This window comes from Manis javanica, chromosome 3, assembly GCF_040802235.1.
Source record: "Manis javanica isolate MJ-LG chromosome 3, MJ_LKY, whole genome shotgun sequence".
In the NCBI taxonomy this organism is placed as follows: domain Eukaryota; kingdom Metazoa; phylum Chordata; class Mammalia; order Pholidota; family Manidae; genus Manis; species Manis javanica.
Window position 1 is genome coordinate 166,855,963 of NC_133158.1, and position 144,179 is coordinate 167,000,141.

The 144,179-nt window shown below is 47.0% G+C and overlaps 1 protein-coding gene across 2 annotated transcripts; it reads right to left on the reverse strand.

Moving 5' to 3' along the window:
* Positions 1-1,585: 1,585 nt before the first annotated feature.
* KY (kyphoscoliosis peptidase) lies at positions 1,586-58,814 on the reverse strand. Of its 2 annotated transcripts, XM_037022978.2 has the most exons (11): positions 58,433-58,814; positions 55,271-55,333; positions 51,820-51,882; positions 40,893-40,967; positions 39,850-39,912; positions 36,969-37,051; positions 16,145-16,253; positions 15,164-15,281; positions 7,872-8,060; positions 7,381-7,571; positions 1,586-3,408 (listed from the first exon to the last, which is right to left on the reverse strand). In XM_037022978.2, exons 1-11 carry the CDS (start codon positions 58,566-58,568, stop codon positions 2,513-2,515), a joined length of 1,986 nt encoding a protein of 661 aa, XP_036878873.1. In that variant the 5' UTR covers positions 58,569-58,814; the 3' UTR covers positions 1,586-2,512. The 2 variants fall into 2 exon arrangements, with proteins under 2 accessions (XP_036878873.1, XP_036878874.1); XM_037022979.2 differs by lacking the exon at positions 51,820-51,882.
* Positions 58,815-144,179: the final 85,365 nt, after the last annotated feature.

Genomic DNA, 144,179 nt, shown 5'->3' on the forward strand with positions numbered 1-144,179 from the left:
AAAACTCTGATGATAAATGGTCTCTCGGAGGCTTGCAGCGCCGGTAGCTCCGCATATTGGGCACCAGGGGGCACCCGTGCCATTCCACCTGCCGCTGGGACCGTTCGACCAGGAAACAAAGATGAGGATTTGAATAAAAGATTTCAAAATGCAATCCCGAATTCTACTCTGAGCAGCATGCGTGTAAAATTCATGAAGATTGGATTTCATTTAATGTATTTTTACTTTAGTGGAAAGAAATTCAGGTGATTTCTGACTGTGCCTACAGCTGTTTTACAAAGAGGGTATCTGGTTTAAGGCCCCAGGAAGGACAGCTGATGCTCTACAGGCGCTTGGAGAGGCTGACCGCCTGTGGGTTCTCAGGACACTTCCTATTTTGTTGAGAGCATCCTCCGCACACTCCACGGTATATAGATTAGTTATATTGTTTTTAAAATGGTGTGCGTCATTCTCAGCAGAACTAGCTGTGGCGGCCCGCTCTGGGTCCAGTGAGTGACACGAGTCATAGAAAACACTTATTATTTTGATCAAACAGCACATTTCTTTCAGCCCACAAAATCAAAGGTGTGGGAAAAGGCTGTTTTCAGGATGTAAAAACTCCCCTTGTTCCCCTGCGCACCCTGTTGTGCACATGGCTCCACCTCTGGGGCCTTTGTGCATTTTCAGGCATTAACACGGTGCCCAATGCCTGGGAGGCAGAGCCTGCCAGAGGGCACTGGAAACAAGCCAGGGCAGCCCAGACCCCTATGGTGTACTCTACTCCTATTCCAGGGACCCCAGGCTGGTGGAAGATGGGCACCCCTGTAACATTCCTCTGGGCCAGGTCCAATCTGGGGGCCCCTTTGGGGAAAGAGCCCAGGGGGATGAAGGGCTCAGGGTCAGGAGCCTGGAATCATAGATAGGCCTGTACAGGGCAGGCTGCCACCACCCACCCTGAACTCTGGGATGGCAGGGGCAGGGTCCCCTGGGTTCCCTCTATAGCCCCAGCATCTAGCACTGGGCCTCATGCTTATTAAGTGCCCCATGGTTATTTGTTGACTATACAAATGTGAGGATGAAGGCAGAAGAGGCTGTGAGATTCCAGGCTGGCCCCGGCTGCAGCCCCACCTGGGGCATTGGGAGTGGAGAGTGAGGGGGCTGCTGGGCTGTGCCAGCTCTCAGGGCTGGGGCCAGGAAGCAGGGGGCCACAGAGCGGCAGACTCCAGGAGGTCAGCAGGGACCAGCTCCAGTGTCTCTGGGACCTGGGATGGTGGGGCAGCGGCTGCACAAGGCCCCGCATCCTTGCCTCTCCCCTGGCCTCGCTGGAGCCAGCCTCTCCACTGTTGCCATGGCAACACTCGCCTGAGGTGCTGCTCAGGGCCCGCTGGGTGGCAGAGGCTGCAGGCCCTGAACTGTCACCATGGAAAGCCCAAGGCCAGTCTCCAGGGGTCGCTCATGTCAGAGAAAGGGAGGAAGGGAGATGGGATAGGGACAAGCCCCAAAACAGCCCCCAGGGCAGGCTGAGGTCCCCCACCCTGGTTCTACCAGCAGGCGTCCTGGGGCAGGAGCCCTATTACTATGTGAGTCTGCTCCCACTGCGGCTTGCTCACTACACCCAGGTCTTTATTTAGTATTATCAGCAAGGTTCCCCAGGGACCGAGCAGCCTTTTGAGACTCCCTGGGAAGGGCACAGGCCAGACACTGAGGCCCTGGCTCTGAGAGGACCTGCAGGGAGGCTACTTAGCCAGACTAACTAGGACTAACTGCCCTGCAGGCTCCTCTGGGAGCGGTCAGAGGTCTTAGACCCCTAGATTCAGGCTGCAGAACTGCTCTGGGCCCCCAGGACACCCAGGGGAACACTGGCCGCTCTCTGCTTTGGAGTCTCCTCATAGCGTTTCTTTGCCACACTCCCAGGATACACACGGACTGTGGAGCCTGCAGCTGGGTGTGGGTGGGCTAGCTTCCTCTCCTTTTTCTAGGGCTCTTGAAGGCAAGAAGTGGCTAAAGCATCAGGGAATGCGGAAGATGGTCATGCCGGGAAAAGGTGGTGATTCCAGCTTCCGTGGAATCCGGGATCTGGTGAGACACTGTAACGCTACCTGAAAGGGTCTCTATGATTCCAGATGACTCAGCCTTGCAGATCTTGTCCCCTTGGCACCATCATGTGGAAAGCTCCTAGCCTGGGCAGCATTCCTGCCTCTCCACATCAACCCTAGAACAACAGTGCCACGAGGGCATTACTCTGAGAAGTGGGCATCTGGGCAGTGACGTACAGTTTACAAGTCCTTGGATTTACATAGCACCTTTTGCTTCTAAAGGGCCTTTGCCTCAGTCCCCTCGGCCAGAGAGACTGAGTGAAGCCATCAGAACCTGATGTCACAGGTCCCGCCGCAGAGCAGGGCAGCTGAGGCAGAGGCCCTGAAGTAGTTTCACGCAGACTTCGTGGTGTCCAGGGCTCTCTGCGCTCGCCCTGGGCCCTCCCTGGACAAGTCTGGCCTTGGGCCCCTGGGCGGGTGTGGCCAGAGAGTGGGCCTCATTGCGCATTCACTTTATACTTCAGGATGTAGGAGTAGAAGTTGTGGTTGGCATTCTCCAGCACCATGACATAGACTTCTTGGCAGCCGGCCGTGCTGCAGCTGCCCTCCCAGTAGCCCTCGCGACTCAGGGTCAGGGGCCACGTGTCCTGCCCCTTCACCAGGGCTTTGGCGATACCATGCAGCTTCAGTTTGAATGGGACATTCCGGTTGGCAGGAAGCACGCCCGACAGAGGCTCCAGCAGCTCATTGCCCTGCCCCCAGTTGCCAAAGCTCTCAGGGAACATGGGCCAGTTCACCTTGGTGTCAGTGCAGCTCAGCAGGTAATTGAAGACAAAGACGTAGTTGCCCAGTTCCTGCCTCTTCTTGACAAAGATCTTGAGGGCAAACTTGCCAGCATGGGGCAGCTGGACTTTGAGCTCTACCCGCTTCTCCCGGAGCAGCTGGAAGATGTGGCGCCGCTGCAGCTCCTCAGTGACGGGGCCCTCGTCCCCATGCAGGGATGCCAGGACGCTGATGCCCTCCTCCACACTGAAGCTGACGGAGCAGCGCCCATCGCTGGCATGGATGATGGGGTCAGGGTGGGAGGGCTTCATGATGCCCATCTGCTCTGAGAACCAGCTGGGGCCCACGGGCTGGTGCAGCTCGGCTGGCAGCTGGACACTGATGTCCACGTAGGTGCACTTGAGTGTGTACTCCAGCACAGAGCTGTAGATGTCAGAGTGGCCTTTGGCGAAGATCTGCAGCTTGTGGGTGCCCACGGTTGGAGGGTATACGTCCAGTTTCATCCCGGTCTCCCTGAGGTTCAGCAGCCCGTGCTCCTGTTTGCCATTGAGCATGAACATGAACAGCGTTGGGGTGCAGCTCTCAATGGAGATTGTGGCCTTCCCCTTCACTGTGGAGAGAAAGACAGGGTCAGGTTAGATGGGTCCAGTATGGGCTGAAATGCTGGTAAATGCCTAACAACTAGTTTTTCAGGGGGGAAGCCCTGACTTCCAGCATTGGACCATTTCTGTTCACCACAACTGATTTTAGGCTGCTAACGTGCAGTCACCGGGCATGGCGGAGGCTGGCTGCAGCACACCCCTAAGGGCCTTTCCTACCCCTTTTTGGTGGTTCTCTTCTAGTGAGCTGAAAGCTGGGGCTCTCGGAAACACCGGCCTCAACTGTAGTGCTGCCTCACCCATTGGATTCATGTTACATGAAGGTTGCATGAGGCTTAGCCTGCTTTCAGGGCAGGGGAGAGGGCCAAGGGACAAGGAGGACCACAACTGTAGCTGGAGGGCACTCTCTGACTGTGGCTCCCGAGTTGCAAGTCCTGCTTTCACGCTGCTCTTCCCGACGGTTTATCACAGTGGTCCACAGCCATCGTGGCAATGCATTACCTGGTTGGATTAGCGCTACTCCTGGGACTGTCGCTGTGTGGTGGGCAGCTCCCCTGCTCTTCCTCCCCACCCCCGCCCATGCTCCTTTCACGGGCATGTCTCAGCCACGTTTCCAGAATGGAGTCATGAGTGCATAGGAGGGCCTTTTGCACCCACCCAATCCCCTTGCCCTCTACATTTGTCTTCCTCTGTCCTGGTCATTGGTTTTCAGGAACAGGTGGTCCATTTTCTGGTCTTTGCCCAGTCCTCCCTTCCTCACAGGACCGCAGAGCAAGCAGTGGCCTTCTAGGAGCTCCACCTTGCCTTCTTCTCAGAAGCTGATCACCTGCTCCTCGTTTTCAGCAACTACCCCTGCCCAGCCCTGTTCATGGACAAGCACAGAGAAAGGCACCAGGCTGCTGTCTAATGTGTGCTGGCCAGTAACTCTTCCTCTGTCTGGGTTCAGTGCTCTTGCTGGGGAGGCAGAAAGCTGTGCCTGGGCTTGGACAAGTGCCCCTGAAATTTCCCACCTCCCCTGCCAGAACCCTGGCCCCAGGCTGCTCCACTGGTGCGTTCAGTGCTAGCTCCCAGCGCCAGAGTGAGAGTCCCCATGCAGGGTGGAGTGTGGCCAGTCCTCTCCCCTCTGCCTTCTCCATGGGCTTCTCCCTCTGGGAAACTTTCTCTGCCTTCTCGGGCACTGCCAGCTCCTCACCTCCCTAACACCCCCAAACCCCTCGCCACTGTAGTTTCCCTCCATGCAGTTAGTTCTCTGAAATCTGGCCTCTGTCCCTACCCCCAAAGTCTTCAGTGACTTCCTTGGAGAATCTAGGCTGCTGGCCACGCCCTCCTGGAAGTTCTCTTGTGCCCTTGCATCTATCACCCTCCTCGGCCTATCCTCTTCCCACCCCTGTGACCACCACCTGGGCTCTGCTGCCATTCCTTCCCTTACCATTCCATGAACTGTGGAGATGCTTGCGCTTCTGTGCTATTTTCTTTGTCTACACTCTTTCTCTATTGCCTTCAGTCAGCCCCATGGTAACCTCCAAAGGAAAGTGACCAAGGACTACTTAGCATCCTTTCTTGGTTGAATCCCTCCTGTCCCTTCACTTCCTCTTGCAAGCCAACTCAGTGGGCTGAAGCTGTCTTACCCCTCAAATGCTCATGGCCCCCTCCTGGGCTGTCGTGCACTTGAGTTGGTGTGAGGTCCCTGTGCAATGCACCTTTGATGCGTGGAGGGCTGCCAGCACATCCACATGGCAGTGCAAAACCTCCTGGGAAAACATCCACCCAGTCACTCCTGGGCTTACTTCTGTGGGTCACCGTTAAACTGGAGGCCAGTGGAGAGGCCTATCCCCTCCTGCCTCACCTGAGTCAGGATGCTTCCTCTCAGGACTGCAGGCAACCTCTCACATGCTCCGGGAGCACACCCTTCATGCCCCAGGGCCCTCACCCATGCCTTCCCCCAAATCTGGCTAAGACCTGCCCTGATGTCCCTATGTCCTCAGGAGAGGCTGAGTTCCCTGGAAGCCACTCTCCTGGCCCTGCATCTCCAGCAGCGAATTAGCACTGTTGTAATGAGTCAGTTTTGGGTAATGTCCTGTCCCTCCTCCTCCTGGGCGTGGGCACTGTGGGGGGCCCCACCTGCCTCCTTCCTGCCATGTGCCAGGCCTTCCCAAATGCCTGGCCCAGGCACTTCTCAGCAAAGGTGAGTTGAATGGCTGGAAAGAATTGAAATACAGGACTGGCAACCCTGGGGGCTCTGGAGGAGCCTGTGACCCCTCTGTATCCTCTCCCCCTCCTCTCCTCAACCCTCCCTAGCTCCCTCCCATTCTCAGGGGCTTTCTACCCCCAATCCTGAGTCTCATCCTCCCCTGGCTTTTGCCCACCTGCTTCCCTCTTCTGCTTTCTTCCCATCCTCACTCTTAGCAAAAGTAGCTCCAACAAAGAGTATTCTTTAAATATGCATTATGAATATGGGTAAAATTTCACATGAGTGTATATTAGGAAACCCAGTGTTTACATTTCTATTGCTCTTACAAAGGCAGTGGCATTACTTTGCTGTCGGTGGGGCCTCACCCACTCCTCCCTGTGGTCCTGTGGCCCGTAACAGAAAGAGTAGGTTCCTCATCTGATGCAAGCTCAGGAAACGCATCCTGAAAGACAGCAATCTGATGCCGTTATTTTAGCAGCAGGAGCCACTAGGTTTTTGCAGTTTCAGAAAGTGTCCAAGAGCTCAGTAATGTGGGGTAGGGAAACCTCTGTGAGGTGGAAGGGACAATCAGCAGGAAGGAGCACAGGGACACCTGTGCTTCCTGGTGCTGTCACCCCACAGTGCGTGGTGGGGCCCACTCACAAACCATCCTGTGCAAACAGCCCATGTGAGCCCAGGCCTTCCCTTCTGGGAGTGCAGAGCCCCCTGGTGGCAGATGTGGTACAGACAGGCAGTCCTTGTCTGAAGCACGGGGGTGCACTGACAGTCTGTGCTGAGCCCTGCGGTGGGTCCAGGCTATGTCCTGCGCGAGGCACCAGGACCTTGGAGATACAAAAGACACAGTCTTCTGGAGGCAGCCCTGTGAGGCCCATGATCACAGTTCTGGACCCCTGGAGTTGGCCCCATTAACCTCATAGTGTGCAAACCCATCCACTTAGCTGACCATGGCCTTTGTGGGGAGGGGACAAATGCCAGTCCAGGCAAGTCATGGGGACAGCGCAGCTCAGTGTCCTGTACTACCCAGCCTCAGGAAAGTTGGCTGAAAGAGGCTGGATCCTGCCTCCAAGAGGAAAAAGGGAGGAACTGACAGGCATCTGAGGGAATGGCTCTGAGGAGGCCAGGCTGCACCCCAGGGGTGTTTGAGCTCAGATCGGAGGGCTTGCCGTGTCCTTCCTGGAACATGTCCATCTCATCTGCATGTGTGATGCCTGCTCTCTTCTAGCCTCTGAACCCAGCTCAGGGGCTACCTCCCCAAACCCTCTGTCCCGGAAGACCCTGCTGCTAGCTGGTTGGACCCCTGACACACAGATCCCGGCTCAGCTGGGACAACACATACTCTGCCAGGAGTTTGGGGGAATACAACTGGCTAGTGAGCTTCTGCTGGGAATCTGAACTGTGAGGAGGGTGTAGCTGAGGCATCTTTTCTCTGCTGTGTGAACTGAGAGACTCACCCAGCTGGGGGCCCTTGAGCCCCAGCCCTCTGACAGGCTGGGATGTTAACGCGGCCGCCTTTGGGGGCTCGGGAGATGCAGAGACTTCTTTTGCACCTCCTTCTTGGTTTATGCTGGTGTGCAAGGGCTTCTGTCAGTAGAAATGTGGCGCACGGCCACATCCTGCCCTGATGGCTGTGTCAGTAGCCCCCACATATCCACATACACTCCCAGCTTACCCCGAAGCTACGGGCCCTGGCTGGGCCCAGTGAGGGCAGTCCATGGGGGCTTAGATGGCTAGAGGCATAGAATGGGATGCCCTGCCCTGCTGCTGGTGAGCTGGGTGCCAGCTTTGGGGTTACCTGTCTTGATGACAGATGTCTCTGGGTGGGCACTCAGCATCCCCTTGTTGTAGAATTCACTCTTGTGATACATGCTGTTCTCGAACTGCCTCAGCGATTGAGGAGGTTTCAGCAGTTGCCAGTTCTTGTTGTCTGGGAAATGGTCCTCGATGAACAGTGCGGGATGGGTGAGGAAGTAGAATTCATTGTAGCTAGAGTGGGGGGAAGCTGATCAACAACCATGTTGGTGAGCAGGTCCCAGCACTGCAGAAGGTCGGGCAGCAGGGCGGCGCTCAGGGGGATCAGATGGGGGGTCAGAGGAGGGGTTTGGTTAGTGGAGGGTTTGGGTTCTTGCAATTGGCTGGGAGCTGGCTTGCCTCAGAGAGCCAGGAAAGGCACCCTGGCTCTCCTTTCTCTTCCACTTGGTCTTTTCTACCTGCTGCCTCCTGCAACCTCATGCCTCCCACATTTCCACCAGCCAGCCCCCCAGCAGAACTGAGACTTGTACTTACAGGAAGGTGAACTTGGAGGTGGTGGGATCCACCAGGCCACTGCCCCAGGTGCTGTCCACCAGGTGCCATCTCCCCTCCAGGTACACGGCATTCCAGGCATGGTCAAACTCCCCGGAGAAGCTCTGTCCAGTCTGGTAGCCAAAGCCCTTAGAGTAGCCAGGCACGGTCACACACTGCACTCCAGCCATCCTGGGGGGAGACTGGGCTCTGAGAGGCAGCTCCCACCAGGGGTGGCAGCCCGAAGCCTGTCTGTGGCCCCAGGCCTCAGGGCATGTCTGCTGTCCATCAGTCCTCAGATGGGGCCCCTAGGAGAACCACGCATTGACTACACCCCTCTCAGACGAACCAATTCTGTACTCCGGGCACTGGCCAGGTCTGTGTAGGGGAGGTGGCCTGGTAGCTGGGGTCCTGCCGTGGACCAGGTCTGCAGTCTCAGTTGCTCTGAACAAGAGGGCCATGCAGCCTCTTAGGGTAATGGGGTGAAATGGCCATGGAAAGGGGACTTTTCCCCATAAAAACTAATGTTTAATTAACAATTAGACTGGTGGGTTAAAATTGCTTATCTATATCTAGATATCATCTGTTGAGAGAGGCAATAAAGATAAGTGTGGAACCTGTAGGCTACCCCGTTCCACCCTCCATGGGTGCTGCTTCACATGCATAGGACGATCCCCAGTTCCCACAGCTGCCTGAACTCCCCTCCCCTGCCTGGTTCCGGCCTCTCTGCTGAGGCTCCTTATGGGCTTGGAAGATTTGCAGTCCTGCCCTTCTGCCTGCAGCTTTACAGGAGAAGGTCCAGGCCTCCCAGGCTGTCTAATTTACTCCACAAGAACAGACCAGCTGGTCCTGGGGGAAGGATTTCGGGAGCACTTGGGAAGTGGGAACAGAGAGCAAAAGAAACCAGATCCCAAGGTCCAGAGTTTCTGCTGGTAAGGACCAAAACAGCCCCTGGAGAAGAAGGGTAGCACAGAGGCAGGAGGCCCAGGAGGCAGTGCGCCAAGGAGCCCACAAGAGAAGTGCGGCTCGCACACTTGCAGAGCTCCCGTCTCATTTGCACATAGTGTATACAGTCAGTGATCTTTTGATTACATGACATTGTCATGGATCATCCTAATTAGCAACCAGCTGCTGCAATTATTAGCTCCACAGGTTTGCATAAGAATTATAGATTATTAACAATAAGGCTTCACATTATGACTTCTTTGTCTAATTCATCTTGCACATAGCTGCCAGGTAATAAAATACCCTCATATCCTAATGAAGCATGGCATAATTTCCGTCTCCCATCTGCACCGCTGCGGGGGTAGGCATGGGGGGCTGTTCTCAGAATGGGGAAATCTGACCACGTTTAGAGATCTGGAGAAAACAGGCAGCAGAGAGGGTGTGTCAAAAGCAAGGCCGGAGGGGTGGGATGGAGGTATGGGGGTGGGGTTCAACAGAGGGTGGGGCTCGGAGAGTGGGTGAGGAAAAGAACTGTGAAAAATATTTAGAAAGGTAAGAATGCTCCTGACGCAATGTTAACTGACAAGAGCCTACACAACTACCATCAGCACAATGCCTTTGCGTGTGTGAGTGCGCAAAAGTCACCTGGCCTTTTAGTAATGTGATTATGGGTGGTTTTAATTTTCTTCTTTAAACTTCTCTGTATTTTCTAAATTTTTGTTAATGATTAGATTGGAAAAAAATCCATAAGTACTCTTTGAAATTACATTCTTCGGTGAGTTATTTTCCTTTGTTGTCTAGAACGTCTGCGCAGATCAGTTTCTAGGAAGGTGTGGAGGGCTCAGTGGAGCTCTGGGAATGATGGTGTTGGGAGAATAGCCTGTTTTGCAGGAAGGTGAGCTGACTGAGTGGAGCTGGGGCCTCTGGTCATTTCCCACCGATGCTCAGCCTCTGTCCAGAGTCACCTGAGTCACGGAAGGAGAAGCCCTGGACACCTGTGCGGCCCCCAGGTGTCATGGTAAATGGAGCAGGTGCATGGGGGCAGGATGGGGGCTCAGACTGCTGATTGTCCTCCTGGGAGAAGCCATGGCCCCAGGGAATGTGCAGGGGTATCCTCCCACCAACGGGGTGACGTGGGGGTAAGATTTGCGTGTCCAGTCGGGGAACCAGAGTGAGAGCCCTGCCCAAGCCTGGAAGGGGCCGAGGAGGCAGCGGGATGCCCATGTGCAGGCAATCAGGGCTCACTGCCCACTCTAAAGGCCACCTCCAGTGTGACCTTGCCAGGCTCATTATGGGCAAAAAGAAAGGTTAGCATTAAATGATCTCTAGGGGTTGATTCTCCTATGACAGGCTGAGGAAAAGCTGGGAGGGCTGTGGGGAATGCCTGGGGCAGAATAAAGATGAAAAAATAAACTCAGCCGTAAGTTTATGCCATGCTTCATTAGGATATGAGGGTATTTTATTACCTGGCAGCTATGTGCAAGATGAATTAGACAAAGAAGTCATAATGTGAAGCCTTATTGTTAATAATCTATAATTCTTATGCAAACCTGTGGAGCTAATAATTGCAGCAGCTGGTTGCTAATTAGGATGATCCATGACAATGTCATGTAATCAAAAGATCACTGACTGTATACACTATGTGCAAAGCACTGTACCAGGCACCAGGTGGAAATATCATATATCATATAATATAAAAAATAATCTAGCATAATAAAATGTAATATTTCAAAAATAAAGTTCACTGGTTGCTCTAGATGTGTTCATAGTTGGAAGTGGGGCAGATATCTGACCCGTCACTGAAATGCTAGTCATTCACAAGGCCTGTTTAGGGAACTCAAAGCGGGATTGTCCTACTGGGAGAAGCTGTGGCCGCAGGGAATGTACAGGGGTATCCTCCCACCAACGGGGAGAAATGATCTGGAAAGATCTGGGAGAGCACTGAAGAAGGGAAAGAGGACAAGAAATGTTTCCATTTCCTACTGAGCTCTGACCGACCACCCTACAGCCCACAATTTTACCGAGAGAGATCCATCTAAGTAGCCTTGGGCTGCAGAATCTTGGTTTTTACTTTTGACAGTTTTGAAAATCCTAGTGCCAGTGGTATTTATTGAGGAGGTGGTGGATCCAGAGTGTGACTGTCATTTTATATACTGGTGGCCCCGGCTCCGCTGTAGCAACTGTGTGACACTGCACAGTGTCGGGGTGGCTGAGCTGCCTGGCATGGGCAGTGTGCCCAGCAGGCATCAGGCTCGGACCACAGTGGACTCCCCAACTCTGACCACCCCTCCCAGCATGTCTGAGCCATGTGGCAAAAAAAGGCAAGAAGAAGGGATGGACCATAGACACGGGGGAGGCAAGGAAGCAGGCTCTTTTTTGGTATCTTGATGAAAATATTACGGTTTCTAATAATGAAATTAGGAAATATGGTCTTATTAATTTTAAGCCCAATGGTCACTTTAACCAGGCAAACATATGTGAATTAGAGTTTTATAGCCTTCTGTTCCTGAAATGTTGGTCCTTAATAAGGTTAATATTATTGCAAAAAAAGGTAACTTCCAAACTGGCAAAAACCAATTGTGATTTCTCTGCAGAGGACAAGTATAACAGTGGCTTATGTTTCATGATTTACATAGTTGATTTCTTGTAAATTTGACAGTGTCTTTATATTTATGCTATATGGTTCCCTTACCCTTTTCTTACACCACCCTTATGGCCATGTCGGTAACTGTAATTGTTAATAATTCTCACTTCAAGGCCCTGTTTAGAACCTTTCGAGTGTGACTCAGGGGCTTTCTCTTTGGTAAATGAGGAGTCAGCAGATCAGAGAGGGGGGCTGATTTGCCTGGGGACACGCAACCAGCCAGAGCCAAAGCAGCATCAGGACTCAGTTGGTCTGATGCACAGTTCAGGGACCTTTGTATTGCACCAAGATTTGGTTCGTCTGTCAACTTCTGGGTGGTATACAAGGAAGAGTATGGATGGTTTGCTATAGAGATGCAATTCGTCTTTGTGAGTACTGTCCTTTGGGATGGGGGTGTTTAGATGTCAGGTATGACAAAGTCAGGTTTGGGGATAATTTAAATTTCTCCAGTATTATCTGTCTCCCTCAGGAGGCTGAGACAGTCACTCCCCAGCCTTTGGGCTTGGGATTGTCTGAGACATCGTGTTGAGCAGAAACACCCCACTGCTCATGCTCACCCTGACAGCCGGAGGGTGGAAGGATCGCAGGCTGACATCTGATTGAAGACAACGAGTCTCCTCAGCAGCAAAGCCTCAACTGGTAAGAAGCTCCCAGCTTTATCAAAAGTCTCTGCAAAAGCTGCTAGCTGAAGCTGTGATAACAGGGGTGGGGATTGTGCAGGAGGCTGACTCAGGGGCAGGAATCTGGGGGATTAAGCTTGGCCCTGCCAAGGAAATTATGCAGAATTCGTTAAGGCTTGGGGAACTGAGGTGAAAGGAGAGACAATAATGCGGGACAGAAAGGCAGAAAGAATCTGTCACAAGCCACAGCACTAATGAAAACCTCACACGGGTTACTTGGGAAAGACGATGAGGAAATGGATGCTCTTGTGAAAATATCTGAATTCCCCACCAAATTCCTTTATTAAATCAGTCTTTAATGAGGCCACTGCAGGGAGGCAGAAGGGACTGGCAGAAGTAATGATGGCCGTGTGGGTACTATTCGTGCTAAGAGGCCACTCTGACAGCTAAGCAGGGATAAATCAGTGAGTGTGGATTACATGGCTTCAGTTACTAATGCATCAGCTAATGAATTTACCAAACCTTCTGCAGTTATTTTAAAGGTAAGGGGAATTAGGAAAGTGGTCCAGGGAGGAGGTTACTGATCTTTAAAGCAAGTTAAAAGAACTCTGGGAACTGTGAGCTATTGTTAAATGTCCAGGGCAACGTGGAGAGTCTTGACCTTGAAAACTCCCAGGTTGGAACCTACTTTAAAGGATGCAAAATGCTGGGATGTGTTTTAATGATCAGCTGCAGGCCAGGATACGGCCATTGTTAAGCATCTGCACCAGACCAAAAGCTGACAGTTTCACTCAAGGCAAGTGTCAATTTTCTGAGTCTAAGTAAGTCTGTGTGGGTCTGTAGGAAAGTTCCATGGAGCAAAAACACTCAGATCCTTAAGAAAGACAGGGAAGGTTAAAAACACAGCAACACCAAAGTCAGGTTAGCAAACTCCCAAGTGCATGTTCTCATTTAGCCCAACACTCCTACCGGCAGGCAATCGAGTCCCTGTGCACAGAGGAGAAATCGGTACTCTGACGGGTTCAGGCACATACAACAGGGACAAAACTAGTATATGGGGATTAAGGGCTGGTAAACTGAGGACTGGAGAAGCCTTTCTGGCTCTCCACCTGGCAGTCCTATACCAGGCTGGCAGGCCTACACTGGAGAAGGAAGCACATATGCTATGCTTAAAAACCCTAAATAGTGTCAAACTTGCAAATTAAGATGTAAATAATTATATTCTGAAAGATGCTAGGCACGAATAGAACTGATAACAGATTACTGAGGGTTGTTCCATTATTTAAAAAGAGAATAAGACCCATTTCATGCAAGTCCACTATGAATAGCCTGTCATTTCCCATCATTGAGGGCTTTCTGTGTGTAGGATTCTGAGATGGATGTTCACAGGGAAGGAAGATAGAGAGGCTAAAAAATGTATAACAACATATAAGACCTATAAAACATTTAAGAAGAAATGAGTCCAGGAAAGGCCGATGTGATAGAGCAAAGTCTGGAAAGGAATATGACAAGATGTCAGGTGTTACCTCTAAGTGGTAGGAGTCAGAATAACTTGCTTTTCTTCTTTTTGCTTCTGTGCACTCTATAAATCAGCTACAATTAACAGGCATTCTTCTTTTTTTAATTTAGAAAAATTATTAAGTAAAAGCCTAAGGTGAGCCTGGAGCTTGTGCATTAAGTGTGCTGATGACAGCAGGGGGAAAAGGCCTCTGTCTGGCCTGGAAGGAACAGCAGGGAGAGGGGTGGGGGCGGCCGGAAGGGTGCGTGGGGTCTTGGGCAGCAGGGCCGGAAGCGGGTGGAGGTGACATTCTGGATGGGAGGGTGTGAGGCTTTGGTCTGTTCAGGGAACCTAGGGCCTGGGAAGCCTGGCAGGGGGCCGGTGAGGATCCAGTTCCTGCAGAGACCCAAGGTGCCTGGGGGTGCTGGGGCCCGACTGGGGGTGGGCGTGAGGGGTAGAGATGGCTGCTCTGGTGGAGGGGTGGGTGGGCATCCTCACACCCCGACCTGTCTGGCTGCCTTGGGGGTTGTGGTCCCAGGAGGAGGGGGGCGGGGAGAGCAGGGAGTGAGCAGAAGGGCTGGGGCAACACGGAGGCAAGGCAGTTGTCCGTTCTTCCCAGGAGCGATGGAGCGTGGGAGGCCGGACCACTGGGGGTCAGGACATAGAGGAATAGACTGTGTGTCCCAGGAACAGGAGGTCTTTGGCTGCCTACACGACCCTGATGTTCACAACTGCCTCCTATGGCTCCGAAGCGTTTTTTGCTACACTTGGTTTGCTGAGCGCCACAGGCAGTCCTGGTGGGCTGGGCGGCATGCAGAGTCAGTAGGCAGTGGTCCCTGTGTTGCCTGCGGGGGGAGGCAGGCTTTCCAGTGGCCCCCCAGGGCTGGCTGATTGTTTCCTGGGGAACCCAGCAACCTGAGGGAATGGGCACAGGAAGTTGCATGGGCCCACAGGGCTCCCCCGGCCTTGAGTCTGACTCCAGCTCACCTGGAACCAGCAATGACACCTCCAAACACAGATGGTGTCCTTCCTAGCTACTCTCCTGCTGTCACCCACCTGGGCAGCCTGGCCAGGCGCTCACTCCCAAAGCAATGAAAATGGAACCCAAAGGATCCAAGAGAGGAGCCGCTTCCTAGTTATTCAGCTTTTCCAACTGACACATCTTTTGAGACAGGAGACCTTTTGTTTCCCCTAAGAGAGGGCCCCTGCACCAGTCCGAAGACAGCCTTTCACAGTTCCCTTGGCTCAGCAGCCAGTGTCCTCCTGTTCCCAGATCTGCCATTCTTCTAACCTTCAGCTGCACAGAAACAGGAGAAGGTGGAAAAAGGGCCTTTTATAACCAAATTATCTCTCTGCATTCATTTGCCATTATGTTAATGCATCAAGAAGCCCAGCAGATGGTACAAAGTCAATTATGCTGGTGTTAAAAAGGGAGAAATTGACCTTTTCAGGACTCACTTGGATTCCAGAGCAGAGTTTGCAAACTCAGATTTCAGGCCTGGCATGTGGCCGAAGGCACATGGTGCTCTGGAGAGAGGGAAGAGGGATGGATGAGGGTGCTCAGTCCCCGACGGCCTGCCTTTTGTACCTGCACATTTTCTCAAAGAGCCCAGCGTAGCCATCACAGTTGGTCTTCTGGGTCTGCAGGATTTCAGTGAGTTTGAGGGCCTGGCGGTCCTTCTCCTGGGCAGCCTCAATGTTGTACTCTGGAGGGCAGAGGAGGGGGCGGTGAGGAGAGAGGAGTCCACTGCCTGCAGCACTACCCGCGCCCTCCCTTGGCTGTGCTTTCCACTTCATTTGGGCTGGACTCCTTCAGCCTGGAGATGGTGCTGTGGCCTGCACGGAACTGGGCCCAGGCCCCGGCGAGATCAGGGAAATGGTACTTCTTTGTGCAGGTGGTGGGAGGAGGAGCCGGGCATGCCCTGAGAGGGCCACCTGGCCCCTTAGGCCTCTGAGGAGGGGGTGGGAAGGGGAAGGGGCCCAGACAGCTCTGGGGGTGGGGCCTCTGCCTGCTGGTCCTCCCAGCACATTGCTCTGCAGACAGTTGCAAGGAAGCCGCTCTCTGGTCCCTGCTGTGGCTGCAGTGGGGGGGTCAGACCTCCTATGGTCCGACCCCCCTACCTGTGTCAGGTGAGTTCAGCCTCTCGGCTGCATCCCTAACTGCTGCTCCAGTGGAAAAGCTCAGGACGTAAGGTCAGGAGAGCCCTGCTGGTCCTATGTCACAGGGAAAACACTAGAAGTTGACCCCACCACACTGTGGAGTGGGTTTGCCAGATGGAGGAAGGCTGCCTCTGGGTGAGGAGCTTCAGCTCTGGCCACTGGCTGTGGGCTGAGGGCCACATGGGACCCCCAGCCAAGGCCCTTCAAGGAGACCATTAGCATACGGTTTCACCCTCCTTGCCGAGCCTTAGGTTATTCAACCCCACACCTGGGAGCCCCTCTTCACCTTCTGCCTCACTCCAGATACACTGGTGACTGAGTGAATCCAAGAAATGCTACCCTGGGAGCAGGGCCCGCAGGCTGTGGCATCAAGGGGTCCTAGAGCCAGTGGCACCACAGGGGGGCCTACCTATGTGGTGGCAGATCCAGATCCAGATGGCACGAACCCGTTCCAGGTCGCTGTGGGCCTCTTGGAGCAGGTCGCTCACCAGCTCATCCAGGCCACTCTTGACCATCACCTGGGGAGTCGGCGGGGGCTGTGTTAGGGCCTAGCTGAGGGCTGTGGGGAGCCCGGCACCCTGCCACTTCCAGCCAGGGCTGCTTTTCCTCCAGGCAGAGCCTGATGGCAGCCCTTGGGAGGGGGCTGACCAGCTGAATCACTGGCCCTAGGGCCACCGTGTCTTTTCTCCATAGATCGCAGCGCTGGCCAGGTGAGCATCTGGGTGGCTATAGTAACCCCACGTCATGGTCAGTACTAACCACAGGAATCCCCATAAAACTCAAATGGCCTTTTGTGCAGAAATGCAAGTCAATGCTCAAACTAATATGGAATTACAAGGGACCTAGAAGAGCTATAACAATTTTGAGAAAAGAACAACAACATTGGAGGACTCAACATTGGAGGTTTCTGGATTTCAAAACTCCCTACAGAACTACAGTAATCAAAATAAGTGTGGTACTGACATAAGGATCACATAGACAAGTGGAATAGAATTAAGAGTCCAGAAAACCCATACATACATCTGTGGCTAACTGACTTTTGGCAAGGGTGCCAAGTTCATTCAATGGGGAAAGAATAGTCTCTTTTAACAAATGGTGTTGGCAACTGGGTATCCACATGCAAAAGAATGAAATTGGAGACCTACCTCACACCAGATACAAACATTAACTCAAAAAGGATCCATGACCAAAGTATAAGAACTTAAACTGTGAGACTCTTAGAAGAAAACATGGGGTGAGTCACCATAACTGTGGATCTGGCAGTGATGCTTAGACATGATACCAAAAGACATGTACAAAAGAAAGAACATGTGAATTAAGGTTCATAACAGTAAAAAGCTTTTGCACATCAAAGAACATTATTAAAAAGTGAAAGAACAACTTATAGAATGGGAGGAAATATATGCACATCAAGTATTTGGTAAGGTTTAATATCCAGACTATATAAACAACTCCTACAATGCAACAACAAGATGTAAACAATCCAATTTTTAAATGGGCACAGGGCTTGAGAAAAGAAGCACAACACTGAAGGACTCACATTTCTGGATTTCAAAGATCACTACAGAACTACAGTGATCAAAATAAGTGTGGTACTGATGTAAGTATCACATAGACAAGTGGAATAGAATTGTGAGAGAGAGAGAGATGGTGGAGGCAGTAAACAAAGTTGTACTTAATGTTCTGTTTCTGATCCTGCCCCCTTGAGGCCCAGGGTCTCAATATATATATAAATGGACAATAAGCACATGAAAAGATGGTCAACATCTTTAGTTAGGGAAATGCAAATCAAAACCAAAGATACCACGTCACATCCCCTAGGATGGCTAGAGTAAAAAGACAGATAATAATAAGTGTTGACAAGAAGTGAGAAATAAGAACCCTGATATGTTGCTGGTGGAAATATAAAATGGTGCAGTTGCTATGGATAACAGTTTGGTGGTTCCTCAAAAAGTTAAGCATAGAATTACCATAAGATCCAGTTATTCCACTCTTAGGTATACCCCAGAGAACTGAAGACAGGAACCCAAACAGGTACTTGCTCACCAATATTGACTGCAGCATTATTCACAGTAGCCACAAGGTAGAAATAACCCAAGTGTCTATCACAGATGAATGAATAGAGAAAAGGTGGTGAATCCACACAATGGAATATTATTCATCCATCAAAAAGAGTGAAGCTCTAATACATATTGCAGCAAGGAGGAACCTCGAGAACATGATGCTAAGGGAAAGAAGCCAGACACAAAAGGACACATTCTGCATGAGTCCACTTACAGGAAGTATCTAGCATGTGCAAATTCATAGAGCCTGAAAGCAGACTGGAGGTAACCAGGGGCTGCAGGGAGGGGGCATGGGGTGGTATCGCTGAGTGGACGCAGAGTTTCAGTTTGGGGTGATATGGGGAGTAGAGAGTGGTGATGGTTGTACAACACTGTGAATGTCATTAATGCCATTGAGTAAACACTTAAAAATGATTAAAATGGAGGGCGGAGCCAGGATGGCGGCGTGAGTAGAGCAGTGGAAATCTCCTCCCAAAAACACATAGAGCTATGAAAATATAACAAAGAAAAATCTTCCTAAAATAGAGACCACAGGACACAGGACAACATCCAGACCACATCCACACCTGCAAGGAACCAGCGCCTTGCGAAGGGGGTAAGATACAAGCCCCGGCCCGGTGGGACCCAAGCGCCCCTCCCCCCAGCTCCCGGCGGGTGGAGAGAAACCGGAGCGGTTTTTTTTTTTTTTTTTGGCGAGCGCTTTTTGGAAGCCTTAGAGGGACGGGCCCCCGTTGCTGGGGAGGCAGGGTGGCTGGACCGGTGAGCAGGTGCCTGGGAACGGCGCCGGAGGACAAAGAATATCCCGCGTTTCTCCCTGCGGGACCGGCGGACGGGTGCCTGAGACCGGTGCCTGAGGACGGAGGAGGTTGCGCGTTTTTCCTTTTTTTTTTTTTTTTTCTCTTTTTGGCGAGCGCTTTTTGGAAGCCTTGAAGGGACAAGGACCCCGGTGCTAGGGAGGCAGGGTGGCGGGACTGGTGAGCCTGGGACCGGCGCCTGAGGACAAAGAATATCCCACGTTTTTCCCTGCGGGACCGGTGGGCGGGTGCCTGAGACCGGCACTTGAGGACAGAGGAAATCGCGCGTTTTTCCCCTTTTTTTTTTCTCTTTTCTGCGAGTGCTTTTTGGAAGCCTAAAAGGGACAGGGACCCCGGTGCTAGGGAGGCAGGGCGGCAGGACTGGTGAGCGGGTGCCTGGGACCGGCACCTGAGGACAAAGAATATCCCACGTTTTTCCCTGTGGGACCGGTGGGTGGGTGCCTGAGACCGGCACCTGAGGACGGAAGAAATCGCGCGTTTTTCCCCTTTTTTTCTCTCTTTTTGGCGAGTGCTTTTTGGAAGCCTTGAAGGGACAAGGACCCCGGTGCTAGGGAGGCAGGGCGGCGGGACTGGTGAGGGGGTGCCTGGGACCAGTGCCTGAGGACAAAGAATATCGAGCGTTCCTTCCCTGCGGGACCGGTGGGTGGGTGCTTTTTGGAAACCTTGAAAGGACAGGGACCCTGGTGCTAGGGAGACAGGGCAGCAGGACCAGTGAGCGGGTGCCTGGGACCGGCACCTGAGGAAAAAAAAAAAAAAATCGCTTGTTTTTTCCTTTTTTTTTTTTCTTTCTTTCTGTTCCCTCTCTCATTGTTGCTGTTGTTGTTTTGGTTTGGAGAGTGCTTTTTGGAAGTCTTAAAGGGGCAGGACAGGTCACTTAGACCAGAGGCAGGGAATCTGGGGATCTCTGGGCACTCTAACCCCCTGGGCAGCAGGGAGCACAGAGGCCCCTTACGGAGATAAATAGCCTCCTGGCCGCTCCCCATCCAACGGGGCTCCACCATTTTGGAGGAACAGCCCCAGCCAGGCCAAGCCCACAGCAACAGCGGAGATAAACTCCAAAGCAACTGGGCGGGAAGCAGAAGCCCTGTCTGCGCACAGCTGCCCAGCACAAGCAACTAGAGGTCGCTATTCTCCCAGGAAAAGGCTACAAACCAACAAGAAGGGAAGCTCTTCCAGCGGTCACTTGTACCAGCTCTGCAAACTATCTCTATCACCATGAAAAGGCAAAACTACAGGCAGACAAAGATCACAGAGACAACACCTGAGAAGGAGACAGACCTAATCCAGGCACACTTGAAGAAGGAAGAACAATCCCAAATGAATAGTCTAACATCACAATTATTAAAACTGGAAAAAGAAGAACAAATGAGGCCTAAAGTCAGCAGAAGGAGGGACATAATAAAGATCAGAGAAGAAATAAACAAAATTGAGAAGAATAAAACAATAGCAAAAATCAATGAAACCAAGAGCTGGTTCTTTGAGAAAATAAACAAAATAGATAAGCCTCTAGCCCAACTTATTAAGAGAAAAAGAGAGTCAACACAAATCAACATAATCAGAAATGAGAATGGAAAAATCACGACAGACTCCACAGAAATACAAAGAATTATTAAAGACTACTATGAAAACCTATATGCCAACAAGCTGGAAAACCTAGAAGAAATGGACAACTTCCTAGAAAAATACAACCTCCCAAGACTGACCAAGGAAGAAACACAAAAGTTAAACAAACCAATTACAAGCAAAGAAATTGAAACAGTAATCAAAAAACTACCCAAGAACAAAACCCCGGGGCCGGACGGATTTACCTCGGAATTTTATCAGACACACAGAGAAGACATAATACCCATTCTCCTTAAAGTGTTCCACAAAATAGAAGAAGAGGGAATACTCCCAAACTCATTCTATGAAGCCAACATCACCCTAATACCAAAACCAGGAAAAGACCCCACCAAAAAAGAAAATTACAGACCAATATCCCTGATGAATGTAGATGCAAAAATACTCAATAAAATATTAGCAAACAGAATTCAACAGTGTATCAAAAGGATCATACACCATGACCAAGTGGGATTCATCCCAGGGATGCAAGGATGGTACAACATTCGAAAATCCATCAACATCATCCACCACATCAACAAAAAGAAAGACAAAAACCACATGATCATCTCCATAGATGCTGAAAAAGCATTTGACAAAATTCAACATCCATTCATGATAAAAACTCTCAGCAAAATGGGAATAGAGGGCAAGTACCTCAACATAACAAAGGCCATATATGATAAACCCACAGCCAGCATTATACTGAACAGCGAGAAGCTGAAAGCATTTCCTCTGAGATCGGGAACCAGACAGGGATGCCCACTCTCCCCACTGTTATTTAACATAGTACTGGAGGTCCTAGCCACGGCAATCAGACAAAACAAAGAAATACAAGGAATCCAGATTGGTAAAGAAGAAGTTAAACTCTCACTATTTGCAGATGATATGATACTGTACATAAAAAACTCTAAAGACTCCACTCCAAAACTACTAGAACTGATATCGGAATACAGCAAAGTTGCAGGATACAAAATTAACACACAGAAATCTGTAGCTTTCCTATACACTAACAACGAATCAATAGAAAGAGAAATCAGGAAAACAATTCCATTCACCATTGCATCAAAAAGAATAAAATACCTAGGAATAAACCTAACCAAAGAAGTGAAAGACTTATACTCAGAAAACTACAAGTCACTCTTAAGAGAAATTAAAGGGGACACTAATACATGGAAACTCATCCCATGCTCATGGCTAGGAAGAATTAATATCGTCAAAACGGCCATCCTGCCCAAAGCAATATACAGATTTGATGCAATCCCTCTCAAATTACCAGCAACATTCTTCAATGAATTGGAACAAATAATTCAAAAATTCATATGGAAACACCAAAGACCCCGAATAGCCAAAGCAATCCTGAAAAAGAAGAATAAAGTAGGGGGGATCTCACTCCCCAACTTCAAGCTCTACTACAAAGCCATAGTAATCAAGACAATTTGGTACTGGCACAAGAACAGAGCCACAGACCAGTGGAACAGATTAGAGACCCCAGAAATTAACCCAAACATATATGGTCAATTAATATTTGATAAAGGACCCATGGACATACAATGGCAAAATGACAGTCTCTTCAACAGATGGTGCTGGCAAAACTGGACAGCTACATGTAGGAGAATGAAACTGGACCATTGTCTAACCCCATATACAAAGGTAAACTCAAAATGGATCAAAGAGGGAGCCAAGATGGCGGCGTGAGTAGAGCAGTGGAAATCTCCTCCCAAAAACACATAGAGCTATGAAAATATAATAAAGAAAAATCTTCCTAAAATAGAGACCACAGGACACAGGACAACATCCAGACCACATCCACACCTGCAAGAACCCAGCGCCTTGTGAAGGGGGTAAGATACAAGCCCCAGCCCGGCGGGACCCGAGCGCCCCTCCCCCCGGCTCCCGGCGGGTGGAGAGAAACCGGAGCGGTTTTTTTTTTGGCGAGCGCTTTTTGGAAGCCTTAGAGGGACGGGCCCCCGTTGCTGGGGAGGCAGGGTGGCGGGACCGGTGAGGAGGTGCCTGGGAACGGCGCCGGAGGACAAAGAATATCCCGCGTTTCTCCCTGCGAGACCTGGGGGCGGGTGCCTGAGACCGGGGCCTGAGGACGGAGGAGGTCGCGCGTTTTTCCCCTTTTTTTTTTTTTTCTCTTTTGGGCGAGCGCTTTTTGGAAGCCTTGAAGGGATGGGGACCCCAGTGCTAGGGAGGCACGGTGGCGGGACTGGTGAGCGGGTGGCTGGGACCGGCGCCTGAGGACAAAGAATATCCCCCGTTTTTCCCTGCGGGACTGGTGGGCGGGTGCCTGAGACCGGCACTTGAGGACAGAGGAAATCGCGCGTTTTTCCCCTTTTTTTTTTCTCTTTTCTGCGAGTGCTTTTTGGAAGCCTAAAAGGGACAGGGACCCCGGTGCTAGGGAGGCAGGGCGGCGGGACTGGTGAGCGGGTGCCTGGGACCGGCACCTGAGGACAAAGAATATCCCGCATTTTTCCCTGTGGGACCGGTGGGTGGGTGCCTGAGACCAGCACCTGAGGACGGAAGAAATCGGGCGTTTTCCCCCTTTTTTTTTCTCTCTTTTTGCATAGTGCTTTTTGGAAGCCTTGAAGGGACAGGGACCCCGGTGCTAGGGAGGCAGGGTGGCGGGACTGGTGAGCGGGTGCGTGGGACCAGTGCCAGAGGACAAAGAATATTGAGCGTTCCTTCCCTGCGGGACCGGTGGGTGGGTGCTTTTTGGAAGCCTTGAAAGGACAGGGACCCTGGTGCTAGGGAGACAGGGCAGCAGGACCAGTGAGCGGGTGCCTGGGACCGGCACCTGAGGACAAAAAAAAAAAAAAAAAAAAAAAAAAATCGCTTGTTTTTTCCTTTTTTTTTCCTTTTTTTTTTTTCTCTTTCTTTCTGTTCCCTCTCTCATTGTTGCTGTTGTTGTTTTGGTTTGGAGAGTGCTTTTTGGAAATCTTAAAGGGGCAGGACAGGTCACTTAGACCAGAAGCAGGGAATCTGGGGATCTCTGGGCACTCTAACCCCCTGGGCAGCAGGGAGCACAGAGGCCCCTTACGGAGATAAATAGTCTCCTGGCTGCTCCCCCTCCAACGGGGCTCCACCATTTTGGAGGAACAGCCCCAGCCAGGCCAAGCCCACAGCAACAGCAGAGATAAACCCCAAAGCAACTGGGCAGGAAGCAGAAGCCCTGTCTGTGCACAGCTGCCCAGCACAAGCCACTAGAGGTCGCTATTCTCCCAGGAAAAGGCTACAAACCAACAAGAAGGGAAGCTCTTCCAGCGGTCACTTGTACCAGCTCTGCAAACTATCTCTATCACCATGAAAAGGCAAAACTACAGGCAGACAAAGATCACAGAGACAACACCTGAGAAGGAGACAGACCTAACTAGTCCTCCTGAAAAAGAATTCAAAATAAAAATCATGAACATGCTGACAGAGATGCAGAAAAAAATGCAAGAGCAATGGGATGAGATGCAGAGAAAAATGCAAGAGCAGTGGGATGAGATGCAGAGAAAAATGCAAGAGCAGTGGGATGAAGTCCGGAAGGAGATCACAGATGTCAGGAAAGAGATCACAGAAGTGAAACAATCCCTGGAAGGATTTATAAGCAGAATGGATAAGATGCAAGAGGCCATTGAAGGAATAGAAGCCAGAGAACAGGAACGTATAGAAGCTGACAGAGAGAGAGATAAAAGGATCTCCAGGAATGAAACAACACTAAGAGAAATATGTGACCAATACAAAAGGAAAAACATTCGTATTATAGGGATACCAGAAGAGGAAGAAAGAGGAAAAGGGATAGAAAGTGTCTTTGAAGAAATAATTGCTGAAAACTTCCCCAAACTGGGGGAGGAAATAATCGAACAGACCATGGAATTATACAGAACCCCCAACAGAAAGGATCCAAGGAGGACAACACCAAGACACATAATAATTAAAATGGCAAGGATCAAGGACAAGGAAAGAGTTTTAAAGGCAGCTAGAGAGAAAAAGGTCACCTATAAAGGAAAACCAATCAGGCTAACATCAGACTTCTCAACAGAAACCCTACAGGCCAGAAGAGAATGGCATGATATACTTAATGCAATGAAACAGAAGGGCCTTGAACCAAGGATACTGTATCCAGCACGACTATCATTTAAATATGATGGTGGGATCAAACAATTCCCAGACAAGCAAAAGCTGAGGGAATTTGCTTCCCACAAACCACCTCTACAGGGCATCCTACAGGGACTGCTCTAGATGGGAGCACCCCTAAAAAGAGCACAGAACAAAACACACAACATATGGAGAATGGAGGAGGAGGAATAAGAAGGGAGAGAAGAAAAGACTCTCCAGACAGTGTATATAACAGCTCAATAAGCGAGCTAAGTTAGGCAGTAAGATACTAAAGAAGCTAACCTTGAACCTTTGGTAACCACGAATCTAAAGCCTGCAATGGCAATAAGTACATATCTTTCAATAGTCACCCTAAATGTAAATGGACTTAATGCACCAATCAAAAGACATAGAGTAATAGAATGGATAAAAAAGCAAGACCCATCTATATGCTGCTTACAAGAAACTCACCTTAAACCCAAAGATAAGCATAGACTAAAAGTCAAGGGATGGAAAAACATATTTCAGGCAAACAACAGTGAGAAGAAAGCAGGGGTTGCAGTACTAATATCAGACAAAGTAGACTTCAAAACAAAGAAAGTAACAAGAGATAAAGAAGGCCACTACATAATGATAAAGGGCTTAGTCCAACAAGAGGATATAACCATTCTAAATATATATGCACCCAATACAGGAGCACCAGCATATGTGAAGCAAATACTAACAGAACTAAAGAGGGAAATAGACTGCAATGCATTCATTGTAGGAGACTTCAACACACCACTCACCCCAAAGGATAGATCCACCGGGCAGAAAATAAGTAAAGACACACAGGCAGTGAACAACACACTAGAACAGATGGACCTAATAGACATCTATAGAACTTTACATCCAAAAGCAACAGGATATACATTCTTCTCAAGTGCACATGGAACATTCTCCAGAATAGACCACATACTAGCTCACAAAAAGAGCCTCAGTAAATTCCACAATATTGAAATTCTACCAACCAATTTTTCAGACCACAAAGGTATGAAAGTAGAAATAAATTCTACAAAGAAAACAAAAAGGCTCACAAACACATGGAGGCTTAACAACATGCTACTAAATAATCAATGGATCAATGAACAAATCAAAATAGAGATCAAGGAATATATAGAAACAAATGACAACAACAACACTAAGCCCCAACTTCTGTGGGATGCAGCGAAAGCAGTCTTAAGAGGAAAGTATATAGCAATCCAGGCACACTTGAAGAAGGAAGAACAATCCCAAATGAATAGTCTAACATCACAATTATTAAAACTGGAAAAAGAAGAACAAAGGAGGCCTAAAGTCAGCAGAAGGAGGGACATAATAAAGATCAGAGAAGAAATAAACAAAATTGAGAAGAATAAAACAATAGCAAAAATCAACGAAACCAAGAGCTGGTTCTTTGAGAAAATAAACAAAATAGATAAGCCTCTAGCCCAACTTATTAAGAGAAAAAGAGAGTCAACACAAATCAACATAATCAGAAATGAGAATGGAAAAATCACGACAGACTCCACAGAAATACAAAGAATTATTAAAGACTACTATGAAAACCTATATGCCAACAAGCTGGAAAACCTAGAAGAAATGGACAACTTCCTAGAAAAATACAACCTCCCAAGACTGACCAAGGAAGAAACACAAAAGTTCAACAAACCAATTACGAGCAAAGAAATTGAAACAGTAATCAAAAAACTACCCAAGAACAAAACCCCGGGGCCGGACGGATTTACCTCGGAATTTTATCAGACACACAGAGAAGACATAATACCCATTCTCCTTAAAGTGTTCCACAAAATAGAAGAAGAGGGAATACTCCCAAACTCATTCTATGAAGCCAACATCACCCTAATACCAAAACCAGGAAAAGACCCCACCAAAAAAGAAAATTACAGACCAATATCCCTGATGAATGTAGATGCAAAAATACTCAATAAAATATTAGCAAACAGAATTCAACAGTATATCAAAAGGATCATACACCATGACCAAGTGGGGTTCATCCCAGGGATGCAAGGATGGTACAACATTCGAAAATCCATCAACATCATCCACCACATCAACAAAAAGAAAGACAAAAACCACATGATCATCTCCATAGATGCTGAAAAAGCATTTGACAAAATTCAACATCCATTCATGATAAAAACTCTCCGCAAAATGGGAATAGAGGGCAAGTACCTCAACATAATAAAGGCCATATATGATAAACCCACAGCCAGCATTATACTGAACAGCGAGAAGCTGAAAGCATTTCCACTGAGATCGGGAACCAGACAGGGATGCCCACTCTCCCCACTGTTATTCAACATAGTACTGGAGGTCCTAGCCACGGCAATCAGACAAAACAAAGAAATACAAGGAATCCAGATTGGTAAAGAAGAAGTTAAACTGTCACTATTTGCAGATGATATGATACTGTACATAAAAAACCCTAAAGACTCCACTCCAAAACTACTAGAACTGATATCGGAATACAGCAAAGTTGCAGGATACAAAATCAACACACAGAAATCTGTAGCTTTCCTATACACTAACAACAAATCAATAGAAAGAGAAATCAGGAAAACAATTCCATTCACCATTGCATCAAAAAGAATAAAATACCTAGGAATAAACCTAACCAAGGAAGTGAAAGACTTATACTCTGAAAACTACAAGTCACTCTTAAGAGAAATTAAAGGGGACACTAATAAATGGAAACTCATCCCATGCTCATGGCTAGGAAGAATTAATATCGTCAAAATGGCCATCCTGCCGAAAGCAATATACAAATTTGATGCAATCCCTCTCAAATTACCAGCAACATTCTTCAATGAATTGGAACAAATAATTCAAAAATTCATATGGAAACACCAAAGACCCCGAATAGCCAAAGCAATCCTGAAAAAGAAGAATAAAGTAGGGGGGATCTCACTCCCCAACTTCAAGCTCTACTACAAAGCCATAGTAATCAAGACAATTTGGTACTGGCACAAGAACAGAGCCACAGACCAGTGGAACAGATTAGAGACCCCAGAAATTAACCCAAACATATATGGTCAATTAATAGTTGATAAAGGAGCCATGGACATACAATGGCAAAATGACAGTCTCTTCAACAGATGGTGCTGGCAAAACTGGACAGCTACATGTAGGAGAATGAAACTGGACCATTGTCTAACCCCATATACAAAGGTAAACTCAAAATGGATCAAAGACCTGAATGTAAGTCACGAAACCATTAAACTCTTGGAAAAAAACATAGGCAAAAACCTCTTAGACATAAACATGAGTGATCTCTTCTTGAACATATCTCCCCGGGCAAGGAAAACAACAGCAAAAATGAGCAAGTGGGACTACATTAAGCTGAAAAGCTTCTGTACAGCGAAAGACACCATCAATAGAACAAAAAGGAACCCTACAGTATGGGAGAATATATTTGAAAATGAGAGATCTGATAAAGGCTTGACGTCCAGAATATATAAAGAGCTCACACGCCTCAACAAACAAAAAACAAATAACCCAATTAAAAAATGGGCAGAGGAACTGAACAGACAGTTCTCCAAAAAAGAAATACAGATGGCCAAGAGACACATGAAAAGATGCTCCACATCGCTAATTATCAGAGAAATGCAAATTAAAACTACAATGAGGTATCACCTCACACCAGTAAGGATAGCTGCCATCCAAAAGACAAACAACAACAAATGTTGGCGAGGCTGTGGAGAAAGGGGAACCCTCCTACACTGCTGGTGGGAATGTAAATTAGTTCAACCATTGTGGAAAGCAGTATGGAGGTGCATCAAAATGCTCAAAACAGACCTACCATTTGACCCAGGAATTCCACTCCTAGGAATTTACCCTAAGAACGCAGCAATCAAGTTTGAGAAAGACAGATGCACTCCTATGTTTATTGCAGCACTATTTACAATAGCCAAGAATTGGAAGCAACCTAAATGTCCATCTGTAGATGAATGGATAAAGAAGATGTGGTGCATATACACAATGGAATACTACTCAGCCATAAGAAGTGGAAAAATCCAACCATTTGCAGCAACATGGATGGAGCTGGAGAGTATTATGCTCAGTGAAATAAGCCAAGCGGAGAAAGAGAAATACCAAATGATTTCACTCATCTGAGGAGTATAGGAACAAAGGAAAAACTGAAGGAACAAAACAGCAGCAGAATTACAGAACCCAAAAATGGACTAACAGGTACCAAAGGGAAAGGAACTGGGGAGGATGGGTGGGCAGGGAGGGATAAGGGGGGGGAAGAAGAAGGGGGGTATTAAGATTAGCATGCATGGGGGGGAGGGAGAAAGGGGAGGGTGGGCTGCACAACACAGAGAGGACAAGTAGTGACTCTACCACATTTTGCTAAGCTGATGGACAGTAACCGTAATGGGGTTGTTAGGGGGGACCTGATATAGGGGAGAGCATAGTAAACATAGTATTCTTCATGTAAGGGTAGATTAAAAATTAAAAAAAAAAAAAAGAAAGAAAGAAAGAAAGAAAAGGGGATTACTCGTTAACAGGATAAAACTATTGGTAAATCAAAGATCAACGCATGCTTTAAATATCCTTAATGTTGATCACTTAAAGGGTGTCAGATGATCAGCTATGGAGGTACTCTTTTCTGATAATATTCCTTTCTCTTAATTGAAAAAAAAAAAAAAAAAAAAGCAGTTACTGTGTGCTGACCTCCAATGAGTTCTGCACAGTGGTATAGAGGGCATGTCAAAGTGTGGGCAAAGGGTCTGTTTGTTTCTACGCAGAAGATCAAGGCCTAGCTTGGATACCCAGAAAATGAAATAAGATACGATATGAGGAGGAGCTTCCGGCATCAGCACTCTCTGGAGGACTCGTGCCGGGGGATGATCATCAAAAAGCCTCCCCAGGGATCCGGACGATGCTGCGGTTGAGGCTGCATCCAGCCCACCGTCTCCTGGACTTGCCATAAGAAGGAGGAGGGAGATGTCTAGGCTGGCATGTGCATACAGTGAGACAACGAATTTGACTGGATCTGTACTGTTGGAACTCAACCAGGAGTTGGGAGGGGTGCAAGTTGTAGCACCCCAAAATCTCATGACTATAGACTATCTATGGTTAAAAGAACATATGGGATGTGAACAGATCCCAGAAATGGGCTGCTTTAATTTGTCTGATGGTTCAAGTACAGTTGGAAAATATCCATCATATTATAGATAAATTTTCACAAATGCCTAGGGTGCCTAAATGGTTTTCTTGGCTTCACTGGAGATGGCTGGTAATTATAGATTTGCTTTGTTTATGTCGCCGTATTCCTATTATGTTAATATGTGTGTGCAAATTAGTTAGTAGTTTAAAACCTATACATACTTAAGGTACTATACAAGAAGATATGTCAAAGAAATAATCAATCCTCCCAAGTTTCCTTCATATGCTACATCTATAGCTTTTCTTCTTCCTTCCTAATTACAAACCTTAAATAGAATTCGTGCCTCATATCGAATTTACCGAGTATCATAATTCCTCCAGGTGGTAAAGATACCTCGAGACAAATGCTGGGCATAGAAGCCACAGGGCATAAATCTGCAAAGAAGTAAAAAGCTAACCTTTGCAAACAATATGGCTTCTCTCTCACTTACCAACTTTACATTTCCCTGTATGGCCCCGGAAGATGACTGGTTAGCCAGAGACGGGTAAGATTCCTCAAGGGAGGAACAACCTAAGACAGGCACAGTCGCAGGGGGGCCATCAGGTGAGAATTTGGGGATCAACAGAGGTGAGGCTCAGAACCTCACCCCCCCTGCTTTGAGAGAAATCTTCTGCATCCGTGGATGTCTTGCTGCCCTTGTCTAGCCTGGATTAATACTTAGTCCATAGGCACACACCTGATCATCTGATCATCTACATTTGCCTTCTTACAGCACTAAACTATGTTTTCTACCTTTATCTTGCATCTACCTACCACTTCAGCATTTTATTAAAAATAAAAATAATAATAATAATAGGAGAAATGTGGGATCAACATATAAATCAAGTACAAAGATCAAATGAATATTCATATTTGACCTGATGGTTTATAGGTCATATTACATGATCAAAACCGAAAGTTTCTGTGATGAATGCCCTTGTACTGTTCACCATGTAAGAATTTATTCACTCTGTAAGAATTCGTTCACCATGTAAGAACTTGTTCGTTATGCTTCAGAAGATTGGAGACTGACGAGAATTAGGCTTGAGATGGATTAATGATTGTACATTGAGCATTGACCCCCCTATACTGAATTTTATTGTTGTTAACAACCATTTGATCAATAAATATGAGAGATGCCCTCTCAAAAAAAAAAAAAAAAAAATCAAATGAATATTCATATTTGAACTGACTGTTTATAGTTCATAATGCATGAGCAAAACCGAAAGCTTCTGTGATGACTGCCCTTGTACTGTTCACCATGTAACTTATTCACTATGTAAGAATTTGTACTCCATGTAAGAACTTGTTCGTTATGCTTCAGAAGATTGGAGACTGATGAAAATTAGGCCTGGGGTGGATTAAGAATTGTGCATTGAACATTGACTCCCCTATACAGAATTTTATTGTTGTTAACAACCATTTGATCAATAAATATGAGAGATGCCCTCACAAAAAAAAAAAAAAAAAAAAAAAAATGGATCAAAGACCTGAATGTAAGGCATGAAACCATTAAACTCTTGGAAAAAAACATAGGCAAAAACCTCTTAGACATAAACATGAGTGATCTCTTCTTGAACATATCTCCCCGGGCAAGGAAAACAACAGCAAAAATGAGCAAGTGGGACTACATTAAGCTGAAAAGCTTCTGTACAGCGAAAGACACCATCAATAGAACAAAAAGGAACCCTACAGTATGGGAGAATATATTTGAAAATGACAGATCCGATAAAGGCTTGACGTCCAGAATATATAAAGAGCTCACACGCCTCAACAACCAAAAAACAAATAACCCAATTAAAAAATGGGCAGAGGAACTGAACAGACAGTTCTTTAAAAAAGAAATACAGATGGCCAAGAGACACATGAAAAGATGCTCCACATCGCTAATTATCAGAGAAATGCAAATTAAAACTACAATGAGGTATCACCTCACACCAGTAAGGATAGCTGCCATCCAAAAGACAAACAACAACAAATGTTGGCGAGGCTGTGGAGAAAGGGGAACCCTCCTACACTGCTGGTGGGAATGTAAATTAGTTCAACCTTTGTGGAAAGCAGTATGGAGGTGCATCAAAATGCTCAAAACAGACCTACCATTTGACCCAGGAATTCCACTCCTAGGAATTTACCCTAAGAACGCAGCAATCAAGTTTGAGAAAGACAGATGCACTCCTATGTTTATCGCAGCACTATTTACAATAGCCAAGAATTGGAAGCAACCTAAATGTCCATCTGTAGATGAATGGATAAAGAAGATGTGGTGCATATACACAATGGAATACTACTCAGCCATAAGAAGTGGAAAAATCCAACCATTTGCAGCAACATGGATGGAGCTGGAGAGTATTATGCTCAGTGAAATAAGCCAAGCGGAGAAAGAGAAATACCAAATGATTTCACTCATCTGAGGAGTATAGGAACAAAGGAAAAACTGAAGGAACAAAACAGCAGCAGAATTACAGAACCCAAAAATGGACTAACAGGTACCAAAGGGAAAGGAACTGGGGAGGATGGGTGGGCAGGGAGGGATAAGGGGGAGGAAGAAGAAGGGGGGTATTAAGATTAGCATACATGGGGGGGAGGGAGCAAGGGGAGGGTGGGCTGCACAACACAGAGAGGACAAGTAGTGACTCTACAACATTTTGCTAAGCTGATGGACAGTAACCGTAATGTGGTTGTTAGGGGGGACCTGATATAGGGGAGAGCATAGTAAACATAGTATTCTTCATGTAAGTGTAGATTAAAAATTAAAAAAAAAAAAAAAGAAAGAAAGAAAAGGGGGATTACTCCTTAACGTAAATCAAAGATCAACGCATGCTTTAAATATCCTTAATGTTGATCACTTAAAGGGTGTCAGATGATCAGCTATGGAGGTACTCTTTTCTGATAATATTCCTTTCTCTTAATTAAAAAAAAAAAAAAAAAAGCAGTTACTGTGTGCTGACCTCCAATGAGTTCTGCACAGTGGTATAGAGGGCATGTCAAAGTGTGGGCAAAGGGTCTGTTTGTTTCTATGCAGAAGATCAAGGCCTAGCTTGGATACCCAGAAAATGAACTAAGATACGATATGAGGAGGAGCTTCCGGCATCAGCACTCTCTGGAGGACTTGTGCCGGGGGATGATCATCAAAAAGCCTCCACAGGGATCCGGACGATGCTGCGGTTGTGGCTGCATCCAGCCCACCGTCTCCTGGACTTGCCATAAGAATGAGGAGGGAGATGTCTAGGCTGGCATGTGCATACAGTGAGACAACGAATTTGACCGGATCTGTACTGTTGGAACTCAACCAGGAGTTGGGAGGGGTGCAAGTTGTAGCACTCCAAAATCTCATGACTATAGACTATCTATGGTTAAAAGAACATATGGGATGTGAACAGATCCCAGAAATGGGCTGCTTTAATTTGTCTGATGGTTCAAGTACAGTTGGACAATATCCATCATATCATAGATAAATTTTCACAAATGCCTAGGGTGCCTAAATGGTTTTCTTGGCTTCACTGGAGATGGATGGTAATTATAGATTTGCTTTGTTTATGTCACCGTATTCCTATTATGTTAATATGTGTGTGCAAATTAGTTAGTAGTTTAAAACCTATACATACTTAAGGTACTATACAAGAAGATATGTCAAAGAAATAATCAATCCTCCCAAGTTTCCTTCATATGCTACATCTATAGCTTTTCTTCTTCCTTCCTAATTACAACCCTTAAATAGAATTCGTGCCTCAGATCGAATTTACCGAGTATCATAATTCCTCCAGGTGGCAAAGATACCTCGAGACAAGTGCTGGGCATAGAAGCCACAGGGCATAAATCTGCAAAGAAGTAAAAAGCTAACCTTTGCAAACAATATGGCTTCTCTCTCACTTACCAACTTTACATTTCCCTGTATGGCCCCGGAAGATGACTGGTTAGCCAGAGACGGGTAAGATTCCTCAAGGGAGGAACAACCTAAGACAGGCACAGTCGCAGGGGGGCCATCAGGTGAGAATTTGGGGATCAACAGAGGTGAGGCTCAGAACCTCACCCCCCCTGCTTTGAGAGAAATCTTCTGCATCCGTGGATGTCTTGCTGCCCTTGTCTAGCCTGGATTAATACTTAGTCCATAGGCACACACCTGATCATCTGATCATCTACATTTGCCTTCTTACAGCACTAAACTATGTTTTCTACCTTTATCTTGCATCTACCTACCACTTCAGCATTTTATTAAAAATAAAAATAATAATAATAATAGGAGAAATGTGGGATCAACATATAAATCAAGTACAAAAATCAAACGAATATTCATATTTGACCTGATTGTTTATAGGTCATATTGCATGATCAAAACCGAAAGTTTCTGTGATGACTGCCCTTGTACTGTTCACCATGTAAGAATTTATTCACTATGTAAGAATTCGTTCACCATGTAAGAACTTGTTCGTTATGCTTCAGAAGATTGGAGACTGACGCGAATTAGGCTTGAGATGGATTAATGATTGTACATTGAGCGTTGACCCCCCTATACTGAATTTTATTGTTGTTAACAACCATTTGATCAATAAATATGAGAGATGCCCTCTCAAAAAAAAAAAAAAAAAAAAAAAAACATATCTTGTCCTTGAAGATGAGCCAAGACTCCTCACTCTGAAAATAGGGAGACCTTGAGGATGTGTGAAAACACCTCCCCGCCAGCGCCACCTAAGGTCCAATTAACTCCTGACCCACCCCTTACTTGCTACTTGTATAAATTGAGCCTGTAAACAATAAACTTCGCCAGCTTGATCAGAAAAAAAAAAAAAAAACAAACAAACGAATATTCATATTTGACCTGATTGTTTATAGTTCATAATGTGTGATCAAAACCAAAAGTTTCTGTGATGACTGCTCTTGTACTGTTCACCATGTAAGAACTTATTCACTATGTAAGAATTTGTTCACCATGTAAGAACTTGTTCGTTATGCTTCAGAAGATTGGAGACTAATGAAAATTAGGCTTGGGGTGGATTAATGATTGTGCATTGAGCATTGACTCCCCTATACAGAATTTTATTGTTGTTAACAACCATTTGATCAATAAATATGAGAGATGCCCTCTCAAAAAAAAAAATGATTAAAATGGCACATTTTATGTTATATTTTACCACACACACTTACACACACACACACACACACACACACACACACACACACACACACACACAGAACAAGTAAGGTTTGGTCCTTGGTTGTAGGGGCCCTTAGGAGGGAACAGTTGGAGTTGCTGGAAAGGCAGCCCTGACCCCGTTCAGTCTTTCTGGAGGAGCTGGGCACGGGGGCACTTGGTTCTGAACAGCTGCTCACACCTCCTGCAGTCCCACCTGGGGTGCTCCCTGGCCCACACTTTCCGGCAGCAACTCCACCGCTCGTTCGGAACCCAGGGCCCACTTTCTGACCACAAGCAGATCCCTGGCTCGCCTTCTGTCTCCCACTCACCCACACGCTGTCTGCCTCTGTTTCTTCCATGCCCAGCTCCCCACTCCACAGCCCTTACCTTTGGGAGACTCCAGGGCCCAGAGCAGCCTCCCACGTACTGCGGGCCTGGTTGACCCCCAACTTGCTGGGGCTTCCGGTCCCTTTGGTTCCTACCTCCTGCCCCCCCACCCACTGCTGGGCCTGGCTTGCCGGGGTGCCCACTGTGCTGTGGCTGGTCTCTGGCCTCAGCTGGGCTCCTGGTGCTGCTCTCTGAACCAGCAACCTATGTCATCCCCGCTGGCAGCCATACAACACCCTCCATCCTCCGCAGACTCTGGACATCGCTTCCTGCCCTTCCCTCTCGCAGACCAGTGGCATCGGGCTTAAGGAGGCCCAGGCAGGCCTGCCCGCCTCCTGCTCCCAGTGCCCCCTCTCCCTGCTGCTCAGCCAGCCCACGCCTCTGCCTCCCGAGGCAGTGCCCTGTTCACCTGCATCCTCCCCTCCTGCCTTCCTGTCCAGGCTGCCCCATCCCCTCATCCAGCCTCCCTGTCTTCCCCAGGCTCAGGGGGGCCCTCTCTCCACTCCCTCCCCACCACTCCTAGTTTGCTCCTTAGTCTGCTGGAGCCTGGCTGAGGCCTCCCACCCTCCTCTGAGCTGCTGCATTGAGGGAGGAGGTGCTCCAGGGCTGGAGGGGTGGAAATGGGCCTGTGCTATGGCCTGACCTCACATGACCAGTGTAAGCGGCTCAGGCTGCTGTCCACACCTGCCCCTGGGGAGCGCTCTCTCACCTCCTAGAACACCGATCCTTTTCGGTCTTGCCCAACCCCAGGTGGCTCCAGGCCCTGCGGACCCCCTGTTCTATGGCTTCAGCTCGTAGCTGCACCTGATGGCTCCCGGTCAGCGTTTCCAGCCCGGACCCCTCCAGGTTGGATCTGGCTCTGGGTGCGACGTCCAGCTGCCCAGTGGCCATTTCCACTGGATCTTCTACAGGACTGGAACCCATCAGCCCCCAAACAAACTCATCACCCCTTGAGACCTGCTCCCTCTCCCTCGCTGCTGTGCTGAGGAACTGCTGCCCTCCCTCAGATAACTCACTCCAGCACCCCACCCCGCAAGCCCCCCACCCCACCCTTCACCTCCCTCCGCATACACTGGGGGATGAGTCCACCCCCTCTGCCTCCAGCTCAGTGTTGACCTTTCTGGTCCTCCCTGTTCTGAATGTCCCACTCAATGCAGGTCATGCCTCTTCTTGCCGGGACAACTGGATGTCCCCCTACTGATGTCCCTCCTGCTAATCTGCCTCGATCCATGCTCCTGTTCATTGGCTCATCAGTTCAGCAAACAAGGCTCCTGAGGACCTACCATGTGCCAACCACAGGGCAGTCCTTCTAAGACTGTAGCTGCCCTCCCTGCTGCCCAGCCCGAGATGGCTTACTCTGACCCCAGGAGAGGGTCTGGATCCTTGGCCCTCCCAGCCAGACTTTCTGTGGCAAAGCTTCTGCCCAGCTCCTCTGGTTCCAGTGGGTCCCTGCTGTTTCAGCTCTTACAGCTGCCCCTCCAACTCTGCCTGAGATGTGCTCAGGCCCAGAGGCTGTGAGAGCTTCGCAGCCCTGTGCTCCTGGGGAGAGCATGGCTGTGGCTGGGGGCACTGGGTCTTCCCCTGTCTGCTCGCTGTCTCCCTTCATGGGCTGAGGCCGGCATGGCTCAGCAGCAGCAGCGCCCAAGTGGACAGAGGGAGGGCAGGCTAGCGCTGGCCAGAGGGGCCTGCCTGCCAGTCAGGTGAGAGCTTCAGGACTGTGAGTGGGGTGGGAAATGCAATGGCTTCTGTCCTGGACCAGGGCCTGCTGCCTTGGGCTTTCTGCCCACCTCCCGTCCCCCCCCCCCCCACTCCAAACGCTGTGGAAAGGCACTCTGGCTCATCCATCCAAAGGACCTAGAATATGTTCAGGAGGGGCATGGGGAGAGGCTTTGCTACCCTGACTCAGAGAATTCCAGGTTATCTTGAGGGGCATGTAGGCAGAGGTGGGCTGGCTCTCCTACCTGTGATGCACAGGTGTCCAGTTTCTCAAACTGCTGCAAGTCCAGGAGCATGGATTTTAGGCTGGACCGATCCCAGGGGTAGGCTGGAAACACAGGGAGCCTTGGTCAGCTTCTGAGACCTGCTGATGAGGGTGGCCTAGCCCAGGCCTCCCTGCCTTTCTGAGGAACTATGACTGCCTAACCTCTAACATAATTCTCAGAGCCCCAACAGCTATATTCCCCTAGAAGGGTTTGGGACCTATGGCAGCTCTTCCAGTCTTCTTGGAGACCCAAGGAGACCATAAACCTATATGCAGACCCTGGAAAATCAGAAGTAAAGAAACTGGTTTCATCCCAGTGAACTCAGCAGTGCCCAGATAGATTGAAGATGGAATTTCCTTCTCCCCAACATCGGTGTTCTGCAGACTTCTGGCTAACTTTTCCAGAAATGAGTGCTCTGTGGGAAGCATCCAAGTGGTGCAGTTAGCCCCTGATGGGCTGATAATAGGGAGAAAGATGCAGGGCAGAGCCAGGCCACCTAGGTCTCTGTAGGGTGAGGTGGGTTGGCAGCCAGACAGGCTTCCTCCCTTGCCCATGGGCAGCTGGAGAGTGGAGCACCCCAAGAAGGCCAAGGTGTGAGGGAGGCTGGGCCTCAGAGTCACTCGTCTATGTCCAGCCTTTCCTGTAGGAATCCTGGACACAGGACAGCCCCTGTCAGCCACTGCAAGGCTGAATGACCCATGGTGGGTGGGCAGCAACCCCCCATCTCAGCCCAAGAGAGCCTGGGCTCTGGCAAGCTCCTCCTTATTCAAGGCCCCCTGATCCGGGGTGACCCAAATCAGGCAAGCTGGGGGGAGCCCAGGGATGGGGCTGAAGGGCTCTTGTACCCTGACTCAGGAGAATCTGCCTCAGCCCACCATCTCAGGAGCTTTCACCTCTTGCGTGAGTGACGGGTGCTGATGGGGTGCCAGGGTGAGGCAGCGTGCGTGGGAAGAACAGAGTGAGTGGTGGGTCTACATGAGGCCTGGGTTCTGGACAGGCCCGATCTCCATGACCTCCACCTCACTGCGGGGCAAAGGACCCAGCTGCTCAGCCTCAGGTGAACACCTGGGGCACCTGGGAGAGTGAATGAGATGGCAGATCATGTAGTAAGGTCAATGTCACTCTGCTCCCTGGGAGGGAGTGCAGGAACAGGGAAGGGGGCTGCGGCTGCACCCACACATTCCCCAAGGGCCTTGACAGTCCTCTACCTTGGTGCTGTAGACCCAAGAGATGTGGTGAGAGGCAGGGGGTCAGGGGCTCACCACCGGCTCTGGCCCGAGCTGCTCCCTGACCCTCTCTGGGCAGGCACTGGATGAGAGGCAGTGCTGGTTAGGGAGGGAGCGGATGGCTGTCACAGAGGAGCTCCCTGCCTCTGCTCAAGTCTGGCTGTCAGGAGCAGGCCTCCTGGGTCCTACTGCCTTTCCCCACTGCTCCAAATCCCTTCCTCCTTGGACCCAGGCCTTCCTCCTTCTCAACCCCAGACTGGATTTGGCCCCTTCCTCAAGGCCATCCCTGAGTGCTCCCTCTCTCCCTGCCGACACACTGTGCAGCCCCTGGGGGGTTTGGTCCCTCTGACCTGAGGCCTCTGCCTGGGTCCTTGCCATGTCACATGCTCTGACACATCCAGGGTCTGAGGGCTGTTCCTCTCCCACAAAGGGGGCAGGGTGTGTGGTGGGCAGGCAGGTTGTGCGAACCCTGCTGGGAGCTGCGGTTTCACCCAGCAACCTAGCATTTTCTTCCTCCACTTCTAGGCTCCTTCTGTAAGGACCAAGGCATTTCCTGGTCCCTGTAAATCCTTCTGTCCTCATGCGGTGCAGCACTGGAGCTGCGCCGAAGCCCAGCACCATCAGACTCGGCCCTCTTGGGCTGGAGCTGGGACTTCCTGTCTTCCACTGCCTCGGCCACCATCAGCTCCTATCCTGTGCATCCCCAGCACAGCTGGTGTCCAGCCAGCCCTGCAGAAGAGAGCAGGGACATGGAAGCAGGCCGAGCTGAGCCTCCCCACTCTCAAAGTCCTTTTCCTCCAAGGAATCTGGCTCCTGCCAGTTTGTGACGAAGGCCATTGGGGTGACCTAGGTGGATCTGAAGTGGCCTTACACAGTTCTGTAAATGAGGTGTCCCTGCTGCCATTTAGAAGAAAGATGGCATTTCTAAAATGGACCAAAAACCTTATTACTGGTTTTACCCTTTTTTGGTTCCATTTTACAAAATGCGAACATTAAAAATACTCATAATGGTTTATGCTTCATTAAATTTATCTTTTGAGCAGATTATGTAAGATCCAAATACAATTTTGCACAGACAAATTTAAAACACCAGTGGCATTAACTAAACTATTCTAATATTACAGCAAAACAATGGGAAAAAGGGCCAAGCTGTACCAAACCTTAGATGCCATCTGCTTTACTGAGGGAGAGACTAAGGCAGGGGAACTGAGTCAGGGACAAAAGCAGCATTTGAACTCAGGCCATCTATCACCCAATTCAGGGTTTCTTCCTCTGCCCCATTCTGCTTATTCACATGCCTCCTGCTTTATAGATGCTTGGCATTTCATTTAAAGTTAACACAGTTCTCAATTCTGTTTTAATATGTTTCCCGTAGTGGGCTGCCTTGTTATTGGTGGGGTTATACTTTAGCTTTTGGATCACATATAGTGTGAAGGCTCTTCATTTCTCCACCTGTGTCCATGGAAGACATTGCTAATCAATCATGAGACTCCTCCCCTGAGTCCAGAGTTGGCCCCAGACAGATTCTCAGCACAGTGCCGCAGAGATGCATTTCCAATCGAATGGATTGGCCCAAGAAGCTAGACCAATTTGCTGTGTCCAAGAATGGCCCTGGAGAAGGCTCTGCAACTTACCATGGGCATCTTTTGCTCCAGGCTGCCGGGCTCTTGTGTTTCCATTTTTATCACCTTGTAAACCTGTAATATCCCAAAGGTTAGAAATGGAGACACTTAGAACAAATAGAAATGAAAGCACAAAATGTTTCTTGTACCAACACTTTGTTTCCATCTATATTCCTTGGTAGAGTAATGAGGATTCAAAACAGCAGCTAGCATTTATTGTGTACTTACTGGCTTGTGCTTTATGCTTTATACTGACTATCTCATTTAACTTCACAACAATCCTACAAGGGATGTTGAATTATTTTCCACCTTGTATAGATGAGGACATTGAGTTCAAAAGAGAGGTTAGGCTATTTGCCTAAGGTCCCAGAGCTGAACTCTGAACTCAGCCAGTCAACTCCCAGAGCCTGTCCTCTCCATACCCGGCCACCTTCCTGAGCCCCTGACTGTTGAAGGCTGCAGGATCAGGCAGCCTAGCAGGGCCCATCCTGGCCCAGTGAGTGCCCATGGAGACCCAGGCTTTAATTTAGCTACAAGAGGGACAGATGTAAGGAGAGGATGAGAAGAGAGTGAAGGAGACACCGTGGGCCTGGGCCTGGACCTATGCACACTGCATCAAAAGCAGCCAAGTGAGGTGGCTAAAAGCACAGGTTCACGTAGGTGGTTATTTCACCTTCATGAGTCTCATTTGCTGATCTAAAAAGTGGGAATAATACTGGTATATGTGAAAGGGTTAAAAAATTAATGAATGTAAAATTCATGCATAGACTTAGCTGTGCATGCCACTTTTTGAACAGTCCATAAATGGTATCTAAAAACAGCAATACTCTTGTGATGAAATTCATTTTCACTTAAAAACCTTGTTACCCACACCTAATTGCAGAGACTCAAGGGCAGTGATTGTTGGGGATGCAGGAGAGTGTCCCTCAGGAAGATGCTGTCATGCTCTGCCTTCTTCCAGTGTGTAGGCCCAGGTCACTGGGCTCTGGCCCATTATGTTGCCCTCAATCCTTCCTGCCAGCCCTGAGCACATGAACAGCCCTATATGTACGTACACTTAGCCAAGGAGAACTTCTTGAGCAGCTGCGGCATGGCATCTCGTGGGTGGACCTCCACAGTCAGCTGTGTCCCTGCAGAAGAATAGGAGGCGACATTCTCAGACAGATGCTGCTAGGAAAGGGTACAATGCCCCATGTCAGATGTTTGAACAAAACAATTGGTTTTGGGACTTTGGAGGAATATCTGAGTAATTCTGGTTTAAAAAAACACAAACAAAAAACAAGCAGACTATTTCCAAATCCAGGCAAGATGGAGTAAGCACATTCTACCTCATCTATCCTACTGAATGCAACTATAAACTTGGGAAAGCCTGGGGCAAGTATTTGAGGATTATGTAAAGTAAGTGACAGAAGGGAAATTGGGGAAGATTAAAATTTACAGCATTAGCAAATTAGCAGCGAGTTCACCATTTCTCTCCTGCTATGGTTACCTAGACTGGACTCAAAGATAGCCCTGAACCCAGAAAAACACAATGGGTGCAAATAAAAAGTGCTGCAAGAGAAGCTCTTTCTTCTGGGTTTTGGGCTGAGAAAGGGAATCTCTGAGTCAGAGAGGGTGGATGAAATCCCCTGATGTGTATGTCCCCTTTTCTGTTATCTCCTCACTCAGCACCCAGAAAATTCTGTTGATAGTAGTGCAGCAGTGACATTGGTGGCCAGGCAGGCTAAGACTTTGAGGGAGGGCACCATAAAAGCTTTGATTCCCAGAAGGGTGGGGGCAAATATTGTATTTTCTCTCTGTTCTCCATTGATCACCTCCAGATGCAGACATAACTGGGAGAAGTTCCTTACAGAGTGGGGAAACTAAAGTCCCAGGTTTTGGGCTGGAGGACTGGGAAGTGGGCTGTGAAGAGGATGGAGCTGAAGAAAGCAAATCCATAAAGTTACAGATGAACTCTTGTGGTCATCTTTGAGTTGTGCATTCATAGATCTCATTCTAAACATCAAACCAGTCTTTGAGACCTGACCTATAGGATAGACCAATGCCCAGAGTGGCCACTGGGTAGTGCATTGTACTGGGAAGATCTGCATAGCATTGCAAAGGATACAATCCAAAATTACTCAGCATAGTAAAACCCAGGAAAATCTCAACTTAAAAAAGAAAAGATAATCAACAGATGCTAACCCCAGGATGACATAGAGTTTAGAATTATTAGACAAAGCCTTTAAAACAACCATGAAAACCAGGCTCTAAAAAGTGAGGGCAAACAGTCTTGAAATCAATAGAAAGATATACAGTATCAGCAAAAAATTAGAAGCTAAAAAGAAGAAACAAATGGAAAGTTTAGAATTAGAAAATAGAGTAGTTTTAAAAATTCTTTGGCTATGCTCAATAGCAAAATGGAAATGACAGATAAGAGTCAGTGAACTGGAAGATAATCAATAGAAATGATCCAATATGACTAACAGAGTGATAGAAACCTGTGGGACAATATCTAAAGGTCTAAAACTCATAGCATTGAAGTCCCAGAAGGAGAGGAGAAATAGTGTGATGCAGAAAAAAATATTTCAAGAAATAATTAAGGAAATCAAAATCTGGTTCTTTGAAAAGATCAGTAAAATTGGTAAACCTGTAGCCAGACTGACCAAGAAAAAAGAAGAAAGACACAAATCCAGAACCAAGATACCAATATCAGGAATGAAATGGTTGAAATTACTACAGACCCCATATATATTACAAGAATAATAAGGGAATACTATAAATAACTCTATGCAACTTAATTCTGCACCTTAGATGAAATAGACCAATTCCTTGAAAGCTACAAACTACCAAAATTCACCCAACCCATAGATAACCTTACTTCTACATATATTTTAAAAAACAAATTGGCAGTTTAAAACCTTCTAAAAACAAAGAAACAAACAAATGCCAGGCTCAGAAGACTTCGCTGGAAAATTCAAATAAATACTTAAAAAGAAATAACACCAATTTTTCACAAGATCCTTCAGAAAACAGAAGTGTAATGGATGCTTCATAACTCATTTTATGTGATGCTAAAACCAAAGACAGCATAAGAAAGAACACTACAGACCAATATCCCTATGATCACAAAAATCCTCAACAAAATGTTAGAAAATTAAAATCAGCAATATAGTAAAAGGGTAATACACCACAGTTAAGTGTGGTTTGTTTTGGAATACAAGGCTGCTTCAATATTTGAAAACCAATGAATATAATTCACCATATTAGCTGGCCAAAGAAGAAAAACTACATGATCATATCAATTGATGCAGAAAAATAATTTGACAAAATTTAACAACTATTTGTGACAAAAACCTTTCAATAAAGTAGGAATAGAAGGGGACTTCCTTAATCTGAAGAAAGGTATCTACCAAAAATCCACAGCTGAAAGCATATTAAATGATTAAAAATGGAATACTTTCTCCCTAAGATTGGGAACAAAGCATGTATATCCACTCTCACTGTTCCTAGTAAACATTGTACTGAAGTCCTATCCAGAGCAACAGAACAAGAAAAGTGATATATGTTGGAAAGGAGGAAATAAAACTCCCCTTACTCATAGATATGTCTACATAGAAAATTCCAAGTAATCTACAAAAAAAGTTCTTGAACAAATAAGTAAGGTTAGCATGGTCATAGGATACAAGGTCAGAACCCCCAAATCAATTTTATTTATACTGGCAATAAATGATTCAAAATTGAATTTAAAAGGTACTATTTTCCATAGCTCCTAAAACTGAAATACTTAAATATAAATATTTAAAAAATTGCAGGAACTGTATGATGAAAACTACAGAATATGATCAAACAAATTAAAGAAGACCTAAACAATGTGGAGACATACCATGTTCATGAATTGGAAGACTCCATATTGTCAAGTTGGTAATGCTCCCTAAACTAATCTATAGATTTAATGTAACTTCAATCAAACTCCTTGGAGGAATTTTATAAATTGTAGATACAGGCAAGATGATTCTAAAATTTAGGTACAAAGATACAGGAACTAGAGAAAACAAACCAATTTAAAAAAAAGGTGAAGAAGTCCAAATATCTGTTTTAAGATACACTATAAGGCTACAGTAATCGTAACAGTGTGATGTTGGCAAAGAGACAGACACCTAGATCAGTGGATTATAAAAAAGAGTTAAGAAATAGGCCCACAGAAATATGGCAAATTGATTTTTTTGTAAAAGTGTAAGCCAATCCAATTATAAAATAGGCAAAAGAACAGATATTTCATCAAAGAAGAGATTACAGATAGCAAATAAGCATGTGAAACTGATGTTTAACATGATTAGGTATTGGGAAATGCAAATTAAAACCACAATGAGATATCACATCTATTACAAGAGCAATAATAATAATAATAATAATAAAACAGTGATAATACTATATGCTAACAAAGTTGTGGAGATGCTGGATCTCTCATACACTGCTGGTTGGATTGTAAAATGGTATAGTAACTCTGCAAAAACAGTTTGGCAGCTTCTTATAAAACAAAACATACACGTAACATATAACTCAGTTGCACTCTTGGACTTTTATCACAGAAATGAAAACTTAAGTTCACACAAAACTTATACACAAATGTTTACAAAAGCTCTATTCAAAATCACTCCAAACTGGAAACAACCTAAATGTCCTTCAGTGGGTGAATGGATGAATACTCTGTAGTACATCCATATCAAGGAATACTTCTCACCAATGCAAAGAAACTCTTAGCAGTGATGAGGGGATGTGACTGCAGAGTCCATACAAGAGAATTTTTGGAGTGACAGAACTGCTCTGTATTCTGATTGTAGTGATGGTTATGTGAATCTTATGTCTGTGTTAAAACTCATAGAACTATATACCAGAAAATTAATTTTACTGTATGTAAATTATAAGTAAATTAAAAATAAAAACCAACCAAACCAAAAAGCCCAAACAGAATTAAAATAAAACAAAAGCTTGGATGCTACAAAAAGGTGTAAAATAGAAAGTGAAAATCCAAAAGAGGATTATGGTAAACATGCTTTTTGTGACCTGCTTCCTTCATTTACATTTTTACAGATCAATGAGTGTAGTCATACATTATCATTTTAAGTGGCTGTACTTAAAATTAAACTATTCTATAGTTCATATAATCCATCCCTTTTTGTTGGGTAGTTAACTTTTTCCAAATGTTTTGCTGTTATAAACAATGACATACTGAACATTCTGATACCTACCTCTTGGCACACTTCAAAGCAGTTCCTTTAAAGAAATTCTTAAGTATGGATTAAAGGGTATGGAGAATTTTAAGGCTTTTGTTAGATATTGGTCAACTTTCTTATGATTGATTTTATTATAATAAATGAATGATTTATCAGTTTGTGATCCCATTAAAGTACAAGAGACTGCCCATTTTGCTCATTCTTGCTGTGTTTGATTGCAAAATTGGCCACAATGCTTTGTACTTTATCCCAATAAGAGGTTTTTTTTGTCCATCCCTTGAATCTGGGCTGGCCTTATGACTTGGTTTAGCTGATCAGCATGAGGCAGGTGATTTTGTGCAAGCTCTGAGCCTAGGCCTCAAGAAGCTTTGCAGTTTCCATTCTCATTCTTGGGATTCCAGCCACAACTGCCATGGGAATGAGCCTAGGCTCACCTGCCAGAGGTTGGGAAACCACATGGAATGGAGTACAGGCATCTCAGGTGAGTCCACCCTAGCCAGCTGGTCTCTAGCCAACTCACCAGCTGATCACAAATGCATGAGCAAGCCCAGCCACAAACTGTGATCAACTGGGTGCATTTCAGACAAGAATGTCTAGCCAACTTAATTGTTTTAAGCCACTGAGTTTTGGGGTGGTTTGTAATGTAAAAATAGAGCACTGATATACTCACTAACATTTGATTTTTATCAATCCTTGAAATTTTTATCAATGAATAATGTATTCTTTAATTTTTTAGTGAAGTTTTTCACATATTTAGTTGCCATTTAAAATTCTTATTTTGTGAAATGCCTATTTCCCTATTGTTGCATTATTTTTTTCCTTACTGGTTTTCTAAGAGCTCTTTTTACTAATCCTTTCCTGCTAAATGTATTGCAAATTTTTCATGGAATAACAATACTGACTTTATTATGTAGCTCATAAACTTGCTTTGCATGCAAAAGAGGGTAATTCTCAAACAATTTTATATGATACAATGTGGCCTCCTGAGGCATTGCTTTGAAGGGGTTAACATTCATTTTGAGTTAGTTTCTAGCACATTCATTATCAAAGAAAATAAGCCTGTGACTTTATAATTAAGACATTAAGCATTTCAGAGTTCAAAGCATAATTCAGTTCTGGTCATAGGATCTTGCCATTGCCATCGGCAGCGAGTACTTCCTGTGTGTCTCCCCCGTGAGCAGGAGGCAATGGGCCTCTTTCTTTGCCTTTTCACTTTCTCCACCTGAAACATTTTGAGGTGTTTTTCATAGTGGGTGCCAAGCTACACTTGGCTGCAAGATGCCTTTCGAAAAAAGAATGTGAGAAGCATGCACACTCTCTCCCCCTTTTTTTTAATTTTTGAGAGGGCATCTCTCATATTTATTGATCAAATGGTTGTTAAAAACAATAAAATTCTGTATAGGGGACTCAATGCACAATCATTAATCAACCCCAAGCCTAATTCTCAACAGTCTCCAATCTTCTGAAGCATAACAAACAAGTTCTTACATGGTGAACAAGTTCTTACATAGTGATCAAGTTCTTACATGGTGAAGAGTACAAGGGCAGTCATCACAGAAACTTTCGGTTTTGATCACGCATCATGAACTATAAACAATCAAGTCAGATATGATTATTTGTTTGATTTTTATACTTGATTTATATGTGAATCCCACATTTCTCCATTATTATTTTTTTAAATAAAATGCTGAAGTGGTAGGTAGATGCAAGATAAAGGTAGAAAACATAGTTTAGTGCTGTAAGAGGGCAAATGTAGATGATCAGGTCTGTGCCTATAGACCAAGTATTAATCCAAGCTAGACAAGGGCAACAAAACATCCACGGATGCAGAAGATTTCTCTCAAAACGGGGGGGGGGGGGGTGAGGTTCTAAGCCTCACTTCTGTTGATCCCCAATTTCTCACCTGATGGCCCCCCTGCGACTGTACCTGTCTTAGGTTGTTCCTCCCTTGAGGAATCTTACCCGTCTCTGGCTAACCAGCCGTCTACCTGTCTCTGGCTAACCAGCCGTCTTCCGGGGCCATACACTCTCTCCCCTTTTGTAAGCTGTAATACACAATGCTCTGAAGAAGTCCTGTAGTAATGAGGTCTATTCACCTAGTCTGTTCTGTTCAGCACAGTTTGGAAAACGCTAGACTGGAAACATATCCAGAAGCGTAAAGAAGCTACAAAACTGAGCGACTTGTTGATTGAGGCCTGAACAACAAACCTCTTCGCCGAACTTCTCTTTTGTCTTGGTACTCCCAGTTCAGCCATGTCTCCTGCCAGACAGTGGGCAAATGGAAAAGCAAAGTACTGTCACCGCCCTTCCAAGGGCTCAGAGCTTGGCTGGCTGGAAGCTCCGCCCATCACCATTTCCAATCCTGCCTTTTCTTCAGGCGCTTCCTCTTCTCTCTCCCCTCTTGGACAGGGGCTGATGGCCCACATTCTCCTGAGTCCCATTTCCTGACTCCCCCAAAGTGGTGCTGCTGACCAGCATTCCCTCAAGGGGAGCAGCAAAGTGCCCCAGCCTCCCCAATCTGTGGGCATGTGATTCCCACTCCACTTAGAGGTGTGCAAGAGCACTTCTGGGTGCTTCTCTGCTTCAGGAACTGGGCCTGGGCACGCTGTCTCCAGGTGAGTAGCATTCACCAGAAAGGCCCTTGCTTCCTAAAGGCACAAAGTGGTAAGAGTTTGCCAACTAAGGCATTCCTGTATCAAATACAACTCTTAATTTAAGGAACAAAATTAATTTTACCCATCTCCAATGATAAAAAGTGAAATATAATTTGGAGCAAAATTTAAAGTAAGAGAAACACTAACTACAATCAGATACCATTACAGTAATCTCGGCAGTCAAGACCAAACCCGGAGGAGACCCTTCCTGTGACTTTAGGTCTCTGGTGGCTCTCTCGGGGCACCCTTCCCCAGTTCTACCCATTGTCCCCCAAATGCCATTTCCAAAATACCATTTAACAGCTTAATAAAAGTATATGAGCAGTTGTTTTTGCTAACACTGAGACTTGGTTCCCAGGCTCTTTTTAGATGCCGTCAGCTCTGTTCCTTTTCTCTACCCTCTCAGGTATGGAGATGCAGCAGGCAAGCCCTAGCATGTTCGTGGCCAGCTGCCTTGGGCTGCCTCTTACCCCATCAGGAGAGTTCTCCCACCCGACAGCTTCTCTCCAGCTCTCTGCAGGTTTGAATCAGGATTTGTCTAAAGGCCTAATTTTCTCAGAATACCTAATACAGGGATGGCAAACAGATTTTGTGTTGTTCATTAACTCTGACTGACTGGAAGTGGCTGCCTGGAGTGTTGATCAATTAGCAAAGACTGTCAGGCATCTGAATGTGTACGAATGTGAGTATGTGTGTGAGTGAACACACACATGTGGGTGTATATGTGTGCACAGAGGCTGTAGGATTCATGTCAGATATTAGCCATCACTGACTTAAGGTTTTTGTTAACTTTGTGTAACTGGCTGCCACATTTACCACCTGGATTCTTTGTCTTGGATTTTTGTCCTGTAGTAGCTGAGAGTCAGGAAACCTCAGCGGCAGTATTTTTAATTTAAAAAGCCCCTTTAAACAGCCCCTGGCTAGGTGGTCAACAGAGGTGTGCTGTGTGTCTGCTCAGGGTGCAGACATCGGCTTGGTGTAGAAACTCTAAGTTCTGATATCCCATGGAAAACATGCCGGATGCTGACGGGGGCAGTCCAGCACTGCAGAACTCTCCCCGGGTACTACTGGACTCAGCATAAAAGCCCCACTTAGCAATCTAGTTATGAAGTGACAGCTGAGTGTGCTGGTGCTCAAGGGCAAGGGCTGGGGTGTATGATGAAGGGTGTCTTTTGCAGGGCGGACGGGCCTCAGCTTCTACTGTGCTTCTAAAAACACAGAGTCATTCGTGATTCCTTCTGCAGAATGGAATGGGACATACACAGATGTCCCAGGTCTGGAAACATGGCAGACTGACCCAGTGCATGTGTAATCAAAGAAGGTACAGAGTGTCTGCATGCGGGTAAGGGTGGATGACCAGGAAGGATGGAAGCCTTAACAGAAAGTTCACTCCTCAAGGAGAACTTTGGGGTGTGAAGTCACAGGGCACCAGAGCTCTCATTCAGCTCACACACCTAATACAGAGTCAGCTTCTGAAGCCTCCTTCCACACGAAGATCTAAGATTCCAATGTTTTTGTCATTTTGCATAAAGTGGACCATACCTGGTGCCCCCTCTGCTGGACGCTCTTCCCCAGATGCCCACATGGTTTCCTTCCCTACCTCCTACCCTTACTCAGATGTCACCTTCTCAGAGAGACCTTTCTCAACTACTCTATCTTAAATTGTCCCTATGGTAGGCTGTGGATGGCCCTTAAACATACCTGTGTCCTAATTCCAGAAACCTGTGAATGTTACCTTATATAGCAAAGGGGACTTTACAGATGTGATTAAGGATCTTGAGATAGTAAGATTATCCTGGACTATCTGGGTGGACCCAGTAAATCACAAGAATTCTTATAAAACAGAAGCAGAGGGAGATCTAACTACTTCTATGGAGAGATGGCAGTGTGACAACAGACCCAGAGACTGGACTGATGTGGTTACAGGTCAAGAAGTGCCAGCAGCCTCTAGAAGCTGGAAGGGTGAGGGAACAGATTCTCTCAGACAGCCTACAAAAGGAGCCAGCCCTGGCGACACTGACTTTAGCCCAGTGAGACTGCTTTGGAACTCGTGGTCTCCAGAGCTGTTTAAGAGAATAAATTTGGGTTAAAGCACCAAGTCTGTGATAATTTGTTGCAGCAGCCATACAAAACGAATACACATGCACCCCCATCCTCCTCCCTGCTGCATTTTCACCTCCAGCTTTATCTAACACCCTGCATTTTACCTGTGAGGGTTGCCTGTCTTCCTTATTAGGGTGTCAGATCCATGGAGACAGGAGACTGTCGGATTTGTTCTCTGATGAACCCCAGCGCCTGCCTCAGGAGCTGCCCTTTGTGGAATGAATGGATCGGTATCTGTGGGGACTCCAGCTCAGCCCTGGAGAGGGGCAGCCTTGTCTCCTCTGTGGACTGGCTCCCATAGGACCCTGCCAGGTCTTCCCATCCCAACCTACAAAAGGTTCTGTCCTGCCTGTGGGACACCAAAGCCACCCTCCTTCCTGCCTCCTGGATGCCTCGAATGCTGGGAGGTGGCATGTGTGTGACCCATGAGAGCCGAGGTGTGGTGGGCCAGGTGCAAGTCTGGTGACTGGCCAGCCCCGTCCCACTCCCACTCACCTGGGACACAGGGGGGCAGTGCAGTATGGACGCCTGGCAGGAGCACCCTGCTCAGGGACAGCAGCCTCCCTAACCTCAGCTTTCTGGTGCAAACAGGGATAACACCATGACCCTATCAGGGGTCCAGATCTAAGCAAAATTAGTGGTCACTAGTGTAGTCTCATTTTTGTGAGGTATCACTTTATCATGTTTTGTGGTGACAGTGGGGTGCTTTCAGCCCATTTCAGAGAAGCAGTGGGGCCTGGGTTTGTCCTGGTGGTGCTCCGAGAAGGTGACAGGTTACAGTGCGCCCACTGAATAAGCTCTGGGGCCATATTCCCAGGAACTCTGGCATAAAGGGATGCTGACCCAGACTGCACAGAAGGGCAGCAGCGTTGTGCTAGTAACCCATGGTAACAGGCCTTGGCCCACTGCCTGCAGTGCCTCTCTGTGTGGCTGCCGGACTAGCTGGTGTTTCAGAGAGCAAGTCCCCAAGAGGTTCTGAATCCTTCAGGGGCTCCTACTTCACCACTGCTCCCTGGACCCAATCAGACGACCTCCTTACAGGTTAGGACATAAGTACTGAGACCACCAGTGGGGAAATCTTAGGGCCAAGTCTCTGAAAGCTCAGAGACACCAGGCCCTGAGTCTCAGAGCAGAAAAACCAAGAGGGGCAGTTAGTGTAAGGGCATGGGCAGTGGGGAGTGGGGTCCCTAACCTACCCTAGGCATTGCTTCCAGCTGTAGCTATGGGGCCCTCCTCTGTCTATCACATTGTGTTCTTAGATCTGGACTACAGCATAGCCAGCCTGGTGATGCCCTTGCCTGCCCTCTTGGAGCCCCCAGAAACCCCAGGAAGGGCCCTCTCCCTCCGCCTTGCTGAGCTGGACTTGTCCCTGGGTGGCAGGCCCTGGGAGGCTCGGTCTTGGAGAGGCCAGAGAAGAGCTGTGACTCAGGAGGAGCAAAGGCTTGGACTTGGAGAGCTGGCAGGGTGAGCACGGTTTCCAGGGGTGCTGTGGAAGCAGAGCTGTGTGAAGGCTAATAGCTGAGGTCCTGGGGGTGGGTTGGGGGGGGGTCAGATGGCCCCAGCTCTGACTCTTGCTGGCCATATGGTCTGGGGGCACATGACAACCTTTCCAAGCCTCAGTTTATTTATCTGTGAAACGAGGATAGTAAGGGTACCAAACAGGATTGTTGTGAAGATTAGTTTACAGGCTTAATTTACATGAGAATAATCATGGACCTGGCTTAGCAGGGTGCCTAACACATGCTTAGCACTCAAGAAATACTAGCTTAGTGATGACAATGAGGATGATGATGACAGCAGTGCGTGCTGTGGCCCAAGGACTTCATTTCTCTATGCCCTGGCGCCAGGCCGCCTCCCACTGTTTCCCACGGGATGTGGGCAGAGGGAAAGGACAGAGAGGACCTGGCCGCCCACAGTCAGTGCTCAGCACCTGCTGTCTCTGGCAGGGGCAGCAGATCCCAGCACACAGGAGCTGGTGGAGAGGTCCCAGGTGGGGGTGAGTCCCTTACCTTGGTTATCATAGGAAGTGATGACCTGGGTCTGCTGCGGGAGCTGCTTCACCACCAGGTTTCCTGTTTAAGGAAGACAAAGGGATCTGCAGTGCTCACTGGGACCCTGGTGAAATTTTCCCTGGTCAGAGTGGGAAGCTGTGCATGTCTGCAGAGATGCAGGCTGGCAGAAGTCAGGCTCATCCAGGACCTGCTAGACACATGCCCACCTGTGTGCATAGCCCCAGGGCCTGCCACACATGACTGAGCACAGCTACGCACCTGAGCACAGAGGCAGGTGGCTGTGACCTGTGTGCACACACCCACATGCGTCTAAGCAGGTGCCAGCAGAGGCTGGGTTCCTTCCCAAGAAGCTGGGGATACCTCCCATGGGCTAAGTAACCACAACTCCTGACTTGGATATTGCCAGGCAATTCCCAAAGCACAGAGGGATGCCTCATTGATCTCCACACCTTTTTGTGGCCTGAGCTGGGAGGTTCCCATCCTGATTACATAGCTGGTGGACTTGCAGCTTGGACTGGTTAATTTTTTTCCAAAGACCCCTCAGCCAGGGTGGGTTTGACTATGACTTGAACCCCAAGTCTCCTGACTCCTAGCTCAGCCTTCTACCTCCCTCTGAGAAGAATAGGGGGCAGTCTGCCTACTACTACAGCTTGGGAGTTGGGGTGACTTTGAAATTTGGTTCAGTTTCATGAACGTTTGCAGGGCACCCACTACATGAAGGCTCTCTCCACACACTGGAGATATTTATGTTCCCAGACACAGAGCTGTCCTCAGAGCCTAGTGGGGCCAGGCTGCTGTGAAGAGATGCCCATTCCTGCCCTAGGCCATGAAAGCAGAACCCACAGGCTTACCTGTCTCTCCTCTGGGAAGTACCACCTTTTCTGCATCCCTCTGTTTATAGCTGCTATGGTGGCCTGATCTTGCTGAGGCTGGCCTTGAACCTCTACTCTGGAGGGGTGAGGGGAGGGGCTAGGGAAGGGCCAGGGTTGTGGCAGCAGGAGGCTCCTCTACCCATCCCACCCTGGCCTGCCAGCTTCTCCCTTGGCCTCCCACTGGTCTGCAGAAAGACTGCTGGGCCTGACAACAGAAGTGACCACTGGGGCCAATGTCTGGGTCTGAAAACAAGCATGCTTCCCCAAGGCAACCTGGCCCCACCAGGTTCCATTCAGGGGATACCCCTAATGTGCCAGATCAGATCTGCCACTCAGTGCTTCCCATGCCTGGGCCCCAGCACAGACCAGTCAAGGTAGGTGGGCGGGTCACTGAGCTGGGCTGGACTTGATTCACCTGGCAGGGGCTTGCCCTGGAGAAGTCTGCCTGTTCTAGCCTTTTCCTATGAGCATGCTCAGCCAGCACCCTTAGACGCAGGCCGAGGTCAGTAGGTTGGCCACAGGCTAGGACACTGTGTGTGCCAATCCCGGGTGATGCGCTGTGCTGGGCTGGAGCTCCAGGCCTGACTCAGGCAAGGACAGGGAGGCCACCGCCTGTGGGCACAGCTGGTTGTACCTCTCCTTGGCCAGCCAGTGGAGGAAATAGGATCTGGGAAGGGAATCCTCAAGAAGGGTGATTGGCTGGCATAGCAGTCAGGGGTTATTTATAGTCAGGCCTACACACTGGTTTTCTTGTAGCTGTGGGGCATAAGTCCCCATGCTGCTAGGCAGACTTCGGCCAGGACCAAGGAAAGCAGCCAATCACAGCCAGAGAAGCCCGTTGCTGGGCAAGCTAGTGGGGGTGGCTGGGCCCAAACACCTGCTGCTCAGAAAAGTCTGGAGCACTCCAGGCTCCCCCCACCCTGCCAACGCCCAAGCCCAAGGAGTGCACAGGGCAGCAGGAGCGAGGACATGTGCCCCTTTGGATCAACCCCACGTTCAGTCACACTTGTGTACACGCCACCAGCATAAGCCATCAGCTGCTTCCCTTTCAGATGAAAGCCATCCAGTTTCCAGGGCTGGGTGCCCTGGGCACCAGCAAGGCAAGTATGCACCCGGAATCTTGCCATCAGAAAACACAAAAAGGAGGTGTAATTTAAATTTTGCATGCATGCAAGTGTGCCATTTGAAAAATAAATAAAATTTTACTTTGAATTACATATGTTGGTGGAGTGGCGGAACCATCATCTTTTCTGGACTCAAGGCCGGTGCAGAGCCTCTCTCCAGCCCTGCATAACTCAGTTGGTTTTGCAAGAACTCCTTTATTCATTCTCTTTATTGGCTGACATATTGTGCTAAGACCCACTTTGTGTCTTTTAGAAGAGTCTTGTAAAAGTTACTATGTCCCTCTGTGCTTTGCTACATTTTTCCACCAACCTTCCCGCAAGCCAGGACCCCTAAAGACGTTAAAACTTGGATGAATTCAGCATATTTCAATCCTCTCCTAATGTAATAACATGACTGACAAATTCTATGATGAGTTTTAGACAACTCAAGCAAGGTAACAGAGCTCAACAAAGGTGTGGTGTCTTGTTCCACCCACTGTGGCCCTCCTGCCCACTCACCCACTTGCACCTTGGCAGAGCATGCCAGCTTGCATGGGTTATTGTGCATTTCTGTGGCTGACAGATTACTTCTCTTTGATTACTGTCAGCATGGCAGGATGGCAGGGCATAGCTGTTTGGTCTGGTTCAATTGGGGTCCTATTTCCCCAGTTGAGGAGGGTCATGGAGGGTGGTTTCTTCATACTGGCTTTTGATGAGTTCGTTATCTGATCCCATGGCTCCCACAGCCAGGGTCAAACTGAGCTCCTGGTAGGGCTCTGAAAGTGGAGGACTGATTCTTATCAGAGTTCTCACAGGCCTGCAAGTGCAGTTTCACTCATGTTTATTCCTGGAGGCTGCTAATGAATATCTGAAGGGCACAGTATAAGGCCAGTGGCATTAGTCCATGCATGGCATTCCCAGAGGGACCCTGGGCCTGCAAGGCAACAGACACCGGGCACCAGAGAGTGGAGGCTTTAGAAGCTGATTTCTTTAAGATCTTACTTTGTATTCTGGGTCTCAGGTCAGCAGGGAACCATAGAACCCTTGACTGGCATCTCCCCAGGCCTTGAGTGATCATGTCCCAAGGCAGGCCACTGCCCTTCCTGTTTGGAAAACATTTTCAAAAGATGGATGCCCCGTATGACATGAGGAGCCTTGCATCCCATGGGAACACTGTCAAACCTCACTGTCCCAAATGATGTCACGTCCTTTCCTGTAGCTCAGCTGGTGAGCAGGGGGTCACCCAGGCTCATGGCATTGCTGTCCTCCCTCACACCCTCCAGGACTTCAGGCGACCTGCTGCCAGGGAAAACTCCTAGGGTCGCAGTAGCCCCAGAGGCCTCGCTGAGTCATAGCACAGCCACTTTCTGAGGGGTTAAATGGCCAGTGCCAGTCTTCAAATGAGTGAAATAGAATGCCCCCAAGTCATTTTTTTTAATGTATTGAATTTCAGAGATTGAAAAAAGAATTTACCATGCAAGTTGTTGCCTTCGAATTGCTGCCATCTCCGGATTCCATTTCCAGCGTCTTGGAGCCCTGTGAAATAACAAGGACTGGTGTGAGGCCCTCTGTGTGACAGAGACCCAGGCCAGTGAATGGTGGCTGCAACATATCCAGGTTAAAGTGGGGCTGGTGGAACTTGGCTCTCGGGATTGAGGAAGGGAGCCTGTGAAAGACATGCACTTCAGGGAATGAATGCAACCCTCAACATTTAAGACATTAAGAAAAACATTAAAATCATAGTTTTCAAGGGTGGTAGGGTTGGTTAGCAGGATCATCCAGGGAGAATTTTTGCAATGTAGGCACTCATTTTTCACTCCCACATCTCTACCATATGAATACAGAAACATTATCATAGAGGACACTTGCCATTCATTTTGCCTGCCTATTTCTGCACATGGCCAGTCCCCCACTTTGGGAATATTGGTGTGGGGTGTGGAGTGGGCAAAGATTGCCTATCCCTTTGGTAACTGAAAGTGATAGTCACCTATTCTCCCAGCCTCCGTTGCACCTGAGCATGGCCATCTGTGGCCTAGGCATAACCAGTTAGATGCACCTGTGTCCAATTGCGCCTTGGGACCTGGTGATGCAACATGGAGGGGAATGGAGGCTCTCTCTCTTTTTCTCTTTCTCTCTCTCCGGTGGCAGCTGGAAGTAATGGCTACAAGGTTGAGTACTTGGCACAGAACTGGCATACATTCTGGCAGTGGGAGCAGCTGCAGTAAAAGAGTTCCTGGCACAAAATTGAGTTCCTGGCAAAGAAGGCACATCTAGTGCTCCTTGGTGGTAGCAGTGTCCTCAGCAGACCAGCTCTGCTGTGCAGCTTTTGGTGCTGTTCCTGGAAGCTCAGCCTCGAGCCTGCTTCGTTAGCCCTCTCAACCACTCTGAGGCCTCCAGGCCCTTCTTTTCCGCATAGTCAGTGTCTGGGGCTTACCATTCAGAACCCTCACTGACACACTTGTGCAGTGGAACGGGCAGGTCACATCAGCTTTGGTATAAAGCCTAGGACTTGGAAGCATTCAGAGTTGGTGTAGGCAGCTGTAGGCTACCTCCTCCATGGCCAGAGGAATACATGATAGGACTTCTGGGCACATTTTTGAGAAACACTGAGCCAAGGAAAATGGCTGGAAAAATGCTAGGGTCCTGGAGGAAAAGGGAGAGAGCATCTGTTGGCCTTGCAGCTCAAAGCCCTGGTGCACATGATCCTTGCCTTAGCAGAAAGCCATCTGGTCACATCTCTACTCAGTCCTCTGTATTGTGACAGTAACTGAGCTCAGGCAGTCCCTTGCATAGCCAAGGACCCCGGGGGTGGGGAGGAAATAGGAGGAGATGCCTGTAAGTGGGCACAGGTATGTTTTGGATGTTATGCACCAATGGGAGGCCTTGGAACAAGCTGGTCTTGGTCAGCACCTCCCTCTTCAGGCTATGTGGGCCTGCAGGTTTAGCCAGGGGTCTCCTGCACATCATTGCCCAGCACACCTGGATGCTGTGTATGTACCTTCCTTCTTCCTGCTCTGGTACAGAACTGTCTGTAGTGAATGAATGACAGAAGGCTCTCCCCTGCTATAGCATCTGAGACAAACCTCCATAGGAAACTATCTGGAGAAAAACATCATGAGAAAGAGTTGAGCAAGCAGGGTCTTCTTTCCCTGAATCACAGTCACGAGTGTGAAGTGTGTTGGTCTAGAGTCATGTCAGGTTTGTGCTCGGTGTTGGACATCTCTCGGAGTAGTCCTAATCCCTGGCATTTCTGGGGCTTCTCATGTTCCTCACCCTCTCTTTCTAGTGTCAGAGCCTTTAGGAGAGATGTGGTCAGAGGAGAGAGGGAGGTAGGGCCTCATGAGCTGATCCAGAGCTGGGCCTCAGGGGGACCCTCTGGCCTTGCCTTATGCCTTGGGGGAGATGCAGTGTCTGTAGTAGGAGCAGCCATATTTGCTCTACCAGTGTCCTCCTTACAAATAGTCCAGGTGGGCCATTTCTCCTTGTGCTGGGTATAGTTCAGAGAACCAAAGAACCGGCTAACCCAGCAACTCTGGGCCCCAAATCCCGCTAGAGCTGAAGGCCTATTAACATTCTTGGTTCTCCAAAATCTATTTCTTTCTCCTGCCTGCCTTCCCAGAGGTCACCAGGAGGTATGGGGCGGCTCCAGCCTGTGTGGCTGATGGATGCAAAGCCATTCAAGGCACCACTGTTTCCAGGGGAAGGTGGGTGTTCAATGCACACCACGGCTCTGGGGACAGAAGAGCCACAGGCAGGCTCCAAGGAGCTCTGGAGGTGGAGGGTAGGCAGGAGGCATGAGTCTGGATGGGCTGCCAAACATCACTCCCAGAGTGCAGTCATCCCGGTGCCTCCAAGAAGGCTCACGGGGGCTTCCTCAGAGACCTAGGACCTGAAGGTTCCAGACTTCCAAGGGGCCTATTTAATCTCCATTGTTATCCATCTATACTCTCTTCATATTGTGCCCTGTCTTCTGGAGAAAACGGAGGCCTGGCTTCTGCTTTACACAGTCACTCTATAAACAGTGGCTCCATTTACTAGTTTACCCTTCCCCAGAAGTCATTAGGACAAATAAAAGTAATAGATAATAAGTGAAGGTGAGGAGAGCAGATTCCAAATGTAATCAAACCAGTCTGTGTGCCTTTTATACCTTTTATGGCTCCTACTGTAGGAGGCTGGGAGAGGGCTCACAAAAGGGGAAACTGAGTCGTTCAAGAACACCAAGAGGGCTCCCCATCTCAAAGTCTCATTCAGCACACAGATTCCCCAGGGTCCCCCGTGCCCTGCAATGTGCTGCGTAGGGCACAGGCCCCAGCTACCCAGAAATCAGGCCTGAGGCTCCAGCCCCCTTTCTCAGGGCATCTTCCAACCCTGATGCGCACCCTTCAGAGAGTGACTGCTGGAAAACTGGGTGGAAGCACACACAGGCTCGCCTGGGGAGTCAACCCGGGACAAGCACGGGGCTGCGCGTTGCCATGGGACGCCAGGGCCACCGGGCTGAGGAGCAGGCGGCAGCGGGGAGAGAGTCGGTCTCCCGGACCTCGTTCCAGGGCGCGTGGGGCGCCCCCGGGCGGGCGGGCTCTGGGGCAAGGAGGCTGAGGTGCCGGGGCCCCGGAGGGCCGGGCCGGGGCTCATTACCTCCTCTGCGCTGCGGCAGCGCGCCTGGGTCCGTCTGCCGCTCCGGGTGTGCGCCCTGCGCGGCGCGCAGCTTCTCCGAGTGCACGATCAGCAGCATGTCGATGGACACGGCGTTGCTGTCCTTCTTCAGTTCCATGGTGCCGCCTCGCTCCCCGCAGGCGCGCCGCGGCCGCTCGCGAGGCTGCCTGCGCTGCAAATGGCCCCGTGCGTGCAGCAAGCCGGCGCGGGAGCCGGCGAGGGCGCAGGAGAGGGCGCTCCCCCGCCGCCCAGCGCCCGGCGCCGCGTTTCGCTAACTCTGCCAAACATGCCATTAGGGCCCGCCCGGGAGGGCGCTACCTAATGCAGCAGCTCTAAGTCACCTTTGAAAGGAAATCCCCAGCCGGGACCTGACCAGCTCTGGGGCCGCAGGTCCAGAGCCTCCCGCGCCTTGGGGCCGAAGCGCCCGGCCGGGGCTGCAGAACTGTGTTCAGGCTGGCCGGGCGCGGCCTCACCCCTGCAGCTCCAGGGGGCGGGGAGGGGGCTCCGGAGGGGGCTCCAAGCAGACCTCCTCCGGAGGCCACGGCACAGAAATTGCATATACTGTCAGCAGAGAGAGTCAGTTTCCGAGGGGAAACAGCAAGGGGGCTTCCAGACTGAATTGCAAGGTGTAGCGAAATTGGCCGAGGTTTGACTTTGGCCCCCACTCCCTCCCTGACTGGGTTTTGGAGGTTCGCAGCTTCCTCTCTAAGAGGCAGATGGGTCGGTATTGTGGTCAGGCTCTCCCCTCAGTTATGGCACCACCAGATCATAGAACATGCCCACTGGGCATCAACTGAATGGTTTTCTCTCTGGCCTGAAGCTAACATCTTACCATCTCTGTTCCTTCTAGAAGTGTGGCTCCTGCCGGGTGGGTTGGGGGCAGGGGGAGAGGAGGAGGCTGGGGCTGGGAGCAGCCTGCCTGCTGCAGTCAGAGAGCTGGACCTGAGAGTACGACTATTTTTAGCGGGCCTGGTCTGCCCAGTGGGCAGAAGCAGTGTCTTTGGCTCCAGGTCTCAGGAGTGTTTACAGCAGCATCTGCTTGGTAGCTCTGGGCATGGTGGGCCCACTGGGTCTGGGCCAGTCCCCTGACTGCAGTTTCCACCATTAACACCGTGCACACGGTAGTTTTTGCTTTGGGATGCTCACCACACTGAAGTGTCATGACCCCGCCTTGCAGCATGGTCCCTGAGAGCCCCCACATCCCCCTTGAAGGCAGACAGTATTGCACAGGCCTGGGTTCCAGTCCTACTCCACAGCTCACTGCCCGTGTGACCTTGGACAAGCCACTTCTCCCCCATTTTCTCTCCTGCATCCTGGGCATACTACAAATTCTAACTGGGCTATTGTAAGAATGACACACCTGTGTGATGCCTGGCACGTAGTAAGGGGTCTCTACACGGTAGCTGTCATTCCTACCTCATGTGAAGGGTGAGTAAAGGGACAGGTTAAGTGACAGCTCATTATGGAGCTGTACCCTCAGACTCCGAAGACCTTTCCCTGCTGTCTGTGGCTCCCTTCCACCTCCTGGTCCAGTGGACATCTGATGAAAGGGGAGGTCACTGCTTCTGAGAGTGTCGCAATAAAGTCTCTAGAGAATTGAGCCCTGAGACCTATGGAGGTGGGTGACTCCCAAGGCAGGTTTCCCCAGGCAGTGAGTCCTGTCTTTTCCTGTCTGTCTGCATGTGTATGTGTGTGGCTGGAAGGCTGGGAGGCTGGTTAAGCCTTGCTTCTCTGTAGCTGGCTGGGGAAGTCATAACTATGGATTCACATTTCCAAAGCTCCCGGTCATGGAGATTGTGCAGGAGGCTCTCTGGTCCCAGTGTGCCCTCATCTGACCCGGCATAAGGGATCCTGACCTCTTCGAGGGTACTATCCCAATAGAGGCTTGTGTCCTGACTTACATTATTGCTTTATGTCAGACATAGTTCCTTGAGGACCACCAGTCAGAACTCTTGTACCTCTCTAGCAATCCCAAAGGCAAGTTCTTTTCTCTATGGATACATAATAGGCAAGCCAATATGAGAAGCTTTGAGCAGGCAGTTTGTAGACATGACATGTTTCCCTCCATCTGTGTAGTGGGGAAGGGGCACTTGGAGAGCAGGGCAACTTGGTGAAGAGCAGGCTGAATCCCAGTGTCTAAACAGCCTCACCTCCCCTGAGATGGTGAACCACTTCTTGGGGGACCAGACATGCCCAGAAAACTGTTTGACAGCTGGCACATGTTTCTCTTGGTGTCTCGATCAGCCTGGCCTGACTGGCATCCACTTCTGAGTTTTTTATTGCTGTCACTTCTTCCTGGACTTCCTTGGCAAGTACAGTCTAGCCATCCTTTAAAGACGGACACTCACCTTTCCTCTGAAGGCTTCCTGGTCACCTAGTTCTTGAAGCTCCTAGACAATGCCAGCTCTCTGTGGCATCTCCCTTTTTAGCCATCTCAGTAGTTAACAGGACTTGGATGACTATCCCAGCTCTGGTCCCATAGTCATCAACTTTAGAAAACCTATCACTTCCCAATGGGGCAGCTAAACCAGGCAAAACTATGTTTCTAGACTCCATCTCCTAGCAGGGTGACCTTGAGCCGTGAACTTAGCCTCTCTGAGCTTGTTTTCCTCATCTGTGAAATGGGCTGACATGAAATGACGTACTTAGCAATGGCTGGGTTAAAGCTATATCAGCTTCCTGTATTCTGGGCAACCCCTGTCTGGGTCATACTCTCAGGAGGGGCTCATGGGTGTGGGAGGGGAGACAAAAAACCAGAGGCATCCCTGACCCATTCATGGGGCAGTAAGTTGTCTTCCCTCCTGTGTCACTGTTCTGTGACACTGATCTGCTATCACAGGGAAACTCAGTGAGCTACAGAATCCAGTCCTTGTGGAACTGACATCAGATCTGTGCAGCAGGAGTCCTGTGTGGACTGGCACAGCTCTCCTTCCTTCTCACCTATTCTGCACTCTGTGAACACTGTGTACACCCAGCGGGATGTGCCTCTGAATTATCTCTATTTTGTAGATGAGAAAACTGAAGCTTAGAGAACTAAGGTGACCTATCCAAGGTCCCACAGGTGTCTCATAGGTAGCAAGTGACACCCTACCCTGTGTGACCCCAAAGCTCATGTACTGAACCCCCCTTCTCCCAACTCCACTGCCCCATATGACCATCACGTGCCTGTGAGCTGAGGCCGCTTTCTTGGAGCCCTGGCCCAGGGAAGAGCAGCCATCAGTCAGCAGGGTAGATGCTCTCGGTAGTCATCATGAACACACCTTGAGCCAGGGGCCCAAGACCTCTGTTGAGGCAAATTCTTTGAACTGAAGCCCTGAGCCTCTGTGGATGGATTTCCCAGGTTCCGTGGCATCAGTGGTGGCAGTGGCAATAGACATAAGCTGGTGGTCAGGAGCATTCTGCTGCAGTCAGGAGCAGTGAGATAGTCCTGCCAGGAGTGGAGAGGGAGGCATACGCCTGTCATTTCCAGCACCTTTAAAAAGATTTTGGTGCTACAGCAAGTACAGCAGATTTCTGCAGTGATGGTGGTCAGCTGTACAGAGGGTTTTCCAGTTCTGCTTGGTTTGCCGTGAAGATGCTGCCCAGCACCGGCAGCAGCTTGTTCTTAAGCCCTACTATGTGCAATACCATTATGATGAAATGGCAGAGCAGCCGAAGGAAGGGCACTGCCCTCCTAGACAAGAGGGTCCTGGAAGGCCAACAGGTGGACCTGACATCTAAGCAGTGTCCTTGGGGATAAATGAGTAGGAGAGGGCCCTGGATGAAGGATGAGGACTTTTCAGGCAGAGGAGCGGCCTGGGGTTGGGGTGGGAAGGAGGGTGCTGGGGGTGGGTGCTGGAGGTGAGAGAGAAGAGGACATGGTTCAAGAGGGGAAAGCAAGGCGGTTTGGCTGAGGCTGCAGCACAGGAAGAAGGGGTCAGAGGGGAGCCAGAGACCAGGCAGGGCAGGGCTGGAGAAGAGCTGTGGGTTCCTGCTCCCAACCTGAGCAGCCCTGGGATGGGGTGTCAGCAGGTGTGGGAGAGCAGGGGGTGTTCCTGACAGGACGGAGGGGGCAAGTCTGATGGTTATCACGGGCATGATCAAAACGTTGCCACCAGAGGCTGGCCTTCTGGAGAGGGTGCTGGGCAGGGGGGGCAGTGGTATGAAAAGATAGCCAAACAGTGGTCATATGCCATGTGAAAAAAGGGCATGAGGAGTGTGGGGAGGAGTGCCTGGATGCCGGGAGCTGGCCCAGAGTGAGGGCACAGGCGATGCTGATGGGAGCAGGCGGGGGAGACAGCGGCCTCCACCCAGCTCAGCCCTCGCCCTGGCTACCACACTGGCTGAGCAGGGCCACGGGCTCCGGGGGCATCAGTGAAACCAGCCACTCTGCCCAACTCATGTTCATTATTGAAAATTTAGAAGGTGCAAAAGCTATGTGAAGAAGAAAATGAAACCAACCAAATCCCATCACCTAAAGATAAGTCACTTTTAAACATTCTGTCACTTAGTGTTTCCTTCTATGACAAAATATGTAATTACAACACATATAAGAAATATGAGTGCATATAAATAAATATATGTGTGTATATATATTTACTTAAAAACTATAATCGGGATCACACCATATACAGTTTGGTATCATGACATTTTTCCCACTTGACACATGTCATGAATAGTGCACTGAAAAATCTTGAAAACCCAATTTAAAAGGCTGCCTCATCACCCATTATACCGACGTGCCACAATCCATTCTTCTATTTTCTTGATGGATTTTTAGTTTGTTTTGCATTTTCCACTTTCATAAATAATGTGATGATAAATATTTGTGCTTATACCTTTGAAAACATATCTTGTTGTTTCCTTAGAGAAGATTTTGGGAAATACAATTACTGAGTCAAGGTTATGGCTGTTTTAAGGTTTGAGATATATATAATGTCAAATTACTTTCCAGAATGAGTGTGCCTACTTACTTTCACTAGCCATGTATGCTAAACTCCCTGTATTCCATCATAAGCATTGAATACTATTATTATGTAAAGTTTTGCCACAATGTAATTGAATCACGGCAACTTCAATTTTAATTGTTTATTTCCACTGAGACCAAACAATATTTTTACATAAATGTACATGTGTGTGATTTTTTGGTTTCGTATCCTTAATTCCTTTTTCCTACTGGAATGGCACAAACATTTAAATGTTAGTTTGAGAAAAGAACACTCTTCCAAACTACCAGGTCTTTGCTATGTCACAGGAAAGTCTACGGTGAAGTCATCGCCATACATCAGACCACATTAAGCTCTCTGGGGGCCAGGCCATGGTCTCCCTCACTCCTGAGTCTCCTTTCTCTGCACACACTGTGCCTCCTTTGTGTGTTGCAGAGGTGCTCAATAATGTTGAATCAAGTTGGATGGAATGAACACTCACAGCTAGCCAAGACTTCTCTCTTTAGCCTGCAGGTATAACAGACTTCCAGAGATTTGTAGTGTGTGCTCTTCTGTGCCTCTCAGGCCTTCAGGGAATGGAGGAGTAGGAGGTCAAATGAGATCAAGCAGCTCTAAGGCGCCTAACCTGCTGCTCACAGAACCATCTACAGCACGATTTGGGGAGGGGTGGTCCGACAGCCCTGCTTGTCCCATGGAGCCACCCTGCCCCTGCCCCAATCAGGAGCCATAAGCTGTGACTTTTCTGTTAAGCACGATTTCCACTCTCGGCATTTCTGGCATGTATCTCCCTAGTCAGCCTGTCAGCCATGTGCTGTTTCAGTATCTCAGTCTATGACACTGATGTTCCCTATTTTTCTGTCCATAGCTTATTACAACCCTGTTTTCTTGTGTATAATGATGTGCAAACGTGAGAAGCACTACATCCGAAATTTCAGGTAGTTTGAATTTTGGAGTCTTTATTCTCTATGGTATTCTTGGCCTATTCCTGTGGATGCAGATGAAAATCAATTTGTCTCTCACCACCACTTCTAAAATATCACTGGCTATGCCAAGAGAGGTATCCAGTGGCACATGAAAGCCCACAGAGAGATTACCTCTTTAGCTTCGCCAAGTGTTTATTGCCGAGCTATTGAAAGGCCCCTGCGAATTCCTCAACCCACCTCTCTCTCTGATGGAACCAAGTCGTCACACCTACTTCATGCTGCCGAGTTTGTTCCCTGGCAGTCACTTCTGTAAGAATTCTGCATTTTACCTCCATGAACTCATGGGGCCTCACAAGAGTCCAAGGTTGGACTCATGCCTTTATGCCCATTTCACTGACAAAGAAACAGAAGATCAAGAAACCAATTCAGACAGTTTTCCCTGTGAGTGGATACAAGCTTCTAGATGGGCTCAGTGCTCACAGCAAGCCAAGCCCGTTGCCTTTCTGCATGTTTTAGCACAAATGGGCACAGATGCCTTTCTGTCAAGCAAACTGAGATTTGGACTCGCTACTTGTAGGGCCAGGGTCCTGCTCCGGGTGCACGGGTCCCCTAGGAGGGGACCCTCTGCTGGGTGTAGAAGGCAGCGTAATGAAGTGGTGAGGAGGGCCATGGAAAACAGCTCTGGGGTGTCTGAAAAACCACGAATGACCCCAGAAGAGCCTTTGGATCATTCCTGTAGCCCCCTGGTGATTGTTGGCAGGAGGTTGGTGCCCACCTACCTCAAGCAAGACAGGTCTAGTGGTCTGGGTGCTAGGGGCACAGGGAGCCAGTGTCAGTGTGAGAGCCGACTCCAGCCCAGCCTGTTCCTGGGGCAGAGCCCCTATGAGGAACCACGGGTATTTTTAGTCTCACGTGTGCAGGCACAAGACAAGGCGAGCCAGCGGGAACAGCTAATAAGCCATGGTCCTTATTAAGTTGGGAAGGATGGAGTGAGGGGGAAGGCAGGGTGCCTGCAGAACTTCTGCACATGCCTCATTTTCAGATAACTCTTTACATAATTCACCAAGAAAGATTGAGGTCAGGGTGATTATGCACCTTCCCAGGTAGAGAAACCCAAAAGTGGAGCATGTTCCTGTCCTGTGGCCTTCTGGCCTCCTCCTCACAGGTCCCACTCTGCCCTCTGGGTGAGGAGGTCGGCAGGAAGGATGTTCAGCTTTGGGGCTTGACTATCAAGGCTCCTGGTGTGGAGAGGGCACGTCCTCAGAAAGACCAAATTAGAAGCCAGTTTCCAGTGTGAGCCTTGCAGCCTCAGGAGCTAGTTGAGCAGTAGCAACTGTTACCCAGATTACACAGATGAGGCAATAGAGGTTCAGAGAGGTGCAGGCACTTGTGCAAGGCCACACAGCTGAGAAGTAGTAGAGCTGTGATTCAAGCTCAGGGTCCTAGATCAAGGACTACCATTGTTTTCCAATATATTCCACTTTTCCCCAAATGACAGTTAGTCATGTGTAAGACTCATTATCCATTTTATTGAACTACAAACACTTTTTTTCAATGCCAGCTGTGTGTCAGGAAGTCTATCATGGAAGGAGACAGTGAGGTCCCTGCAGGTGCTGCTCCCAAGAGCTTGGACCTGGTGAGGGGAGCACAGATGCAATTCCAGCAAGACCTTGCTGCAATCAGTGGGCAAGCTTGTCCTTGGGGGGAGGCAGACTGAGAAGTAAAGTGGGCAGATTTCCAGCCTTTGGCACTGAGTGTCGGGGCAGGCGAAGCTCTGCTAGGAGAGTCAGTCCCCTTTGTGTGGTATCCTCCGAGGGTGATACTGGGGGGCACAGCCAGTGAGAGGCAAATGTGCCTCATCCCTTTCTCCAATCCTGTGGCTCTGAGTGTAGTGGTGTCTGGAGCCCTGGGCACCACTCACCAAGCGAGGGCTTGGTAAAGCCTGGAATGACGGTAGTACTGGGTACCTGCTGCTGTCAGCCACTCCTTCCTCCCCTGCCACACGAGCAGAGGAGACAGAGTGGAGACACTGATTCAGGATGAAAGCACTGAAGGAGTTCCTTATACCTCCCTGCCTCGGTCCAAAGCCAATCACGGTAGGTGCCTCTGCCCACCAGTTTATTCATCTACCAACCCATCCTCTCACATGCTCTCATACCAGCCGTTCACACTCCCACCCATCCCAGACACCGCCCCTCAATGCACCTGCCAGCCCCACCCACTGCCCTGCATCTAACTGCTGCATCCAGCTCCTTGTTCTCTATTCATTGAGGGTGTCCCCTCCTCCACCCAGTGACTGGTTCCTTCATTACATGGGGAACCAGGCACTGAGCTGCAGGCCTTGTATTCAGGGTTGTGGGGCCACAGAAGTGAACAAGTTTCTGTCTTGTAGCCAGCCTAGAAAACAGTGTGCAGACTCACATATGAAGGAAACAGAAAGGAAGATGGTCTGAGAGAGCAGCAGAAAGAACATGGCTGAAGAAGAGAGGGGCTGACATAGACAGGATCAACTAAGATACTTTGACTCTGCTGTTTGGGAAGATACAAAAAAAAAAAGAGGGAAAGAAAAGAGGAAAGAAGGAAGGAAGGAAGGAAGGAAGAGGTCCAGGACAATTCCAAAGCATGCATTTGACAGTTAACTTCTGGACTTTGTTGCATGGAGGTGTGTGTGGACGGGAACCACAAATTCAATCAGCCCCTCCTGGCCCAGTGCGAGGAGTTTGTAGGGGCACACACAGCTGTTGGAGTTGGAGGCCAGGTCATATCTGTTTGACATGCAGCACCCCTTGGTCGCTGCACCAGGTCCAGGGTCCTCGTGGAAGATTCTAGCCCTGGAGTCTCTGCCAGCATGCACCAAGCACCCTCCCGCAGACCTGCAGGCATTCATGCGGCCAGTTCAATGTTCAGCTCTGCTTTGCTTTCCTGGTCCCAGATTTCCTGTGGGGGTGGGAAGCTTGTGGAGACCCAGGAGAGCCCCCAAGAGGAGAGTGCAGCTTCACCCCCATCTGTGAGGGTTTCAGCCGGGCCTCCAGGAGCCCCAGCCCCAGGCCCTTCTAGCACTCGGGATGTACAGTTTTCTGCTGATGCATCATTCCTGGCACCTTCTGGATTCATACCCAGTTCTAACTGTTTGATGCCACCAAATTGTTCTCTGACTCTGATGAATCCTGAAGGACCACTGATTGACAGCCTCCATCCCAAAGCTGGAGTACTCCCAGATGGATAGGCAGGTGGCCCAAGAAACCAAGGGCTCTAGTGACAGCTCAGGGTGTGGGGCTTGGCTGGGTGAAGCCTCCCCAGAGGGATGTCTGCATACAGCGGTGGGCCCACGATGGACATCGGAGAGAGGGGCACTGCTTATTAGAGAGCCCAGAATGACACAGGTCCCATTGGCGGGAGCCCTGGTGCTTCCTACAAGCTTGCGGGTCTTCTGTGCTCTGCAGTCAGTCTGTCTGCTGAGAACTGGCTTTGCCTTTGCCTACCCTGGAAAGCAGGGTTTGGGATAACATGAACACAGGCGCTCAGGGATCGGTGCCGGTCCCCTGGCCCTGAGTGCTGGGAGGACGGTGTGTGAGGAGGGCAGCTGCTCTGGGCGGAGTCACCCAGCCCTCCTTCCTCCCCAGCCTGCCCCTCGCGGGGCCTGGCCACCCACCTGCCAGCTCAGCTGTCCTCCTTGCTCACAATGTAATCCCTGCCAGGAAGAGAGGGAGAAACATGAGCCAGGCCTTCTCCTCCTGCGTGCTGCCATCCTGTCCTTCTCCAGCCAGGAGGGCAGCAGGGAGGGGGCTGGGGACAGGAAAGGGCAGGTCCCATGGACTGCTTCCAGCCCAGCTGCCTCTGGGCTGCTGCAGCAGCACGGCCTTCTAGATGCCTGAAAACCACACAACTCAGGCCTTCCTTTGAAGTCTGCATGCCCGCAGGGATGGCGCTGGTCTCCTCTGGCGTCTGTACTCCCTTTAGGCCCATTCTGTTCAGCAAAGCCTGTCCTGCCTCCTCCGGGCTTTGCCTTCCTCAGGGTGGGGGGCCTGCCTGGTGTTTTCATTTTTATCCTAAGCAGGCTGCCTAGGAATTAGGGAGCTCAAGGCCCAGTGTTGCCAAGCAAGTCAGAGCCTCAGCCTCCTCCTCTGTATCCCAGCAGCAGTCGTGCCTGGTCAGGGTAGAAGACAAAATGAAGTTGCACAGGGTGTGGCCCAGTTCTTGGCTGGAATGCGGTAGTGACCGTTCACCACAGCACTGGGCCAGTCCCTGGACTTGGGATGCAACCACAGCCAGCCACGGCTACTTACCTCATTGCCAGGGGCATCTCTGGTCCACTGGGTGGGAGGATCAAGGACAGAAACAACCCCCATGCATGGTCCTCAGTGCGGGGTCTCAGGAACCTCAGGGTGGTGGCCCAGGTGTAGGTGTGTTGCAGTGTGTGCTGCGGGGGCTCTGGTACCAGGACCGCGCCATTCATCTTTTTCCCTGCATGTGATAGGTGTTCCTGCGGGCAATTCCATTTGTGTGTGCACATGTGTGGAGAGGCCACTTTGGATCCCCCACTGGTGGTATGGGACCTTGGGGGGCCATGTCACTGCTCTGGGCTTTGGTTTTCTCATCTGAACAGTGGGTGTGTTGATTCCTGCCTGATGTGGCTGTCTGCATTCAGCAGCTGGCCCCCGGGGGGTGCACACCATCCCCTCCCCTGACAATCTGGTATAAAGGTTTTCTTAAGTTGCCAGGAGGTGTACTCAGGGAAGAAAGGACAGGCGTGGCAGAAGCAGGATGAGCTGCAGGGGCGTGGGGAGCCCTGGCTTCTCACCAGACATGGACTCGCTGCAAACAGGTGGGGCAGGGCTGGCCACAGGTGAAGGTCACTGCATTTCTGCCCTACCCTGCAGGTCTGAGAGAAATCAGGCAGGGGGCTTTAGGGCACTGTAAGCAGCCTGGCTTCTCTCCCCGTATGGTGGGGGGCTGGGGTGGGGGCCCTGACCATGCCTCTCAGTGAGAGAGGTCGGGGCTGGCTGTGTCCAGGGAGGGTGCCTACCTGGCAGTGCTGCTCCTGGGAAAAGCCTAGTGGGTTCAGCCCTTCCCCCACTGTCCCCGCCCCGTTCCCCTGAGGCTGGCCTCTGGCCCTTGGAGTGGCGATTGCGCAAGCAAAGCAGGGAGCTTGGCCTCTAGCAGGGTTACCCGGGGCAGGCCAGGCCCAGGGCTAGGCAGGCCCTGAATCACAGTGGTGACAGCGACCTGTTTGTGACAGGACAGTTTGCACTCCCCAGGTGGTCCCTGAAAAGCTGCCACTGAGGAAGGAGCCTCTGTGATGACATGGGCCTCTGGCCAAGGTCTGATGGCCATCTGCTCTGGGATGCTGGCCTGGAGCCGCAGAGAGGGAGCGGGAGGGAACGAAACAGGCAGAGAGACAGGGGACAGACTGAGACAGAGACTGAGAGACTGAGAGAGACACGGAAAGATACACTGCCCAAGAGGCAAAGAGACACTCAGAGAGATACAGAGACAGAGGGACATAGAGGACGAAAGAGCCACAGAATGGCAGAGAGATGAGAGAGACAGCAGCACAAGAGGGGTGGGAGGGAGAGAGACAGACAGAGAGACACTGGAGATAAATAGAGTTGAGGGAAAATGGAGGTGGAGAGAGACAGAGGCGGTCAGGGAGGGAGAGACATGGAGAGAGGCAAATAAACTCCTGGGACACATCAAGGGGTGTGTGTGCTGGGGTAGCTGGGCTTGGAAGGGGTAGGAAAGAATCTTCTGGTTGGGCTCCTGGGAGAAGGACAAGCCTCATGCACCAAGGTCCTCTCAGCCTCAGCACATTCAGAAAGAAGTCACACTTGACCCTGGGGCCCTGGATCCAGGGTCCTAGCAGTGGCTGTCAGATGTCAGTGGGCAGCAGGATCACTAGGGTGCACATTCAAGGTCAGGTGCCACGCCCACTTCCAGAGTCTGACTCCCTGGTCAAGGGGAGGCCAGGAATCTGCATTGCCAACAGGCTCCCCAGGAGATCTATTGTGGGCTCACATTAATCGCAGTCAGAGACGTACCAGGTGAAGCCAGGAACCTCTCCCCTTTCCTCCTTTCCCCACACTGGGGGCCCTGGGTGGGTAGGGACCAGGGCCGGGAGGGCTCTGAGGGATGTTTCATCTTTCATTTCATCAGCCCCTAATCCCCAGGCAGGGTTGGGGGCCCTCTGTCTCCCTGTTTCCCCTGGAAGTGCAGACTGGGAGGTACCTTAGAGGTCATGATTTAGTCCCAGCCACTCTGTGCAGTTGAGGAAACTCAGTGGCTGGGGCACAGCAATAAAGATAACAGGACATGGTAATTTATCAAGGTCCTGCTATGGCCTGGACTCTGGCTGAATATTATTACATTTCATCCTTTTAAATAGGGTAGGAATCATCACTGACTCCACTTGAGAGGTGAAGAAATGAAGCCCAGAGATGACAAATAATATTTACAAGGTCACACAGCCAGAAAAGCAGAGCCCAGACCAGAATCCATGTCTGGCTTACCCCAAAGCCCATGCTCAACCCAACTTCTCCCTTATTTCCATTAATGGCTCTACTACCTCTCGGGCGGCCATCCCAAACTCAGCTACTTGGTCCTTCCCTCGTTTGCCTCATCCCGTGCCGAGGCCCTGCAGTACAGCTCTGCCATAGTCCTCTGCCCAGACCCTCCAGATGGAAGGGCCAGGAGCTGTGAGTGTACAGTTCCCAAGGGCCCCGAGGCTGCTCTGTGTAAATCTGAGTCTGTACTTTGCCAACAGTTGAGGTGCTCCGACTTCTCATGTGACCCTGGCCATGTCATGGGAGAGAGGACCACAACTGTGGGTCTCTCTGTGTGCCCGGCTGTCCATCTTGGCATGAGGAGGAAGTCAAGGATTGGAAAAGGCTGTCCGGGTGTGAGCCTGCCTGGAGGGGAGGTGCCAGGTGGCCCTTGGCCCCCAGGAGCTGGGCCCACCCAGAGTGTGGAGCATAACTTGGAGGTGCGCAGCCAGCCTTGAGTTGACTGTCTCCTGATTTTCAAGACAAGCGAAGAACACATCGCAGAGCTGCTTTTATCTCATTTTCTGAATGGCTTTCTTTCTGAGCGGTGTCCAGTAAACTCTCATGATTAAATCATTTCTAGTTATTCTTTTAACTGAACTCAACAGCTCCTCAGGTAGATTTCCAAGTACTCACATCTTGTAGATTTCCACCCGGATGAACGCATTCTCTATTTTTTCCTTGGGCTAGTTCCTTTTAAATAAAGCACATCTTATTGCCACATTCCTATCAAGAGGCCACCACGCCCAACTGCCGTTTTTACTTCCACCTCCCTCACCTCCACCACCTTCATTCTCACCCTTGCCACTAAAAGAATTTGTCCAGCATCTCAGACACCCTCGATCTTCATACTGGCAGGTAAATGAATTGGAGGCAACCTGCAGTCAGAGGAGCGCAGACCATTGAATCAAAGCCACGGCCTTTCCCTCCTCTCTGTGAGCCTGTGCTTAGGGTCTGGTGAGACACTGTGCTGGGGGGATGTCCTGGCCTCCCCTCCACCCACTCCTCCAGCCCTGATGCTTGTGACCCACGTGATGCTAGGCTCTGGCCATGCAGTAATGGCTGGGGTTCGCCAGTGCCAGCTTGCTCTTCAGCTGGTTGGCAGGGTATGGCTGCGCCCTGCTGTTGACAGCTGCTACCTGATCTGATTGATCCATCAGCTTCTGTTCTGTGTGGATCATTAAGTATTTTGCATAACACCAATGCTGCCCCAAGCTGTACCTCAGTTTCTGTTACTTATTGATGAGGCTGATGGTGATTTCAGGCATGATAAAGCTCTTTAGTCATTGTTGCATGGTTACTGGAGGACTAAAAATACCTGGGTAATTGCATCAAAGATCTTAAGTAAAAGAGCCAGTGTGTATTAAAAAGATGGAATCTGGGGACTGGCAAATAATTTCGGAGCACCAGAAAAGGTTTTCAATTAATACCAACTAGATAACCCAAATCAAATATGGATTTTGAGGCCCCGTGAGCATTTCCACAGGCTGTTTTGCAAATGGTTTGCCTACAATGTGAACATACTCCTCCTGAGACGAAACACAATCCCTCTGAATATAAAATTTAAACTTGGGTGAAAAATCAGTTGCTAACTAAGGGTTATCTGTTTTGGTGCGAGTACTTGGAGAGTGTTCTAGAGGAGCTTAAATGGCCACAATCTGAACCTGAGGTGTGCAGAGAACACAGTGAGTATAACGGGGAAAGTGAGGTAGTGCTTTGTCAGCGTAAGTTCCTTAAAGAGGCAGTGTAGAAAGGAGGTGGTGCTGCTGACAGTACCAGTGAATTCCCCCCTTTCCCATTAGAGCCGAGTGCAGTCTGCAACACCACGCTGTGCTGGGGTAAATGCATGGCTCACAGCTGACTGGGGGTGGGAGGTGCGGATATAAACTGTTGTAATAGATTTAGAGAGCAATTTGCCAACATCTAATAAAGCTGAAATGTGTATGCCCCATGACCTAACTCAGATCATGTACAAGGTTGTTTATTACATTAGTCTGTGAAACTTACAAACTGGAAACTGTCTGTGGTGGGGATGGTTGTACAAATCTTTGTATCCTCCCACACTGGAATTCTGTATGTAACCATGGATGAACTAAATTTTCATGGAACTGTATGGATAAACATTCACAGCACAAAACTGAATGGGTAAGCCAGGGTTTGAGGAATATTATCATATGATATCACTTAGAATTTTAAAGCATCCAAAACAATATTATGAATTGTATACAGATACACACATTTGTGACCAACATTTAAAAAATAAGTAGAATGTGCCACTACTTGAGGATAATGATTCCTCTGCGGGGAAGATTCACAGTGATCATTTGAGGAGGGATTCATGTAGATCATTACTACATCACAGTTTACTTTCTTTAAAAAGAGATCTGAAGCAAACAGAAAAATGTTAACCTTTGTTCATTTCCAATGGTGGCCACATGGGTATTTGTTATATTACCAACTGTACTTCTTCATGTGTTTGAAATATTTCATGATGAAAATAATAGATCTGGGAAGGAAAAGGAAAACCTGGACTCCTTCATTCATGTTCACATACAGACTGTGCAAGTGTCTGCCTGTACCATGAACAAAAGCTTTCTGTATAGGGAATGTCAGGGGGTGCACCAGTGCCCTAGAAATAGGGTAAAAAGGCTTGAGCCCTTGCCCCAGCTCTCAATACTTGGGAGATGTCACAAGAGGTGGAGTTGTCCCCTTTCTCTGAGCCATTGTCTCTTCCTCTGTGAAATGGGGCACTGTGAGCTGAGGGAGGCTTTGTGCATGGACACAGGTGGGGACATGAAGGCATACACAGGGAGCTTTATGGTCTGGCCAGAGGTGTCCCTTGGGAACCTCCAGCAACACACAGGCTGTCAGGTTGAGTAATACTTAAACAAGTGTGTAGGGTGGAGTGTTTAAATAGCTTTTGAAAATGTTCTCATCTCTTCCAGGACCACAAACCCCCATATAAAAAAAGGGTACACTAACTACATCACTGAGAGTCCAGAAATAAATCCATATATCATACATCTGTGGTCAATTAGTCTTCAACAAGGGTGTCAGCACAATTAAAAGGGGAAAAATTGCTTTTTCAACAAATGGTGCTGAGAAAATTAGATATCTGCATGCAAAAGAATGAAGTTGGATACCTGCCTCATACCATAAATGAAAATTAACTCAAAATAAGCCTAAATGTAAGAGATAAAATTATAAAACTCCTAGAAGAAAACATAGGTATAAATCTTTATAACTTTGGGTTCAATTTCTTAGACTGATGTCTGAAGCAGAGCAACCAAAGAAAAAAATAGATAAATTGGACTTCCTCAAAACTAAAAATGTTTGTGCTGCCAAGACACTGTCATGAAAGTGAAAAGACAACTCACAGAATGGGTGACAATATTTTCAGATCATATGTCTCATAAGGGACTAGTATGTAGAATACATAAAGAATTCTTTCATTTCAATAATAAAAAGACAATCCAATTAAATAATGGGCAAAGGATTTGAATATACATTTCTCCAAAGAAGATAAACAATGATCAATAAACATATGAAAAGATGCTCAGCATCATTTGTCATTAGGGAAGTACAAATTTAAAGTAAAATGAGATACCACTTTATATTCACCAGGAGGGCTATTATCAAACAGATAAGCAATATTAAGTGTGGGAGAGAATGTGGAGAAATTGGAACCCTTCTACGTGGCTAGTGAAAATTTTAAATGGTGCAACCACTTTGGAAAACACTTTGGCAGTTCCTCAAGAAGTTCAACATAGTTACCACTGTGACATCTCCACTCCTAGATATACAGCCAAGAAAAATGAAAACATCCATCCACACAAAGACTTATACAAAAATGTTCATGGGCCCAGTCACCCTCTCCTCTTCTTCACGCAGCCACCTCGGCATGTCATGCCATGTCCCCTCTGAAGTGTTTCTGCTGTGCTGGCTCTCTCTGGATCCCTGTCACCAGCACCCCCTGGGTCAGCCGCTCGCGGCCACTTTGTCTCTATTGTTCTCCAGTCCAGCTTCGCTTCTTGCTGGGCTCAGATTTACAGCACACATCTGGGTATGCCATTCCCTGGTTAAACCCACATGGGCTCACGCCCAGGCCCTGGGCGGGGCACCTGGGCCACCAGGCTCTTGCTCCCACCAGCTTCTCAGATGTGTTTCTTGTCGTCTCTGCTTATGTTTAAGCTCCTCCATCCCAGAACTGCAGATTGGTTGCAGTGAGGACCATGCTGCCCGGTGTCTCTCTTCTCATGGTGCCCTCTACCCCCTGCCACCTTCCCAACACATTCCTGCTTTTTAAGATTGGACCAGGTGACACCTTCTTGGGGATGCCTTTCTGGATACCACATCCCATGTCTGCCTTCCCTCCTGCCCCACGTGGGCCAGGTCAGCGCTCTTCCTGGTTTCCACAATGCACAGGGCTTATCTCTGAGAGCCCATATGGAACACTGTTTAAATGGTTTTTCACATCTATGCATGCTGTGTGCTTCTGGAGGGCAAAGCGGTGTGTGCCCAGTGCCTAGCATAGTGCTAGGCACATAGCAGCTACTCAACCAGTGTTCAATGAAAGAACAGGGAGAACCATAATGGCTAATGCTCCCTGGCCTCTCACTGTGTGTGAGGCACCATTCTAAGACTCTTCATATATGAACTTGTTTAAGCCCCACAATAGCCTCAGGTGTGGGTACCATGCTTGTCTCTGTGTCGCAGGTGAAGATACTGAGGCAGAAGGAAGCTGAGTAACTTGCCTGAAGTGGTGCAGCTGGATCCCAGGGCAGCTCTAGGGCCTGGCGTGGACCCCCTACTGTGCTGGTACAGCTCTGCCCACACCTGTCCCGGACTTTGGCCCTGCGCCCCACCCACTAGGACCACCAGCGCCCAGTCACCTCCTCTGTGCTGCTCAGACCCAGCTCAGGCCTCACCTCTGCCTCTGCAGGAGCCAGGCTCAACCCACCTGGGCTCCCCCAAGGCTGAGAATGGTCCCTTTCCACACACCATTTATTGGAAGGAAGCACAGCGGCCCCAGGGCTCGCTCAGGTCTCAGGCCAAGGTGCCTTGTCGCCTCTCAAGGAGAGCTGGGGACATAAAGGCCCATGGAACACAGGCTGTTAAGAAACACCACCATTGGTAGCCATGCCTTTGGAGATGTCATCTTTTTCCAGGTGGGGAGTTACAGCTTACTCAAAAGGAGAAAGAAGCGTAAGTTTCAATGACTTTTACTTAATTGGTGTAACTACAGCTCATGGTGTGCCGTCACTTATCCGCTTTACCTTATCGGATCTGCTCTCCCTCCATGTGGAGTGTTGGGGACAGGCCAGCTCTGTCTTACTGAAGAGACAACTACATGTCAGCCATGCCAGGTCACCTGCCAAGCTCCCACAACTCACTGAGGAGCTTGCTGGCTGTGGGCTCACACTCGTTCACTGCTTGATATAAACATCTAGACGCTCTGCGGCCGCAAGCCGACCCACAGCAGAATGTCACTCAGCTGGTGGGTGGCAGAGGAAGCCCTGTGCTTAATGTCTCAGCACAGTCCAGGGTCCCGGCCCTGAGGGTTAGGACTTTCATAGGTGAATTTGGGACAGGGGACACAATTCAGCCTATAACAATATGTGTGTTTTTAGAAGAGAAAAATGTAACTACCTTGGTAAAATAAGAGCATAGTGGGAAACTTTCATGGGAGGTCAGTGCTGCTTAGCATATGCTGAAGTCCTAACCCCTAATGCCTCAGAATGTGACTATATTTGGAGACAGGGACTTTAAAGAGGCAGTTAAGGTAAAATGAGGTTATTGTGGTGGGCCCTAAGCCAATACGACTAACTCCTAACGCCTTGATCTCAGACTTTCAGCCTCCCGAACAGTGAGAAAATCTGTGGTTTAAGGCACCCAGTATGTGTGCCTAGCAAACTAATAGATACGTACATTTTAAAACTCTCAAATATGTCTGACCTGCGACAATTTATTTATATCCAGTATTTCCATAGTTCTATTCTCGTCAACTGTTAAGTTTTCCAAAACACTGGCTGTGAGGAAAGGGCTCCATAATTCTTGGTAAGTCATGCTTCGAGGAGGCTGTACCCTGAACAGCACAGGGACTGGGCTTCTGGACCACTGTGAGCACATCCAGCCTGGCCACTCCCTCCCCAAGGGGTCTGGGAAAACAAGTAGATGCTACCAAGCCTCAGTTTCCTCATCAGCAAGATGAGCTTGTCGAGAGATATGACTAAATTCCCCTCCAACTCAAGGTTGCTCCCATTCCTTGACGGGAGAGGGTGGAAAATTTCTGCCTTAGCGATGCTATGAGATATTCATTTTTCAGGTCGAGAGGTTCCAAAGCCCCCATGAGTCTCTTTCTACTGCTGGGCTTCAATACAGAAGTCCCTTCAGCTCCTTAGCAGGGTTGGTGCTGGTGGCTTGAGAGGAGATGGCTCAAAGAGATCTAAAAGAACCTGGAACTGCCAGCTCACAGAGCAGGTGGCAGGAGTTTTATGAGGATTTCAACGAGTGCCTTTGAAACTTTTTGCTATTTAAGCCCGTTTAGTGTTCACTTGTGAAACCTGATATGTTTTAACTCTGGTATCTTAATTCTTCCCTCCTGCCTTGGTGACTGAGCCCAGAGGAGCTTTGCAGGACAGAGGCACTTGTTAGTGAAGCCCCAGGACAGGTGGCACCTGGGACAGGAGCCTGGGAACATGCAGGGGCGGGCCTCAGATTGGGTGGAGGATCAAGGATGGGGAGAGCGGAGGGGAGGGCTGGGGAAGGACCCTCTGCCAGCCCAGCTCCATACAGGGGCCTCTGATTTCAAGGAGAAGCCAGCAAAGCACCATCTTTTGAGGAAGACACTGCCAAAAGGTGGCCGAGGAAGGCTGGAATTAGCCTTCTGGGGCTGCTCAAGTGAGGACATGTCACTCTGCTCTCTGTGGCACTTGGTGAACTGTGAAGTGAGGGACAGTTACACTACACCTTTGGGGATAACCCACAAACATGTGGCCAGCAGGAGCCCTGGTCACGCACAGACAGGAGGGCCAGAGCTGCTGAAGTTCAGTTAAGGCAGGGGATCGTAACGCATGTGTCCCTACAAGGCCCATAGAGAAGCTTCATGGAGTTTATGAGCCTGTGGAAGTCGCATGCAAATGTGTGGTCATGTTTACAGGGATCAAAGCCAAAGCTTTCATTAGATTCTCAAATATGTCTGACCTTAAGAATATTAAGAAGCCCTAATTTGGGTGGAAGTATGGTAAATATTTAACTAGAATCTGCTTGAGTGTTTTTCAGTGGGAGGACTGGCATGAAATTATGGCAGGAGGTGATGAAATCTGGGAAAAAGGGTCAGCATGGAAACTGTTTTGGGTTATCCATCACTGTGGAGAGAGAAGTGACTGCATCCAGGGACTGATGCTGGCTGCTGGCACAGAAATACTTCTCAAGAGGAGAAAAGATTCAAAGCAATGGGGTTGTACCAATCTGCCAATGTGGTAGCATTTTACATGATGATCTTACTTGGCTCTCATAGCCACCCCATGGGTGAGTGTCTTGGTCCCAATTTTATATTTGGAGAAACTCAGAGAAGTTAGAAATTTGCTCAGTCACACAGCTAACAAATAAACCCTTCTAGAGTAACAACCCAATTCTGCGGACCCCTTGGCCCATTCTCATTTCACTCTGCAAGCTGTAGGGCTTATGCCTCTTGATCAGAGGGTCACTTTGTTCTGCCAGCGAGCAGCCTTTTGGGAGGGTTTCTTCCAGGATTGGATTCTCACAGTGAAGCCAGGGACTGGGGCTTGGGTCTACTCTCTACTCTGTCTTCTATTATACTGAATAAATGGTCTTTCTGAGTCATCAATTGTTTTCATTTAAGAACAGGTTAGGAGAATTGGTTCCCAAAATCCTGTTTCATCTGAATGCCCCAGGGAATTGAGTTCTGGGGTCAGCTGGTCACTCTGGGTATCTTTTAGCTAAAACAGACATAATTGAGAAATAAGCCTACAATTGCTTTGGGAGAAGTTCACATTAGATTCCAACAAGAGCAGATTTAAACTAAGAGTTGTAAATCCTCACTAACTAGGTCCTGTAGGCCAATGGCCAAAGCTCCAAGAAGAAGGGATTTTGGGGGGATCAGGTGTGAGCAGAAATGGCAGGAAAGGGAGTGGGTTGTACGATTGGTCCCTTCTGACTTGCTACTTTTATATCTCTACAACATGTCATTAATGAGTATTTACTGGTAACCTATAGGATAGGAAATACTTTTGAATACTTTGTGCTTTAACCTGTTGTTCAGCCACCCATCCAAGCAACCATCCATTAGCACTGAGGGGCCCATCTGGACTCATGACGATGAAGGTGAGACCCAGGGCCTACACTGTGTTCACTGCGTGTTGGGCACGGTTATGGGGACTGGTCTCAGCCAGTACTCACAGTGATGCTTGCAGGAAGGTACTGTTAGTACTCCCATCTTACAGATGAGGAAACTGAGGCACACAGAGATTAAGAGATGCACCTAGGATGCTTAAGTAGATGGGAATGGAGGGGGGCTTGTGGGCAGGTGTCCAACTTGGCATCTGGGTGACAGAGAGTTACTAAAGGGCTTTGAGTAGGGACCCTAGTTTCTGTGGACAAAGGAACTAGTTTTGTTTTTAAACCTTTCTGATGATTATCAAACTGTTATGCTTCCCCTACCTCTGAAGAAGTTTGTGGACTGAAAGACTGACTGAGATGGACAAGCTACAGCTGTCCCGTGGCAGGACACACTGAAAGGTGAGGGGGGAGAGGGAGTTTTCAGGCACCCAAACCAGCAGGTGCCATGTCTGCAGCATGAACACAGTTCTATGCTTTGTGAAAGCAGAGAGGCCTCGTGTTTTCATCATCTGACAATTGATTAAACATTTTTTTAGTCTTATTTTAATGTTTTAAATCCACTCTCTTGAAGAAAATAGTTTCATGACCAGTTCTGACCATGAAGTTTGCTAAAATACTATTCGTAGAAGAACAGGAAGGGACCTGGAAGATTGGGTCCAATGCCCTCATTTTACCATTGAGGACACTTGGATGTGACTTGTTCAAAGTCAGAAAGCAAGAAGTTGATGTCCATTAGAAATGACCTAAAGGCTTTTATATGGGACTAAGAACAAAGCAATAGCAAAGAAGAAAAATCATTCTCTTCTAAAGTTGACATTTTTCCACTCAAACTCCACCAGTTACAAGTGATAGAAAAACCAACTTCAGTGACTGAGCAAAAATAAAGGACATGCCATTTGCCTGTGCAAGTGAGAAGCCCAGCACACAGGCACTGGGCATGACTGTCAAGTGATACCATCTCTCTGCTTCCTGCGGTCTGCATTTGTTTCAATTTCAGGCAGGTTTTTCTCACAAGCCACCAAAATGGCCCCAGCAGCTCTGAGATGTCCACTTCTCTTTAGGCTTAGCAGACCAAGAGCCCTGTTGCCCCCTTCCTCCAGCAGCAACCCAGCTCACTAGCTTGGATTGGCAGGGTTGGGCCACCGGTGCGCACCTGCCACAGTCACTCTCAGTGGGAGGCGCAGTGACTGGACCTGAGCCACAAGCTCAGCCCTGGCACTGGGGTGGGGCCAGATCTTCTGCAAACCGTGTTGCCTCAGTGTCAAATGGGTGCTGTTAATGGACCCCGGAGAAATGAAGGTAAGGCAGGCAAAACAACAGATGGGCACTCTAGGGTGTCATGAGAGCACATCACTGTAAGACAGTTACCATTCGCACATGGCCTTGGCCATGGAAGGCAGTGCAGTGCAGACTGAAACCTGGAGAGGAGTTGAGAACACCTTTTGGACTAAGAGCAAAGTAAAAATGATCTCTATGATGTTACATTTCAGGGGCTGGCAGGAAGCCCCTGGCAGATGAGACAAGCTGCCTTTTACGGTCTTTAGATCCAACGTTGCTCAGAGACACTAGCAGTGTGCCTACATTGTGGGGACACGAACAGCTGATTACACATCCTCTCAGGGCACTCTCCCATGTGGGCTCACCATCTCGCCTTCACCCCCACTCTTCTTCTTTCCTGAAAAACTTGGGGGCGAGCCGTTCGGTGCTCATTGTAGATGTCCACTGCAGAGGGACCTTCTCCTCTCTAACCTTCCTTCTCCCTCAGGGTCTGCTCCTCCTTTGCAAGCCCAGTCCTCCTTTTCATCTTTCCTGTGATTCTCTGGTCACATAATTCCTTGTGAGGAAACGTCTTTATTGCTCAAACACAGGCTCCTTCATCATGCCTCAGCTTCTTCCACCGTCTTTTTCAGCTTTGCTTCACTGTCTCAAGCCAGCCCCTCCTTTCTATTCACCTCTAGACCTACCTCCTCCAGCACAAGAAAGAGAAAACTCCCTCTAACTCAACAAAAGGAGTTTGCCCCCCTGCAGGACAGGGAGTCCAGAGATAGCACCACTGTGGCGCAGCCCATGGACGCCGAGGCTTGGTTTCCTTAGGGCCCCTGGCTCCGCGCTGCTCTGCTGCAGCTCTGCCCTCAGCAGCCTCGCTGGGCTGTCATGAAGGCTGCTGGCAGTGCTGGGACAATGTGCTCTGAGCTCATGTTTGGCAAGAGAGTGTGGACATCTCTCTTCCACCCACAGGATGAAAGATTGTTCTTCCAGACCAACTAGACCACTTTAGATTTCACATCCTTCCTTGGACCAGTGACAGTTTAGAAGGATGCCAGGTGCTGACTGGATTCCTCAGTGTAACACTGGCAAGGGATGTGCTTAGCAGGCTGGCCCCCCAAGTGAGGACCCTCGCTGGAGCTGGGGTTCATCGAGGGGCCTTGGGGCCATGCGGCTTGAGTGAAGCAGAGAAGAAGGACTGGATGCTGGGTGTCTAACTGTATGGTGTTTAACTGGGCTGTACATATTTAATGTGCTCTAATGTAAATGTTTTTCATGAAAAGACATAGTATTGTTGGTATATTATGGTTTAAACGGACCTTTCTGGACTCAAACTTGTAACCTAAACATATATATAAAATTGTTCGCTTGGAGAAAATGCATAACCTCACACCAACCATCTTATTTATAAGGGCATTTATACTAGTTTAAACTATTTTGGGATGAAGCAATGATCAGAATAATTAAGACTTTGGAAACTGTTGGTCACTTGGCTCCCTTACAGAGCTTTGGGTGCCAGGCACCCTGTTGGTCCCGTAGCATCCAAGCCAACATGCAGACCCGCAGGCACGCTGAGGGCTTCTCCCTGGGGATGTTCACCACACCCCTTGTAAGAGGGTGCTCTTCTGCTTACCCTTTGCCCTTTGGCTCAGAGTCTGGGCATGGACATGTGGTCAGCTGTTCTCTGTGTATTGATTAGAATCTGTTTGGAACAAGATAATGGGATTTCAACTCTGGGTACTCATCTTCAGCCCTTTCTGAAGTGTGTTGTGGTCTTGGGGGCAGAAGAGGTAGGCCACTAAGGAACCATAGAGGCCACCCCCATCTTAGCTAGTGCTTTCTATCTCCTTCTGGCTGGAAACCTGAACCCAGAGCTTTACTTCTCCCTAGCCTATCTACCAGCAAGGTTCCCAGGGCTTGGGGGACAGCCAGCAGGTGCTATAGTGTACATGGTGGATAGGGTTCGGCCAAATGGGCTTCAATGTCCTTATACTTAAAGTGGGGACACTTGGCCAGTAATATATCTGGCTGCTGCATGTTGCGGCTTACTCTGTGCCAGGCTCTGGGCTACCAGGATTCTCTACATTACCACATCTAATTCTCAAAAACCATGTCAAGTAGGTGTTATCATCTGTATTTTACAGGCAATGAAACTGAGGCTCCAAGAGGTACACTGACCTTCTGAAGGTCAAACAGTCAGCCTGTGGCAGAGCTAGGGTTTTCAAGCCCTGCTCTGTCTGACTCCAGCGTCTCTGTTCCTCTCACTTACCCCCTTCACAGGGCTTTAGAGAGGAAGAAATGGGGGCAAACTCGGCAAGGACCTGGGGCAGTGCTTGGCACCCGCTGGGCGTTCAGTGACCTGTGCTGTTGCTGTGCTCCACTGCTGTTGTTATGAAGAGCAAAGGTCCTGGACAGTCCCTAGCCTGACAGCCCTACAGAATCTCAAGCTGGCCATGGTTGTGCTGAAAACTTGTTTATTGGCCTTGTGGTTATCTGGAGAAAGAGTTGTCTGTCCTCTCTCAATTTCTCAGGCCCTCAGAAGATAGGCTTGAATTACTGAGCACACACACCTGTTGTCCTGGTCTGGGCGGGGCCGGGAGCTCAGGCAATCAAGCACACGTCTGACCTGGGGCAGGGTCAGCAGCGACCTTGGAGGTCTGCGGTGCCCGCTGACCAGAAGCCTCTCTGCCAGGGGTAGCCGCAGGCTCCCACAGCCCGAGGCTAACAAGGACAGTGGGGTCTGCGCTGGGCAGCCTCCTGTCAGCCCGGCCCCCTACCGTCCAGCCCAGACATAGCACGGGCTCTTCCCTGAGGCAGTTCCCAGCCCAGGGAGATGTTGCAAAAACACAAGTAACTGCTGCTACAAAACCAGCCGTACTAATGAGTGCTGCTCGGTACCAGAAACCCGGCTAAGGCCTCTCTGTTCAGTCTCATGTGAGCCTCAAAACACGCTGAGTGAGTGAAGCGCTATCATAGATGTCATCTTGGGGATGGACAAAGTAAGGCTAATGAGATGGGTAACTTGCCTGATGTGCGCAGCAGGCACAGTATGACAAGCACTAGATACACCTAGTATGGAAGTTCATTTTCTTAACCACGATGCTGAAGCACCTCCTTCAAAGCAGAAGATTGGGGCAGAGTCATTTTATTTCATGTCCCTTAGTAAACTTTGGCACAATGACAAAGTTGGGAAAAGTGTCAACCATGTGCCAGACACCCTGCTGGTGCTCTCTTCTCTGCCAAATCTGGCAACAGTCCTGCAAACCATAGCTCAGAGAGGTCAGGTGACTCACCCCAGATCATACAGCCCTCTATGCTTTCATGGAACCAACTTCTCAGGTTCTCAGATGGTAGGCTTGAGTTTTTGGTTATCCAGTAAAATGGAGAAATTCTGAGTGCTCCAGGACACACATTTTCTGATACCCACCAAGTATGCCTTCATTTTCATCAAATTGCTCAAAGGCTACTGATCCTTCTCACTGCTTTATGTGATTCTCTAGAGAGACTCTTACTTCCCTCAGGTGCACCTGCAGCAGGTCCAGAGAGGTGAGCTGCAGCCTGGATGAATGTGTTGTTTCACCCCAGGTGCCCAGAAAGCTGGGAGACTGCATCATCCTCCTTATTGCAGAAGGGATTTCTCCCAGCATTTGTCTCCATTGAGAACAAACTGTGACCCCACAATGCCTGCCAGGCCTCATCCCAACAGGCAAACCTTGGACATGTTGGCTGCAACTGGGCTCAGGAATGGGGGGCTGTGGGAATGGGGGCTGTTGCAAGTGACAGAAACCCACTCAGCCCACTTACATTGTAAAATACCATTTTACTGGGAGAAGATGGGGGTAATATATAGATCCCCAAAGAGTAGATTAGTCAGGCTTTCAGAAAGACAGGCATCTGAGCTGCCCAGGATCCGTGACAGGGTGAGGAGCACCTTCCAGGGAGCACCGTCTTCAGGATCTGCCAGCCACAGCTGTGGCTGCCCACACTTTACTTGGTTCAAGATTCAGATTCCCAGTCCACAAGTAGCTATAATTAAAAAAGCAGACAATAACAAGTGTTGGTGAGGATCTGGGACTACTGGAACCCTCCTATACTGCTGATAGGAATAGAAAATGGTACAGCTACTTTGAAAACGATTTGTCACTTTCTCAAAAAGTTAAACATAACTTTACTATATGACCCAGAAATTTCACTTCTATGTATTTACTCAAGAGAAATGAAAATACAAGTTCACACAAAGACTTGTACACCAATGTTCAAAGCAACATTGATAGTGAAAAAGTGGAAACGATGTAAAGGTCCATCAACTGGTGAATGAATAGACAAAATGTGCTATGTCCATACAAGGGAATACAAGTTGGCTATGGAAAGAAATCAGGTATTGCTACATGCTATAATGGATTAAACTCAAAAACATTATGTATATTATATTATTCCATTTATAGGAAATATCCAGAAAAGGCAAATGTGTAGAGACAGAATGGAAATGAGTGGTTGCCTTGAGCATAGGGAGTGACTGCAAATGGGCACAAAGTTACTCTTCGGGGTATGGGAATGTTCTAAAATTAGTGATGATGGTTGCACAACCCCACATATTTTCTGAAAGTTAATGAATAATATATTTGAAACAAGTGAATTTTTTGATATGTAAACTATACTTCAACGGAAGTAGTTAAAAAAAAGATTCAGATTTCCATTAGAGAGTCTGTGTGAACTTGTGTGATAGAAGTTCACACTGGTGGGCACCTTACTCAACAGGCCCACCAAGGTCAACAGGAACTGGGGATAGCAGGGATGCTCCTGTATCAGCAGCCGAAGAGGAAAGAAGTGTTGCTGGGCAGACAGGAACCTCAGACATCCTCTCTTCAGCACCCCGGGAGGGCAGGGAAATGGGACCATCATTTTGGCTTCCTCAAATGTCAGAGTCCCTGGTCACTGAACTGCCCTCCTCTGTAGCTGAGGTCAGGCTTCCGTGGCAACCTCCCTCATCATCTGGATCTTCTTGGCAAAGGCCTTCTTCTGCCAGGGCCTTAGCAACTGGGGTTAGGACTTCGTTCTGGCATGAGGAAGCCAGTTATAATCTTGGGGATAGCTTCCAAAAATAAGCATTAATCCAGCACCTCACAGAAGTGTGCTTTTGCTCACAAAAACAAAAAAAGGTGTTTAGTGATGGTTGGGCATTATGGTTACCTTCAGTATATACAAAGGTGCATACAGAATGGCGACTCTGCCCCTACCTATTCAGTGCCCTGGTGGTCTCTCTCTCTCTCTTTCATTCTCAGAGTATCTAACATAGAGCTTTCCCTATGGTGCATTATGACTTCCTGTGGCCTCTTTTCTACTCTACCAACAAGAGAGTGAGGAAGCGTAAAGTAGGAAGAAAGAAGAGCTTTAAGGTAGAAAAAAGTACAGAGAGGAGCAGGTACAGGCATCACAGGTAGCAGGAAGATTCAAATGGAAGTAACTTTCAGAGGGCATTTGAGTCACATTAATGTTGGGGGGTAGTACCCAGAGCAGAGCTTTGCAAATTCTGTGGTTTGTGAATAATGAGAAGGACCATATTACTCTTTAATGAACACAGAGTAATGATTTTATTTAACTCATTAATGAGGTATACAGTTACAACTAATGCCAAGGAGAGTCCAAAGAACAGACATCTTTGTAGATCAGGAATATTGAAATGAATGAGCAAATGGAGGCAAAAGGAAGCCAGTTATAATCTTGGTGATGGCTTCCAAAAATAAGCATTAATCCAGCAGCTCACAGAACTGAGAGAGGAAAGCCAGTTACATGACAGAAGTTTTGCCTGTTTAGGCAGAAATTATTTGGCATTGCTGTTAGTTATCTGCAATTTATAAAATGTTTGATATCTTGATCTGGGTGATGATCACATGAGTGCATATACATGTCAAAATTTATCAAGTTGTGCATGAAGATTTGTGCATTTTATTATATGTACCTCAATATAAAAAATTATAAAATTGTAAAATAGCTCAATGAAAGGCTAGAATCAAGTAAGCAAGAGAGTGTCTCTTAACACTGCATAGTGTTCCCTTGAAACATAAACTTTTCTATGTACTACTTTGTCTCTATATTTGCAGTATTTATCCTTTAAGATTTATCTCAGGCGTAAAAGGACCATGTTTTAAAAACTTCCAATGCCTCATGAAACATTTTGTAAAGTACAGCAAAATTAAGTTGCTAGAAAAATAAAATCAAAGAGAGAAAACATACAAAACACAAGCCCAACTTTTCATATTATTAGTTTCAATGGAGTATCAAGTTGCTATGGAATTTTCTAAAAGCTTTCCTCAATTTTTGAATTTGTCTCAACAGTGACTAGTGGTGAGTACTTTGCAGGCCAGCTCCTCTCTATGGAGCACATTTTTAAAAATGTAGGTTATAGCTATCAGTATTTATCATATTAGAAATTAAGACCAAGAAATTAAAAAAATTATCAGTTCATTTAAAAATAGTCATAATAAATGATTGCATGTTAACACAATATGTTTTTAATGAAATGACTCTATTTTTTGAAACAAGATTAAATAGTGAGAAAAGTGGCATTCTTTTATAGGTTTTGAAAATCTCTTTGGTATCTAGTATCTCCAATTCCTTTCTCTAACAGAATAAAAGGCAGCTGAACTCTCCTATCTGTTTTTGCACCCACTCTTTTGCAATACCATACATCATATAACCTTTGGAAAACTCCTTTGCATACCTGAGAGAAAAAAGAGAGTGAAATAGGCAAATAATACCCTTCATTTATTAGAAAAATTGACCTCCCAGATGCCCTGAAGGATCTTGAGGTCCTGCAGGGGTTCTTGGAACGCCATGAGAAACACTGGTCTAGGATATCTAGTCTAACAACACCCCCTTTACACACATAGACATGTACATTTAAGGTGACCAGATGTCTCTATTTGCCTGGGACTGTCCTGGTTCTAACACTAAAAGTCCTATGTCCTAGGCAAACTGTATTGGTGACCCTGTAACACACACACACACACACACACACACACACACACACACACACACACACACACACACACACACACACACACACACACACACACACACTTTCACTCAAGCTAGCCTGGGCATCCTAGCTCTGACGTGGGCCCTGCTTCTCTCCATTTTCCTCTTCTCTCTCTAATCCATTTCCCAGACCCTTCAGTTAACAAGAGCTGCTATACAGGTGCATGGTGGAGATGGCCAGTTGCTCACTCCATATCATTTTCTCCTTTCTTCCTTATTAAAGGGAATCCTATTTTGTCAGAATGTGTTCAGAAAAAAAAAAACAAAAACCTCCCAGCATCCCTTGCAGATGGGATAGTCATGTGATATATTCTGGCCAATAAGATGTTCTGGGAGATTCTTGGGTGGGGCTTCTAGGAAAATTCATTTAAAACAGAGTCTCCTCAGAGAAATGATTCTTCGTCCCTGGGCAGGACTCACTGGCTACTGATCTGTCCACTGATGCCAGGCCCTTCTTTGAAGAGCAGCTGCTCTCAGTTGGTTCTTTGCCTCAGTTGCACAGACGCCTGCCTGCTTTCCTGGGGGTCTGGCGTGAGGTCACAGTCCTCATCCTCGTCCTTCTGGTGGTAGGTCAGAAGCATCCCCTGCTGATTACCTCAGCTGCCCATAACCCGGAGGCCAGTGCTCAGGGCCCAGAGCTCTGGGAGGAAGAGACATCCTTCAGGAGTGCTGGCTGCTGTGCTGGGGGCATGTGCGTGGCACTCCTCACCCAGGTCCGATGCTAACTTTCTCCACCTTTCCATTCGCCTCTGGCCCCCACTCTGGGAAGCAAATCCTCTGACTCCTGAGTATGGTTGTCACTTGCTTTGAAGGGCAGGAAGCTCTTGATGGCTTCTCGATGGCTTCTCTGTAAGTGGGGTTGGGCAGGCTCCATGCTGATGGCAGGCCCGCGCAGTTGCTGGGGCATCGGGCAGCATCTGCATGCCGGCCCTCCTGGTCCAGAAGCAGGCCTGTGAGCACCGTGTAGCTGGCGCCTGCTCTCACAGTCCTCAGGCCAGGCTCCTCATCTGGCTGTAGAGGACCTACCCCTCTGAGTTTCCATCCTATTCAGCAAATACACTGTTCTCCAAACCCTGCCCCAAAGTAAGTAAAACAGCACCCAAATCTCTGAGCAAGCCACCTACACTGCTCTTCTTGTTTCTTCCTTCGTTTCATCATCAACAAACATTTCCTGAATGCTTGTCTGTGCTTGGACTTGTGCTGGATGTGAGGGACACACAGATGTGTAGTTGCCCCAAGGGCTTCCAGGCTGGACAGGAGACAGATGCACAAGCCAGCTGTGAGCGGCCTGCTGCTTCTGCAGCTGTTTCTCACTGAACCTTCTTCAGAGTCTCATTCTTGAGTGTGGTCTGATTTTACTCTTCTTTTGAGTTTCCAGGCCCTGTCTCCATTTCTTTCCCTGAGGCTCCACTGGGTTCTGGTTGTCCTGCAACCTAGACAATCAACAAATTATTCTTTCTTATATGTACCAATTAGTACTTCCCTGTCATCAGTGCAGGCAGAAAAGCAAGCACCTGCTGTGTGTGCTTGCATGTGTGTGTGTGCCTGTCTGAGCTCCATCACCTTGGGCAGAGGAGAAGACTGGCTTGGAGCACAGGCTTGAGGTACAAGGATGTGAGGAGGGAGTGTGTGGCAGGTTCTTGCAAAGATGGGTTAGCTACGCTCCTGATCACATAGCACTGGACCTTGAAATGCGGTGAAGCTCCAGGGCAGCCGGCCAGGATCTGCTTGAGCTGTCAGGGTGGGAAGTGGGAGGTGGGAGAGGTTGGGGCCTCTGTGCTCCAGGTGACTCTGCAAAGTCAAAAGCCACTAATGGAAATAACCACCGAGTTATGATTTTTCATGCCCTGATTCCAATCACAGACCTGTCATCCAAGAAGAATATTGAAGGGGAAATTCCATTTCATTTTAAACCAAATGTTCCCAACAGAAGCCAAAGGCTTGTGGAAACAACCCTGATTGGAAAGACTTAGGCATATATTGTTATGTCTTCTCAAGTGAGATGTGACAACACTCATCATTTATTGAAAGATGAATTTACAGAGAGAGGGGCCCCTCCCTGCACATGGCAGTGACCTTTTTTGCTTCCTTGGACCAGAAACGTGACTCACAGGAGGAGGTTGAGTCCCATCTGGTCTTTGTATAGAGAAGGAGGTGGATCCTGGCAGGTGGTGAGGCTGGGCATGCGGTGCTGCACGGCAGAGGCACTGCATTAGGGCCCTGTGGAATCCCTGAGGAAAGGAAGGGGCAATGGACCATCCAGGGAAGTGCACCGAGGCTGCTGTGCATACCCTTCTGCTTCTGCAGCCCATCCACGCACAGGGAACCCATTAAAGGAAAGAGAAGCAGAGAAGGTGTCAGGCCTGAGCCCTAACACAGGGTCTCTTCCCTGGTCTGCTGCATGTAACCTGTGAACACTGATGGCTGATTGTTTCTGTTTTAAGTGCTTGCTCAGTGGATCCTCACAACAACCAGGGGACCAGTCCTAGTATTAGTTCCATTTTATATTAGCCGAAACTGAAGCTCACAGTGGTTAAGTAACTTGCCTAAAGTCGCACAGCTAGTAAGTGCCTCTGAGCTTTTCAGCACCTCGCTGAATTCCTCCCTTGCCCTTCTGGCATTGCTTCCCACCTTGTCGTTACAGTAAGGCAATCATCTGGATGGGCTTTCTTAGAGATTCAGGGGGACTTTCCTTGTAGGTGAAACTTACCCACCTGGCCACGTTTGGTGCATAAAAATGGCCTGGCAAAATCCGGTCCCAGTGGGAATGTGTGAAAGCCTGGCCTTTCGCTGTAGAATATTTTACTCGTCCCCTCAGTGCAAGTCACCCTTGCATCACCACTTCCTCTCTTCTGCATGTGCTTTCCATCTGGGACAAGTTGCCCAAGGTGAAAAACATCCTGAGCGAGGGCAGCTCCTGCAGAATGCCTCAGGGCAGCTGGATGTCACGGGGTCAACATCAACAGTTCCTGTCAGGCTTCAGGACAAGGGAGGTGACGGCACCACACAGGGCAGCGGCCAACACCCCGTGCTGGGGGCGGACTACGTGAGTGCCTCACCTCCAGTTCTGCTTTTAAACAATAATTTTTCCTAGCTGCACATTAGAAGTGGTGTATGCTCATCGTACAATGTTTGAGACAGACAAAGTATAAAAGAATCATCACCACAATGGCACCAATTATGTGTTCCCACTGATTGCATTTAAGAGGGCTCCTTTCTGTTGTGTGTGCGCATGCATTTGTGCATAGGTGTGTGTGAGTGTGCCATGTGGCTGGACAGGTGTGTAGTATTGAGTATACAACTATGTATATTGCTTTTTTTCCTTATTCCTCAAAAAGATAGTGCTTTTTGGTTGTATACTACTGCATCATTATATGGCTATGACATCATTTATTTGCCCACTTTCCCATTTTTGTATATTCTTCTACAGTAAAGCACAATACTTCAGGGAAGAACTGTATGAGTAAAACATGGCTCAAGATAGATTTCTGGAAGTCAGATTATGGAAATAAAAGCTAGGAATATTGTCAAGTGCCTTGATATCCATTCAAAGCACCATCTTTGAGGGGTTTTGACATAATAGAGCAGGTGCGAGGGTGAGTGATGTGCTTGGTGTGGACAGCAGCTCCCTTGAGGAATTATTGAGAAGGAGAACCTTTCACTTTGGAAAGGGAGGCAGTGTGAATAGAGCAGCCTTCAAGTGCTTGGAAGGACATCCTGTGGGAAAGGGATGGGTTTCTTGTGGATGATGCCAAAGGTGACACTGGAACCATAGGGAGATGGGAGGAATGACTGGGATCTTGCCTTAACATTGGAAGATTTTTCTAAAAAAGAAAAGCTTGCTGTTGAGCAGAGACTTTGTCTCACACTGCTGGACAGAACCTGTTGGGTGTGTGGGAAGGTGAAGCACAATTACCCACAGAAGCAGAGGCAGCCCTGGCTTTGAGTAGGCACCTTCCCGAACACGTGCACACAGGTGGGGTGCACACAGGATATGCAACAGAATCTTATGGTATAAAAGGGGCTGGGAGAGAGCAGAGAGTTCCAGGGGCCTAAACATTCATGACATTTCGACTAGACAATCTTTGAAAAGGTGATTTTCCAGTGTCTTATGCTCATTAATTTCTTCTTTTCCCCAGCAATCATACTCGTGTGTGCACGCGCGCACACACACACACACACACACTGCTCATTAGACAGGTCTAATGAGCATCCACCAAAGGTTGCAGATTTGCTTCTTTTAGGAATGCCTACAGATTCCCGCCTCTTGTCAGCTGTATTGAGCTTTTAAGACCCATTCTTATCAATATGAGCACTTTGATTTTTTCCCCATGTTCTAGTCATTTTTTTAAAATCATAAAGGCAACATATAATCAAGTATGCAACTAATGGGGCAAATAAATCAACACAGATGGAGCTGGGAGGGGTGCAGCAGAAAGCTGCCGGGTGGGGCCACAGGGTGGGATGGAGGTTGTCCCCTGATGCATATATGTCCCCACATTCAGACAGGGATGTCAGTGTGCACAGCATACCTGCAGATTGTTCAGAGGCAGAGGGCTGCCTGCATGGACTTGCTGTCCTGCTAGGGTGTGGGGCATGGTGGTGGGGACATGGGCAGATGCTCTGCTAGCCAGACACCCCCATAGCACAGTGTGGGTAGCATACTTTCCATGCACCTTCAGCAGCCCTGGGCAAGATTCATTTTAAAACCAGCAAGCTGCGTATCTGTGTGGCCATGCCTAGTGATTCCCACAGCCGCTCAAGGTTACGATAGATGTACAGGTGTCTGGACAGCTGACCTTGGGAAGTTCTACAGGGCTGGCCAAGACAAGAGCTGAGCAGTCCCTCTGCTGAGCCAGGGACAAGTATTGGGTACCTTTCATCTGCTAGCTTCTGCGGCTTCTAAGTGAAGGTGGTTGGGGCAGTGAGCAGAGGCTGAGGCTGCCGGTGAGTGTGTGGAGGGATTGCCCTCCCATCCTCCACCTCCAGGGCCAATTTCCCTAGAGATGGGATCAGAGGCCAGGAATGACCCACCAAGAACACAGTCTCTTGCTAGGTGATTGCAGCTGCTGCCTGTCAGGCCAAGATTGTTGACAGGTGGCTCCAAACTGCTGCTAAAGCCACATGCTCTGGAGAGTGGGGTGCTGGGCTAGCCCCAGAACCCAGCCCAAGCACACACGTGAGCACCAGGCTCCAGGTGGAGCAGGGAGCAGGTACATGGTCTCAGTCTTGGCTCAGGGAGTCCCAGCTCTGCTGATCTCTGATCTGACTTCTGGGCTGCCCTGTTTCATACCTTGTCTCCAAGCAGACTATCCTGCTCACACCCCCCGCAGACAACCTCCATCAGTGTCTCTCGTGAAAAGATTCCGTATGTCTTTGTTTTTGTTGTTGCCTAAGATCATTCGCACTTTACCACAGGGTGAGTACTTCATTCATCCATCATTCCGTGCACCACTATGTGCCAAGCACTGTGTAGATCTGGGCTGAATGGGCACATAGCCAACTAGCTCTTATTTGGCCCAGCGTGGGTGTGCCTTTCTCCACAGTGGAGGTTCTATGTTCCAAAGAGGCAGCACCTCATGGGAGGAGAAATGTTTGGGCCCCTCACTGAAAGCTCAGTGGGCTTGTCTGGAGGTCTGGTCAGTGGGCTGGGGGCCAGAATTCAGAGTTGGGCAGGTGGGGTGTTTTATCTGAAGGGTCTCAGTGTAGGAAGTGTCATGGGGGTGTTGGACCCTCTGGTTAACATTTGTCCTAATTACCTGTGTATCCACTGTGCCCAGCATCATTCTTGGCATGGTAAGTGGTTCATAAACAGTTATTGAATGAATGACCAAAACCCACTCCTTTGAAACCAGCAAGGGTCCAGACAGGAGTCCCTGACTGGCACGTGAAGTCCTAGGGAAGAGGCAGCGCTGCAGAGGCAGAGGCAGGCAGTGGGCCAGAAGCTGGGAGGGCGTGGGACTGACAGCAAGGCAACACCACCAGTGGAGAAGATGCAGGAGGTCCAAAGTGTCAGGTGGACAGACAAGGGGCTGGCCTTGGGCATGCAGAGGACAAAAAGCATTTTATCCTATTTACAGTGCAATATTTGTAAAGGGTTGTGGGTGCGAAGCGTCCAGGATGGCTTGCTCTGCAAAGCAGAGCTTCTGGAACCCTAGTCCCTCCTGGGTTCCCTCCTTCCTCCCGGGGTGCTCCTTCCCTGGGACACCCTGTCAGTCCCTCCCCTCCTTGTCACATGCTGGCATGACTCCAATCTAGCCCTTCCTGTACTCTTCATACCCACTCTTTCCAGATTATCCAGTCTCAACCCATGACTGTAATTATCATCTCTGTGCTAAGACATCTGAATTTCCATCTCCAACTGACTGCACCCCTGGACTGAAGAGTGTACTGCTTGACAAGATCACAGGACCACAAGTAGAGGACCTCATCATGACTTGTCCAAAATAAAACATTTTCCACTCTCTGTCCTCCATTGTGACCCCTGCGTTTTTGCCACTAATTCTCCCGTCCCAGTAAACAGCACCAGAACCTGCCAAGTGGAGGCCGGGACTCGGGTGGGGCAGGCACAGTGTCTCGGGAGACCTTCACTCTCGGGTGCCCACCTGCTCGGCCCTAGAGCTCCTCCTTGAATACTGGGCCCTTGGTGCTCACTGGTCTCACTCTGTTCTCCACCCTGCCTGCTCTAGCCCCATGCCTAGGAATTACATTTAATTTCTCTCATGTTTTCACTGCCTCTCTTCGGTCCTTCGGGGAGTCATGTGGCCTCTGGGTCCAAAACTCAGCGACTGCACCCAGCTCTCTCCACCCCATTCCTCCCAGTGGCCCCGGGCCTCATCGTCTCTCCCTCGGACCACTGAGTGGGTTTCCCTGGTTCTGTTCCTGCCCTCCTCTAACCTATTCTCTGCACAGCAGCCAGAAATTCAATTTTTATTTTATAAAATAATAAAAGCCATACGTGGACATAGTTTTAAAAGACAAATTGTTCTATAAGGCAAATAATGAAAAACAGTGGGCTCCTGTTCCCTCCCTCCTCAGACACAGCTCACACTTCCCAGAGGTGAGTACTTCAAACCCTGGCAGCTTCCACCATCCCCATATTGCTAGCTTTTGAGTTTTACATTTTACTTACTTTCAACTGGATTCCAAAGATGGAATAAGACTGACTGTCTCATCTCTCTCCCCCATCACACAGACACTTTCTGAGTCTCTCCAATTCAGTTATGTCACAAGCTAGGTTAAATTGGAAGTCCATGCAAGGCTGCCGTTTGCGTGGGGTGGACGGGGTGCAGGCGTCTCACTGTGTCGTGCACTGATCTGCAGCCCATCCTGCCACAGCCGTCTATATCCTACCTGGACACAGAAGAATCTCTCAGGTAAAGCTGGTGAGGCCACTTTCCTGCTTAAATGGCACATTCCTACTGTCCTGGGGATAAAATCCTATCTCAGCACACATGGCTCTCCATGGTCTCCACTTGCTGGTTCAGTTTCATCACCTGGACTTGTTTTATTAACAAACTCGGGCAACATCTTGCTGCCTGCACTTCCCCAGCAACGCCTAGCCTCTCAGGCCTGGGTGCTTTTGCCCCTTAGAGTGTCTTTGAAATGTCATTAACTGATTTCCCACTTAACAAACACCAGTTAATCCTAATTCCGACTCGAATGCGGAATTCTCTGTTTCAGGCTTGTGTACTCATTCCCCTGTGCTTCCGTACTGCATGTATGTCTGTGTGTGTACATTTATCACTTCCCTTTCTAGCCTGGGAGCTGCTGATGGAGGGACTAGGCTTGGTCCATCTGTGTTCCCACCGCCAGGGCCACACTTGGCATCCAGTAGATATCTACACTTACAGAAAGAGAGAGAGAATTAAAGTAGAAGAGAGAAGAAGGAGAAGAAGACAGACAGAGAGAATTAGGTAAGAAAAAAAAAAAACAAGCCAGAAAGAAAGAGCTCTGATTCTGGAAGCCCATCTTAGCAGCACATTCCACTTGAATCCAGACATCCTCATGGTTTATTAGAGTGTTTCTACCCTCAGTCCTGCCTGTGGGGAGACCTTGGTGCCAGAGGTCTCTCCTCTGGAGCCAGGGCTAGCTCACCTGCTGTTTGCCAGCGTCTGCTCCCAGTGCATCTCTCTGTCGAGCCAGTCTGCCATCACGGTCTCATGAGCTTTATTTGGACTAGCTGGGCAAGTTGGGACTTGCTCATGAACTGGAAACTGCTGCAAATAGTGTGTGGATCCCAGAATGGAAGGGTCATGGCTCGCTGGAGAGGTGGGGCCTGGCAGGAGTTTCTGAGCTCTTTTTGGAGGGAGGTACCCACAGAAGCAGAGGAATCAGCTGGGTTCCCTCTATCATCCTTGGTCTCATACCCCATCTCCAAGAATCACAGGTCTGGCACACCTTCCCTAGGATTTGTCTAACTTTTCAGAGCCCTTTATATTTAATACTTTAATCAGTACAAATGCAGCCCTGGGAAAGCAAACAAAAATCAAATAAAAATTCCTCCCAGAGGTGAGGGGGGCTCCCCCACCCCATTTGGATCCACTGTGAGGCCTAAATGTAGGAGCAGTGCACCCAGGGTTTATTTACAAGATTGACCCACTTTTCCTTCACCTTGGTAAGTGCCTGACCAGACTCCAACTTCCTTCCTGGGACTTGAGTCCCCAGAGCAGGTGGTGGCTGCTCATCTGTATCTGGGCCTCATCACCAATGGGCAGCTCACACTAGCCACATGTGGGAGGTTGTCCCTACCCTGGGAGGCATGGATTAATGATGTGCATTGAGATTAACTGGAACTGATGGCTGCTAGGCCCTCCTCTCACCTGGGCTGGAGCGCTGCTGAGGGCTGTTAGAGATGCTGCTGTTAGGTCAGGTCCTCCTGGTGCATGCAAAGGGCTCTCCCAAGAGGGGTGGAAGGGTCCCTCCGCTCCACATGCCTCCTCATGGGCTCAGGGTCTTTTACTAGCTGGGATAAGACTTCCTTCCCTCAAGGGCCATGCCAAACACAGCTATGTACCCAGAGTGGGGGGACAGGTTAACCTAGGGCAGCCACGAGTCCTAGGATGGCAAACAGCACCTACAGTGCCGCTGTCCCTGGAGGGCTCTGGGCAGACATCCTGAATCGATCCTGGCACTCTTGCTTGCTGAGCTAAGCTCTGGCCACAGTACTTCTCATATGAGCACTCCAGGTAACCCTCCCAATCTATCACAGTTGGCAGCAGAAATGAAATCCATTTGCATTAATCTTTTATTAGAGATTAATTTGTCCAATTGGTCAGGGATTTCCACAATAAAGCTTTGCCTGGCAGAGGCCAGGGCCCCAAGAGAATAGGTCGAAGAAGGGTGGATTTTCATTATCTTGATGGATCTTTGAGGGAATGGTCAGGAAGTCTGGAAATGTAGAGGCTCAGTGTGACTGAAGTGTTCATGGAGAGCAGGGTTGGTGAGGCCCCTCAGGCGTGGTGTGGCCTTCATGTATATTCCCTGTTCTGCAGTTTCTGGTCCTCCTTTACATCATCACAGCACAGACGCAGTTCTGGCAAGTATCTTCCATTTTGTACATCTTATTCCCAGACTATCAGATTTTTATATTCTATTATATAGCAATCAATTACTAAATTTGTATCCCTGGAAATTTTAGGGCATTGCCCTGGGATGTGGGGACACATGCCCTCCTCCTATGTTTGCTACAAATGATAAGGTTTAAGAGTATTGGACCTTGATCATAGAAGGATGACCAGGATGATTCAGGGTGTGCTGGGGGACAGCCATGCACATGCATGCATGTGTGTGTATGTGTGCACGTGTGTGTGCACGTGCGCATATGTCCTGGGAGCCAGTTGTCAGCCATGCCATTGTGTGCCTGGAAATGGGCTGAGGTGGGGACAGATAATTTTCATGAGAGCCTGAGGAGCCTCCTGGGCAGAGGGGGTCAGGCAGGAGTTAGGCTCAGGAACAAAACCTCTGACTTCAGGGGGGTTGTCACTTAGATTTGCCCCTCGCTCCGTGTCCCATGGATGCATGTAAGATCCAGGGTACAGATGCAAGGAGAGTTTTCAGTGAGACCTTGAGAGACTTTGGAGGCAGGAGTAGCCTCTCTCTGGCAGCAGGTGACAGAGCTTCCCATGGGAAGGGAGGCAGGGGAAGGGGACATCCTGTCCCTTCAGGCACAGAATGCAGTGTGGCCACAGCCTTTGGGCTCCAGTGCTTCCAGGGCAACGCCAGGACTCCAGAGCTTCCTCACTGTGCCAGTGGAGGTGTGTGTGGTGAGGGTGGCTGCGCTGTGGGCACTGGGGGCTGTGAGGTAGCGAGGCCTCACCAGCAGGTGGCCCTGGGAAGGAAGGAGGGAGGAGAAGGAAAGTGGCTGCCACGAAATGGTCAGCCACAAGCATGTGGGGAGTACCTGAAAGCTCCCAGGAATAAGTGGGGAAGAGGGGTCGGAGACACCTGTCACTGAGCGGTGGTTCTTGGTCCCGGAGTCTTTCCCCACCACTGCACGGTGGCCCTTCTGAGGATAGGGATATCACCTAGCACAGGGCCTTGCATAAACAAATCTTGAATTAACAAACAAACATTTGTAGAGTGTAGTACGTGTTTACAAATGCTCTCCCAGTGAAATTTTGCATCCTTTCTGGGAATAAAATTTTCCCTCCCCATTTACGTGGACAGTCTAGAACAATGGTAGTCATTGGGACTTTGGAACCAGCAGAGCTGAGTCAGCTGTTATTACCTGGTGCCCTTGGTTGGGTACTTAGCCCCCTTAATCAAGAGAGGTAACATATTTGGAATGTACCTGGCACATGTATTTGTTTATCATTGGGTTATGATTGGTGATATCAGCTGATGGTGGAGAAACAGAGAATGGCTATAGCTAGTTGGGTTGGACATGTATTTGAACACAGGCCTTTCCTGTCTGAACTCGGCTCTGCTCCACTCCACCTCCCCGGCTTCACGGTGATTCTGAGAAGGCTCGTTGGAAGGAGCAGGCGCGACCTGAGCACGGTGAGTGCATGAGGAGGTCTAGGGCTGGTTGGGGTGGGGTGGGGTGGGTGATGTGGTAGGGGAGGTGCTGGGGCTGGGGCGGGAGCCATGCTGGCAGGGGCCTTGCCCTGGCAGATGTGCGGCGGAGCGGTGGAGCGGCGATGGTCCAAGGCTGCTCCAGGTCCCAGGACTGGCCTCACACCCTCCCAGAGCTGACACCACGAGCCCACTGTTGGTCTCAGGGACGCAGAAAGGTCACGCTGAAGGCCTCCCAGGAGAACAGCTGGTTGGTTTCTCTGTGGGAGTTTTCACAAGCTCAGTTGTGTCATTTGTTAAAAATGAAGAGTTCTGCAGCCACTGAGGTGAGGCCAGCGCCGTTTCCAGTGCGACCACAACCGTTTTTGACCTAGAAGTCTGCAGATTTCTGTGAAAAGCACAGAGTGTGGGGGATTCTCTTGCAAAAAGTGAAAATCATTTATATCTTCAAAAGACATTTATACAAAATACCATGAATGTAGTGGAATCATTCAAATAGTACAGTGTGGCTGGTGATGGACAACAGACGTACGGGCTTCTCTGCTCCCCAGCCCCAGGTGCCGTTTTCCATGCAGCCTGTCCACCAGTTTTCCTTGTTGCCCTAGATCTCTTGAATATACACAATTGTACTTCAGCTTCTTGATCTTCCAGCTTTAATATTATCTAGTGACTTGTGATTTCCAGATTAGGATCTAGCCTTTTTACACACACTTCCACTCCTCCCTTCTCCCAATCAGTTTATATCACAAGATTTGGTTAAATAAATATTCAGTGCTTATAATAGTATGACTATACATATAATTGACAATTATGTAGCCTATTTATTATTCTATGATTATATTTCCATTCTTTTACTTCTTATTGCTTATTGTTTTCTGGGAGGGTTGGAAGTAAGGATATGGTTTCATTTTTTTATTTGCTTTAACTTTGTGTCTCTGTCACAAAATTCTCTCTCTTTATTAAACACAGCTGGTATATATCAGCTTCATATTTTCTCGGGGACGTGTACCCTGGATTCCTCCATGCCCACTAGTTTGTCTCCAGGCCTATGCACACCTGTCACTGTCTTCCCAGAAATTCTCCTGTGTCCCGAATCCTATTTCTTCCTCTTTCTTAGTTTATTCCCTTTTTTGGTGAATCATGATCTCTTGTGGCTTCCTGAGAAAGGGTGCATGGTTTTGAGACCTTGAAAGTTTGAAAATGTCTTTATTGGCACCTGATTTTAATAATTTGAATATTTATGGAGCTCTTAAACATCATTTTTGCCTCATCATTTTGAAGGCACTGCACCCTGTCTCTTAACTTCGTGTTAGAAGTTTCTGTTTAGAGCCCGATGCCACTCTAATTCCTGATCATTTATATGTGGTTTTATTGTTTCTCTTTGACAGCTTTTGCCCCAGTGTTCTGGAACTTCATGACTGTATGTCTGGGTGAGGGTTTTCCCATCCATCCACTATGGTGGGCACTCAGTGGGTCCCTTCAGGAAACTCATGTCCCGCAGTCCTGGGAAATTTTTTGTGTTATTTCTTTGATAATTCCTTCCCTCCCCTCTCTTTCCTCTGTTCTTTCTGCAACTCCTTTGTTCTGTTTTGGAACTCTCCTGAATTCCTTTATTTTATTCCTTACCTGTTCTCCCTAACTCCCATCTTTTTAAAAATTTTACCTTCTGGGAGATTTCCTTAACTTTATCCTCTAGTTCTTTTATTGAATTATAAAGTTGCAATGATTATTTTTTTTTATATTTCATATAACTCTTATTCTTGGTTCCCTTTTCAAACATGATACTCTTTTTCGTGTGTGTGCAAATTTTTCTCTTTCTCTTAATACTTATTAAAATTTTTTCTTCTCCCTGAATTCTGTTTTCTCCAAGTTTTTAAATGTTCTTTTTTGCTTCAGTTTGTGTGTGTTTGATCTGGTCTTGCTACCTGCCATCCCAGTCCCCCTTGGCTGTGCGCTCACATTAAGGGGGTTATTGGCTGCGTAGGGCTTGGTGACTTGGGGTGCACTGTAGGGAGTTCAGGGGGAGACTTGGATGTCTTCTTGGGGGGGTTCAAATTATACAGTGCTTTTGGGGGCTGTTTTTTCCCATTGCCAGAATATTCTTCAGTTTCCTGCCTGGATATACATCTGGCTATCAGCAGCCTGGGGGCCAGGTCTGGTAGAGAGAGGTCTGGGGCTTTCAGAATGATGCTGCCCGTCACCTCATCCTCAACCCCGGTGAAGCACATCTGATTCAGTTTCTCTGAAGCAAACCCCTCCAGGGTCCTGTCTGTGTGGCATGGGAGTTTCCATCTGTATCAGTCAGGGTAGGCTTCAGTAACAATATTAAAATCTCAATGACTTAATAAATGTTTGCTTCTCACTTTCTGTGGCCACCCCCTAGGACAGTGTCGCTACCCCCAAGGTTCTGGCAGGGGCTCCTGGGGAAGGACTTGCAGTAGCCATTCCTTTCTCTTCCTTCTTGGCTGAGTCCCAGTTATACTGGGATGTCCGTACCTCCACCAGGTAACTCAGGGCTCTATTCAACTAAGCTAATGTCATTAGGTCATTCTCATTTTCCTCTGCCAGCAACTGCTTTAAGGATGAGCATGTCACCTACATTCAGCCATGGGGACACGAGGAGAGGTCTGCTGGGAAAAAGCCCCTCACTCTGTAATTGGAGATGCCTGGAAGAAATAAGCCTCTTCTTCCTGTCTGATCATGATGCTGGGAACTATGTGTCTTCTTGTGACCTTAACTCCCAGCAGAGAGGTACATTACAAGCTGAGAATGGCTGAGAGGAAAGAAGGAAGGAACTGTGCAACCACTACGCTAACCTGTTCCTCAGCCACTTGACCTGGTTGCCCTCGTTAGATGAGGTGGTAGATTTTACCTGTTGTCTGGGTCCATTAATTTGTTCCTTGCACCTGGAAGCTTCCTAACTGACAAGGTGAGCATCTTTGGGGGCAGGTAAATTACAGCCTCAGCCTCCAGAGCCTGGGTGTGTAATTAAGTCAGGGGGCTGGTCACAGGATGTAGGCCAAGTGTGGGCTTGGCCTGGGGAGCAAGACGTCCTTGACCACAATGTCAGAGCCAGACAGGGAATGGGAGAGTAAGGTGGTGGTGTCTAGTGGTTAGGGTTCATATTCTGGAGTCCAGCTTTGCCACTTGCTTACTAGGTGAACTTGGCAAGCTGCTGACTCATGAGGGAGGAAACAGGCTAGAGAGCTGTTGATGCCAGGGTTCTTGTTTGCGGAGTTGAAGAATGAACTTCACAAACTCAAGGTAGGAGAGCAAGTGAGAGGCTTGTATTTAGAGATAAGCGAGGGGACTGAGCTCCTGGCTCAGGCCAGGAGGGGACAAGAGAGTCCTGGGATGGTGTGTTGTCTGGGGGTTTTATAGGTGGTTGAGAGACAAAGGGTTAGGGATGTACACCTGCCAAGTGGTCCCAAAATGTTTACCCTTGAAGAGACATTAGGTTTCTTATTAAACTTCCTGGTTATTTATAAGAAATTTACTGCTCTGATTTCCTCTCAGGATAGCAGCTTCCTGGTCTGGAAGCATGTCACTCAAGACTGCTTGCTTAGCTCCCAAGGTGGGCTGAGTTATATCTGTTTGTTAAAGAGTATGTTAAGAAACTTACTTTTTAACTAATTGGGTTTTAAAATGGAATTTTATTTTCAAGATAGAATCCTTCCTGTTTTTACCACGTTGTTTCGGGCTTGCTTGTTAAATTGCCCAGGTTGCAAATCACTTGATTAGAGCTGGAGGAAGAAATGCAGCACTGGGTAAAGTCAGAAAATAAGCTGGGCCCTCCAGCAGGCTAAAGCAAATCTCACAATTGATTATCTTGCTTTTTTTTTTCTGGAGGCCCTCACCCTACTCTGTTTAAGCCCATGTCTCTGTCTCATCATGATGTTGCTTATCCTAAGAGCAGCTGACTCTAACTAACCCTTGCCACTTATGTAGAGGGCACAGAACACTCCCCAGCTCACATCTACTACCCATGCATCTAAACCTGGTTTCTTCATTTGTAAAATGAAAGTGATCACAGTAACTTCCTTCTAGGGTTGTTGAGATTATCAAGTGAGATAGTGCCTATTAAGAGCTCAGAACTGCCTGCACAGAATGAGTGCTCATGACGGTCAGAGGCTGAACCTACCAAGTACTGAGCCAGGGCATCTCCTTGTCCTCTGCATAAAGGATGCTGAGCCTCAGAGCCAGGCTGCAGCTGAGGCTTGGACCAAGTGGGTGCCAGCTGCAGAGAAAACATTTTCCCAAAGGTTGTGGGGAGGAGACTTCCAACAATTCGACATATCACTGATCTGTGGAAGTCACAATTTTGAAGATTGTAAAGAAAATACATTGGGCCAGTGGTTCTCAAACTTTTTGTGGATAAAATGAAAGTTCCTGTGGCCAGGATTCTCACCTGGCCCTGGTTGGCTAGCTCACTACACATGTGTGGGCAATACGTTGCTATTGACTCTATATAAAGAGCTCCATCCAGTGCTTTGGGTAACATGGTGGCATGGCTGCAAGGCTGCAGGAGAGCAGAGCAGAGGCTGGAGTGGTGGCAGCGCCGAGGACAATGGCCCAGAGGATGGCTGTGCAGGCAGAGGGGCCCAAAGGCAGAGACTGGTTTGCTGCATGCAGACTGTCTCTGAGTGAATGGGATTTAGTGATTGACCTGCCACCTGGAAATAAAGTTGGGTACAACCCTTCACCCCAAGAACACTTTGCTGTCATTTTCTTTGGTCACATTGAATCCATAGCAAACTTGCCTGGGGCTGAAACCCATTGACAAGATACTTGTGCATGCATCATAATCATCTAGATGGCTTATTAAGCATAGATTGTTGGGCCCCACCCCTGAGTTTATGATTCAGTAGGGGAGCTTTTGAATTTGTATTTCTGAAAATTCCTAGATGATCCTAATATTGCTGGTCTGGGGACTATAGTTTGAGAACCCCTGTTAGACGAAGTGATGAGAAAGCAAGAGTATAAGGGGAAATCATTTGAGGTTTATATATTTTTAAATTTAAATTTTATTTTATCAAAATTATATTATTATGGGGAAATACAAACATACATAAAAATGGAGAGGTGTATAAGGAGCCCTCCTATACCCACCACTCACCTTCAACACGTACTAACTCATGTCCCATCCTGTGCTAGCAGGTGCCTTTTGAATGTGCTCCCTCTCTCTCCCCACAGCAAGAGCTCAGACCCCCCCATCTCTGGCCAGCTCCCAGTGCCACATCCTTGGGGTCCAGCTGCATGGAAAGATGACCATCTGATTCTGATTCTGAAGAGTCAGGGCTATGCACTTCTGGGTTCTCCTCTGTTATTCTCAAATAGTACCTGGCTCTGCTGGAGGTGAGCAGCTGAGGCAGTGCCCAGATATCCCAGGCAGCTGCTCAGCCAGAGAGCTAAGGCCTCAAGACTAGCCCTTCTCTGAATAAGCTGATCCCTAGCCAGTCAATCATTCAATCAACTGCACTATGGCTGCTTCTGTTAGGTGCTGGAGAGACTGTAATGAGCAAGACCACCTGTGCCAGTGGGGGGACAGAACTGCTGCCAAGTAGAGCCAACTGGGTTGAAGGTTGTGTAGGAAGTGTCATGGGCATGCAGAGGAGGATGCCCCAACTCTAGCTGCAGAGGCAGGCTATCTAGCGATGCCTCCCTGACTTGCTGGTATTGGAGCGAGTCTTCAGGGCTAGGAGAAGGCCTTGCTGCCCTTGTGGGTGGGCTGGCTGCCTCTGGCTCTTAGTCATCTCAGCTCTTCTTAGCGGTGGTTCTCTCCTGTACTCCATGCATCCTGCTTGTCCACTTGTCAGGACCCCGCTGCCCTTTCCCCTCCACACTGAGCCTGAGCTTGGTTGCCACCTCTCTTGTGCCAGCAGCATGGAGGAGGGATGTGGGGTAGCAGAGTTGGGCTGGGGAGTGTTGCGAGCCCTGTACAAGTGGCAGGGTTAGAGGTCAGATGCCCTGGGACTAAGCAGCGCCACAGCTCTCTATCCTGAGTTTTCTCCCTTATTAATCAGAGTCATCTGGTGATTAATGGCACTCTTTTCAGCTCCATGTGGCCCTCCTTCTTGGGATTTGTGTACAATGTGGGTGATTCTGGGATTGCCTGCTCTGTACCTGACCCCGCGTGGGTGACGGATGTGGGGCAGAGCCTATATATTTGCACATTCAGGGATGGGTGTTGCTGCCAGGAGGGCTGGGCAGCCAGGGAGCATGGTGGGAAACAGCCCCCAAAAGAAAGGGGTCCTACAGCATTCTACAGGGAGCCCTATGGGGAGGGGAAGAAAGCTCACAGTCAATGCCCTGCAGATTTCCCGACCCTTCGATCTCACCAGAGCCCTTGTTCAAGTTCTCTCTTCTCATGACTGCATACAGAGATTTATTTATCATCTTTATATTTAATTAAATCGCTGTCCCCTATTTAATACTTTCAATTAAGCTCCTGAAACCAGATGTTACTTATAGATCTAAGTGAAGGTTCTTTCAAAGGCCTTGTCATGGGGACTTTGTTAAATTACTATTAACCCCCCTAATAAATAACATCAACTCCAATAATACTATACTAGATATACTAGATGCTTTCCCTGACTCTTGCCTCCTTCCACATTTATTATTGACTCAATTTATGTTCCTTTAAATCGGTTTCAGTCTGGGTGGCAGTACTCTCATTTACTGACCGATCACTTTGAATTTCTTTTATAAGATCCCATTAATTACTGTGTCCGATTCTCGTGCAGTGCCTGGGACCGGTGCATCCCTCCAGTCCCTTAGCATTCTCTCCAGTGTCTCTGGCTGCATAGTTCCATAGGAATAGTGTCTTTAGGTTAGGCTTGGTGAGCTCTCAGATGCTCAGACTGTCAGGTGTTTTCAGCCTTATTCTTGGCCCTTATCTCCTGAGAACCAGCAGGGAAGGAGATGTGAGGCTTGGAGGGGGGCTGGTTTCTGAGTAGGGGCACATATATACTCATGGTGCTATTCCTTTTGTGCATAGCTGGGACTCCCTAGGGTCTGTGCAGTCTTGCATACATGTAGCCCCACTACGTGGATAGAGCATGCACACACAGCCATGAGCCTCCCTCTCCCACAGGCTAGAGGTGCAGAGGACACCTGGGCTTTGGTGAATTGCTTCCTTTCCCTTAATCTGAACCTTTCTACTGCCACTGGCTTCAGAGCCATGTCCCCATCCTCCTCTACCCCTGCCATGTGGAAAGATAGTCATTTGGTGTTGCCTAATGGCCTGATCACATCTCACCCTTTGAGCTGGTTAGTTCTAATAGGAATAACATAAGGCCAGGCATCCAAATCATCTGTTCAATATTCAGGGACAAGAGGAGGGATGCATGTAGCAAATTTGGAGTGCAGGTTTGGTGAGCACCATGTTCCTAAGGAGCTGATCACAGGCTTAACTGAAGGCAGCCTAGGCTCTGCCAAATCTGTGTCTCCCCTACTAGCCATGGGTATTTGGAAAAGGGATGAGATTTAGACTAGGACTGGTGTGTTGTCTAGAACCAAACAGGAGCTGGTCCGGTGAGATTCCTCTTGCAAGACATGTGAACGTGACAGTGGAAGGCAAGTCAGTTGGTGTCTGAGTATGAAGGCTCAAACATGTGGCCAATGGCTAGCCTGGTGAATATGACCGAGGGATGGATAAGGCTGTGTGAACTCTTGCTGCTGAAGTCCCAGGGCCATCTTGAGTAGGTTTCCAGCTTCTGTGAGGCCTGCTGGCTGGCAGTGATTCCTGTCCCAGATGGTGTCCCAAACGCTACAATATACTTACACTGTCAGCCCTGCTACATGTTCGTGCGTGCGCAAACGCGCGCAGACACACACACACACACACACACACACACACACACACACACACACACACACACACACACCTTTTTCTAGTTAGCTTGAACGATCTTATTTTCTTGCAAAGCAAAGCAGCTCGCCTTGAACAAGGGCTGAATTGACAAAGAGTAATATAGAGATGATAATACTTTGCTGAAGCCTTATTTCAGTGTGTCCTTGGAAATAGTATCTTCAGCTAAGGCAAAGATATAGGGTTGAGGCCAGTAACAAGAGAGTGAATGTACATCCAGGCCATCAGGTTAGTTTAAAGGAAGTAAGTCTGTTTCCAAAAGGGCCTGAAAAATTCTAAGTAGTGTGAATTACTTCTTTCTGATTTTGAGGTATTTTGAGGCAGAAGCAAGTGCTGAGAGCAAGAAATAAGATAATCGAGAATCACTGTCCTTAAAAGGGAGATGGTCACCTAGGATTTGAGTCCAACCCACTGCTCCCTAGTGGGCAGGGGTGAGGTGGTCACTCAGCCTCTGCTTGGATGTCTCCAAATTGTGCATCTTCTGCCTCTCTCCTTTCCTTCCCAAAGGAGCTTCCTTAACTGCCAGTTTGTGCAAATCTGGTGGTCTTCCTGACAAACTTTTATTCCACCTTCTTCTGGAAAGACTACCCAGGCTACTTTTTTCTTTGGCGAACCATACTTCCTTCTATCTCTCTGTGTGGTTCGGGCAGAACTGACCCCATCTCTCAGCTAGTGGTGGGAATATGATCCAAGCCTGGTAAATGATCATGTTTCACTCTGTAGCCATAATGATTGGTTCAGGAATGGGCATGTGACCCAAGCTGTCCGCTGAAAGTCAGCTCTGGGAGTTTTGATAGAGCCCTTGGAAAGGAGACATATTCATTCTCCTGGTTGTTAAACTGGTAGGCCCTAAGTCTGATGCTGCTGGGGACCATCTTGCCAATTGCCACTGAAGGAGAATATGTCTGATATGACGAAGCCAACATAGAGAAAAAGTGTGGAAAGATGGATTGCCTGCAACCTATCCCTGGACTTTTATGTTATGTGAAAAATAAATTGCCCAATGGATTAAGCCAATTTATGTTTGGTTTCTGAGTCCTGAATGATATGGGAATATTTAAATGTCAGAACTTCATTATTTTTTTATTTATTGGAATAATTCCTTACAATCTTCTTTTCTTAATCTTTGTCCTGCTGTCCTGCTCCCATAGAAAATATCTATTTTTTCTTTCATAAGGTAGCCTTTATTTAAAGACATCATAGCTTGCCTGAATTTTACTGCTGTAGCACAAACTTCACTGATCATTTAATCTACTCTTTTTATGGCAAAGTTTCTAATCCCTTCACCATGCAAGATTCCTTCTTCTAGACGAGCTATGATTTTCGACAATGTTCTTCTTAAATGTGGCTCCTATATCGGAACCTGGATTCCAGAGATGGTCTGATCAGACTGGAGTGTGTAAAGCTTCCCTTACCTCTATCAGTTCATTTTAAGATGCCATTCAGAGTTTCTGTGACTGGGATAAACTCTTGATACTTTGAGGTTGTGGTTACATAAAACCTCTGACTGTTTTACAACAGTTGATGAGAAGCCAGGCCTAATTCACTCTTCATTTAACCACTAGTTATCAATTCTGCTGTCCTATAAACTTGACTCTAGGCTTCTTCCATTTAGAGAGAGCGACTTAACTATCTCAGGGCCTTGCTCCTAAAAGGTGTCATATAGGCAGCTTGTTAGAAATGCTGAATATTAAGCTCCATCCCAGACCTATCAGTCAGCATCTGCATTTAAACCTATCCTCAGGTGGATTGTATACATATTAAAGTGTGAGAAGCACTTTTTGAGGATATAGTTCTTTTTTCACCCATGTAGTCATTCTTCTAAAAAACAGTGTTTTTGAGATATGTCACACACCACATAATTAATCCATTTAAATATACAGTTCAATGTTTTTTAGTATATTCATAGGGTTCTGCAACCATTACAACAATCTGATTTTAGACAACTTTTGTCCCCTTAATAAAAAAATCCCATATCTATTAGTAGTCAATTTCCAGTACCCCCCATTCTTATCCCCTAGACCTAAGCAATTACTAATCAACTTTCCATCTACACATTTGCCTATTCTGGAAATTTTGTATAAATGGAATCATACAGTATGTGGTCTTTTGTGTTTGTCTTCTTTCATTTAGCACAATGTTCTCAAGGTTCATCATGTTTTAACATGTATCAGTACCTTATTCCTTTTTATTGCCAAATAATATTCCATGGTGTGGATGTACCTACCATCTTTTGTGTATCAATTCATAAGTTGACAAACATTTGGGTTGTTCCCACTTTTTAGCTACTATGTATAATGCTGCTGTGAACATTTGTGTATAAGTCTTTGTGTGGATGTATGTTTTCATTTCTCTGGGCTGTTTACCTAGGTGTGGAATTGCTAAATTATATGATAACTATACATTTACCTTTAGAAGAACTGCCACACTATTTTCCAAAGTGTCTTCACCATTTTATATTTTTATCATCCATGTATGAGGGTTCTAATTTCTTCAATTCCTTACAAGCACAAATTATCTTTTTTATTATACCTTCTTGGTGGGTGTGAAGTAGTATCTTATTTTAGTTTTGATTTGCATTTCCCTAATGACTAATGGTTTGGGCATCTCTTCATGTACCTATTGGCCATTACGTATTTTCTGTGGGGAAATGTCTATTCAAATCCTTTGTCCATGTTTAAATTAGGTTATTTGGCTTTTTAATGAAGTTCTAAGAATTATTTATTATAGTTTGATGTCTCATATCAGATACATGATTTGAAAATATTTTCTCTCATTCTGTGAGTTGTCTTTCTTGATAATGTCCTTTCAAGCACCAAAGTTTTTAGTTCTGCGGCAATCCAATTTACCTGTTTTCTCTTTTGTTGCTCATGATTTTATTGTCATATCTAAGAACCCAATGCCAAATCTTGGGTCATGAAGATTTTTACTCATGTTTAATTTTAAGTTTTATAGTTTTGACTAACACATTTAAGCCTACAATCCATTCTGAATCAATCTCTATCTGTGGGGTGAGGAAAGGGGTCCAACTTCATTCCTTTGCTTATGAATATTCAGTTGTCCTAACACCATTTGTGGAAGAGACTATTCTTTCCCCTTTGAATGGACTTGACACACTTGTTAAAAATTAATTGACTAATGTAGGAGTTTATTTCTGGACTCTCAATTTCATCCCACTGATCTATTTGTCTGTCTGTCCTTATGCTGGTACCACACAGAATTGATTACTATAGCATTGTGGTAAGTTTTGAAGTCAAGAAATATGAGTGTTCCAACTTTGTTCTTTGTTTTCCAGATTGTTTTGACTATTTGAGAACTTTAAATTTCTACATGAATTTTAGGATGAGCTTTTCAATTTCTGCATAGGCACCTGAGATTTTGATAGGGACTGCACTGAGTCTATAGATTAATTTGTGGAATATTGCCATCTCAACAATATTAAAGTCTTCCAAACAATGAACATGTATGTCTTTGCACTTATTTAGATCTTCCTCAATTTCTTTCAACAAGACAAGTCTTGCATTTCTTTTTCTAACTTTATACTTAAGTATGTGTTCTTTCTGATGCTATTAGAAATAGAATTATTTTCATAATTCCAGTTTTGAATTGTTTTATTTTGAATTTCTAGTCTTATAAAAATACAACTGATTTTTGTATATGATATTATAACCTGCCACATTGCTGACCTCATTTATTAGTTCTAATAATGTTTTAATGGATTCCTTGACATTTCTGTAAACAAGATGATATCATCTGAAAATAGAATTTTACTTCTTTTTTTTCAATCTTGATGCCTTGAATTTTTTTCTCTTATCTAATTGCATTGACTAAAATCTTCAGTACATGTTAAATAGAAGTGATGAGAATGGGCATCCTTATTTTGTTCCTAAACTTAGGGGGAAAGTGTTCAGTATTTCACCATTTAGTATGATGCTAGCTGTGGGTTTTTCACAAATACCCTTTACCAGATTGAGTAACTTTTCTTCTGTTTCTAGTTTGTTGAGTGTTTTTATCAGGAAAGGGTTTTGATTTCTGTCAAATACTTTTCTGCACTTATTGAAATGATCTTATAGTTTCTGTCTTTTATCCCATTAATATGGTTATTATATTAATTGATTTTTGAATCAACTTTTCACGTGACAAATCCCATTTATAATGGCATATGATCCTTTTTATATATTGTTAGTTTTGGTTTGCTATTATTTTGTTGAGGGTTTTTGCTAATAGAGGCATAAAATATATTTTTCTGTAGGGCTTTTTCTTTCATGTGATGTCTTTGTCTGGCTTTGATATCAGAGTAATATTGGTTTCATAGAATCAGTTGAAAAGTATTTTTTCCTTTTCTAATTTTCCTAAGCATTTGTGAACTTCCTGGTAGAATTCACCAGTTTATATCTCTGAGCCTAGTCTGCTTATCTTCATTTTAAACTTTAAAATTATTAATTTGATCTCTTTACTTGTTATAGGCCTATTCAGATTTTCTATTTCTTTGTGAGTCAGTCTCAGTAATTTGTGTCTTTCTAGGAATTTCTTTATTTCACCTAATTTACCTAATTTGCTGGTGTACAGTTAGTTATGTAGTCTCTATAATCCTTTTTATTTCTGTTAAGGTCAGTAGTGATGTCCTCTCACTCCTGGTTTTAATGATTTGAATTTTCTCTCTTTTTTTTCTTGATCAGCTTAGCTAAAGGTTTGTCAATTTTGTTGACTTTTTTAAAGAGCCAACTTTGATTTTGTTGATTTTCTCTATTGTTTTTCTATTCACTGCTTTGTTAATTTTAATAATAATTTTCTACTTCCTTTTTCTGCATGACTTGGATATAATTTGTTCTTTTTCTAGGGCATAGACTTTAATCTGAAAAAAAAAGAGCATAATATTTTCTTCAAAGTGTTGCTGTGAGTATTAGATGTGTGCCTGGCAGGTAGTAAGTGTTCAGTAAATGTTAGCTTCCTTTTATATACATAGTAATCCTTGTGTTTGGGGCCCATAAATCCAGCCTGTTGATACCAATTTGAATTTTGATTTTGTCATCAAAAGGCATTAGTCATACTACTCAGCTGTGTATCAGCTACAAATCTGATAAAACCTGAGTCCAATACCTACATCCAAGATGTGGATGAAAACAGCAGCAGGGTAGAAGCTGATGGAATGCCACCACGAATGTCTTCCAGATGGACATCAATCCCTTAGTCAATGTTCTTTGGGCACAGTGGTTCAGCAATAAATCTACCCAGCTGTCCACATTTCCCTCTGCCAAATGCCCTACTAAATCTGTGTTGTCTGTGGCAATCCCCAATTCTCTCATCTCTCCAGTGGGCTGCTGGCCTTGCCCATCTGTCACCTGTGCATCTTCCTAGGTGTGGTAGATTGAATTATTGGCTCCAATTTTTCACCCCTCCTGCATTCAAACCCTGCCATAGCAGTATGAGTGGAACAAACTTTACATCCCTTACTTCAGTTTTGACCATATGGTTTGCTTTAGCTAATGGCATGTGCATGAAAGCCACAATGCATCAGTCCCAAGCCTAAGTCTTAAGAGGCCTCAAATGTTTCTGGTGATCATCTCGTACCTCTGCTATCACCTTGAGAAGAATATGCCTAGGTTAGTCTTCTGGTCCAAGGAAGATGCTCACTGTGTGGGACAAACCTAGGCCCACAGTCTTACAGTGTGAAGCAGAGCCTCTCTAGCCAACTCACAGATCCTTGACAGTAAATGATGGTTGTTTTAAGCCATGTTTGGGGTGGATGGTTACACAACACTGGAGCAATACCTGACCAATACACTAGCTAAGAACCATTAGAAGACTGGTATTTTACCAGGTGTGAGAAGGGATGGTAGAAAGTTGAGACTCTGCTCTGAACTAGTAGATGGAACTTTGGGCTAAAGAAGGTTTTGGAGTCTAATCCTGGACCCAACAAACTTGGGGTGCTCTTACTTCTCTTTCCCTGTAAGATAAGGCTTCCTACTATAGTAGCAGTCCTTTGCCATTTTTCTGTAGGTTGGGCATATCTGGGGCAATGGCCATAAGTAAGATGAACTTCTTCCACAAGATCCAAATTTTAACAAAACCCCAAGAGATAATTTGAGGAAAGCAAGTCACTTCAACAGTGACAAGCAACATAACAACTAGTGGTGTGGTAAAGGGCACTCACACAGGGAGTTATGGCTTAGATTATGGATTCGATCCTGGGGGCTGCAGGTTATGTGGTACAGGTTATACAACCTTCTCATTCAAGAAAGCAGGGGAGTAAGATTTTTATTATCCACCAGAGGATGACTCACGTAGAAGTGAGTGAAACTTCAACTTCAAACCTTCCAACTTCCAGGCCCCTTTCAAGAATCCTGGGAGGGGCCTTCACAATCTATGCAGAGGGCTTTACATTTTTGTAAAACTTGCAAAACTTAGGGGTCTGAACTGCAGTAGTGACCACTGTCACTGTCCCTTCTCTCTTCTGCTCTGTCAAACTTCTCTTTGTGTCATGTCGTGTTGGAGTGGCCAAGGGCTTTTCTGGTGCCTATGAAGGGGGTTTGAGTTGGGATGCATTTAGTTTGGGGTTAGTGGGATATATTTCTGGGCTTCACTGTCATGGATAAGTCATTAGTGACCATGCAGGCATAGGAGTGACTTCCAAGGATGTTCCTGCTGTCCATTCTGTGGACTCTCTGAGCCTCACGACATGAATGCACCAGAGCACCAAACTCCTGAAGTATTTGGATAATGTAGGAGGAACAAGGTTTGAAATGTACAGACACCAGTGTAGGATAATCTTCAGGTTATTAGTCATATGCAGTTGTAAGCAATGGATTCAATTCTCATCAATGCTTAGTCAAAACAGAAGCTTACTATTGCAAGAACATACTGCATAAGGCAGAGCATACAATTATAATTGTACTATATATCCTTTTTTTCCTTTTTCAATGCAAATAATGTAGAATTCCAAAGCTACATTATAGTTGTGGGCCTATAGCAATATTTCACATCTCAAGTTCAACTGCAGCAGCTCATATTAGGAAAGAAACTAGGCAAAAGTTTTCCTACATTTTTCAACAATCCTAAAGATGCATGGGACATTACCAATAACGAGGGGTGAAGCTAAAATAAGCTTCTAAACTGTCAATAATTTAAAACAAATTTCAACCTAGAGGAAACTAAATTTCATCTAGAGGAAAGTGTGGATTTTTATCTATTCTTTCTAGAGGAAATATTGCAAAATCATTTTCATATGGAACCAAAAACTATAGGAAAAAGTATTAAGCATGTCATGCAGTGAAGTATTATTTTTAAAAATTATAATATTTTTCTGGATTTTGTGGCACATATGTATTGTCATCACTTTGTAATTTGTAATTGTTATCATTGGTAGGTGTTATCAAATATGTAATTTGCTGTCATTTCTTTTCTCATTCTACATAAATATTCATTTTGCATTTAGCTTTGTATCTGTGGTTTTGTTTTTTCTTACGATTCTATAGGTTTTGGCCCCCAAAAACCTGCTTCTGCTCCTGCCTGCCAGAGATCACACCCCAAAGGCCTATAAGTAGAAGTGTTGTGCCCACTTGGGGACTCACAGTGCCACCCAGGGAGAGAGGGCTCTGCTCTCTGCTGAAAGTGGGGGCCAATAGATTCCCAGGTGCTAATGTTTGGGCGCACCAGCTATGGGTTTTCCAAGAGAAGCTGATGATATGAATGCTCATATGAATTCTTCTGAGTTTTCAAAGTTAACACATACCAACTGTGTGGCTGCCATTTTGCACTCTCTCTTAAGACCACTGTACATTGTTCTAATTTACTTTTTTAAAAGTAAATGATTTGCAAACAGCAGAGCTTTATTGCTGTCAGTAGTGACTTACAGTGGGCCTCATGGTGACTCTGTAGGTCAGGACACTGCAGCAAGGACTGGGGCTGAGGGAGTCTAGGGTCCTGTTCACTCTGATGCTCCTGTGTCTCCCCCCAGCAGGCTCCCTGCCACCTGGTCTCAGTGCAGATGAGGAAAGACTGCGAACTGTGGCGGCCAGGACTCTCTCCCAGCCCAGGCAGGCCAGGGGGCTCAGAGGATTGAGGGCAGCAGAAGCCACATCCACAGAGCAGGAGCTGTGTCCTCAGTGGCCCTGAAGGACAGAACTCTGTGGAAGGGCAGGGGGGGTTGCAAGAGTTAATGTGATAATGCCCACTGATTATTTTAAGCTGCATGAAGGAAAAATACATTATAAATAGCAAGAGCCATAACAGATTCAAAGGGTAAGTGTATTGATAGCCTTTTCCTCTTCCTAAGATTTCTGATGTTTCAAAACAAGATTATTTTGGGACTGCATCTATTTTAATTCAAAAGATTCTCCTATAAACACGTTCATGGCAAGAGAGCATGTCTCTTATTCTCCCCCAGCTCTTTCCACTGAAAGGAGAAGCTCTAGTTACACACACCTCGTGCCGGCCTCAAGCCTTTAAAAACCTTTCTGGGCACCATTGGCCACTGTGCACAAAGGCCTGGCTTTGGGTCCAGTCTGATAATTTAATTCCCAGAATCCACCTTGTTTACCACCTGACAGCAGGCTTCATTTTCGGCAACATCGACCTGGTGAAGCTGAATGAGGTGGATCTCCTGAAGGGGGACATGGCCACACACACACACACACAGCAGGAATGCTGCCTGATGTTAGGGGTGGGCTGAACTCCCACTCTCTCCCTGGGAGATGCCAACGGGCTAGCATGTGGTGAAAGCTGACCCCAATGCAAGTGTTGGTCAATAAAGGGCATTTAGGCATTTCTGGAGTTGAATTGGGAGCCTGGCCATGGTTGGTCCTGGACTTAACAAACTGGTATTTCTTAACTTGAACGACATGACTTCCCCAGATCCACAGCCCCAGCCTCCAGCGCCAGATGCTGAAGTCAGGCAGGCGGTTGAGATTCCAGCGGCTCCTGTTGCTCGCACTGGGATTAGCACAGGGAGCGGCCAGCCGGAGTTTGGGGCTGGTGTGGCCTTCTCCTCTTCCAGCCTGGCTACAGTTATGTCTTTGCAAGCATTTATTTTTTTTAAAACTACTTTTGCTCTCTTGTAGACATGTCTTCCTCATGTGCACCTCTCTGTCTCACCTCTTCCACTTGCACAGACATAGTCCTCACATCTGAGGCAGCTTGCTCAGGTTCTGATTCCTTTTTTTTTAATTAAGCTATTGATATACACTCTTATGAAGTTAGGTCCTGATTTCTACAGATACTTGAAATTGGATAAAATAGTTTCAGCAGAGCAAATAAAGATCCCGCCACCATCTCAGAGTTCCGCTTAAACCATGGAGCCCAGTCTGCAAAGGGGAGGGCAATGATATCCTTTGCTTCCAGCATGGCGAAGAAATCTCCATTTAATAGGCAGGAGAAGGGAATAAAACCATTTTCTGCTCTCACTATGAGCTACTATTTAATGAAGATGAAGTAAGATTTAACAGTTTTAATGCTGTTGAATTATGAGTTTGATTAAGGTGGGCAATCAGTTAGCAAAACACAGAACTGGAGATAGGTTGTTTATGTGCTCAGCAAATGCAAATTGATGACTCTCCTCTCCCGCTGATCTGGATGACTTTGACAAGGACTTGGCCATTCATTTGTCCTAAATGCATGGCTGCAATATTTCACCAATACCCCAAAGAGTACTTGCAGGTTGGCTGAAGAAGGACAAAGGCCACCATTTATGTAAAGAAAGAGTCAATAAGTGTGGAGAAATGACAGAGGGCAGGATTCTGAAATGTTATAAGTAAATTCCTCATTGTGGAGCTTATTTGTGAACTTCTTAAATAGAAATACTTATACGGCAGCTTAAAAATCCTTTAGATATTTATGGGTTAAATGCTATGATATCTAGGGTTTCCCTAAAATATTTCAGAAAATTTTTTTTTTAAAGTCTGTATGTGTGTGTTGGAGGAGAAACAGATAAACAGATAAAATTGTCTAAGTGTTTAGAATCGCTGAAGTCGGGTGAGAGGAACATGGGGGTTCCTTACACTAGTCCCTATACTTTTGTGTCTGTTGGAGATTTTCCATTATATAAATCTTCCCTAAACTTCTAAAAAAATTCCCTGGTGACAATCAGGTAAATTATGAGGTGAAAGACAAGAAGAGAGATTCAAAATTTAAAAAAAGAAGATATAGAAGAAAAACATGAAGGTCCAGGTAGATAGAGGAACAACATGTAAGAACAACTGGTTAAGAAAGAAAAATGTCTAATAAAATTTGAAAACCTGTTCACTCTCACTAAAACAATTAAGGAAATTTAAATGAAAGTGATAGGATGCCTTTCCTCAGGCAATGAGCAAAGATTTAAGCAGTAGGGGCTCCTAATTTAATTGTGCGTCAGTACCAGGCCGCTGCTAAGCAGCTGCAGAAAGAGCATATTGGGACAACTTTTTGGACAGCAAATTAGCAATGTGATTTCAACAACCTTAACATTTTTTCCTATCCATTCAGCCAGTAATTCCACTGCTAGGAATTTTATTCTAAGGAAACAAGTAAAGACGAGTATGGTGATTTGTGATTTATCTATACGGATGATTATCTAGCACTATTTAGAGGAGTAAAAAGAATTGCAAATGACCTAAACACTCAACAGTATGTAGTTACTTAGATAATTTTTGGATAATTAGTGCATTTATTCAACAGATATTTATCAAGATCTCTCTACCAGTCACACAGAGGGGACACAAAGATGAATAAGACACAGCCCCTATCCTCAGGGAGTTCATAGGGCTACGGAAATATAAACAGATGACAAAGGAATATACTGAAGATATTAAAAATAGTAAGTTGCAAAGGATGGTTTTGCTTTAAGGTAAACGCAGGACAAAAATTGTATATACTGTCCTATGTATATACAAAAATATTTTTATACAGCTTGATAAGCAACATGCAAAGTGGTAACAAATTTATCTCTGAATGCTGTGATGATGGGAGATTATTGCCTTTGACTTTTCCTCAACTTTCAAAATTTTATCTAATTAAAATACGTAATTTTATAATTAGAAAAAATAACAATAAAAAAGGGAAGGGTGCTACATTTAATGAATGACTATTATATGTCATGTAGATATCTGGACACTACACACACACACACACATACACACATCCATACTATCCATACTACACATAGTCTCATTAACTCACAACTTTTAGAGGTCAACTTTTTTCTTAATTAAAAAAAATGCTCAACTTTCAATCTCTGTTTTTGAAAGCATTACATATTCTTGCGTTTCTAAAATCAAAACAATATAAAATAATAAATAATAAAAAATTTCATTCCTAGCCCTGCCCGGAACCACTGTTTTGCACCACTATGCCCCATTTTCTTACCAGTTTAGCCACTTTCATGATGTTCTGTATATTGTTTATATATAATAAGCAAATAAAATATATTTTGATATTCCTCCTTTCTTATGTAAAATGTAGCATGCTGCATGTATTATTTACAAGTGTTTTTTTCACTAAAATGATGTCTACCTCTTACTTAGTCTCACTAAAATAAAGCATAAAATAAAGTCTGTGATTGCTGCCCTTGTCTAGCTTGGATTAATATTTAGTCCATAGGCACACACCTGATCATCTACATTTGCCCTCTTACAGCACTAAACTATGTTTTCTACCTTTATCTTGCATCTACCTACCACTTCAGCATTTTATTAAAAATAAAAATAATAATAATAATAAAGGGAGAAATGTGGGATCCACATATAAATCAAGTATAAAAATCAAACGAATATTCATATTTGACCTGATTGTTTATAGCTCATAATGCGTGATCAAAACTGAAAGTTTCTGTGATGAATGCCCTTGTACTGTTCACCATGTAAGAATTTATTCACTATGTAAGAATTCATTCACCATGTAAAAACTTGTTCGTTATGCTTCAGAAGATTGGAGACTGATGAGAATTAAGCTTGAGATGGATTAATGATTGTGCATTGAGCATTGACCCCCCTATACAGAATTTTATTGTTGTTAACAACCATTTGATCAATAAATATGAGAGATGCCCTCTCAAAAAAAAAAAATTCCAATTCCAGGCCTCATCCAAGACCTTCTCAATAAAAAACTGTGGAGATGAAAAAAATAAAAATAAAAATAAATAAATAAAGTCTGTGAGGATTAAAGATCTTCCTCATTTCTAATGGCTATGTAATATTTCACTGTGCAATATTGTGGAATATTGCAATCTGGCTAATCAGTTCTTAGTTCTGCTACAAATGAAGTTTGCAATTTTTTCCTACTAATCTGTATGACTTCTAAAAGGATACGATCTAGTTCAAATGTGAAGGATGCAAATTTTTTTCCCTTATTAGTCTGAATGGTTTTTAATAGAATAAGGTCTGGTTCAAAGAAATCACTTGTACTCATCCCATTTTACAATTGAGGGATAGAAGTCTCAGAGAAGTTCAGTGAATTGGCCAAAGTCACAAACTAGCAAATGATTGATCTAGGCCTCCAACTCAAGCCTGTCATGGTCTGAGCACATGCTGTTTCAGCCAGAGCTGGACTAAGAGGTAATCATCATAGATATAATGGACAGCAAGGAACTTAAAATTTTCTACAATATGGTCAGTTACTGCTTATAATAATTACTTAGGCAAGAAGAGGAAACAATGGAGACCTCTGAATAATTGTGGCAGGAAAACTCATGGTTAAGGATCAGGGAGTGGCAATCAAAAGACCTAAGGAGGACTTTGCAGTGATTTTGAGGGACCGTGCCCACTGGAATCAAGAAATTTGTTTTTGAGCAAGGGAAGTCTATTCGGGCAGTTGGTTAGCCATCTTTTTTTGAGCTCAGGGAGAAGGCAATGCCTGGTCATTATCCTTCAGTGTGAGGCTTTTATGGCTGGTTCCAGTTCAGAGATCTGACCTCAGCAAAGGTCTGTGTGTATTGGGTGATGGTGTTAGAATTGCTGGCGAGGGGCCAGATGGGAATTTTAGGATGGTGGTTCCATTAGTCTGAAAACCAATGGCAGTAATGCCTCATTCCCTAGATTAAAGGCTAAAGGGGCTCCTGAAAGACTTAGCAAATAGGAGACAATTAGTCTGGGTGTCTATAGAGAGAGCACACATTTCTAACCCTTCTGGGGTCCACTCGGCGGGAAGAGGTTAGGGGCTTACAGTGAAGAGCCATCTTGCTTCCGTCTGCTCCCTAGTGTAATGCATGGATGAGGCTGATACAGGGCAGGGCTACCAGTTAAGTACAGGACACATAACTACATCTGAATCTCAGATAAACAATATGTATATTTTTAGTATAGGCACATCTCATGTAATATTTTTATTTTCTAAATCTGGTAAGCCTACCATAGTGGTTCAGCTCAGACACTCCTGCCAGAACCCATTTCTTTTTTTCAGGTATTTACTAACTGCAGGTGAGAAAACATTCTGGGCTGAGGGTCTGAGAAGATTCTGCCTTCAGACACTTCTATTTTAGGTCTGTTGGTACGTTTATCTGGTTGTAAAAGCATTATTTCCATATAAATTTTATTTATTTATTTACTTATTTATCATTAATATGTTAAACTAACTCTAAATAATTTTTGAATTACAAAAGTAAGATACGGTCATCGTAAGACAAATAGACATATATATGTATGTGTGTATATTATGTATATATATTATACACACACATACACAAGTATGCAACAATTTATTTAATTTTATTTGGACTTGACAGAAGATATTAAAGTATAACTGATAGAATTACTAAACTCAAGATACATTTTTTTCCACAACATTACATGGGATATACTTGAACTAAAAATTTACATGTTTATCTGAGATTCAGATATAACTGGTTTTTAAAAGAATAATTTTCTTTAAAAAAATCTCTAAATTAAAAAAAATAGTAAAAGCAAGGTAAATATAAAACACAAAATAACATGGAAAATTATTCTTTATAAATATACCTGTAATCACTATATGTATGTACTAAACTTTCTAGTTAAAATATAGAATTATCAGATTTAATTGAAAAATCCATACATATTCAGCTTGCTAGAAAGTGAAAGGATATGAAAAGGTTGAAAGTAAAAGGGCAGTAAAAGATATATTTGCCAGGTGAAGTAACTGAAACAAAACTGATATAGCTATATTAATACCAGATTTTTTTAAAAATGAGGAGGACCAAGTTATAATGATGAAATCTTTCATTCATTAGGAAGAGATAATCAGTACAGACTTGAATATATGTGATAATATAGTCTCAAAATATACAAAGCAAAATTTGACAGAACAACTAGGATAAATTGAGAAATACATAACATACCAAGAAATTTTTGACATAGCAGTCACTAATTAATAGATCAAGAAGACAACAAGGAAGAGATTGGAACATATACATTCTTGAAGCAAACAAGGATCATGTATAAAAACCAAAAATTAAGCTGTTGGTTAGGTTTTGAAACATTTCAAAGAATCAACAATACAGAGACCACATATGTGAACTCTTTGCAAATAGGTAAAAATAATTTTAAAAATCCATGCATTTAAAATTTTTTAAGTATCTTTTTAAGTAACCATGGATCAAAAAAGAAATAAAAATGGACATTTAAAATATTTAGAATAAGAGAAATCCTCCAGGTCTGAAAAATAATGACAGCTTCCTAGTATGTTTAGCTATATATATCATGTTAAAAAAATCAATCAAGTCAAAAGGAAGAGAAAACAAAATTATCCCTGATCCACATCTTTACCTTGCTAGGAGCCAGAGACTACCACAAACTTTACAGTAACTACTATGTGAGTAATAAACACCATGTTCCAAAAGAGTTAAAACTGCTGCTGCAGACTGTGGGTAGGAGAGTAGAGGAGGAAAGGCTTAAGAGGATCTGTGAAAAGGAGAATAAGAAGAGGGCATAGACAAAACACATGCAACATCACTCATGGAAGAAGAAAGTGCAATGGTAAGTGTCAAAGCACCAAACACAGCTCGGGGATGTGGTAGTTCACAGCATCAGCCAAAGGGAAAATGGCTTGAAAGTGAACAGGGCTGGAATTGTCAGCCTCAGAGAAGCATAACTTCTACAAGATAATAAAATAGAGATGAATTACATCCTTTGTAGATCAACATAGCATATCATATCACAGTATATCACAATGATAGTTAGAAAGGAAAAATACTATCTTGCAGAAAAGAAAGAGGAACAGGATATATCAACTCTTTTCATCCCCTGATCATCATCCATAAAGAAACTGCACTTCATTAAACTGACAGAAGAGGGTACCCTTACACTATGAACTCTGTCCACACTATGCCCAGGAATAGGAAAAATAAAAAAATTAATCAAACCAAGTCCATATCAGACTATGAGCTGATCAAAATTCTCCCCTAACAAACAGCCACAAAATAAAAGAAACTGACAACACATGTTCTAATCTGAATTAAATACACTTTAAAAAGCATTTGGAGATTTAAAAAATTATAATCAGAAATTTAAAAAACTAAAAACACAGAAATGAGTAAGACATAAGAAGAAATGCAATGCAAGTTGACCAAATTCAGGAAAGATTGAAGAAAAAAGCAACACAACTTCGGAAATAAAGAATAAACTTGAAGGTATGAAAGAAGGAATATACTGAAGTAAAAATTTAGAAAGAAACATCGAAGAAAGGTAAAAAAAAAAAACAAAAAATAATGAAAATGAAATACTGGAGGAAGTAAATGGTTCTGATAGAAACTGATCCAAATGGAAAATGGACAGAGAAGGTTCAGCCTACATATAATTGGAGTCCCTGGAAGACAAGACCAAAACACTAGACTAAAACAAATACATAAAACTGTAATCAAGAAAACTTCCCAGAAATAAGAGAAAATTAAATAACATATTAATATGGCCCATTATGTTTTCAAGAACTGTGAAGTCTTATTTTTTACTCTACTTATAAGCTAATTAAGTAAGTTTGAGACTTTTTAATGATATTAGTAGAAAACACGAGACTCCCAGGTCAGAAAGTAAAGATAATTTATTACTCATAGCAATAGCAATACCTAATGTATTGTCATTTTTATATTGGTTCTCTAAGCCCCCATATTCAAGAGTAATGTGCAGAAGGCTGGCTGAAATCTGTACATATAATGTTACAGGAGAACTCTGAACTTAGGAACCTGAATCCTTTATAGTGGGGAAGAAACATCTCTACCATTTGCTTCATTATACTGAGAACTAAGCATGTCTTCTCTTTTTTCCGGAGGGAGATACTATCTCTATCTTCTGATAGCAAACAGCTGTACAACTACAGAACTACCTTGAAAAGATAGTCTGAAACAAAGGGCAGTCAGTGCCTCACACACAATATACACAGAAACATGAGGGACTTGTGGAATATTGTCTCCCAACACATATACTTGGAAAATTGTCCCAGAATGATCAAATCACAGATCTGAGATATAGCCTATTAGACTTTAAAGACAAAGAAAAATCTTCAGGACTTCAAGGCAAACCTGTGAAATTACTTAAATGTGTAAGAAAATTAAGCTTCCACCAGTCCTTCCAAGAATCACATACAAAAGAAGGCAGCAACAGCATGATGTTTTTTGGAAAGAGGGTCATTGCAGGCATAATTAGTTAAGATGACTTCTTACTGGAGTAGGGTGGGCCCTTAATCCTATATGACTAGTGTCCTTTTAAGAAGAGAAGAGACACAGAGACAGACACAGAAGGGAACATCATGTGACAGTGGGGACAAAGTTTGAAATGCTTCAGCTGCAAGCAGAAGAATGTCAAATTTGTTGGCAGAGCACCAGAAGCTATGAATAGGCCAGGAAGGATTCTCCCCTTCAGATTTCAGAAGGAGCGTGGTCCTGCCAGCACTTTGATTTTAGACTTCCAGCCTCCAGAACAAATTTTGTTGCTTGAAGCCACCCAATGTTTGTGGTATTTTGTTATGGCAGCCTTAGGAAATGAATACAGATGGATACTTCCTTAACATGACAAAATATATAAACCACCTCAAATCCTAAAGCTGGAGTCTTAACAGATAGAGAAACACTAGAGGTATTCCCACTAAGGCAAAGATGCTCACTCTCTTCAGTATGATTTAACATTGTCCTTGAGGTATTAGCCAATGCAATTGGATAAGATCAAATGCTTAAAGGTATAAGAATTGGAAAGGAAGTAAAACTATTCCCATATACACTTACCATAAGACCCAGCAATCACACTGCTGGACATTCATCCCAGAGAAACTTAGGTTCACACAAAATCCTGCACATGGTTGCTCATAGAAGCTCTATTTGTAATAGCCTCAAACTGGAAACAGCCAAAATGTCCTTCAGCAGGTGAATGATTAAGCAGTAATACTCAAGAAAGTGGATTCAAAATTTAAACAAAACACTAGAAGTCTAAACCCAACATTAAGTAGGAAATAATATATCATAATCAAGTTAGTTTTATCCCAGGAATACACGAATGACTTACTGTTATAAAACTATTCATGAGCTCATTAAAGATGGCGGCATGAGAGGAGAGACAGAGGCTTCCTCCTAAAATTGTATACAGTTAGAAAATATAGTTGGTGCATCTAATCCTGAGAGAGCAACAGGAAAGAGGACTTTGCCAGACTGCACACACCTGGAGAAAAGAGCAGACCTCACAGAACAGGGTAATGTACCAGAGTTGTGGCCTGGCGGGACCCGAGCCCCTCCCCCACCCCAGCTCACTGGCGAGAGTAAGAGAAACAGAACAGGGAGGGAGTGGAAGGCCTGGGACTGCTGAATACCTAGCTCCAGAGATCTGCTCTGGGAGCACAAACCTACATTTCATGGTGCTTTCATGATACTCGTGTGATTATGGGGTTGGAAAGCTAATACAGATAGAATTCCTGGAGGGACTGAGATTCAAGCCGCTTGTGGAAAGCAGGGATCCATATCTGGCTGCTCTGGGACAAAAGCTTATACCTGTGTTCTTGGCCAACTGGTTCAGGCAGTGGAGACAGGCACAGCAGCCGGGAGGCAGGAAACAGCTCTTTCCTCCCACCAGGCACCAGTACCACTCCCCTGTGACCCCCCAACATTGCTTCAGGGGCTGAGCAGCTCCAGAGTAGAGCTTCTGGACAGAAGAGGGCACCATATACAAACATGAAACGCCAAAGGAACCTGGTCCAGAGTAAAATTGTTAAAAAAACTCCTGAGAAAGATTTAAATGACATGGACCTCATGACTCTTCCTGAAAGGGAGTTCAAAATAAAAATCATCAACAGGCTAATGGAGGTACAGAAAGACATCCAAGAACTCAGGAATGAATTCAGGTCAGAGATCCAATCATTGAAGAGCACAATGGAGGGTATTAAAAGCAGGTTGGATACAGTGGAGGAGATGATAAATGAAATAGAAACTAGAGAAGAGGAATACAAAGAAGCTGAGGCACAGAGAGAAAAAAGGAGCTCTAAGAATGAAAGAATATTGAGAGAACTATGTGACCAACCCAAATGGAACAATATTCACATTATAGGGATACCAGAAGAAGAAGAGAGAGAAAAAGGGATAGAAAGTGTCTCTGAGGAGGTAGTTGCTGAAAACTTCCCCTCTCAGGCCATGGAGGTGCACAGATCTCCCAACACAAGGGGCCCAAGGAAGACAACACCAAGACATATAATAATAAAATTGGCAAAGATCAAGGATAACAACAGACTATTAAAAGCATCCAGAGAGAGAAATAAGATCATATACAAAGGAAAGCCCTTCAGGCTAACATCAGACTTCTCAGGGGAAACCTTACAGGCCAGAAGGGAGTGGCATGATATATTTAATGCAATGAAGCAGAAGGGCCTGGAACCAAGATTACTTTATCCGGCAAGATTATCATTTAAATTTGAAGGAGGGATTAAACAATTTCCAGATAAGCAAAAGCTGAGAGAATTTACCTCTCACAAACCATCTTTATAGTCTATTTTGGAGGGACTGCTATAGATGGAAGTGTTCCTAAGGTTTAATAGCTGTCACCAGAGGAAATAAAACCACAGTAAAGAAAGCAGAACAGCTAATTACTAAGCAAATGCAAAATTAAAATAACAATCCACAAAATCAATCAAGGGGTAGAAAAAGAATACAGAATATGATACCTAATCTATAAAGAATGGAGGAGGAAGAAAATGGAGGAGAAAAAAAATAACCTTTAGATTGTGTTTGTAACAGCATATTAAGTGAGTTAAGTTAGACTCTTAGATAGTAAGGAAATTAACCTTGAACCTTTGGTAACCACAAATGTAAAGTCTACAATGGCAATAAGTACATATCTACTGAAAATCACCCTAAATGTAAATGGACTGAATGCACCAATCAAAAGACACAGAGTAATAGATTGGATAGAAAAGCAAAACCATCTATAAGCTGCTTACAAGAGACTCACCTCAAACCCAAAGACATGCACAGACTAAAAGTCAAGGGATGGAAAAAGATATTTCATGCAAACAACAAGGCGATAAAAGCAGGTGTTGCAGTATTAGTATCAGACAAAATACACTTCAAAACAAAGAAAATAACAAGAGATAAAGGACATTCATAATGATAAAGGGGTCAGTCCAACAGGAGGCTATAACCATTATAAATATATATGCACCTAACACAGGAGCACCAGCCTATGTGAAACAAATATTAACAGAATTAAAGGAGGAAATAGAATGCAATGCATTGATTTTAGGAGACTTCAACACACCACTCACTCCAAAGGATAGATCCACCAGACAGAAAATAAGTAAGGACACAGAGGCACTGAACAACACACTAGAACACATGAACCTAATAGACATCTACAGAACTCTACATCCAAAAGCAACAGGATACACATTCTTCTTAAATGCACGTGGAACATTCTCCAAAACAGACTACATACTAGGCCACAAAAAGAGCCTCAGTAAATTCCAAACAATTGAAATTCTACCAACCAACTTTTCAGACCACAAAGGTATAAAACTAGAAATAAATTGTACAAAGAAAGTAGAAAGGCTCACAAACATATGCAGGCTTAACAACATGCTCCTAAATAATCAATGGATCAACGACCAAATTAAAATGGAGATCCAGCAATATATGGAAACAAATGACAACAACAACACAAAGCCCCAACTTCTGTGGGACGCAGCGAGAGCAGTCTTAAGAGGAAAGTATATAGCAATCCAGGCATACATAAAGAAGGAGGAACAATACCAAATGAATAGTCTAAAATCACAATTATTGAAATTGGAAAAAGAAGAACAAATGAGGCCTGAAGTCAGCAGAAGGAGGGACAGAATAAAGATCGGAGAAGAAATAAATAAAATTGAGAAGAATAAAACAATAGAAAAAAATCAATGAAACCAAGAGCTGGTTCTTTGAGAAAATAAACAAAATAGATAAGCCTCTAGCCAGACTTAGTAAGAGAAAAAGAGAGTCAACACACATCAACAGAATCAGAAACGAGAAAAGAAAAATCACAATGGACCCCACAGAAATACAAAGAATTATTAGAGAATACTATGAAAACCTATGCTAACAAGCTGGAAAACCTAGAAGAAATGGACAACTTCCTAGAAAAATACAACCTTCCAAGACTAACCAAGGAAAAAACACAAAATCTAAACAAACCAATTGCCAGCAATGAAACTGAAGCAGTAATCAATAAACTACTCAAGAACTAAACTCCCGGGCCAGATGGCTTTACCTCAGAATTTTATCAGACATACAGAGAAGACATAATACCCATTCTCCTTAAAGTTTTCCAAAAAATAGAAGAGGAAGGAATACTCCCAAACTCATTCTATGAAGCCAACATCACCCTAATACCAAAACCAGGCAAAGACCCCACCAAAATAGAAAATTACTGACCAATATCCCTGATGAACATAGATGCAAAAATACTCAACAAAATATTAGCAAACCGAATTCAAAAATACATCTGAAAGGATCATACACCATGACCAAGTGGGATTCATCCCAGGGATGCAAGGATGGTACAACATTTGAAAATCCATCAACATCATCCACCACATTGACAAAAAGAAGGACAAAAACCACATGATCATCTCCATAGATGCTGAAAAAGCATTCGACAAAATTCAACATCTATTCATGATAAAAACTCTTAACAAAATGGGCATAGAGGGCAAGTATCTCAATATAATATAGGCCATATATGATGAACCCACAGTCAACATCATACTAAACAGTGAGAAGCTGAAAGCTTTTCCTTTAAGATCGGGAACAAGACATGGATGCCCACTCTCCCCACTGTTATTCAACATAGTACTGGAGGTCCTAGTCACAGCAATTAGACAAAACAAAGAAATACAAGGAATCTAGATTGGTAAAAAAGAAATCAAATTGTCAGTATTTGCAGATGACATGATATTGTACATAAAAAACCCTAAAGACTCCACTCCAAAACTACTAGAACTAATATCAGAATTCAGCCAAGTTGCAGGATACAAAATTAGTACACAGAAATCTGAGGCTTTCCTATACACTAACAATGAACTAATAGAAAGAGAAATCAGGAAAACAATTCCATTACAATTGCATCAAAAAGAATAAAATACCTAGGAAGTGAAAGACCTATGCCGTGAAAACTATAAGACACTCTTAAGAGAAATTAAAGAGGACACTAACAAATGGAACCTCATCCCATGCTCTTGGCTAGGAAGAATTAATATCGTCAAAATGGCCATCCTGCCCAAAGCAATATACAGATTCAAAGCAATCCCTATCAAATGACCAACAGCATTCTTCAACAAACTGAAACAAATAGTTCAAAAATACATGGAAACACCAGAGATGCCGAATAGCCAAAGCAACCCTGAGAAGGAAGAATTAAGTGGGGGGATCTTGTGCCCCAACTTCAAGCTCTACTACAAAGCTGCAGTAATCAAGGCAATTTGGTACTGGCACAAGAACAGAGCCACAGACCAGTGGAATAGAATAGACTCCAGACATTAACCCAAACGTATATGGTCAATTAATATATGATAAAGGAGCCATGGACATACAATGGAAATGACAGTCTCTTCAACAGTTGGTGCTGGCAAGACTGGACAGCTACATGTAAGAGAATGTAACTGGATCACTGTCTACCCCCATACACAAAAGTAAATTCGAAATCGATCAAACACCTGAATGTAGGTCATGAAACCATAAAACTCTTAGAATAAAACATAGGCAAAAATCTCTTGGACATAAACATGAGCAACTTCTTCATGAACATATCTCCCTGGGCAAGGGAAACAAAAGCAAAAATGAACAAGTGGCACTGTATCAAGCCGAAAAGCTTCTGTACAGCAAAAAACACCATCAATAGAACAAAAAGGCATCCTACAGTATGGGAGAATATATTCATAAATGACAGATCTGATAAAGGGTTGACATCCAAAATATATAAAGAGGTCATTCACCTCAACAAACAAAAAGCAAACAATCCAATTAAAAAATGGGCAGAGGAGCTGAACAGACAGTTCTCCAAAGAAGAAATTCAGATGGCCAACAGACACATGAAAAGATGCTCCACATCGCTAGTCATCAGAGAAATGCAAATTAAAACCACAATAAGATATCATCTCACACCAGTAAGGATCACCACCATCCAAAAGACAAACAACAACAAATGTTGGCGAGGTTGTGTAGAAAGGGTAACCCTCCTACCCTGCTGATGGGAATGTAAATTAGTTCAACCATTGTGGAAAGCAGTATGGAGGTTCTTCAAAGAGATAAAAATAGAAATACCATTTGACCCAGGAATTCCACTTCTAGGAATTTACCCTAAGAATGCAGCACTCCAGTTTGAAAAAGACAGATGCACCCCTATGTTTATTGCAGCACTATTTACAATAGCCAAGAAATGGAAGCAACCTAAGTGTCCATCAGTAGATGAATGGATAAATAAGAGGTGGTACATACACACAATGGAATATTATTCAGCCATAAGAAGAAAACAAATCCTACCATTTGCAACAACATGGATAGAGGTAGAGGGTATTATGCTCAGTGAAATAAGCCAGGTGGAGAAAGACAAATACCAAATGATTTCACTCATATGTGGAGTATAAGAACAAAGAAAAACTGAAGGAACAAAACAGCAGCAGAATTACAGAACCCAAGAATGGACTAACAGTTACCAAAAGGAAAGGGACTGGGGAGGATGGGTGGGAAGGGAGGGATAAGGGTGGGGAAAAAGAAAGGGGGTATTACAATTAGCATGTATTATGTTGGGGGTGGGCAAGGGGAGGGCTGTGCAACACAGAGAAGACAAGTAGTGATTTTACAGCATCTTGCTACGCTGATGGACAGTGACTGTAATGGGGTTTGTTGGCAGGACTTGGTGATGGGGGGAGTCTAGTAAACATATTGTTCTTCATGTAATTGTACATTAATGATACCAAAATAATAATATTAATAATAATAATAATACAATTTAAAAAACTGTTCTTGAAATCACTAAATTAACAGATTACAGTCAGGGGGGTGGAGCACATGATCATCATTGACATACACATCTGATGCTCAGATCCCCAAGTTACTGCCTGGGAGTCTGAACTCTTCCCCTGTTCTGGGTGCATCAGGGTGCCCAGCCCAATGCCCCTTTCAGGAAGTGATGTTTATCTTGCTTTCTACTCCCCTTTTTTTATTGTCTTGGGAGGTCAAGGGGAATCACATATTCTTCCTTTTCCTTCCTGTCTTATGTCTGGACTTTAGACCCTTACAACCCAAAATGTGCTCTGCCAACAGCAGCCTAGGAACTTGTGAAAAACTGCAGAAGCTCAGCCCCTACAGGCCCTGCCGCAGAGCCGCTAAACCTGAACCTTCCTTTAAAACCTGAATCTTCCTTTCTCTGGATCCCTAGGTTATTCCTTCGCACATAGAAGTCCAATAATACTGATTGAGAACTCAAAGCCAAGACTTTGTTTCCTTTGTCCTCTGGTCTCTGCAGGCTCACCTGCTCAGCAGTGAAGGCCCAGCCTAGGGAAGAGGCTCCATTGGGTACACGCAGAGGGAGGGGTGCACACATCATTTGATACCTGGCACCGTTCCTGTCACATGCCATTCCTTTCACCTCGTGTTTGGGAGGACCTCTGCCAAGGGGCAGGGGATGATGCCGAGGGCAGCGCCAGCTGCTTCATAGTGTAGCATCAACACCCTCTCCACAGGTGTGTGCTGCGGACTTCTGTGTCTCCGGGTTTCAGAGGCCTCCTCTTCTGCCCTCCTTCACTGTCTGCACACACAGGTGAAGGCTTTGTGACCTCTCAGCCAGCGGACCCAGGCCTCTCCTCCGGCCTGAAGCCCTGGTGTCTTCTGCCCGCACAGTGCTTTCTCCCCTGGGTAGAAATGTGACCCAGGAGGCTGCAGTCTCGGCTTTCAGTCCTGTCCCCTGCAGCTGGGGTGCACACTCTCCCTCTCTCCAGTATCTCTCCCTCACATGTGGCCACTTCTCCGGCTTCCCTCTGCAGGGCAGGAAGTCGGTCCTGGGCCCAGTGGCCCCTGGAGTTGAGGCTGTGATGCAGCAGCTTTGGAGGAACCCCGGCTCAGAGCAGTGCGTCCCAGGCGCGTGTCGGCGGTCAGTGTCCACTTTGCTGGCTCTCTGACCTTGTTACGTGCAAAATGGGGATTTAATCATTTTTCACTTAGTCAAATCTGAGCCATTTCCCTTTTGGTTTCTGCCTTTGCTCCATGCTTAGAAAGCTTTTATTACCAAATGATTTTTAGAAAAGACCTTTACCTATTTTTTCCCAGTTACATCATGGTTTGTGTTTCCAGTAAAACCATCTGGATATGTTTTGATGTGTGGTGTGAGTTTCTTCTTTTCTAATTGTGTCAGGCAATTTATTACATAGCCCATTATTTTCTCTATTGCTTTGGAACACAAACTTTGTCATGAACCAAAAACTTAGGGATGTCTGCGTCTGTGGTGGGCACCGCTTGTCCCCTTGTGGTGCACACTCCCCGGGCCCTCAGGGTCCTGCCTAGGGAAGCTCACAGGGCTGCAGAGAGGCAAGCCAAACACTCCCAGTGGGGCGGGGACAGTGGGCGAGCAGTGCAGGGAGACTGTGTGCGTGTGTGTGTGTGTGTGTGTGTGTGTTTGGATGTGGCTCATGGTGGTGCAGTTATAGTTTGAACTGTTCCCATCTCCTACTTCATTCACATTATGGGGCTTTAGGACCCGGTCTTTGTGTCTATCTGCCTTCAGTGCACTCCTGGCTCTCCTCCCAGCTGCCATGCCCCCTTCCTCCTGCATCGCCACCTTCTCCCTCTCCTCTGGCTCCTTTCTTTCCCAAACACAGCGCATGAGAGGGTCTGGTATGTCACGGGGTCAGCAACATGTCCAGACTGGCAGAATCATGGGCCTGGGGGGGTGGGAGAACCAGGAGAAGTGCCTCCCAGGTGGACGGGGCAGGACTGCACATTTCCTCATCAGGCTGCAGGGAGCCAGCAGGGCCCACTGAGCAGAGGGAAATGTGGGCATGCTTGTTTTAGAAAACTATGCCTGGTGGCAGAGTGGAAAAAACTGGCTGCGAGGGCCCTGGACTGGAGGCAGAGATCTTGCCACAGGAACCTACAGAAGAGGTGAGGATTTGGGCCAGGCCCTGAGAACAGAGCTAAGGGGGCATCGGTGTCCAGGAACTGAGTTAGGGTTCTTTCCATGCCATGAGCCCCAGATGGGACTGGACTTTCTTCATTGAGCTACTGGTTGAACCTGTCTTCATGTCCCACCTGGAATGTCATAGGACGCAACCGTTTGCAGCAGGATGCCAGCTATGACGTCAGACGGGTCCTCTTTCTTCACTCATTCCTGATGCCTGGCTTGGAAGCTGAGCACATCCGCATCAGTAGGGACCTACAAAGGCTGATTTCCCTGCATCCTCCCAAACTCTCTCTTCCTCATGCCACACTTCCAACAAAATTTCCAGCCATAGCACAGCAAGTTCTCCTATTCCAGAGCCCAAGACTTTGTAAGGTTAAGCCTCTGCAACTTACAACTTTGCCTGCCACAGCCCCTCTCCTTTACTGTTCCCCAAAAAAGTGTTATGGTAGGACGCAGAGCCTGAAAGTCATGGTATTCTTCACAGAGCTTTATGTGGACCATCCTGAACTACTCATCTGTCCCTGGGGTGTCTGTGTGGAGTATGATGTTCATGCTACCCATTCCCAACTGCCCACTGTGCTTCCATGGGGCTCAGAATTCCAATGGGAAGTAACCAGAGCCCTGTCTGCCAGTGACAGTCAGTTACATGCAGCTTACCGGTAGGTTGGGTGTGTGGAGGCATGCACAGAGATGTATTGGGCAGACTGATGCCAGATTGTCAAGAAGGACAACAGGGCCCTGAGGAAAAACAAGATCACATTATTACAGAACGGGCTGGGTAGCCTCAAGTCCCCAAGAGAAGGGAACATTAGGCTGTACTTGAATACACCCCAGCATAGCCTCCTAGGGACACCTTTGGATTTTGGAGAGGAGGTGATTGTAAGATCAAACTGAACGTATTCTGTCTTTAAGAACTTAAGCTCTTCTGCTAGGGAAATGAGAAGTAAATTGGGAGGGACCATCCCACCAGGGCCCACGCAGCTCTGCAGGAGGCCCTGCCTTCCCCTTGCCAGGAGCAGCTAGGCGGGGAGGAACAGGGTGAATGGTGGGCGGAGGACTCCAAGTGGGAGCCTGAGTGGCCCATGGCTGTGGGCCATTGCCCAGGGCAGCAAAGGACCGAGAGGTCAGGAGGGCAGTGACAGTGACCCAGGTGTGGCCAGGAAGCTGCTGTAAGAGCCTCCAAGAGCTTCTCTGGTGAAGGCAGTGAATGTGGGGAACAAGGCGGGAGCCCCCACAGAACAGCCTGGTGTGTGGCCCAGTGAACTAGACGTGCCTCTCCCATAGGCAACTGGTTCTGCTCTGGTTGGGAGAGTGACTCACATGGAAATTATAAATGTGTTTCTGATTCTGTGGGCCTGCTGACAAAATTCTGAACCCCCACTGGAAACTGAATCTGAATTTTAGTAAAAAATTTGTTGTTGAGAAGCAGAGAGATTAGGATCTTACCAGAAAGATATCGATTACTTATATACTCTTTAATGAACTTCTGCATGTGTTTCCTAATGTAGATGATGCTCCATTACCTGAACAGGAACAACAGTCCCCTCATATGTTTAAAAATTCATTTTATTGAAGTATAATAACATATAATAAAATAGCATAGTTTAATGTATAAAATCTGATAAGTTTTGACATATGTATATACCTGAGCAATCATTGGCACAATCAAGAGAGTGAACATATCCATCACCGCAAAATGTTTCCTCATGCACCTTTGCAGTCTGTCCCTCCATCCCATGCCCCTCACCCTACTCCCCACTGCTGCCAGGAAGCTTCCTCTGAGGGTTAAACTGCAGCCAGCACGGGGCTCTCTGCCTTTGTTTCCTGCCTCTCTGGGATAGCCCTTCTTTGCTGCCCAATGTCTTGAGTGCCATTGTTTTATATATTTTGTCTGGCGTGTAGTTGTTTTAGGTCAGAAGGGAAACCTGGTCCCTGTTACTCCATCTTGCCTGGAAAGGAATTCCAGTCCATTCATCTTGAATGGTTCTCTGCAACTTCCTCTGAACAATGTGCATTCTCTCTTTGGATTTGGTCTGAGTAGCGCTGCCGTTGATTGGACTGAGTATCCATTAGGTGAGAAGTACCTTCATTTATCCAGTCACTCAATAAGCATTTTCCAGAAAGTCCCTTGGGCAGAGCTCTTTGTTTGGCATTGGAGATACAGCGATGGGCAAGACAGACATTGTCCCTGCCCTCAAGGAAATTTCTGGTACATGGAGGACTCAACTAAACAGTCAGTTCAGAGAGATGGCCGCGTGAAAGGTAATCACAGCCCACAATGAGTGAGTGTCCGCAGACTGCAGCAGATGCTCTTAGGGTCCCATTTCACACCCCCGTGGTCCACCTCTGATTTCTGCAGCTGTAGTGGAAAGTTCCACATGAGCTCAGTCCCACCTCAAGTGCACCTTGCACCTCTCTGCTTCTCAGGCCTTCCCTGAAGCTTCAGAAACACACCTGCAAACCAGAGCGCTGGAAGCAGAGACAGAAGAGGCAGTGGGGAGCTAATGGCCATATCAGTCCTTAAAGATGGGAGATGGGAGGTAGGATGAATGGCCCCACTTCCTGTCCTTTGGACCTAGTCCTAGGGGGGCATTCTGCATGCCTCTCAGAGGTCCCAGCAGGAGGGCCCCCCCTTACCTGCAGCAATAGTTATATTGGGGTTTCCTCCTTCCTGACTTGCTCTCCTCAGATCTTCCTTCTTACTGTCTGATCACCTGTTGAATAAATTACCTGCATCCAAGCTCTTGTCTCAGGCTTTGCTGTCAGGGGGACTCAAATCAAGACATATACTTTCCTAGATTTATTTCTATAATTTGATTTTATAGGTAAGAAAATTGAGTCATGGAACTTCCCTGAGGTCACAGGGCTAGAAAGTGGCAGAGCCAGGGTACAAACTCAGGTCACTGGATTCCAACGCCCTAGTTCTTTCCACGCCCTCTGGATGCCCTCAGAAGCTATGTTACCAATAACAAGGGTCTGGGGGAACTGCAGAGGGCTTGCTGTGTGTCCACCAGGGGTCCAATGACCTCTCTGTAGTAATGGTAGATAGATCCAATAGTAACATGAAACATGCCTGTGTGCTGGTGTGTCCAGGGATCTTGTGACAGTCCAGGGAATAGGGCTTAAGTAGTGGCTTTGAACCAGGTGCCACACATGAGCAGTGTGACAGGGTTCAAAAGTGTACACTTATGGCCCTGCCCTCAGAAAGCTCATAGTCTGCGAAGAGGGAAAGTAACAGGCTGACATTAAGTACTGGTGGGATGTGGGCTAGTGAGGACGAGAGGGGACATCACAGATGGAGTGGCCAGTGTGCTCTGAGCGGGGGAGGGCACCCCAGTGGGGGAACATGGCCCAGAGGCTTGAAGTAGTGCCTGTTCAGTGGGCCACTGGCAGTTGGGAAGAGCTGAAGCAAGGAGTGCTGGGAAGGGGCTGGTGATCAGGGCTGATGGTCAGCAGCTGCTGCTGGACTTGAGCTTGGCTTTGCAGGGAGGGTGCACTTGTAAGCAAGGGCTCCCTGCAGCCGAATAACACTTTACCACCTCACCTGCTTACCTGGGCCGCTGCTTTCCCCAGATCCTGCAGCCTGCAATGCTCAAGAGACTGAATTACCGCTAGTATCCTGTGGCCACAGTCCAGTGTGAGCTCTTCTGGCTCCTTCAAGCTTGAGCATTTTTATCCAAGAGCAGGTCAGACACTGACGAAGGCTATGTGGAGTGAGGGGAGGAGCCTGGGGCTGCTGCTTGGCCAGAACCTGGCTCTCTCTGCTAATACATGCCCTGGCCCCTGGAAGCACCTTCTGGAGGAGTGGGCCTCAGAGCCACTCCTCCCTGCCCTTGACCCTGGGAAGTTCCAGAGCAGACCTGAGCCCAGGGCAGTAGGATTCCTCTGATTTTCTCTGAGCATCTCATGGGAGTGCGCGGAGTTGCCTCCTGCTTTGAGGATCAGACAGCCATGGGCTGCTCTGGCCTCAGTGGTAGGGCCTGTATACCACCCAGGGAAGCTTCTGTTTCCCAGAGACCCTGACTCCACACTGCAGGGATGGCAGTCTCCCTGTGGGGGCAGTTGGAGGGGAGGCCAGCTCATCTGAGGAGTGCTCTAGAGAAAAACAGGGCTCTCTGTAAGCCATCCAACCACCCTGGCCCTACCTTCCCCACTGCCCACTGCCAGCCTCTCTCTCCTAGAAGTGCTGGGCATTCCTATTCCGATAACAGAAAGGGGTCTTTGTCCAAGATCAACAGATTCTCCAGGGAAAACCTTACATGTTTCTTTCTAAAAATTGAGGCAAAATTCATGTAAAATTAACTATTTAAAATGAACAATTTAGTTGCATTGAGCACATAAATAAATGTGTAGCCACCACCTCTATCAAATTTCAAGACATTTCTCTCATTCCAAAATAAAACCCTGTATCCATTAAGCAGTTAGTCCCCATTCCCCCTTCTCTGCAACCCCTTGAAACCACCAATATGCTTTCTATCTCTGTGGATTTGCCTACTCTGGACATTTTTTATAAATGGAATCATACAATAGGTGACCTTTCGTATCTCGTGTTTTTCACTTGGCATAATTTCAAGGTTCATCCACATCTTAGCATGTACAAGTGCAGCTGTGGACAAGAACTTAAACTGTGCAGTTCCCCTTATACATGGGTATTTTCAATAAATATATTGGGAATTTTTTGAAATTTGTAACAGTTTGAAAAAACAGTTTCTTTTCTCTAGCTTACTTTATGAATACAGTATATCACATATAACATACAAAATATATGTTGAGTTTATGTTTTGGCAAGACTTCCAGTCAATAGTAGGCTATTAGTAGTTAAGTTTTTCAGGTGTTGAAAGTTATACACAGCTTTTTAACTGTGCAGGGGTCAGCATCCATAGCCCGTGCTATTAATGGATCAATGGTGCTTGATTCCTTTTCACAGCTGAATAGTATTCTATTGTATGGATATACCACCTTTAATTTATCCAACAGCCACTGATGGACATTTGGATTGTTAATTCCTTTTGAATAATGCTGCTACAAATATTTGTGTACAAAAATTTGTTTAAGTACCATTTTCAACTATTATGGGTATACACCTAGGAGTTAGGTTATATAATATGATACTTTAATGTGTATCTTTTTGAGGAAAGTTGCTTTTAGTTCAGGAGTTTTCATTCCTCAGCCTGACCCTGCTAGAGCTCCCAGGATGCTGGGACTGGTGTGGGAGGCTCCCACGGTGTAGCTCAGGCAACTGGACCAATGGGTGAATGGTCCACACCCATTGTGGGTGTGGCTAGGCATGCTCTCTTGCAACCACAGGGTAAGGCGTGGGCTGGAGAAAGGAGTGGGTCTTCTCAGCTGCTCAGGCCATCATACATATCTTCACTTACTGGGCACTTGTCATTTTCCCAGGCACTCTTCTAAGCCCTTTCCAGTATCAACCATCCTCAATGACCCTATGAGGTTCTATGAAAATCCTCATTTTCCGTGCAAGGAAAACAGTGCTGGGCTCCCCTGGCATTTCTTATATCCTGCATGCAGAGAGTTCACTGATTTTACTGGTCCTTTGTTTCTAGCTGCTGTCCTGGAAGACTGAGCTCCTGGAGGGCAGGGGCTGCTCCTTCCTCTCTGCTCCTCTGGGTCTGGCTCAGGCGCTGGCATGCTTGTCGTCCAGTGGGTCCTGAAGGTGAAGGGCCTTCCTCAGTTAGGGCTTTAGAGTGAGAAGAGACAGGGCCCAGTGTGGCCCCTGGGGGGACCCTGACGTTTCAGGGTAGGTAGAAAAAGAATAATCAATAAAAGAGACCAGGGAGGTCAGAGAGAATCAAAGATCCTGCAAGGGAAGATATTTTAAGGCAAACCACGAGGGCCCGAGAACACCATGCATGTGGACATTGGGACATAAATTCCTAGAGCAGAGGCCGTGTCAGATGTGACCGTGCTGCATCCAGTCCCCTGCCTGTGGTAAGTGTTCAACATGTGTATGACCATGTTGAAAGCAGGAGGCAGGGGCACTGACTGGGCCAGGAGTCCACCGGCCTGGGATCTCCTGCTGTGACCCCCGCATTGTGGTCCCTCCACTCCCCCACATTGCAAAGTAGTGGACAGCAGCCATTCCTCTCCTGGGTAATCTCCAGAGGATAGCAGGTGATTAGATATGTGGACAGCACGTTCATTCATGCCCCTTAAAAAGAATTAATTGTAATAATAAAAAGAAGATAGAATTTCCACCACTCTCCTCCCCAGAGTGGGTGAAGCCTGGACAGGAGAAGCGTGGTGTCACAGGGTCAGGAATCGGAGAAGAAAAGTGCCTTCTCCAGGGAGAAAATTGCATGAGGTCTCATTAATGCTATTAAAATGCAGGACTGACAAGCGAAGGTCCTTGGTGATTGCCTGTAGCCACCTGGGGACCGAGCTGCTTGAAGCACCCCTCTCTTCCTCCTCTGCCCATTGGTGACCTGCGCTGTCCCCGCCAGGCTCTGCTGCTGCCTGGGCACAGAGCGGGTCTGGTGGCCAGTGGCCTGGCAGAAACTGGGCTGGGAGGGAAGGGCCTCTGGGCTGTCCAGGCACAAAGTGGGCACAAAGGTCATAGGCGGATGGGCTCTGCGTTTCCATCCTTTGTTCTCTGTCCTCAATTATGAGTGTCTGCGTGTAGGATTACTCAAGCTCATGGTCCAGGACAGCGGCCCTTGTCTGTCTGTCTGTCCATCTGTCCCTGACTGGCTGTCTCTGTGTGGTCTTCCTAAGCTGATCTCTATATACCAGCCTTCTCTGCTCGTTCCCTTTGCATCTGTCATCGCTCTATTTACAGTTTCGTTTTCTCTATATTTATCCCGGCTCTCTTTCCCCCTCTTTGTCTCCCTGCAGTCAGTGCCTCCCTCCATGGGGACTCGCCATTAACTCCTGGATCTTCCAGACACTTAACATCCAGGCTGAAAGTGCCCAGACTCCCTTTGATGGTCCACACGCTGCAAGCCTTCTGACACTGTTTCAGCCCCTCATTCCCAAGGACCACTGGAGTTGGAAAACTGGCCTCAGGGCAGCGATAGCCACCTGGGCCATGGTCCACTGCTCAGGGAGTGAGCCAGCACCTCCTGGCTTCCAGCTTTTCACTCAGTGCCTCCCTCCTGGGCATCCACACACATGGCCAGGAACAGATCTCAGGCTAGGGCTTTGCAGGCCTCATAATGAACCTTGGAGTAGACACATGTGCTTTTACAAATGAGAAAGCAAAGGTTCAGAGAGGTGCGGTGACTACCTGAGGACACGGAGCTAAATATAGCAACGGAGTCCTGACCACTCTACAGTTCTGCATCAGGGCACCTTAGTGTGGGACATAAATGTGTGTAAGCCACACACTGGTGTGTGTGCACATATTGTGAGTATCTGTGAAGTTTGTATGTGCACATGTGTGGGGCAGTTTGTATGTTTGCTGCTAATGTGTGTTTTAAGATCTGATTCCTTTTTTTAGGGAGCCCCTTAGAATAAGGCAAAATGCCCCTTTCAATCTTTACTGTAAATGTGACAAAATAGTGTCTGTGAACCCAAAGGACGTGCCAGGCGCAGGGCCCTCACCTCCTGGGCTGGAACACACTGCTGCCGGCCTCGGCGTCCTGAACCACACACGCGGGCTGACTGGGGCTGGGCCAGGCGGCCAAGGTCGTGTCCTAGCCCCGAGGGCTCCTGGAGGCCTTGTCCTGCCGGGCCCTAAAGCTGTCTCTGGCTGGGTCCCTGACAGCCATTAAGCAGCAGGGCTCTGCTCAGAGACCCTGGACTGTCCATTTTACCCATCAGGAATCTACTCAGAAGGCCAGATTTATCTTCTAGGGTTTTGGCAAATGGCTCAGCTCATCCTGCCAACAGAAGGGTTGCCCCACTGTGAGGAGGGTCTCCTCCTGCTTGCTAACCCCCTTCCCTTTATCCATCAGGAGGTCTGTCTCCCATGTATGTTGACCTGGGCTTGTGGCTGAACCCGAGGCCTCAGAATGCTTAGCCTAGAGATTTTCAAACTGTGTCCTTGAGTGTTTCACCCTCTCTAAGAGGTGCCTCAGTGACTGCTCAAAGCCAGGGGTGGAGAGGGTGGGTGGCTATGGTGTACTCAGGATGGGAATCTGTGTACCCTCCTCAGGGTCAGGCAGCCTGAATTCCTGAATTCATGTGCCTACAAAGCTGGCTATCTTCTAAGTGCTTGAGTAGACCAGTACCCAGATTCTTATCACATTTTTATTTGTCTTCTTAAAAAGGGCTTCAGGTCACCCCCACCCCCTCATTGACTCTTAGCTAGGGGCAGGCCAGTTCTCATCTCCTTAAAATCCTCCCTCCCTGCCCCAAGGGTCCGGGAGAAGCAGGGCATGAGAGGGCTGTAAGAGACATTCAGGGGCTGCCTGGGCAACGCTGAATGCATCTCCAGATCTCTACTGCACTCCAGGCTTCCTCTGCTCCACAGGTGTCTAGGCCAGGACACACGGGGCCTCCGGGGGCAGCCAGGTGTGAGGGCAGCTTGCTCCAACCTTGGAGGAAGGCTGGCAGGCCACGCGGCTTCTGAGAGGTGATTTATAGAGGATCCAGCAGGTACAAAGAGGAGGGGATGGGATTGCCTCATCTTCCCCTATCTGGGAGCTCCCAGGAGGAGGGGCAGAGCCCTTCCCTCGCCTAGAGCTGCCCTCTAGTGGACAGTCTGTGAATGGCCGCCGAGCCTCAAGTGGTCAGCACCGCAGGTCCCAGAAGGCATCTCAGGGAGCTCTAGAGACAAGGGGTGGGGTCCACCGTACTGTATGCACAGAGCAATTTGGCTTGAGGGCAGTCTCAGGGTTTCTCCAGGGCTGGAGAGAGATCAGCCCCTCCTTCAGTCTCTGGTGCCAGCTGTTGGGGGCTGGGGCCTCTCCACATAGCAGAACTTCCCCTGACCTGCTCAAAGTGCCTCCTCTGGGGCTGTGGTAGATTCTCAGCTCCCTTCCCCTCCTTCCTCCAGCTTGGCTCCCTTTAGGAAGAAGGTCCCGAGGGGAGCAACAGCTTTGTTTGGTGACTTTCCAGCACAGGTAGAAAGAGCTGTGAGAACTGGACTGGTGCTTCACACGTCCCCATATGCAATGTTGAGATCCACAGTTGCTGATGAAGTGGCGCAGAGTGGTGTTCACAGCTTTCCTCTGAGAGATGCTACAGGGGGTGGCCCTGCGGGAGAAAACCTTGCACCTGTGGTCCATCGGCGGCCTGAGCTCCCTGCAGGCACAGGAGGAGCTTTGGGTCCTGCTTGGAAGCTGGAGTCAGCAGGGCTGGAGGCTGGATGCACAGGGGAACTCTCGCTGATTCCTTCGCCCTGGGGCACTTGTCCAGCCCAAGGGGTCTCCACTCTGCACCCCAGGACAATTTGAAGTCTTCCTGGCCTACATGGCATCTCATGACAGTATTTCCAGCTTCTATGTTCCAGCCCTCCTGAGTTCAGGTTAAAGCCTAATTGTCATCCATTCTCCTTGGCAAAACTGTGATTCTGTCCCAGGTGTTAGGTTATATGTTCGGCCACAATACCAACCGCTCCCTGGCTGATCAGTTCTGGCCTTAGAATGACATTTGCTGTGTCCTAGTCCCAGAGTCCTTGGGTAGGCAGCCAGTTCTTCATGCAAATGATACAGAAGGAAAAGCATCTGCTTGCTGGATGTCTTCATGGGAAAATAGACAGGCCTATGCTTAGAAGCTCAGCACCTGGGAGGTGGACAGACACTGAGTTCCACTGGGTCCCAATACCTGTCTTGCTTAAAGACTCAGATATTGCTACAAGATGCTCTCTGCTGTTGCACACAGTCTGGGCCCATAAGGAAGTTTTTCCTACCAGCCTTCATCTCCCTTCTGGAGATGTAAGGAAACAGTGTAGGGCAGGCCTTCAGATGTGTCTGTCTCTTCTATTCCTCCTTTAGCTGGACCATCAGCTGTTAGGACAGGACTGGATTGCAGACCCCATGCCATACTGGTCCCTAAAGTGCACCAAACTTCACAGCCTTCCACCCACACACACAGTAAGACTTGTGCACATGTAAGAATATGGTTCACGCTTCTGCATAGAGAGCGTTCCTAAGAGGACTGTCCATGGATAGCTGGGAAATTCTCATCCTAGCCCTGAACTTTGGCAAAGTGTTGGACAGTCCCTTCAACAGTCAAGAAGAGATCAATAGCCTTGTAAGGGAAGTCTTACTTGCGCACGGGGACTAGGACACAGAAATGGGTGATAACTGGGTAACAGCAGTGTTCGCTAGATCCTTAAAATTTCTCTAGCCCAAACCCCCATTCCCAGATAAGCAAACTGAGCTCCCTACAGAGAGAGATACATACTCAGAGTTAGACTTTGGTCTTGAAAGGAAAGGAGCGACACACAGCAGCAATTCACCAGAGAAATCCGCTTTATTAGGGAAAGGTGCTGGGTTACATAGGAAGGGGCATGGGGTGATTGTGGTGTGACTTCTATGGGGCTGGTGGCTGTTGGCTAGGTGCTGGGATTGGGAGGGGGGCGAGAGGTGATTGGGCTTCGGGTGGCGCCGGCGGGAACCAAGGACCGCCCCCACCCCCACCCCGAAGAGAAGCCGGAAGTTCGCCATCTTACTGGTGGGGGCCCTTCAGGTCTAGAACCCAGAACTCTGTACTCTCATGAAAAGGTTGTTTTATCAATACCTCAATTTATTTAAATGATATTTATTAAATATGTACAGGATTCGGTGACTGGCAGAGTACTGAGGGTGAGGGCAGACAAGAGGAATCAAGAACGATTCCCAAATTTTCAGTCCTAAAGAGCAGAATGTACAGAATGAGGGAGGAAATGAGTGATAGCCAGGTAGTCAGATCTGTGAGTAGCAGATGGTGGGGAGACAGGACAAAGGCAGGGGTGTGCGGCTGGGAGGGAGGATGGGCATCTGGATGGCAGGGAGTCCCCGAGACAAGGAGGGGAGACTCCCGTGGTCACCTGTGTCGGCAGGACCCATTGGCTCCTGGCCAGCCTGAGCAGAAAGGCACTGGGCACGCTTGAGCATGAGTGCCCTGGGTGGGCGGTGGGGGACAGCTGAGGGCCACCTGGGGACAACAGGGAAGGGGTGCCCAGGACATGAAGACCCCCGTGGGAGTGAAGGGAGGGATAGAAGTGGTATGGTGATATGATGGGGAGAAGGATCAGGGAAGGACCAGTTTTCCAGGCTGAGGAGAACTCAGTAGAATTGTAGGCTTTGGTGGAAGAGTCAGAGAAAAGGGGTGCAAAATTGAGAAGAGGGGCTGAGGAGGGGGACGAGGGGCTGGAAGGAGGCCCTGATTGGTGAGGGAAGGGAGCTGATGGGGCAGCTTCAGCCCTGGGCCCAGGAGAGCAGGGAATTAGTGAGTGCCAGGGTCCGGGGGTGAGCCTGGACGTGAGCGTATGAGCCCCGTGTGTGTCTGTGAGAACGCTGAGGCTAAACCGATATGGGGTGGGCCTGGGAAGTTGTCCATTTCAGTGCTGTGCATGGAGGTGGGGTAACAACAGGAAAAACAAAAGAATGACTTGTCTGTCGCAGTCCTTCTTGACCACATCTGTTAGGACAGTTACTGACCATTTACAGAGGGCTGGGTGAGATGGGACTGACCCACACCCCCGTGCTCAGTCTGTGGGAGTCTGAGGGCCCCTGGCCGTCTGCAGATGCCTGACACAAGGTGTTCTTAGCCTTCCCGGCCCCTGCTGCATATATCACTGCTTGTATTGTCCCGAGAGGCACGCGAACCATGCCTCCTCGTGGAGCTCTCTAGAAACTCCTGACCCCACCCCTGTGCAATGCAGGCTCCTCTGAGGGGTCACTGAGGTGGGGGGCGCAAGGCAGCAGGCTCAGTGGACCCAGAAGCTGCTCCCCTTCAGAATTCCCTGCCTGTCCCCTGTGGGAGCACCACACCAGCCTCCCCACCTCCGGGGAGAGTTCCTCCCCTCTCTTCCAGCCCTCTCCTCATCCGCCTTTCTCTCCACTGCCTTCTAGAGGCTTCCCAGGTACCCCCAACCCTGAAGACTTGGCTCCAATAGATATTTTCCAAGAACTTCTTCCCCAAAAGGACAGCATGTTCCATCAGAAGATTGCAGCAAATCAATTTTTCACCCCCCACTTACCTGCGTTTCCAGTGAGCTTTATTTTAGGCAGCTGTCTGCTACTGACGGGGCCTGACGATTCTTTGGGTAACATGGCTACATGACCATGGCTCCCCAGAGCAGTAGAGACGGTGATACTTTCTACACAGAGGAGATGTCCTGAGCTAG

What these genes read in the sequence shown, in the direction of transcription:
- KY (XM_037022978.2), bottom strand. Translation starts at nt 58,568, where the DNA reads ATGGAACTGAAGAAGGACAGCAACGCCGTGTCCATCGACATGCTGCTG. An exon ending in GAAGTTCTCCTTGGCTAAGT is followed by an intron (nt 39,913 to 40,892) that starts GTACGTACATAT and finishes GGGATATTACAG; the next exon opens with GTTTACAAGGTGATAAAAAT. An exon ending in GACATCTGTCATCAAGACAG is followed by an intron (nt 3,409 to 7,380) that starts GTAACCCCAAAG and finishes TTCTCTCCACAG; the next exon opens with TGAAGGGGAAGGCCACAATC.